At 41.8% G+C, this 141,846-nt stretch overlaps 11 protein-coding genes across 22 annotated transcripts in view; 5 read left to right on the forward strand and 6 right to left on the reverse strand.

Annotated features, from left to right (window-relative positions):
• The window catches only part of chs1 (chitin synthase 1), a 13,120-nt gene extending 8,633 nt beyond the window's left edge, over nt 1-4,487 (reverse strand). The window contains exons 1-5 of the mRNA XM_042064881.1: nt 4,354-4,487; nt 3,082-3,217; nt 1,795-1,980; nt 172-1,232; nt 1-80 (exon numbers count right to left, since the gene is read on the reverse strand). The exon at nt 1-80 is cut by the window's left edge and continues 22 nt beyond it. Of these exons, the coding sequence (XP_041920815.1) occupies nt 1-80; nt 172-1,232; nt 1,795-1,980; nt 3,082-3,217; nt 4,354-4,400 (1,510 nt within the window). The 5' untranslated portion in view covers nt 4,401-4,487. The remainder of the gene's footprint in view (nt 81-171; nt 1,233-1,794; nt 1,981-3,081; nt 3,218-4,353) is intronic.
• A 1,950-nt stretch (nt 4,488-6,437) lies between these two features.
• Nucleotides 6,438-9,411, reverse strand: LOC121685630 (chitin synthase chs-1-like; the record flags this gene model as incomplete). The annotated part of the gene is given in 10 exon segments (XM_042066242.1): nt 6,438-6,543; nt 6,686-6,903; nt 7,047-7,157; nt 7,289-7,353; nt 7,874-7,896; nt 7,990-8,190; nt 8,282-8,399; nt 8,633-8,812; nt 9,116-9,399; nt 9,401-9,411. Coding segments are annotated over 10 exon segments (1,317 nt in total), but the record flags the coding sequence as incomplete, so codon positions are not given.
• A 4,034-nt stretch (nt 9,412-13,445) lies between these two features.
• LOC121684885 lies at nt 13,446-17,493 on the forward strand. 3 transcript variants are annotated; one of them, XM_042065013.1, is made up of 4 exons: nt 13,446-13,804; nt 14,657-15,207; nt 15,344-15,522; nt 16,488-17,493. In XM_042065013.1, exons 2-4 carry the CDS (start codon nt 15,070-15,072, stop codon nt 17,107-17,109), a joined length of 939 nt encoding a protein of 312 aa, XP_041920947.1. In that variant the 5' UTR covers nt 13,446-13,804; nt 14,657-15,069; the 3' UTR covers nt 17,110-17,493. The 3 variants fall into 3 exon arrangements, with proteins under 3 accessions (XP_041920947.1, XP_041920946.1, XP_041920945.1); XM_042065012.1 differs by lacking the exon at nt 15,344-15,522; XM_042065011.1 differs by lacking the exon at nt 15,344-15,522 and having other exon boundaries at nt 13,446-13,764.
• A 3,186-nt stretch (nt 17,494-20,679) lies between these two features.
• Nucleotides 20,680-35,651, reverse strand: LOC121684882 (chitin synthase chs-2-like). The gene is made up of 19 exons (XM_042065008.1): nt 35,533-35,651; nt 32,955-33,090; nt 27,926-28,108; nt 26,723-27,813; nt 26,520-26,609; nt 26,274-26,429; nt 25,976-26,150; nt 25,693-25,794; nt 25,348-25,489; nt 24,624-24,824; nt 23,884-24,168; nt 23,505-23,684; nt 22,928-23,351; nt 22,564-22,610; nt 22,407-22,471; nt 22,167-22,277; nt 21,813-22,030; nt 21,558-21,657; nt 20,680-21,408 (listed from the first exon to the last, which is right to left on the reverse strand). The coding sequence occupies exons 1-19, from the start codon at nt 35,619-35,621 to the stop codon at nt 21,388-21,390; spliced, it is 3,816 nt and encodes a 1,271-aa protein (XP_041920942.1). The 5' UTR covers nt 35,622-35,651; the 3' UTR covers nt 20,680-21,387.
• A 2,319-nt stretch (nt 35,652-37,970) lies between these two features.
• irf1a (interferon regulatory factor 1a) lies at nt 37,971-42,082 on the forward strand. 5 transcript variants are annotated; one of them, XM_042065016.1, is made up of 10 exons: nt 37,980-38,026; nt 38,115-38,173; nt 38,415-38,551; nt 38,881-38,980; nt 40,185-40,364; nt 40,531-40,614; nt 41,012-41,164; nt 41,253-41,305; nt 41,396-41,489; nt 41,810-42,082. In XM_042065016.1, exons 3-10 carry the CDS (start codon nt 38,447-38,449, stop codon nt 41,887-41,889), a joined length of 849 nt encoding a protein of 282 aa, XP_041920950.1. In that variant the 5' UTR covers nt 37,980-38,026; nt 38,115-38,173; nt 38,415-38,446; the 3' UTR covers nt 41,890-42,082. The 5 variants fall into 5 exon arrangements, with proteins under 5 accessions (XP_041920949.1, XP_041920948.1, XP_041920950.1 ...); XM_042065017.1 differs by having other exon boundaries at nt 37,999-38,016; XM_042065018.1 differs by having other exon boundaries at nt 38,012-38,026; nt 38,272-38,551.
• Nucleotides 42,083-42,158: 76 nt separating this feature from the next.
• On the reverse strand, nt 42,159-54,441 carry ddx21 (DEAD (Asp-Glu-Ala-Asp) box helicase 21). Its single transcript, XM_042065009.1, has 15 exons — nt 54,282-54,441; nt 53,134-53,352; nt 52,865-53,017; nt 51,087-51,159; nt 49,464-49,642; nt 49,198-49,315; nt 48,831-49,016; nt 48,140-48,285; nt 47,618-47,767; nt 46,768-46,929; nt 45,927-46,120; nt 45,168-45,327; nt 43,947-44,081; nt 43,791-43,835; nt 42,159-42,650 (listed from the first exon to the last, which is right to left on the reverse strand). Exons 1-15 carry the CDS (start codon nt 54,360-54,362, stop codon nt 42,387-42,389), a joined length of 2,265 nt encoding a protein of 754 aa, XP_041920943.1. The 5' UTR covers nt 54,363-54,441; the 3' UTR covers nt 42,159-42,386.
• Nucleotides 54,442-55,714: 1,273 nt separating this feature from the next.
• LOC121684884 lies at nt 55,715-58,895 on the forward strand. Its single transcript, XM_042065010.1, has 3 exons — nt 55,715-55,851; nt 56,389-56,776; nt 56,970-58,895. Exons 1-3 carry the CDS (start codon nt 55,792-55,794, stop codon nt 58,490-58,492), a joined length of 1,971 nt encoding a protein of 656 aa, XP_041920944.1. The 5' UTR covers nt 55,715-55,791; the 3' UTR covers nt 58,493-58,895.
• A 4,323-nt stretch (nt 58,896-63,218) lies between these two features.
• On the reverse strand, nt 63,219-87,334 carry vit (vitrin). 4 transcript variants are annotated; one of them, XM_042065908.1, is made up of 23 exons: nt 87,093-87,334; nt 80,822-80,915; nt 80,281-80,346; nt 80,030-80,186; nt 79,217-79,350; nt 78,714-78,791; nt 77,884-78,117; nt 77,252-77,299; nt 76,466-76,498; nt 76,265-76,318; nt 75,098-75,163; nt 74,048-74,110; nt 71,750-71,824; nt 71,380-71,442; nt 70,774-70,836; nt 69,795-69,857; nt 69,280-69,327; nt 68,828-68,896; nt 68,364-68,511; nt 67,424-67,527; nt 66,131-66,357; nt 65,245-65,758; nt 63,219-64,436 (listed from the first exon to the last, which is right to left on the reverse strand). In XM_042065908.1, the coding sequence occupies exons 2-23, from the start codon at nt 80,853-80,855 to the stop codon at nt 64,258-64,260; spliced, it is 2,520 nt and encodes an 839-aa protein (XP_041921842.1). In that variant the 5' UTR covers nt 80,856-80,915; nt 87,093-87,334; the 3' UTR covers nt 63,219-64,257. The 4 variants fall into 4 exon arrangements, with proteins under 4 accessions (XP_041921842.1, XP_041921844.1, XP_041921845.1 ...); XM_042065910.1 differs by lacking the exon at nt 71,750-71,824; XM_042065911.1 differs by lacking the exons at nt 76,265-76,318; nt 76,466-76,498.
• A 1,241-nt stretch (nt 87,335-88,575) lies between these two features.
• Nucleotides 88,576-100,003, reverse strand: LOC121685387 (opsin-5-like). Of its 2 annotated transcripts, XM_042065885.1 has the most exons (6): nt 99,874-100,003; nt 98,789-98,994; nt 93,305-93,404; nt 90,826-90,930; nt 90,039-90,262; nt 88,576-89,135 (listed from the first exon to the last, which is right to left on the reverse strand). In XM_042065885.1, exons 1-6 carry the CDS (start codon nt 100,001-100,003, stop codon nt 88,656-88,658), a joined length of 1,245 nt encoding a protein of 414 aa, XP_041921819.1. In that variant the 3' UTR covers nt 88,576-88,655. The 2 variants fall into 2 exon arrangements, with proteins under 2 accessions (XP_041921819.1, XP_041921820.1); XM_042065886.1 differs by lacking the exons at nt 98,789-98,994; nt 99,874-100,003 and adding an exon at nt 97,439-97,518.
• Nucleotides 100,004-119,257: 19,254 nt separating this feature from the next.
• memo1 (mediator of cell motility 1) lies at nt 119,258-130,316 on the forward strand. The gene is made up of 9 exons (XM_042065367.1): nt 119,258-119,593; nt 122,706-122,787; nt 123,375-123,443; nt 124,837-124,949; nt 125,573-125,684; nt 126,465-126,607; nt 126,940-127,016; nt 127,543-127,647; nt 127,835-130,316. Exons 1-9 carry the CDS (start codon nt 119,533-119,535, stop codon nt 127,964-127,966), a joined length of 894 nt encoding a protein of 297 aa, XP_041921301.1. The 5' UTR covers nt 119,258-119,532; the 3' UTR covers nt 127,967-130,316.
• Nucleotides 130,317-140,959: 10,643 nt separating this feature from the next.
• LOC121685088 (3-oxo-5-alpha-steroid 4-dehydrogenase 2-like) overlaps nt 140,960-141,846 on the forward strand; it is a 14,766-nt gene continuing 13,879 nt past the window's right edge. Inside the window, exons 1-2 of one of the 2 annotated variants that reach the window (XM_042065368.1) lie at nt 140,965-141,260; nt 141,375-141,663. In XM_042065368.1, the coding sequence (XP_041921302.1) occupies nt 141,386-141,663 (278 nt within the window). In that variant the 5' untranslated portion in view covers nt 140,965-141,260; nt 141,375-141,385. Of the gene's footprint in view, nt 141,664-141,846 lie in introns of both variants that reach the window. The other variant, XM_042065369.1, reaches the window with a different exon arrangement.

A 141,846-nucleotide genomic window follows, 5' to 3' on the forward strand; every position in this document is an offset into this window, starting at 1 on the left:
TGAGCATTTCATCATAGGTTTCATGCCACATGGTTGCACAAAGGTAAATCACGCAGTTCTCAATGTTGTCTTCCTTCTTACTAAAAAGAGAGACAATTATAAGGATGTGAAATGGTCATATGGGTTTCAATAGAGTAAAAATATCGGAATACACAAGATTATCAAGATCACCTTTCCGTGGCACTTAATTTAACAACTTTCATTTTGGTGTTGAGCAGCATAGACTGGTCAATGAATGCAGATTCGTAGAGGCGACGGACAAATAACTGTGCGGTTCTTTCAATCCTCTGGACCTTGATTTTCCATACATAATGTGTTGCGGTGACCAGTCCAAGCCACATGCACACCCCTTCCAGAGCAAGCATGGCAAATGGCCATGATTTATATGGGTTATTAAGGGAAGTCCGGCAAATGCTCCTAGACACTTCTATCATTACATCCGTACTGTTTTGATTTTTGGCCAGCATTTCTGGTAGGCTGTTGCAAAATCCTTCGAACCCATTCACCTCGGGGTCGTACAGTGTTATTGTGCCTGCTTTGGCAAAGAAGAGGATGAGGCCGAGCAAGAGGGTGGCCGGCCCGGTGAGGACAACGGGGAAAGCGAAGCTCATTCTCACGGCGTGGATTTTACACGCCACCACTCCGAACCAGTGGCAGAGAGCTGAGCAAATGGCCTGCAGGGCAAAAAGACTGAGGCCCTGGTCTCTCATCTGGCCAGGGAGGTTAGCAAAGTCATCCCACACAATCCTATCTACCGGTGCTAAAAAACAGTAGTACACAGCCCACACTCCCACGGTGACTAACATCTTCAACAGGCTGGAGATGATCATCACAAAGTCTCTGAAGCTGTCTAACTCAGTGAGCGTATCTTGGATGATGTTGCTGGCTTGAAGTGGATTCTCCCACCAGTTCAGTGACACCAGGAGAGACGCGAATATGCCAACGGCGACGTACACATAGCATTCTGGCGCAACGACTGGCATCTTTGAGGTGACACGTACATAGTAGTCCATGCAGACCAGTGCGTAGCCAGTCATGGTGAGGAGCAGGGAGCAAACGGGGAAGATGAGTTTCCAGCTCTTTTTCTGGAGGCGAAACACGATCTGCAGTATGGAGGACACAAAGCCAATACCACCAGAGATGAAGAGAGTGGTGAGGATGTCAAAATAGGGCATCACGATCAGCACAAGGATTGCAGTCCCAAAGGCCACCAGGCTCTCTATCAGACACATCTGAAAAGGAAATCAAACACACACACACACCAACAGAAATCCATTTGAGTTGACACATGCAAACATACCCATCCATGACATTATCACTGTCTGGTTTTAGGTTGTTGTTGTTGTTGTTGTTGTTACATAACCAAATAAAATGTCAAAATAAAAGCAAAAGTTAAAAAGTCGTGCACATCCAGGCACAACTTAATTCTATATGCTGGACAGAAAAAAAATGAGACAAATCAAAAAGTCTAGAGTCCACACATTGTTCCCAAAATCATTTAATGGTATTTTACCAACACATGTGACATTGCAGGTCCTATTTTGTGTCCTCAAGCACGATAGGATCATGTAGAAGCATCATGGAAATGTCTCATGTGGCGGTAAAGTGCCATTAAATAAGTTTGGGAGCAGCATCTACTTAGACTTTTCAACTCAGAATAATAAAAGCAAATCTGGAAAAGTACTCAGTGGACGCTAACATATTACATACATGACATAGCTGATCACATACAAATATCTGATACAGTGTTATCTTTTGTTGAAGTGCTATGTTTGACTGTGTTGATTGACTCACAATGCCCAGTGTCTTCCCCTTTGGGGTGCTCGAACTCTTGAAAACACATTTCCAGAGTGACTTCAGGAAGACGAGAAAGTTTGGTACTATGAGGCAGAACATCATTAGGATCATGTAGTACTGTTTTTCTTGGGGAGATCCAATTGCAAATGGACTTGACAGTGTGCTCAGAATCAGCAGAGAGCCCTGAAATGTCATATAAAGCGCAACAATTAGACTAGAAGTGTTTCAGGGTATTACTATGTAGTGAACAGAGACATTTAACATATTTTATTGTAGTAAACTACTGTATGTAGTAGTTTTAGTAGTAAAGTAGTAGTAGAAGTAAAACTACTTTAAAGTAGTTTTACTTTACTTTAGTTGTCCCATGCATGAAGGCCTTATAGTCGCATGAAGGACAGAAGAACACACCTGTTGTTACTCCTGACCACCCATGCCATGAACTGTAATTCTGTGACCCAGAATGGACCACTGTTAGAAAATGCAAATGCAAGAAAAGCTTTTGCCATGCTACATCACTATAAGACGATTTAGCAAGCTAGTATCATGGTTTTAGCAGAGTTAACTGTACTTAATTGGCTCGTTGGTTAAACCAAAATCCATTATTGATGCTTTACATAAATACCTAAATCACTGGCTATCTGGGTGTATTTCCCCCATCAAGCGAGTTAGATAGGCTATTTTGAAAATTCTCATGAATATTGTCATAACAGCAAACAAATACATAAGGTAATTGAAAAATCATTTGTCCTTGTACTCCAAAATTGTATAGTTGTGCCAGTGGCCTATAGACATCTTTTGTTCCACAAAAAACACGTAATTAATTTGGTATACATATCCACGTGAACACAAACATTAACATTAACGCTAACTAAATAGTTTCTGATCAGACTAACACATTAGTGATTCTAGGTGACAGGCCCTTCTTGGTAGCAATCAACAAGGATAACTGAAACAGCTGTAGAAGCCAAGGTGCAAGGTGCAACTGAATAGTTTCCAACTTAATATGTGGCCATGGAGATGGTACACAGCATCAAAACAATAAATCATCTCAGTGTCATCACTTTTCCTACAGGCAGTAAATGTATCTGACAAAGCAGCTCCTTAACTATATGAATCATGATCAGATCATGTTACCACACCCTTATGTTACATTTTGCCTGATCTTCTTTTGTAAGTAAAGACAGTAACTCCTAAATAATTATAGTCACACCATCATTGGTGGACAGTTTCACATGTATAAGTAATGGAAGTAGAATGTGTAAAACCATTTATCATACAGTTTACCTTGCTGAGGACTGCTGTTGTCAGGACCAAAAGGCCAACAATGATTGCCACTAGATGTTGTGCCAATTGAAAACATCTTCTCTTCTGTTCCTTTTCAGCACCGATGGGATTCAGTTGAAAGGGATCCCATGTGTCCCTGCACAGAGTGACAGACAGGCTATGGTCTCAGATGTTCATGACAAAAATGTTAAAATTCTTGGTCTTCCCCATAATGCCCAAACATTGGTTGTTGGATTGAGGTCAGTTGATGAGCTCAGTATCACTTTGCTACTTTTAACCAGGATTTTTTTCCTGGTGGTAGGTTTTCTGAATATCTCAGGATACCTGCGTGAATTGAATTGGTTTATAATGTTTTTATATATTGTTTAATGAAAATTATTATAAAAGATATAAGAAAAATCCGCACACTCCAGTCTGTGCTAATGAAAATTATTAAAATTTCAGTTGGGAAAAGGCTTTGGTGAAAAGTTATAACCATGGTTACGGAATTTTTTCAACTTCTAAAATACTAAAATACCGTTTCACACCAGAATTCACACAATTATTGTAGGCTATGATCTGAATTTTGAATTCCATGGTAGTTCAGAAAGACCTTTCACCAGTAACCCACCAATAACCCTTTCACCATGGACCCCAACGCCATAACTAGCTTCAGCAGTCTATAGCGGCCATTTTGGTAAGTTTTGGTAAGTTATTTTGGGCAGTTATTTTCCTATTCAAGTGAATGGGGAGGCATATGTAAGGGAGGTCATAATGACACAAAAAGCAAAAAAAAATGACACAGCCCCCCCCCCTAGTAAACACAGTGACAATGTTATATAGGGATGCACATCCACAGTGTCAGACACTCCATTCTTCATGTAACCCCATGTACATGTAGCCTCAAAATGAATTTGAAGATGTTATTTTAAGGTAAAAGAAAACTTAAAAGAACTGAGTCCCAAATAAAATGTCTCCTCGGGTTAATGATAACTCCATTCACCCTATTATTACTTTGAACTGTAATGACACCTGTCCATTAGGCCATAGTGAAGCATGTTAAGAAAAACCTCATACAATTTTATTTGGACATTGATTGTACAACCACTTTGACTAACATTGATTCCTGACACTCCATAGAATAAACCTATACATTTAGCCCCACAAGTAAGTGGATCGGGGAAAAAACAATGTTTTTTGTTCCCAAACAACCTGCCTGTAACTTTGGCGCTTCGGTAACATTAGCTCAAAAACTTAATGATTGGAAATGGTAGAAAATGTAAATGTTCTTACCTGTGTCTTCCCTCCCTCTTGTTGCCCCTGTACTTCAATTCCTCCATGCCGGTGAACACAGGCACAGTCCGTTCACAGATTGTTAAATAAACTAATTCACAGTTAGTGTGTGCTTAAATCACAGGTGGAGATTTATCTCTGAACCTTCGTCCCTCCTTTCCTTTTTACTGTGCCTTTCTCATAAACAGGTTCAAGGATCACGTGGACGGCACTCTGGAATATGGCTTGATTGCCTTTTATCACCAGTTTATTTAAGGTACATATGAGGAAGAAGTTCTCAAGAATACTTTGGTACAATTGTTACGTAGTGAGTAATACAGACTCAGTCTTAAGTTAGGAGAACCAATAAGGAAATGGTGAGAGGTTATGTGTTTATATAGACATTATATAGACATTTCTAGTTAACACAGACAGAAGGTTTCATCGTCTGATGAGAAAGTGGTTGTATATGTAAATGACAATTAAAAAAAACATTCTAAGTGTTGTCTGTTGTCTGGGCGTGGAATTTCCTACACTTGAGTCATTAATTGGTCCTATCACAAGCACTTTGACCTTTGTCTGTGTACCACACCCAACTGAACTGAGGCCTCACCACACATAAACTGGCTTATTCTATTTTCATTATGTCAATAATAACATGTACAACTCTATAACAAAGTTCATATTGCAGAGCATTTCATGCATTTATCAGTGCATTTGATAATCTCCCATTATTGAAGGTTAAGGCCTTTTGAAGTTTAGGCTGCTAAAAAAGTACATGCTTCTCATAAAGTAGCTATAAGAAATCTGTTCACTTCAAACAATATTGCTACATTTGAAAAACGCATTCATAATAAAGTACAGTACAGTGCCTATGATAAAAAAAAAAGTGCTAGAACGGTATGGTGATATGATTATCATCTTAACAAATCAATGAATCATAAAAATGGACAACAATAGAGAGCAAATCAAGAGCTAATCATGTTACCTCAGATACCTGCATAAAATGCATATGATACATTTAGATATTCAATAATTTGAAAATTTGAAATTTGTCTTTCACAACATATACTGTATATATAATAATGATAATTCTATAACAGTATATAGAACAAGCATAGAGCACAAAATGCTTTACAGACAAACAAGAAAAACAAACAATAGTAATAATAATAATAAACAAAAAAATAGAGAAAGAAAGGTTAAACTTCCAAAGACAAAGTTAAACTAAGAAAGGAGAAAAGAAAGGGGAGAATACAGTATGGCATTCAAAACAAACAAAAAATGATGACAATAATCATAATAATAATAATAAATTAGATGACAGAGACAAAGGTGTAATCACTCACTTATTAAGGAATTAAGACAATTAAATAAAAATGGGTCTTGAGACTAGATTTAAAAACAGCCACTGATGGTGCAGATTTAATGTTGTAAGAAAGGCTATTCCAGAGCTTGTGCTCAAACTTCAATGATCGGTCATCCCTATTAAAAATCTACTTTCTGGAACAGCTAAAAGGCCCAGGTTGGAGGATCTGAAGGGCCTGGACTGTAGGGGGTTAGTAGATAATTTATATAGTTAAGTGCCAGACCATGTAATGCATTATCAGTTATTGAGAGGATTTTAAAATCTATCCTAAAACTCACAGGCAACCAGACTGAATATGATATGTGTATACTGTATGTTGTGAAAGACATTTTCCTAAAACACAAAATGACATCTTGCAACATTATGCAACTATCATTACATGTTTTAAACAATACAGAAAATAGGACCAATAAAAAGTCAATAAATACTAGAGTTACTGTATCCTTGTCCAAGAAGTATATATTTTATTTAATGGGCTAATTATTTGCTTTGTACTTTGGCTTAAGGTCTTCTTGCAGTTATGTTGAAAGTCTATTATCCTGTTATCTTTGTGTGTTTGTCAAATGAAGATATTCCATTCAATGAAACTGTCAAAGAAAGTGCTGGAGGTTCTGTCAAGACATTAATATATCTCATTAACAAAAAAAGTATAAAATCTGTGTCCACAATAGCACTGACATAAGTCATTAGCAAAGGCAAAGACAATTTCAAGCTCAATTTCGAGTAAAATATGCTTTTATACCTTTTCATTGTCTAGATTCTCATAAGACTTTTTCAAATTATTTTTGATGACTGCAGACTCGGTTCCTTGGTAGGCTATGAAGTGAATCAGCGTTTGCAGTCTGTAGAGGCAAACAAATGGAAGTTTGAACTCCTGATAGAACTGTTCTACCCTTTGTTAGGGGAGAGTTTCATCAATTGTAGTGGTCAGAGACAATTACCAGGGAAAAGAAATCAAGGCAGCGATCATTTCAGCAAAGTTACCTGTGCCACAGCATGGCGAAAAACTGAATCCCCAGTAGAAGTGCAAAGCCAATGACAAACATTAGGCCAATGGGATCAATGAAGATTTTCGCGTCAGTATCTAATGTCCCATTGGGATACAGCTTGGGAATCTGGATGGTGACAGCCCCTTCTATCTTCTGCAGAAAGAACGTCGCCACAAGCCAGAGGGCATTGCAGATGAAGTAGATAAATGTGGCCTGTAGATGGCGACAGACAGGAGCAAAATAAAACATGAAATTGAGACATGGATATTACATTCACAGTGCAGAGCCAGACTGCAAGTTGTTATCTTCCTAGCTGTAAAACTGATAGATAGACAGATTGATGAGATAAGGGAAACCTTGTTTCTTAGGTCTTTTAAGTCTGCCTCAATCTGCTTCTTCTTTGCCTTATCCTCATCCAGAGGTTTGAGATAGCGTTCCTGGAGACCCTCCCAAAACTGCACCTCATCCTGGAACACCAATCACTTAGTTTCAGATTCAACCTCCTAGAGCCTCATTCATCCTCATTTTATTGAATAAAAAAGGATAAGCTCACGTGTGGGAAATCATGAGATTATGGATGTTTTGTCTTAAAACTTACATTATCAAGGTATTTTCTTTCCAGCTTCAGCTCCCCAGATCTTTCCACCAACTCTGTAATCCAGGCTTAACACATAAACAAACACAACCAAGATGAAGGATAAACCGTATTTGGTGCACAAGGATACAGTAATTCTAGTATTTATCAAGTCATTTTCTGTATTGTTTCTTCATGAACATAAATTAAATTAGTCCCATATTGAGATAGAACACTAAAACTATGAACAAAACATAGGCTATATCAATGGTAGTATACAGACTATTTAGAGCAAATTATAACATCAAATTAAACGTCTTTGCCACTGAATGGACACAAAATATCAGTAAAAGTATCATGGAGAAGAGAATTACAGACATGTATTTGTGCCTAATATGACTAATTTACTTATCAATTATTGCACAGGGGCTGCATTCTGATAACCGATAACTGTTATTTTGTGTCTAGTTAGTAGCAAAAACAAGACAGTTACTTAGACCTATACACATCAGTATGAACTTTTAAAGGCTAGTAAGTTTGTTTATGTCTGTACATTTAGACCCAATATACTGGAATTCTCCTATATGAAAAAAATACAAAAAAACTTACAACTCTTTGAGTCTTCTCTGTGGCTGAAAAACAATAAAATGGATAACAAATTTAATTCAGCATTCTTAAATTTGAATCAATATAACTTTTAAGATCAACCATTATTTCTTTTGTACCTTTCTTTCTCTTCTGGCTTCTCAGGCTCCTTCTGTGGAGCGCTAACAGGCACAACCATGGTCACCTCCTGGTCCTCGTTGACCTGGAACTCCAGGTTCCAGCTGCAGCACTTACACCTCCTTTGAAACTTGGAAATCTTCTTCTGGATCTGTGTCTGCGTGGCAGCAGCACCGGCAGCTTGTTTCGGAGCAACGGTCTCTCTGGTTCCCCAGGACACGTTGTTCATGTTGACCATGGAGTAGATGGCCAGCAGGAGGTCGCCGCTGGGGATGCAGAGGACGTAGAGGAAGCCGTATGATGAGGTGGAACTCGCTGGGGTGGAGCAGGGCAGTGATAATGTACATGGTCACTATGCCGATGAAGAAGAGACCACTGGGGGTCACGAAGGTGCCCTCTTCAACCATGTCACCTGCACAGAGGAAAAACAAAAAACATTAACAGTATATATGCTGATGTGCTGATGTCTTTGTGTGTGCAGGCATGTATGTGGTACCCCTCATCCACAAAGAAAAAGGGAAGTTACACTACCATTGTTTGTGTGTGTGTGTGTGTGTGTGTGTGTGTGTGTGTGTGAGAGAGAGAGAGAGAGAGAGAGAGAGAGAAATAAAGAAAGAGAGAGAGAGAGAGAATATTATGACTAACCAATTATTGAAAAAATGCTCGCTGTCATCAAGAAGGCATAGAAGATGCTCATAACGGCTGCAATGGTGATCTGGGTGTTGGACTTCAGGAGGTAGCACAGAATCAAGTAGATGGCCGGGGGCACAATAGCTAGTACAAGTGACCAATTAGGTGAAACGTCAAAGACAAAGGAGAAGCTTCCTGGAAGAAAATAATTAACAAGATGTTTTAGTGTTATTGTTCATGATCAGGCATCCACATTACATTAAATATTTAATTCAAGTTTTAGAAGTACCATGTGGCATGGAGAATGCATAATTCAGTACAGTCCTGTCTGAAAAAGGCTACACTTATTCCAAACAATTGTGACTATAGTATACAAAAAAGTTGAATGTCTATCTCTTGTTTTTTTGTTACATTAGTGACTACACTACATAAACCAACCTAGAAGACACAAACCTCAACCCCGTGTGGTTTTCAGAGGGTTAACAAAGTTTTTATCACCTGCAATCATCAGACAGACAGTAGCTGGGCCGAGGATGGAGGCTCCCATGGTGAGGGTCTGGTAGAGGATGAGGGTGGAGATGGATTTGTTCTTCTTCACCGTCAGCTCCCCACTGCCCAGAAGGTCCAGGGTGTTGGCCATGGTGGAGGGCCCCCAGCAGCGTCTCTGGTTGTAAAACTCATTAAACTCCTGCGGGGCATTTGTGTAGGAGTCGGACGTGGCGTTGTACTCCACACGCCAGCCCTGCTCCAGCAGTAGTGTGCACAGCCAGCGGTCCTCACCTTTCAAATCGTATAAAGTGGTTCCATTAAAGCAAGGGCGTAGGTTTGGTCTCAGCTTTGGTGGGGACACATCCCCAACTCCTGTTGTCACAATACCAACATTAGTGTTTCAATACCAATACTAAGTGAAGAATCTCAATTTCGATACTTTTGCGATTTTTTAAAACTTGATTTGGTTTGTGTGATTTGTGAGATCATTCACATCAGTGGCAATCATAGAATTTGATTGACCCTCCACACACACACACACACACACACACAAACACAAACACAGACATACATAGAAAGTGATGGTTGTCATCAGTGTTGGGCAAGTTACTTCAAAATCGTATTATGTATTACTCATTACTGTCATTTCAAAGTAATTTGTTACATTATAATATGTATCTGAATTGTAAGGCATTACACTACTATTGGATTACTTTTGAGTTACTTTCACCAAAATATCTAGAAATATGAATTTGGAATTCTAAATGCAGTTTATAATGCTCAATGCAGCTCATTGCACTTCTAATGGATGGCGATGTGGTATAACATAATGACTGAGCTAGGCTTAAGGCTAACAACAGTAGAATGCAATAGGCACAGTGATGGCTCATGATGCAATACAAGGAACAATCATAGCCAGAATTTTGTTAAAAGCAGACCAAAGGTCAAAGTCTGGTCAATTGTGATAGAAATGCTGTAACTTTAGGCTTAGGCCTACTCATTAAAATTAACAGAGAGCCCACTACCTGTATATTGCAACCCAAAACTTAGACATGTCAAGATTTCTGAAACATGTAATATGTATTTCAAATACAAAATAGTATTTTGTCATTTTTATTTTATTGGGTTGAAGGAAATGGCTCTGTATTTTGTATCAAAATACTTTATTGGTGTGTATTTTTGTATTTAAAAAATACTGCAAAATACTATATGTGAAAAACACATAATGAATAATTGGTAATTAGGCAACAATGGTTATTGTTTATCGCAATCAGCTAATGTGAGAACAGCTGTGTTCAACGACATTCACAGCTTTTCAGTGACGGCCTTTGCTGAAGCATCAGCTCTGGTCTGAAGTATAAGTATAAGTACTCTTTTGATCCCGTGAGGGAAATTTGGTCTCTGCATTTATCCTAATCTGTGAATTAGTGAAACACACTCAGCACACAGTGAGGTACCCACTAATCACGGCGCAGTGAGCTGCAACAACAGCGGCACTCATGGAGCAGGGAGGGGTTAGGTGCCTTGCTCAAGGGCACTTCAGCCGTGCCTACTGATCGGGGTTTGAACCGGCAACCCGCACGGTCACAAGTCCGAAGCGCTAACCAGTAGGCCACGGCTGCCCTGAATCACTGGTGTGAAGTCGTACGCAAGTAAAGATGAGCAAGGTTACCTGTGCAAGTTCACATAAGGACACCGACAAAGGCAACAATGTCCTTTTGTCCAATGTCCAAGCCAATTAACAGAAAAAATGTCAGATATCTCAATGAACCACAATGACATCAATAGATGGTAAGGTGTTGAGTGTGTTTGAATTCCCTTCCTTGTGCATTGGACAGTGGGGAGAAGTTCACCTTGTTTAATTAAATAACAATTCTATTTCCTTATTAGCTGCATACTTGAGGTTGGAGATATTAAGGCAAGTCAAGTTTCTCACATACTGGAAGTTCAAGATACAGTATACAGCCTTATGATTTTCTTATTCAGTTCTACACTGGACTTGAATTACGAAATTCGGCACAGATACACAATTATGATTTTGGCCTATTGATTATAATGTGGCTAATTGTAAGTATAAGTATATTTTAATCTCTGCATTTATCCCAATCCGTGAATTAGTGAAACACTCAGCACACAGTGAGGTGAAGCACACACTAATCCCGGCGCAGTGAGCTGCCTGCAACAACAGCAGCGCTCGGGTAGCAATGAGGGGTCGGGGTTCGAATCGGCAACCCTCCGGTTACAAGTCCGAAGTGCTAACCAGTAGGCCATGGCTGCCGAATTGAAAGCTCTGTCAGTCGTTTTGGATAAGCATCAGTTAGATGACTAAATGGAAAGGTAAATTCTTGAATTATTCTTAATTCTGATCACACTACATGAACTTGCATACGGTATATCCAAAATGGCATGACAGGGGCCAAATTGTATTGCTTTCATACTTCCTTGAAAAAAGTATTTTGAGTATTTTCTAAATACAAAAATACAGTATTTTATTTCGATACATTATCGCAACGACTGAAATGTAGTGTTGCAAACACAGATCCCCCCGAAAAAAAATCTCCCGTTTTTGGAAAGCTAAATGTTGACAGGTATGGAGATCATAGAAGAAATATCTGGTGTCTCGCAATGTTTTTTTTTTTTATTTCTATGGAAATGCACTTAGTTTATCTTTTATTTCTTTGCATTGTGCAGGCTACATTCACAAATACACTGCAAGATTGGCAGCCTAGTGGCTTCTTTTCTGTGCTATAGCCTATGCGACTCTCCGTACGGCACGGCCATATTCAACATGGTTATGGTTATGGTTGTGGTTATGGATTTAGCAGACGCCTTTGTCCAAAGCGACACATAAATACAAAACAACATAATAATATTTAAAATTGAACAGGGAACAGATTAAAATGTAGGTCAAATATAGTAAGGAGAATAGTTGTAGTACACAATAATATCAATTCAAGCAATAGCCTAATAAAAAGCAATGTAAAAAAGGGGAAAGGCAATAATAAAACAATAATGTCAATTCAATCAATAATATAAAAACAATGACATGCTAAGACTACATTAAGGAGAATATCAATAATAAACAATAATGTCAAATTAATTAACAGCCCAATTAAAATAAAACAACATTATATAAACCATAACACATAAGCGCTTAAACAACTAAGTATATGTTGAATAGTAATGTCTTTAGACCCCTCTTAAACGACCCAAAACTACCACAGGAACGGAGAGCACTGGGCAGTTCATTCCACCAACATGGAACCACTGAAGAAAAGAGTCTGGAATTAGACCCAGTTTTCATGACTGGTCGACACAACATACGCTCACCAGAAGACCGCAGTGGGCGGTTGGGGATGTAAGGCTTGATTATTGAATTAAAATAACTAGGAGCAGATCTAGTTAGTGTCCTATAGGCCAAAGTGAGAGATTTAAATAACATGACTCCTAACTTTGGTTGAAAGATTGCAGAAGCTAGGTTTAGCTGTGACAATATCCCGGGTAATCCTAACAGCTAATGCTATTTTACACAGTAGGCTAAAATCCGAATTTGAAAGCCTGGTTACTAGTCGCCAGATTGTATGGCTAGTTTGCCTACTTAGACTCTGCATAATGAAAAAGCTTTGTATGTCCCCTTTCTTATTCTTGGGTGGCATAGCTGATCTACAAACCACAAAAAGGGGCAAACATGTACATGCTGAAGGGCAAAGGGAATATCACAATGTTTTACTTTGGCCTTTTATGGGGTATGTATTGGCAGACAGCCCTGCAACTTACCGTTGTCGTTGACACACCTGCTCGCTTGACTGCCACTGCAAAGTAGCCTGTGCATTGGCATTCTCCATGCGTGTAGCCTGCGTGTCAGATAACCCTGACGTTTCTTGTATTGTCGTGCTGGCTGTCGGAATGATCAGCAGTACAAATAAGTTCGCTAAAATATTGGTGGGGACCATTTTGTCATCTTAAAATTTTTATTAGGACTAGTCCTTAGCGTCCCACCCTAAATCTACGCCCATGCATTAAAGTCTATGGCTACAGCTCAGAATTTCACCACATATGCTAAGGTCTTGGTTCTATAGAGTTTGGAATGTGAATTTTGGGCAGGTTTTCATGATCATTTCATGACCATTTCAGGTATTGATACATTTTTAGCATTTTTGAGCATTCCAGTCTGGAGAAAATCAACCTTATAGACCCTTTCAACAATAAAAACAAAAACAATGCTTGAACATTCTATTTGGGTCCCAATCTACCTCATCTGCATTAAGATAACATAATGGAATGTTAAAAAGGAAGTCTTGTGGGGCCAACTATGATGCTGATAATGGAACTCTCCCACTGACGTCACTGTTAAATAGAACGCCGCCCTATTTTTGACCGATCTTGCAGAATTATGGATGCCGCAATGAATGAGAGTGAGAGGAGATACCTGGCGAAAATTGACATTATTGACAGTGACCCTTATTTATTACCCCCGTCTTTGTTTTGTCCCTTATTATCCTCCCCACAACTGCCCAATTTTACTTTCCACGACCTTTATGTGTAGGCTACCTTGCTCACAATCCCTCCCCTTACACTGGAGAAAGTTTGAAGGCGCATAAAAGTACGGATGCCTATCAATATGCGGTGGCTGGATGGGTCAAGGACGTCGGAATATGGTACCTGGAGACCAAGGACTTGTATTTAATCATCGGACATGTAAGTATTTAAAACCGACATTTAATGTATACCTCAGGTGGCTTTTTACTCGTGGCCAGTTGTTAGCTGAAAAGCTGCCGCTAGAACTTTAACACTGAGCTCGCACCTAGCACTAGCTGTCAATAAACTGGATAATGTTATGGTTATGTATTAATCCCCGATTAAGTGTTGAATGTGTTAATCCGTCATTGAGAAAACATTGTGAGAATAGTAGGGATTTGTGTGACTCTTAATGTAAGCATGTTAACTAAAATTAACGGTTCATCTTGCCTAGCTAGACTTAAGCTTAATTGACTTTAGCACTACTGGTTACACTAGTGTCACATGTCGCTACATTCTTCCGATCAGTTGCCACTTTTCGATTCATTTGTTTCAGTCTTCTGTAGATTAGGCTACAAGAGAACAAAATAAGAAATGCAGCGCTGTTGGCCACACAATCCTGACAAAATTACGTTAAAAACACTTTTGTTTAATGTTAATTATGTTTTTTACAATGTAAAACATGTCATTAGCCTACAGCCTTGATGTGTCTAAAACAAAATGTATTTTATTTAGGAGAGAGAAAATCGGTATGAATGCATCAATACACCACTGACTGAAGTATCCAGTCATCGTATCCGACTGACCTAATATTTAATATCAAATCAGTTAAATAGGATGACTAGAGACTCCAGCCAGTGGCACATCAACATGTTCATAACAATTTGCTCTCTCCTAAATGTAGTTTCCCATTGTGTAGGCCTAGTCTTCTTGTCATTTTACAGCATAGATCATACATGAGTTTATCTACTTCAGCAAGATCAGAGTAGGCTGTCAGTGTCAGTGAATAATAGTGTGTTCTTGATTGTACAGGTCCATCATTCCCAAGCCTTGAGTGTGAAACCAACATGGCCATGGATAGTGGTGCAGGAGAATGGGACTGTGGTGATGGCACACTGCACGTGCATGGCCGGACTGGGAGAGGTGTGCTCTCATGCAGCAGCACTAATGTACACACTATTAGCTGCTGTTGAGCACAGAGAAGGACAGGCATGTACAAGTGAACCATGTTCATGGGCAGAACCAAGCCAATCGAATATAAAATATGATGAATTAGCAAACATCTTTGTAAAGAAGAAGGCAGAAAAACAAGTCCAACCCATCACAATATCTTCCGATGAACTGCAACATTTTTTGGAGCTGCTATATGTGAGTGAAACCCAGGAAGCCATCCCCCCAAGAAAAATGCCATCCTTTCCATTATTGAGGGCCATTCCCCCAGATATATGCCAAAGACTGCTAAGCTGGACATGCCACCACTGCTCACCTGTCTGTACTCAAGCACCAGACTTCAATTGGATTTGCCCACACTGCTGGAGGAAGGTGCTAAAATATTTGAGGAGCTACATCTCACACTGGAGCAGGTAAGATAATATTATTACAAAATAAAGTCCTGTGTTAGCATAAGAGAGGAATTGTGGCATCCTTGCACTTGTAACATTATGAAATCAGAAATTAAGGAATTATTATTCTTTATTTAATAGTCCAATTTTTTTTAAGTGTATGTTAGTTGAGGAGAAGACAAGGGAACAGAGGAAGTCAAGATGGTGGTTTGATCACAGAGCAGGACGAGTTACAGCATCAGCTTTTTATGAGGCAGCCAGCACAAAGAACTTTCCTTCTCTGATTAAGAGAATTTGCTATCCACGGTCTTCTCACTTTTCCACAGAAGCAACCAGGTATACAGTTTTAGGAGCAGGACATGTTACATTTTCTATCTATTCAGTCATGAATACAAGAATACAAATATTTTATTGTCACATGCATATGGTTACTGAATGTAAAAGATGCTGTGGAATTGTGTTGGTTTCTCAGCCCATTTGTGCATAAATGGGGGCTAGGAAAGGGGCTTACTTCTTTACATTTACCTCACAATATGTACAATATGTATGTGACACCATCATTATTAGTAAAGTAAAGATAGGAAAATCCAAACCATATATTTTATGAAAGCATACAGTCTCATGATGTGATCTAATAATATGACATGAGGCAAGCTCCATAATAAATATAAATAGGGTGTATCAATACTCAATCTAATGTGTATGGGTAACAAAATGAGGGGCAGGATTGGGCATGTTTTCAAATATTTCTAAAGTGTGTTACTACACACCTTTACAAACACATTAGCAATGGAATTCCTTGGTAAGGGCTTACTGGGTATGGGGGAAATATCTTCCTTAAAGTGTAAGTCTGGTGTAAATTGACTCATAGGCCCGTTGTTCACCACATGCAGCCCATAGGGAAAAGAATGAGGCAATCTGGGGCAACGTAGGCCAAGTTATGGACATCCATGCCCTCATGGGTCTGCTTTAAGCTGCCTGTCCATAACTTGGCCCATGGGTCTGCTTTAAGCTGCCTGTCCATAACTTGGCCCATGGGTCTGCTTTAAGCTGCCTGTCCATAACTTGGCCCATGGGTCTGCTTTAAGCTGCCTGTCCATAACTTGGCCCATGGGTCTGCTTTAAGCTGCCTGTCCATAACTTGGCCTACATTGTCCCACACTGTCTCATTCTTTTTCCTATGGGCTACACGTGGTGAGCTTATAAAACAGGACTATGGGTCAATTTACACCAAACTTACAATTTAAAAATAAAGTTCAAAATATTATAGTTCTGACTATTCTGACTTTTGTTTCCATCAGATGGGGTCTGCAAAACGAAGACACTGCGAGGGAGTCATACTGGAAGGCCATGCAAGATCTCCATATAGACTTCCACATAACAGCATCAGGACTCATGATCAACCCTGACCTACCGTGGATTGGAGCATCGCCAGATGGTGTGGTGACATGTAAGTGCCATGGGATGGGCGTGCTTGAAATAAAATGCCCGTTCACTGCTAATGGCCGCACTCTTAAGGAATGTGCCAGAGACCCACGCTTCTGCCTTACAGAGATTGCAGAAGGTACAATGACCCTCAGGCGAGATCACAGTTACATGTTTCAAGTTCAGGCCCAAATGCGTGTAGCCGAGGTCATGTACGCTGATTTTGTGGTGTGGACACCACAAGAACTGTTCACACAGCGAATCTTGTTTGATGAAAGTTTTTTTGATCAGGCATACTTGAGTGTGGAGGAATTCATCAGAACAGGCATACTGCCTGAACTGTTAGGTAAATGGTTCACAGTGCCACGCCTCTCCTCAACTGCTACTGCTGACCTGGCACCAGAGGGGGGTGCTATTGTGGAAAGCCAATTGATGCAGACATCCTCTCATGCGTGGCTAAGACTTGCCAACGAAAACACTTCCATAGGTCGTGTTTGAAGCTTACCAGGGTGCCAAAGCGTTGGATGTGTGTGGAGTGTAAAAAACAAACAAAAAATAAATGAAATTTGTACATGTAATTTACAAATGTAAGTTAATTCATTGTTATTTATTTATTAAATAATTTTCATTGCCCATCATTTTCTGACTGTGATGTGTGTATTTGTGGTCATGTGACAAATTATCTATTACTTACATCCCTAAATGCAAATTAGAACACCAAGATTAATTGCGTAATTACTAACAGAACCAAGAAGACCAACCAAATGTAAGGGGTAGAATTTTTTATTTTTTTTTCTATTCTGTGGGAACAACAGCTGGACAAACATTGCAAAGAGCACAGCATACAGTGACTATCTTGTCCAGAGAGGTAGACTGTCCTTGAGCTGCTTGGCAGAGGGTCAGGGGGATGGTGGACTGTAAGATATATAAGTTCCTCACCAGGCCAATCACCCTCTCCACATGTATGCGCACTGAAGCAAGTCCCCTTGTGGATTCGAGCTCCAGTGGGTGCATCTGTTTTTTGCCTTTTGTAAAAGCAGGAAGTTTGAATTGGGCATGATACAGGCCAAAAGTGTCCTTCACATTGAAACCTCTATCAGCAAGGACAAGATCACCAGGAGACAGTTTCCCAAGGTAGCCGCAATTTTCAGTGATGTGTTTGTCACTTGTCCGTCCCCCCAGCCCTTTGACACAAAGGAGATAACGCCCTGTGGTGTGATTGAAATGAGGTACTTTGCTGTGTTATGGTGTTTGTACTGTGAGTACGTCTGTGCCCTACTTCTCAAGTTAGTTGGCTTCTCTATGAATATCTCAAAACAATCTATAATCGAAGTACAATTTTTAAAACGTTCTCTGAAACACATTGGTAGGCTCATCTGAATTTGGTCGCTTTTTGGCCATAAGATAAGTGGGGACAGTCTAACATACATAACATCTAATGTATTATTAAAAATTCTTGCAACAGTTGACTTGGATACACCAAACAAATAAACAAAGAAGAATAGGGGTAAATTAAGTTTCAATCGCATAAGGGTCAAAACAAAACACTGAAAAGGAGACATCTTTGGTCCAGCATTCAAAAATCCCACCAGGAAGTTGAACACCACAAGTCATTTTGCATAGCTGGGGAGGCCAGTAAGTTCTTGCACCATACCGTCGTTTCCCTTGAATGCCTCCTGATGTAATGCTCGCTCTTCAACTCTGGTCTTCAACTTTTGAATCTCTGCTCGGAGTCGTCTCATCAGTCAACAGAGAAAGGGTGGATTGGCAGGCTGCATTTGAGCATGGTTCAACGATGTCAGGGGCTTCAACACAGTAGCTGTGCTCATACACAGCGTCTTCCTCCACTGTGGTGACCAGTTCCTCTGCATCAGTCTCAAAGGTGGTAGAAGCAGCAAGTTCATGGTCATCGCTCTCCCTTGTTTTACGCTTCATGAGCTGCGTCTTCTCAAACCTGCTGCTGACATAGATCTGCCTCTGCCTCTTGCTCTCAGAGGTGTGGGCAAACAGGCTGGGCACATAGTCAGGGCTGAAGGGGTTGTTATCTTTCCTTCCTTACATGTCAGATATGTGGGCATCAGTCCACTGCGTCTATTTATGTGAGCCATACCTAAATTCATGACAATATACCCAATATAGACCTTCCATGCTGTGTTCCATGCTGTGATTGCCAAATGAAATTTAAGAGACATGCAGGTCTTGAATTTCCCCTGGGGATCAATAAAGGATCTATCTATCTATCTATCTATTTATCTATCTAGGTCTTTAGAGGCACATATATAGAAACCATAAACAATGTGGTTTTGATAAGACAGACACAATTTTAAAAGCAAGCACCCTCACTTTGCACACACATATCTGAACATTATATTTTCTATGATAATCTTTCTGATTGGCTATTCAAACACCTTGATCATCACGTATTGTAAACTGTCAGTGTAGAGTCAAAATGAGAGATATTTTTTCAAGTTTTGGATGTTTACATTGAGGCAAATGGACCTGACTGGTCTCATCGTGTGGGGTTGTGTTCAGACGGGACCGAGGCTATGACTGGGAATAACAATGGAGTGACAGCTCTCATCAAGCAGAAAGCACTGAATAGAAAGCCATATGCATATATCACTTCAATATCAGATAAAAGGACCCTGAGCAAACTGATCAACATCTTGGACAATGAATGTCATCCACACTACAGCACTATTAAAAAGCTTGATCAGCTGGAGACTTCGCTCACTGCCATGCACAACTGAAAGGCTGAGGAAGTCATTTGTCCCTAGGGCCATTGAACTGTTCAATGCTTCACTAAAGGGAAGAGGAGAGATAGACTTCTCTGCATAGTCTGTCTGCCTCTCCACCCTCCCCATGTTTGAGTACTGACTGCCCACTACTGTTTTACTACTGTCCACAGCCTAATGTTTTTACTACTGTTTTACTGCTACACTGTTTTTCATGCTATATTAGCACACATGACCAATGGCTTCTGCTACAATACTGAATGGCTGTAACCCTATTACCTCAACCTATTCTTGCACTGACAGTTTTTTATATTACCCTGTCTACATTATGCTTTACTCTCTTATTCGTCCATATTATTTATGCTGGTCTTTATTTATGCTGGTCTCTAGACCTTATTCTTGCACTGTTGCACTGTTGGACTACTGTTGGACTACTTTTTGCACCTTCACCATGACACTCACTCTCTTGAGCACCTTACAATGCACACAGAACTACAGGACTACTGTTGGACTACTTTTTGCACCTTCACCATGACACTCACTCTCTTGAGCACCTTACCCTAACACAGAACTACAGGCCAGTCCCGGCCCTGTCACTGCAAGCGTCTCATGCTTGATCACCCTCAAGCACACTGTGGATTTTTTTATTTCATTTATATAGTATATTTAGTATTTAGTTTTGTTTTTCTTATCTTCTACTGTCTCTATTGTACAGTGGAGTTTTGTTATATGTTTATACTTATATTTATCATTTCTGCTGTAAGTGCATGTTGTGTGTGATGTCTGTATGCTACTGAGACCTTGAATTTCCCCTTGGGGATCAATAAAGTATCTATCTATCTATCTATCAATGCTCCATCGTGAAGTGCTTGTGGCTAGACAGTACATTTCAGTACATTTTCAGTAGTATCGTCAATAGGTTTAATAAGACACTTTGCAAAAGGAGGGCCTTGGCCAGAACCTAGTGGTATTTGGGAGGCCTTGTCATGGAAAAGTTTGGGAACCCCTGGCCTAGGATTCAGACAGAATGAACATTTGTCAAAAGGTGCCCAACATGAATCATCCCTTTTGTTTTTTGTGCACACAAAGAGTGCGCTCTCTTTAGGTGGTCTGTAGAAACAACGATGACACATTTGTATTTTTCGTGGACAAAAGACATCATGGTATTACTGGTAAATGGTTTTGTGATAACATAATGGCCATAGCATGCACAAAGAACAATTGGGCTACCTAATTAAGGTGTGTTACATTTGGCTCCCCATACCTTTCAGGAATGTTGAATGTAGTGGTCAAGTACCAGATGACACAAGTAATTGCAATGAGACAGACTTCATTCATGAGATCATTTTTTATTTGTGGTTAGTGGTTGTCATATATTTTCCAGAATTGTTCTCTTATCTCAGTTGCTTTCATCTTAATGTTTGTACCACACCCAAACACTGGGTAACTAACTTATTCAGTAGGTAACAGCATGTACAATGAATTATTCAGTTTTGTGCCACACAGGAGTGGTCATACAACTCTATGAGAAAGTTCATTTTGCAGTGCATTAAATTGAATTACCAGTGCATCGGTTATCACCCACTATTCAAGGACGAGGCTTATAGAAATGGATAATATTGACTACATTACCATAATAATAAAGTGCTACATCAGTCTCTTCTCTGTAGTTCCAATGGTAAATAATAATAATAATAATAATAATAATAATAATAATAATAATAATAATTCAAATAAAACATTCAAAGTCAAACAGTTTAACACTGTAACATTAAAACATCAAATTACAACACATATTTTGAATTTAGTGCATTTTATCTCAGAAAGCATAGTATTAAATAATTCTTTAAATGCCCATTTCCAAATTATAAGTAAAAATAAAACCACAACACTCCCATGTTAACATAATAGGTGCAGCTCATAAGTGTTATTACATAAAATAAAAAATAAAAAAAATTCACATAATTTGTGACCAAAAGTGCTTATCTTGCTACTGTCTTTGTGAGCTTGTCAGATGGATATTATCCGCTCCATGGAACTGTCAGAGAAAGTGATGGAGGTTCTGGAATGTAATAGTGTTAAGACATTAAAAAGTTGGATTCACATTTATGTATTGAATTAATCTGTATACACTTAGGCAGCGACATCGATTACATTACCAAATGCAAAGCCAATAACTGAGTTTAGAAGATTGAAATATGTTTTATATACCTTTTCATTGTTTAGATTCTCGTAAGACTTATTCAAATTATTTTTGAAGACTGCAGACTCAGTTCCTTGGTAGGCTATGAAGTGGATCAACGTTTGTAGTCTGGGGGAATAATGAAGGAAAGGATACAGGTTTTGACTAGATCTTGACAGAACTGTTGTCTTGGATATGGGAAGGTTTACCATCACTTGTAATGGCCAGAGAGGACATTATTGGCAGACAATAAGAAATGAAACAGTACATTTCAGCAAAGTTACCTGTGCCACAGCATTGCGAAAAACTGAATCGACAGTAGCAATGCAAAGCCAATGACAAACATTAAGCCAATGGGATCAATGAAGATTTTTGCATCAGGATCTGTCGTCCCATTGGCATAAATCTTGGGAATCTGGATGCTGACAGACCCTCCTATCTCCTGCAGAAAGAACGTCGCCACAAGCCAGAGGGCATTGCAGATGAAGAACACAAATGTGGCCTGTAGATGGAGGTAAAGGGATGAAATGTCGTTTATTCATTTTGAGATATGGACATTACAAGTTCTTGTGCATCATGAAATTATTTTGATGGATATGTGTATTGATAGATAGATGAATCAATAAAAAGAGGGAAACCTTGTTTCTTAGTTCTTTGAGCTCTTTCTCAATTCTCTTCTTCTGGTCCTTATCCTCGTCCAGAGGTTTGAGATAGCGTTCCTGTAGACCCTTCCAAAACTGCACTTCATCCTGGAATATCAATCACTCAGTTTCAGATTCAACCTCCTAGATCGCCGTTCAATTAATATGATTAAAAATGATAAATGCACGTGTGAGAAATAATCTTGAGATTTGTGGATTTTTGGTCTTGAAACATACGTCATTTAAGACATTTCTTTCCAGCTCCAGCTCCCCAGATCGTTTCACCAGCTGTTCAACCCAATCTGACAAAAAACACATAAAAGCATAGCAAAGTTGATGCATGAACCCTATTCAGTGCGCAAAATATCTTAAGACAAAAATACACAATACTTACAACGGTCTGGATCTGGATTGGGATCTGGATCTGGATCTGATGATACACTAGAAAAAACATAAAATTACATTGCATTACATTTAGCAGACATTTCTTGACCAAAGTGACTTACATATGTCAGCTATATTACAAGGAATCACATTGTCCCCGGAGCAATTTGGGGTTAAGTGCCTTGCTCAACGGCACAGCGGTGGAAGCCGGGAATTGAACCGACAACGTTCAGGCTACTGCACGCTAGCCTAGCTCCTTAACCACTACACTACCACCGCCCCCAATAAATAAAATTAATGTTAAATTGAATTTAGTATTGTAGACGTCACATTAGCAGTAGTGTTGGATCATAAATGATATTCTGTGTAAATACCTTTTCACCTCCAGTGGCTCTTTGGGACTGTCTGGAACAGGTTCGGTCTGCGGAGCGCTAACAGGCACAGCCTGTTTCACCTCCTCGTACTCGTTGACCTGGAACTCCAGGTTCCAGCTGCAGCACTTGCACTTCTTTTCATACTTGGTCTTCTTCTCGATCTTTGTCTGCGTGGCAGCAGCACCGCCAGCTTTTTTCGGGGCGGCGGTCTCTCTGGTTCCCCAGGACACGTTGTTCATGTTGACCATGGAGTAGATGGCCAGCAGGAGGTAGCCGCTGGGGATGCAGAGGACGTAGAGGAAGCCGTAGATGATGAGGTGGAACTCGCTGGGGTGGAGCAGGGCAGTGATAATGTACATGGACACTATGCCGATGAAGAAGAGACCACTGGGGGTCACGAAGGTGCCCTCTTCAACCATGTCACCTGCACAAAGAAGAAAAGACATGCACTGTGTGTGTGTGTGTGTGTGTGTGTGTGCATGCACATATGCAAATACATTATGTGGTACCCCTTACTGTAAAGAGAGAGGAAGTTACACTACCATGATTGTGTGTTTGTGTGTGTTATGACACTTACCAATGATTGAAAGAATGCTCGCTGTCATGAGGAAGGCATAGATGATGCTCATAACGGCTGCAATGGTGATCTGGGTGTTTGACTTCAGGAGGTAGCACAGAATCAAGTAGATGGCCGGGGGCACAATAGCTAGTACAAGTGACCAATTAGGTGAAACGTCAAAGACAAAGGAGAAGCTTCCTGGAAGAAAATAATTAACAAGATATTTTAGATTTACATTTTTTATCATCTCTCATATTTTACATTGAATATTTACATGTATCCTTCAGTACCATACTTTTCAAATAATTTAAGAATTTACAATTTGTGACTAAATACACAAACCTAGAAGGCATAAACCTCCACCCCATGCATTTTTGAAAGCATGCAGTTTCCTCACCTGCAATCATCAGACAGACAGTAGCTGGGCCAAGGATGGAGGCTCCCATGGTGAGGGTCTGGTAGAGGATGAAGAGGGTGGAGATGGATTTGTTCTTCTTCACCGTCAGCTCACCACTGCCCAGCAGGTCCAGGGTGTTGGCCATGGTGGAGGGCCCCCAGCGGCGTCTCTGGTTGTAGAACTCATTGAACTCCTGCGGGGCATTTGTGTAGGAGTCCGACGCAGCATTGTACTCCACACGCCAGCCCTGCTGCAGCAGTAGTGTGCACAGCCAGCGGTCCTCACCTTTCAAATTATAGAAGGGAAATACAAAGAAAATGCACTTTAAGAACTAGTCTGCATATTTGAGGATTTACTGCAAAAAAACTAGAATTCAAGCTGAACTTATTGTATTTATGCACATACTACACATTCATGCACACTAGGACTGCAACAATTAATCAATTAGTTGCCAGCTATTAAATTAATCACAAACTATTTTGTATACTGTATTACTGTATATCAGTAATTTCGTTCAGGAAAAAGTATACTGTATTACTGTATATCAGTAATTTCTTTCAGGAAAAAGACTCAACATTCTCTGTTTCCAGCTTCTTAAAGTTAAAAATTTTCTAGTTAAATTTCTACTCTGTGATGTAAACTGAATATCTTTGGTGAATGGACAATTATCAAGTGGATTAATCAATTATGAAAACAATTGTTACACACAAACACACACACACACACACACACACACACACCTTGATCATACTGCACATAGTGGCCTGCCTCTGATGCTGTGGTGGTGTACTTCTTCATAATGTTGTCATCCATGAGAGCAGATGCCCGAAAGAGGCTGAAGCAGCCGGGGCTGCACAGCACGCAACCAAACACATGCTCTGCTGACTTCTGTAGCCAGTGACCCACGGCATACTCAAACTTCTGGTACCAAACCATCGGCCCTGTGGTGGACAACAGTGAATGGTGGGTGGGTGGATTAACTCATTGCATTGGACACTTAGGGCCCTATCTTGGCGTTCTGAAACGTTTGGTCAGAGGCGCAAAGTTTAAAGACATTTAATGCATGTCCAGTCCAAATTCACTAATTTAATGGCCTGTTTTGTTTTTTGGGGCGCATTGTTCAAAAGGGGTTTTCTTATGTTTCTTAATCAGTCATGGGTGTGTTTTGGCCGTAACATCCTTTAAAAGCCAGCAGCGCAACATCAAACACCCCGTTGGTATTTTGACAGTCAATGCATCTGAAGGAATCTGCTTGCACAATTCCACTAGTAGTGGAGATCCTGCAGAGGAGTTGTTTGGTACATGCTTTTAGAGTCTTAGATAATTTGCCATGAGTGATTATTGTCTTACATTTAGACCTTACCTGCACGGCAAGGTCCATACTCTAATGAAACTTGACTTTCATACAAGCAGCTAATGGACTGTTTTGGTGTTCAGAGTGTATCTGTCAACATGAGATCTTACCGGTGCCAGTGGGATGAATCCTTCCGCATGCAGCCCCCACCTCAGGATACATTCTGAGACGGTCCACCAAGAGCATCACAGCCGAGGGCTGAAAGTCAGTGTCCCCATCCAGAGCCAGAATGTAGGTGTTCCTTTTATCTTTCTGATAACAAAAATGTAACAATTATCATTACCTGCTTCACTGAATAAAGCTAGTTCAAATAATTTAGCCATGTCCTATCTAGACATTTTTAATGAAAACATTTAATTGTTAATATAGAAATAGCAATCTGCTACTGGCACAAGCTACTAGCAGCCCTTGCATTAGTTAGTCTATTTTGTCATGAGAGCAGCTTTGTCCCCTACCTTCAAATTTTCTTCCACAGTCATCCTGCCAATACCACTCTCATAGTCCTGATAAAATTTCCTGTGGAGTTTCCATCCCAGAAGGTAGTACAGGTACATGATCTTTTAGAGAAAAGTATCAATAATTCATTACTTGTTGCACTTGGTGTCTCTTAAAGCTGATCAATCACACACACACATTACATATCATCCCCTTGGAATTATTGGGTTCTATTTACGCTCTGAAAAATTCTGAGATATTGAGCCAAAATGTCTGATACGATATATATAAAAAATAAATTACTTGAGACCATCTCTTCTTGTGCCTAATTCTGTGTTTGTCCTTAAAGTGAACTGTTAGTGTGTTGCCACAGGGTAGCGTGTACTGCAGTCGGCCACCATAGGTTGTTGGGATTATTTTTTGTTTCGTAAGTAGCTTTGTCTCTTTGAACGTGCTTGTGTCCTCTTCAATGAAAATCCTATATGTGCAAACAAAAACATAACAAATGATGTAATGATTCCTGTTTTTCGTCATAAATAGTAATGTTGGCATTTATAGCTTTGATGAAAGTAATCAAAGAAACAGATGGAGTTAGCCTTACGTGTATACTTCTTTGATCACCTCTACTAGAGTTTCTGCATATTCATTCACAACACGATTCCCATCATCATCTTGTTGGAAAGCATCATCAAAGTAAATGTGAGCATCGAAACTCACATCTTTGAAGTTGTTTCTCTTGGGCCTGAATTTGTCCAACCTTTAAAGAGCAAATGGAGTGTTAAGTTCACAAAAAATATAGTTGTCAGTCTTCAGACCTTGATTTCCATTGGTGAAGAATAAGATGTACCTCATCATGGAGATGAGCATCTTCATCATCTCATCTTTGGTCTCATGCCACATGGTAGCACACAAGTAGATGGTCATCATCTCATTCTCCCTGTCAGCAAAGACAAAATTTGTTTTTACATCATAGGGCACAGAGGGCATTTGCTACACTTTGAAGCCATAAATCCAAATGACCAAGACTGAAAATCATTAGTGTATACATACTTGATGCTTTCCTTTTTCAGCTTGGAAATGTTGAATTTTGTGTTGAGAAGCATAGATTGCTCAATGAAGGCTGCTTCATAGAGGCTTAACCCAAACAGTTCCCGCGTCCTCTGGATGCGACTAATCCTCAAGAAGCTGGCGTAGATTGTACAAAGCACCAGCCCTAACCACCAGCTACTAATACAGCTGGCCAGGAGCCCTTGGCCCAAAAGATCCCCTTCATAGAACATGGGGCGTGAGCACAGGCTATGGGTGACGTCTGAATGTATTAGATCAAAGGTGTCAATGCTTTGGAAAAAGACGGTGTAGAAGTCAGATACATTATAACCAGCCACGATATTCTGGCAGTAGAGTGGGAAGGAACTATTCGGTAATGTGGCAAAATTTGCGTCCTTGTAGTAGGGGACCCAGATGAACAAAACAAATGATGCCAACACAGTTGGAGAGACAAACCACATTGGGTAGACAAAGCTGCGTTTTACGGCATGCATTTTACACGAAGCAACTGCAAACCAGCGACATAATGCAGAGGAGATGGCCTGGATAGCAAACAGGCTCAAGACAGTCACTTTGTCTTTCTGTGAGACCGACAAAATAGACTCCCATTCCTGATCAGAGAGTTTCACGTAGACCCCTAGCACTACCGCCGTAACAGCTATTCTGATCATGCTCGAGAGAATTGCCACCACGTTTCTGGCTCTTTTCACATCTTCAGTAGCGTCTTTGAAGAATTGAATGTTAAACAGGCTAGCGTAGTTTTCCCACCAGTTGGAAGACACACAAAATGTACATGCAATTGCTAATCCAATCCAAATTGCAGTGTTTTTTTCAGTCAGTTGATTTCCAGCTTCTCTGATGTAGCCTGTTGCAAACAGGGCAGATCCAGCAAGAAGTAAAACCACTGCAATCAATGAAATGATAGTAAATCTTTTTCTTCCTCTGGCTCTTACATTGGCAATCACTTGGAAGACAGCAGACAGTATTCCTATGCTGTTCAGGATCATCACATTTGTTAGGATGTCAAAATGGGGCATCGTGACAAGGGCGAGCACAGCAGAACCGAGTGACACAACTATGTCGATAGAGCACACCTGTTGAAGAGAAACAATATGGCCATTAACATAATGTTCATTATTAGAATTATAGTTTAATCAGAACATGTTAAAATATGTAAATGTAATGTGAAGCTTGAGTATCAATTACCCATAACAATGTTTTTCTTGAGGGAGTCTTGGAGTCTTTGAAAGAAATTTTCCACATGTTCTTTAGGAGGCTTAACACACTGGGTGCAGTGAGAAGTACTCCTATGAAGAGCGAGGCGTACGGCTTTGTAGAAATGGTGATTCCGTCCGGATTTGTTATCGTTATCAAGATCAAAAATGATGACTGTCGAATAGGAAAAGGAAACAGACAACACTCAGTTTTACAACAAGAAAACATTAGCATTTCTTGAAGGCTATCATTTAGCAGACTCTTATCTACTTGAAACATCTCATAGAAATCTCATCACTATGTGCAGTTCCTTGGTAGGAAACAGATGCAGGCATTGGTAAATACAGTAAATACACATGGGGCAGTTCCAGCGTTATGGATGTGACAATTGGACTCATATTGGTAAACAAAATGTCTTAGAGTGGGGGCAAAATTAGTATCAGTGAATTCATTTGCATAACTTTTAATGTAACCTCTGTCCTCTGAATACTGAGAAATCCTCAAATTTCATATAATCAATTTCATCCTAAGAATACAAGGCATTTTATCAGCGTTATGGAAGTGACATGAAATGGACACACTTTTGTGAGAGATTACAGGTTTTCTACAAACTCTGTGAATTTTGAAGGAAACTGCCGAAACTATGATATATGTAGCATGAAGGAGACTTGAATGAACACAAATAGTGTGTTTTTGAAACTATGCGTCATTTTCGTAATGCATTAGGAAAACTTATGAATGTGACGGTTTCACGTTATGGATGTGACGTGTCTGAACCAGTCCTTGACAAACTACATAAAACACATAATTAAGTAGTGAATTTTGATATGAAACAATTGAAATAGTAATCATGAAAAACTAGCGATGAAAGTATTGCTTCCTCAGTGCCCACTAAGAGACACAGGAAGAATCAGGACAACAACATTTAAAATATAAAAAATATTTTTCTTTTTTTTTCTTTTACCGTCATCAATTTTGGTCAGTGATTCCCGGGTTACTGAAATACCAGGGAACATGAATCTTGGTGGCCACTCCCTTAAATAACTAGCCATACCTGAACCGTTGCACCCAAGATGACAAAATATTTATGGTATGTTAGTCTCAAGAGCCCGCATCAACCTAACCCATACCCACTCATTTGTGATTTGCACACATGAAGTAGGCCTACATGTGCACACACGCACATGCACACATGCACGCACAGTCGCACACATACAGACAGGCAAGCACACACACACATAAACACATACAGACAGGCAAGCACACACACACACACATGCACAAACAAACACCCACATGAATGCAGACACATAAACACAAACACAGGCACGCATATGCATGTGCGCGTGCAAACACACACACGCACACACACACACACACACATAAACACACAAACACAGGCACTCATACGCACATGCACACACACAGACACACACACACACTTATAAACAAAAGCAAACTCACATATGCACACACTCATTTACATGCACATGAGAGAAAAGGGATGTAGAAAAGGGAGACAAATTGACAAGCGTGATTTATTTTTGCGAAGAGAATATGCAGGACTGAGAGGCGGTCATATTTTGTACCGCCATGCGGTACATCTAGTTTATTGCTGCCGTTACTTATGTTACTCTGTGGGTATTAGCTACAGAGGACCTGACACTTCAAATGCTGGCATATCGCGTCACATTTAAAATTAAACTGTGTTAAGCAGACGTGAACGACAGGCTGAACAGATCTGCAACAGAAGGAGGTTGCTATGTTAACTCCAGCTGCAAAGTCAGCCATCTTCACCAGCTAACACGATAATCCAGTTACTGTACAACAGCTACAGGAAGATAATCGCTCAGATTTTCGTTATTAGGCCACTTGAAAATAGGCTATGGCTAGGCTAATCACTGGAGGTATTTTAATATTATGTTTGTTTTGCTAATGGTTAGGCAAGGCCTCCCTGTGGTTTTGATCAACCTAATAATCTTTGAAATGTCAATTGTAAACACTAAGGTGAAATGCGTTGAAACTGACATGCCACCAAAACAGACATTTTATCGGCTTTGAGGTATAATAAAGTCTCCAGTCTTGTAAATTCACATTATGTAACATCCATAACGCACCATTAAAGGTTTTAAAAGCAAGAAAGTGGCACAATTTGTCAAAGTCAAAGTCAGCTTTATTGTCAATTTCTTCACGTTCCAGACATACAAAGAGATCGAAATTACGTTTCTCACTATCGCACGGTGAAGACAAGACATATTTTACCAATTTAAGTCCACAGACAAACATAACATTCAAGTAAACAAAAAAGTAAGTAAATAAGTAAATAAGAGGGCACATATAATAATGAAAAAAATAAGAGCAGCAAAATTTGGTTGAAATTGTGCATAGACAGTCAATAAAATACTAGTGCAAAGTCAGGCCAATAAAAGGCTTGGGTAGTTCTGTTTGACCTAAGAAAGAAAGTGGCATAGTGGTGCAAGTTATGTAAGAGCAGCAGAAGTGTTGTGTTTTCAGGACAACAACAACAAGTTGTAAAGTGTACAAGTGTGCAAGTGGAGTAGTGCAGGCGGCCATTGTGGGTGTTATGTAGCTGAGGGTGGAGAGGAGGGAGAGAGTTCAGCATCCTTACAGCTTGGTGTATGAAGCTGTTGGTGAGTCGGGTAGTGCGGGAGCGCAGGCTTCTGTTGGTCATCTCACTTTACATTAATATAAATCAGCTTTGCACAGACACTATGGACATTGTCGCATCAACACTGTACACTAACAAGTTTAACATAAAATGTACAGCAAGTTGCTGGCAGCAAATAACCAGCAAGTTGCTGTATTTCCCTCTACAGTACACCTACTGTATATGACAACAACTGTAAATGCAAACTACAGTAGTACTACCAGAGCTGTAATGTATACAGTATTGAATTGTCTACCGTATTTTTAATCACAGTACTTATGGATCATACTGTAACTAAGTACAGTAGTAATACCAGTGCTGTAATATTATAAACAGTAATTTTGTGAAATTCATATCCTGCTTTATCTACAGCCAGGATACATTTGGCTAGGCCTAGGTATGGTTTAGGCTACACAAACTTGCATAAATAACCATTGACAACTTGTTATCAGTTTGAAAAGCAAGTACATTTATTCACTTTTTTCCGTTTAGAAATTCTCGTGTGCTGCATCCTAACGTTAGACCAATGGTTGCAGTCAGCCTGATCCACCAGTAGCAGAGTGAAGCAGCACCTAGCAGAAATAGAAGAAAAAAAGATAAACAGTGTTAGATAACAATTTTCAACTGAAACTGAAGGCTACTTACAAGTGAAACTTTAGAATAATCATTTATATATATACTGTATGTTTTTTGAGTTTACTGTCAAATTGCCAGGCTGAAGATGGTGTTAGCATAACTCAGTTTCGCAAGGTATATTTAACGTTAGCCAGCTGGGTGAGCTCATTGATGATGTTTGCTTGCAGCAACAGCCATTCGCGCTGTTCGTCCGAACAACGGTTAATGATAGTCAGATGTGACTTAAAGTTAACTTATCAATATTGCTAAAGTTAGCCTATTAAACTCACAAAACCGTACATGATTACGAGGAGTTAACGTTACATAAGTTAGCTGGTAGCAGCTAAACCTCCACGTTAACGTTAACCAGCAGCACATCATCTTCAGCCTAACATTGTGACAGTAACATACTAGGCCTAGCACTACTAGCGAATGTTTTATATAAATTATATACATTTAATAAACTGTAACTTACTGAGAACTAAGGTAGGCCTAATATAAATGAGACTTCCATAACGTTAACGTAACATAAAACATTAACGTTAATGCCACCGTCACAGCATCAGCAACTATGATAGCTAGCCTAATGTTACTTAGTTGATCCAACAAGCATGGATGAGTTTGTAAGTTAGACAGTACAACGTACATAGACTGTACACATGCCCGAATTTAATGTAGTACAATGAAACATTAACGTTACATAAATAAATGCTTGCTTACCATTAAGGTGGAGCTGCGAACTTGACAGAGTGCTGAACACCGTTGGTCTGACTCTGACTTGAACTGTTGCTCAAAAATGATCTCCCGCCGGACAGTTCAAACGTCGTCGCGCGGTGCACGTTTCAATCACCACGTCAAAATTTCCCAGTAAACCATAAATCCATGACTTTTCAATATCTTTTCAAAATGATGATTTGGATGGAAAATCAACATAATATCAATGTCACCTTGCTATCTGGGAGCTTAACTTTGTATTTATGTGCAAAAAGAAAACAGAAAACCCCAACTGATTTTCCGCCATGTTTTTTCAAAATTTTCAAAAAGCTGACAAGTGAGGGAGGAGTCAGATTTATTACTCTGTTATGATTCGCAGCAAATTTTTATTACTGTAGCAGAGAATGTCTAATAAGTAGACGGGCTCTGACTGTAGTTTGACCATTTTTGACCATAATTCATAGCGAAACCACAGCAACATACTGTATTCACAAATACAGTACACATTTTTATCAAAAACAGCAGTGATGCTGTGAAAATCACAGAATCTTGTTACAGTGTGTGTAGCATAAACGTTTCCTATAAAACGTTATGGATGTGACATGGCCATGGAACTTGCTGACTTAAAAACAAAATCCTTACAAATGTAAGGAGTTGTGCTCTTAAAGGCAAGCTGAGCATAGACATTGCTCTACCATTCCATTGTCAATCTGGAATTTGTCAAATGGCACAATTTGTTTGAACCTTGGGTCCATTTATCCACTTTTTACATATGTATAATATTACCATGTGAAAAATGTTGTTTCTGTATGGTTGCACACCATATTTATGATGTAAAAAGAGTGTAATTCTCCATCAAATTCAATCAGATCAGTTACAAACAATAAATAAATATAGACCTAAATGAAGATTTTAACAACAGTTCTATTTGCGTATGCACAACTTTTTTTTTCCATGATAAGGATGACCTTTGCATGGAATTGCCCCATGACAAACATTTGGTAAATACAGTAAATGCCTTACTTTGCTCAGAAATGCCAGTCCAAACATGATGAGACCAGCTAGGCTGGTGACTAGCAAATGAACGAAGCGCAGCATTTTTCTTGGTTTCTGTTCATCCTGGATTGTGGGCACCTCTCGTGCACAATCCCACGATTTCCTGCCATTAGAAAAGTCAATTTAATTTGATTATATAACTGTATATGTAATTTGCATTAAAACATGCCATTTTAAATTCTTCAGTGCATTTGGTTTCTTACAAAAGGACATTTTCATTCATTTTATTATTGTCATTTTGACATGTAATTTGTCACTGTTGTTGTTATCATATTCGTATGAAACATAATGTTATTTAACTGTTAGACATTCTCATATGTCATAGTTGTCTGATATGGTCTGGTAAGTCATGTTAAACAGTGGATAAACTAAGCATTCACTGGCTCAAGGTTGTGGGGAGGAAAAGAAAGACTAGTTATGAAGACAAGCTCTTCCCAATCATGAGAGGCCAGAGTGACTCTCTTCACAAAGTGAAATGAGGTAGGCTACTGTACATTTACACTACGAACCCAAATTGCTACTTTTCATGAAACATTGTTAATTTGGCTATGTGTCAACTGTAAGATCTGATTTTATATAATGATTAAATTAATACACCGCGGGGTCCTGCTTCCCCTGCTGGAGCGAATTAGATACAGGTGATATAATTGTGTGCTGTACACACATTTGTATGTGATTATCAATTCACTCTATTTTGTTTTGTTTATGTGATTATGAATATTTATTGTGTTCAAGATCTGTTTCATGAGGATATGATCTGTAAATTAAGTCATAATTAAGAGTAAATTATATACAGTGATGTAAAAGTCCGGCTTCAGAAAGTAAAAGTCCTGCCACATATTTACTTCAACCATTCACTAAACCAGCTGATTCTAATTGGCACAACTCAACTTTTACATCTCTGATAGGGTATATAACAAATTCCAAGAAACCCCATCCATCATTTCTGCTTATTGTTCTGATTCTGATGGCATTCTTGAGTAAATGCCAAACATGCCTTTGTGCGAGACCTGTATGGCATGTGAAAAATCCAGAGATGACACTCTCATGCATAATTGATGTGACCGTAAATTAAGTCAACAAGGAAGTTGAGGCTTAAACATTTGCCCAGGGAATTTCAAAATGCAAATGAAATGGGGTGCAGTAAGTAAGCAAGTAAGTACAATTTATTTCTAAAGCACATTTATAAACAGCTTGCACTGACCAAAGTGCTCTACAGAGTGCAATCAAAACAGAAAAAAATAAAGATAAAATAAAATACATATACACATACATATACATAATAAACAAGGAACAGCAGGTCACAGAAAGCAAACATAGCAAGTTAGAGGGCAGAGAAGGCGAGAGAGTACAGGTGGGTTTTGAGCCTGGATTCAAAATGGAGTGGGCAGTTCTTATATCAGGTGGCAGCTGATTCCATAAGCATGGGGCAGCATCTGCAACGGCTCTGTCACCTTTTTGTCTTAGCCAAGAAAGGGGATGTAGAGAAGGTCAGAGATATAGGTTGGAGCCAGATCATTTTGTGCTTTAAAAAGCCATTAACAGAATCTTGAATTGGATCCTGAAATGGACTGGGAGCCAGTGAAGGGAGTCTAAGACTGAGGTAACTCCTGTTTTTTGGTACCAGTCAGCAGCCTTGCCACTGTATTCTGGACCATCTTAAAGCATGACAACAGTGATTGAGGGAGGCCTAGGGTTGTATAATATTTATCTTAAGTGTCAACTTTTCTGATGAAGTTAGCATGTAATTAAATGTAAATTAAATTATAATCATACAAGAATATGATTGGTTGCAGTTATTTAGTGCATTTTAAATTCACAAAGTTTGGAGTACACTTTTATGTTCAGAGTCAAAGTCAAGACCAAGATGTCAGAGGAGATGCAGTCTTGATGGGAAGCAACAGTTACTGGGCATCACAGCTGGGCTTATGAGCACCATCCCCATAGCTACATTAAATTGAATCATAAAGCTCATTTTTCATTGGGGCAACCGTGGCCTACTGGTTAGTGCTTCGGACTTGGAACCAGAGGGTTGCCGGTTTGAACCCCGACCAGTAGGAATGGCTGAAGTGCCCTTGAGCAAGGCACCTAATCCCTCACTGCTCCCCAAGCGACGCTGTTGTAGCAGGCAGCTCACTGCGCTGGGATTAGTGTGTGCTTCACCTCACTTTGAGTTCACTGTGTGCTGAGTGTGTTTCACTAATTCATGGATTGGGATAAATGCAGAGACCAAATTTTCCTCACGGCATCAAAAGAGTATATATACTTATACCATCCCCATAGCTACATTAAATTGAACCATAAAGCTAATTTTTCACTTGTGTGATTCAGCATTTTTCTTGTCTTTAATGTTTACTGCTGTGAATTCTTTGCTGTTTACTGATTATAATTCATGTTGCATTTTGATCTTGATAACAAATTAATCATTCATAAATAGGAAAAGGGTCATATTATTATTGTTATTATTATTAATAATAATATTGATATTAATAATAATAATAATAATAATAATAATAATAATAATAATAATAATAATTACAGATACCTGAAAGTTGTGTTCCTCAGCTTCAAATCCTCCTCCATGTCCCACTCCTTGTCCCCGCTCTTCAAGTACTCCATATCCACCTCCTCCATGTCCTCCTTCACCAGCTCAAGCACAACTTCTTCCTCTTCCTACATCAAACACTTTATATACACCTGCTGTGGGTGGTTCCAGTTTCAAAGATAACTCTCAGAGAAAACAAGTTTTACAACCTTTATGCTAATGAGAGATGTAAAATGTGATACATCCAACGAGGTTTGACTAGCTTAAAATATATTCTTCTTCAAATACAGTATACATAAATGTGTTGTTTTAGTGTGATACAGATAAACAGTAATGATACAAAACATATATTTATTTTTAACAGTACAAGTATTCATTTTGTGCTGAATGCGCTGGGAAGGTTCTCGTGACTACTGATTAATCTCTGCTTAGACCATAAGGCTACAAAACTGGCATATGATAATACCAAAGATCCTTAATATTTATCAACCGTCTCTGATAATATTATAATATGATGTGCTTACAAAGATTCAGACAGTTCTTGACATCATAAGAGCCATGAGGCCGTAGGTTCCAGGGGTTTTAGAACACGCAGCGGAAGGCTTACTGGAGCGGTCCAGAAAGAAGAAAAAAAACTGTACTGACAATAACTGTGCTGTAATCATGGGGAAACAATGAAAAAAAAAAAACCTAAAACAAACACGAAATTTGGACTATCATCAATCTAAAATGTGACCGCATAATACTGTAAGTCTACACAGAACAAACAGATAACTCACAGAGCAGTCACAGAGAGACAAGTATATTATGATTAAGGCCTTGGATTTAATTGGAATTGAATTAAGGCCTTTGCACATAGTGCATCGACACTTTCTGTCACTTGCCCACTAACACCAGCGTTAAATTTTTCAGCTGAGAAGCATACATAGAGCCCAGGAGATATCATTGCAAAATGTTTTTGTATATTGAGAGAATGCGTTTGTTTTACTAAATTGTGTGCTCATTGGACTGATAATGCACACAATTTAGTACCGGTATATTGTGTGCTCATTTTACTAATTTAGTGCACTTTAGTGAGCTCGTTTTACTAGATTGTGCGTTCATTTTAAATAAGTGCACTATTTACTAAATTGAGCACACAATCTAGTATAATGAGAGCATAATTTAGTAAAACGAGTGCACATTCTCTTGATATATGTGGAGTTGTGTAGATAAACAATGGATTTTATGAGTAGTGGCAACAAATATTGAGCTGAATCATAATCTACAAGCAGTGAAAGAATTTGGTGGTGTCGTGGAGGGTTGTATTGGAAACAATGGAATCTAATGGAATCGAAAGTCGAAAGTGGAGTGCGCCACACTCATGCGTCATTCAGTGTGCCATCACTACAGTGTTTTGTAAGCTTTACTTCGATTTTCTTTGCTTCACACTTAATCATTGAGAACAAGAACTAAACCATGTAGGAGGCTCAAATTTTGCATACTGGTACATAAATAGGAATAGTATGTAGCAAAATCGTCACGTTTGGTCTGGATAATCCTGCATGGTCATAGCTGTCCCTCAAAGTTGATACAAATTTTATTGGAGTTTTTGGCTGGGCTCTGTTTAAGCCTTCAGAAGACATATTTGTACTCAACATAGGCTCTTGATTTATTTTCCTTACTGAGATAAGTAGAAACACTCTCACAAAAAACAATGAACAGAAAATAAATTCCTTCAGGGTCTGAACAGCAGACCTTAGAAGTCTAAAAAATAATTTTGGTTCTCATTTTCAGAGCACCTAAACACCTTGTGGGAATATACAAAGATTTGTTTTAATATTTTTTTCTTTATTCTCAATGATATTTTCTTTTTAAAAACACCAATTTGACTTGTCTTATGCAAATCTTTCTTTTTCACTTTCCACCCTGAACATGGGCAAAATGCACCATTGACATCAATATGTTTTGTATAGAGCTACCACAGGTTACTCTATACAACCACAGGTGGCAGTGTGGTGACTCTATATAAAACATAATGATGTCAATGCACAGCCAACTTAAACAAGGTGCTGGTGGATTGCAGGTTTTAAAGTTCATATATAAAAAGAGGTGGCCACCGCACACTGTTATATTTTTTTAGTGATTTTTATTGAGCAACGCGTTGTAAAAAAAAACTGTAAAAAAAATATAACAGTGTGCGGTTGCCACCTCTTTTTATATAGAGACATGCATTATGTTAAGCTCATCTATTAATTCCAGAAGTCAGTCAATGATACAAAACTATTTCATGAGATAAATTAATTCCCCCCCTTCCCAAAAAAAGTGGTGAAAAAGAAAAAGAAGCAATGAGCCAAGCCCTAGTATGATCAGATGCAAGCATATGACAGTGGGAGGTAGTGGGAGGAGAGATCTACAGGAGGGGGAAAAGATTAGGGTAAGTTTTTGTCTGAGACCGAGTTCATCAGAAATTCTCAGGTAGAGAGCTGGAAGCAAGGGAAACCTGTAAGTTCAGGTGAGCCATGCACTGATTATCACTCTTCAGCCTTGCCCACACCAGGAAGAGAATAATTTAACCACTAGATGTTTTCCAATCTGTCAAGTTTCGAGATGCACCAAGTACTTCTGGGAAACACTGCTGACTCTTCAAACTAAGGAGAAGGTAAGACATGGCTCATTTAAAGCTCCTTGGACTGCTTCCATGTAAATACCTGGTCTTTTATTCTTTTATTGATAATAATGTTTCTTTATTCTCTTAAGGTGACTTACTGCCTAGCTTTAAACTTCAGATTTACCATCAAAAGAACTGCTTGAAGAAAACTGACTTATGACAACTATTTATGGAGTGAGAGTTTATTAGTCCCTGGAGAGATATATCTGAACCTGCACTGTGTCTTGGTCAGCACTGAACGTTGGGAGAACTCCTGGTGATCCAATGAGGCATCAATCAAGGATGCACCAAGGTCGTCTACGACTTCGCCCATGGCTAGAGGAGCAGATTCATTCCGGAAAGTACCCTGGAGTTGTTTGGCTTGATGAGGTAAGCTGTGGGCATTTAAAATGTGATTCATGGGTCGCAACTTAAGTAGCCTTCAGACATGCTAATTAATAGCATTTTTTTGCACACAAAGAAAGCTGCCATACCTAGGAAACATTATGAACTAGAGCAAGATTTATTAGCCGTTTATCATCTCTTAGATAGAATATTTTTCATGAAGATCAAGACTACACTATTGAGTAATTCATTTTGATTAAGCACCTTAATACTTATCAGGTAGTCTCTTTAAATATGTATGAAAAACTTCATAGCATTACACTTTGTTTTGTCAATCAACTCTACAGATTGTTCAATTGTTTAATGCACTACAGACTGCCAGGGTTTTCCAGATTCCATGGAAACATGCTGCTCGACATGGTTGGAATATAGACAAGGACGCCACTCTGTTTCGAAACTGGGCAATTCACACTGGTAAGGGGCAAGTTCAGACAAACAGCGACAAGAGCAAGGATCTCTAATTACACTTTCTCAAGCATGCTGTCTAAGGATGCAGATACAGTTGCATGTGTAAATATCAGATTGCCAAGCCAAAACAAGCACTCCTATCCATCATTAGAGTTGTGTGCTTGTGACAGTGCAGTCTAATGATGTTCCTGTATGGCTTCATTATTCCATGGTTGGACTTCCTTGACAGTTGAAAGAATGCTGTAAAACAACAATGTAGAAAGCAAGTCCCTGGCTGAGTTACATTTGAAAATACTCTAGTACTGGTTCAAGTTCAAGTAGTTTATTGTCATGTACTCATAAAAGGAATTATAAGTAATGGAATTCTTGTGCTCCAGAGCCAGCTCAACTTTAAAGAATAAATTAAAAGTAGTAATTAAAAAGGTATAAAAGCAACAACAAGCGTGTTAACTAGTGAAGCACTGATGGTTTCTGATTCTGATTTCCATTGTGATGGCTTAGACAGAGCTACGCTGGAACCAACTTGGTAGCTACATAATGCCCTTTGTACTATTTGACAATTCGCTTTGTATGATAAAATGTAAGGGGTCACATTTTTTTATTCTATATTTTCCAACTAATCAATGCTCCTATTTCCTATTCCTATTTCTGGAAATTACCCAAGGCATCATCAAAGGGTTACACACAAAAACAGCAAACATGCCTGCCCGCATGTGAAAACAGCAAACATGCCTGACTGCAGATGTGTTAACACTTTGACAAAAGGGAAATATATATAAAGGCATCTTGAATTTCAACTTGTACGCTGTGGTTTATCAAAATCCCTCCCCAAGGTAAACAACATTCTAGCAGTCCTGAAACAGTTCAGATCAGTGTAGATAAAAACAAGTTGCACTGAGCTTCCCAATCAGTCAATCTTCTATATTGTTTTGGTGTATTCCGAAACTGAATACAACCAAAGGCTGACAACAGTGGTAGCAAGTAATGAACAAAGCAAATATCAAGGTTTCATGAACACCGCCGAGTATGCTTGTATTGCCTGTGTTTGCTGTGGGTGTTTATTGATGAGATTAGGTGGACCATGGTCACTTCATATCCATATGCCAAAAAACAAAAACAGAATGCCAGAGCAGGCATGCTCAAACAGAAGTGACTGCCTTATCACTACAGATCTGTTTTCATAGTAAACGTTTCTTCCCATGCATCCAAGGCAGGCACAAACCTGGCATAGACAAGCCAGACCCCAAGACATGGAAAGCGAATTTCCGCTGCGCTCTCAATTCTCTGCCAGATGTGAGGGAGCTGCATGACAAGAGCATGAAGAAGGGGACCAACGCCTACAGGGTCTATGTGATGCTACCAAGTGCCAAGAGCCAGAGGAGAAGGAAAGGCAAGCACCAAATGTCACTCCATAATCTTAAATGTGCTTGTCACAGGCTTCTAATCATGGAACAAAATTAGTCCAAGACCACCAGAAAACGTCAATGAAAAACTTTTATTTACTACAAGATTTACTACATGCTGAATTAATGTGTTGGAAATGTTCTTTTTCAAAGGTCTGCAGCAGCCTGATGTTGACATCAAGAGCCGACTTCCCTGTCTGTCACCAGTCACAAATGCTCCACTGGAGAGATTCACAGGTAGCGCAGAATTTATGACTGTAACAGGTCTTGTGCAACACCGACATTCACTCTCTAGTATAGTGGTGCACATACTGTACATCAATGACATGATATTGACAGCAGGCCCGAAGGGAAAACGTAAACTTCAAAGCAGAAGTGACATCATTCAGGGGTCACCATGTTCTTGTTTTCAAAAGTAAGAATAGCTTTGGTGTCTCAACCCTGTTCTAGTGGTACACCTCAGTCTTTCTTTTGCAAACTCATATTGTTACAGTATAGGATTGTTTAGCACCAAAAGTAGCTGTAATGGACCCTAAATTACCTTATTTTTTAACAATATGTCCTTGGAAATAAATTGTGAGTTTAGGCAACACTAGTTGCACGGTCCTCTGAAACAGTTTTTGTGTCTTCTCAGAGGCTTTCTGTAAGTACAGAAAAGATGAGCCTGACCCCATATCCAACATCTTCTGCAGAAGAGATCATTTTCCCACGTTCAATCCCATAAAGGAAGAGGACAGGTCCAAAGATGACTTCCATTCCCTGACACATTTCAACACTGAAGCACATGGTAGGAGGGCACATAACTAACTGTTCTATAAGAACCTCTAAGTAGTCTTGTGGACACATCACTCACAGCATTTCTGAAACCCCCACAGATGGCCAGTTTGTTTCCAGTGATGACCAGGAGCAGGCAGAGGCTGTCTTGAAGGCAAGTCTTAAACCTTATTTATGCTCCCTTTGCCTATGAACATATTGATTCATTATTGAAATGTATTTAAATGGACTTTCAATTCAACAGATAGTTGATCATCTCAAAAGTGTGGACCACTGGAACCCCGCCAGTGAGTTTGACAGAAGCTGGAGGCCAGCAAGCTCAACGTGGATGGACTTCGGTCAGTATCACCAATTAATACTAGTGATGCAGCAACCAAAATACACTTCCAATTCAGATTTACTGAGATGACCAATTTTGGGTAGAACTATCCTCAGCCTGGACTAATTTTGTACATAACAGTACACATTCATGAATGCAATTGGGCAGTGTATGCAAACTTAGATGTAGATCTGACGATAAACCATTTACTTATTAATTAAAATAGTGTTTGGTTGAAACAAATTCATAGAAGTAATGGTGTGTGAAGCACTGCCTGTTACAAATTTCAAACTGTATGAATACCTTGTTAAAGTTCATAATGTTGATGTATATTTGCAGGTGACACCATGGACAGTCCAGGATGCCCCTTACAAAGGGACGGCCAATTCAACACCATCATTCAAGGACAACTTTTATAGGTGCAAGAGTGAAGACAAATTATGGATAGAATATTTACTTTTTTAAATACATTTTATACATATTTTATTGATAATTTGTTATAATGTGAATGAAGCCAACAAGTTTAACCTTCAATGGCTGCCTGTAGAAAGTACCTATTTAGCTTGTACCAACACTGTTTGCCTTCCTAAATAAACTCAGTTTTGCCTGTTAGTTTAGTCATGGATGCTCTTTCTGGTGACTTCCTACACCCTAATTATGAGGTAAAATGATGTACACAAAACCAGGATTTCTTATAAGACCATGTTTAATGATTCATCGCATTCAAGTGAATGGGCTCATTAAATTGTGACATTTAAATACCAAATTGCAAAGCAATCAGCTCATAGCATGAACATTTCGGGGAGAAACTTTCCAGTATGGAGTAGCTTTCCCCCAAAAAAAAACATCCCAAAAAAGCCAGCCTGAGGGGCTGACAACAGTCACCTCAAGTCCAAATGTGTGTGTAGGCCCTTGGTTATTCAAAGGCCTTGCTGAAGCTGCGTTTCTGTCCGAAACCCCCTCTTCCTCGACTTCCTCCTCCTCCTCCTCCTCCTCCTCCCCATCTGTTGTTGCCGTTCCTGTTGCCAAATCCACGGCTGCCGCCTCCTCCCCTACCACCAAAGGAGCGGCCACCAAAGCCGTTGGAGTTTCTGTCACCACGGTTACGCATGTTTTCCTCCATATCGGGCAGCTCTGTGGCAATGGTCAACTGACACCGACGACCGTCTGTCCAGGCGTCCTGAAAGTGCACAAAAGGGATTTTATTTCAGTAAGCGGCATATTCTAGAGATGGGGAATATTTGTGATATGTTTTCTAGCTCAAAAGATCTGTTCATTCTCAAAAAACATGTGAACTTACTTCTACAAGTCAGCAGTACTGACCCAAAAAGCCTGGACCAGAATTATCCATAATCTACTAATAGCCAAAACTGTCTCTTCTCCACGTAACCAGCAGTGGACCAAGGATCATCCATATTTTACTATGTTTAGGTCTTACTTAAAAATAAGTCTGTTTGCCGTAACATGCGTATCCATATTAACAAAAATCTGTTAGTAATAGTAAGTAAGTATAAATTTATATGACCCCCAAAATATATATGCATATATGTAGTCTGTTAGACTTGCTCTTGGCTTGATAGCGTGCATGTAGACTTCGGTCATCACGAACAATCAGTATTACCACTAAGCTTGCAAGTTAAGGCAGCAACATTAACTGAAGCATTTCATTGCCCTAACCTCTTTCTCACAGAATTGAGAGCTGACCATATTTAAAAAAACTGACTGATACAGTCACTTACCCTATCATTTGATTTGGAGTTTTGTAAAAGAACTTCCTGCTGTTCTGACCCTAACTTTCACACTGAAGTCCAATAGCTAAAACAAGCACTTGTTAATTCTCATCCTTACTTGCATGAAAATGGAAGGCCATTCGAAGCAGGATTAACTGCTGTCACAGAAAGTACCTAACAGGGCAGCGTGGCATTAAGTGCAGTTTGAAACGGATCAAACACAGCTAGCATACTGTACATCTATCACAGAAAAAATGGCTAACATACATCTGCTTGACTCGGACATGGACTCTGCAATATACACGTTAAGGCAAGAAAACAGTCGTTGGACTGTTGTGTAATTTGAAGACTGCGAAGCCTCACATCCCCAAGCTTGAAATAATAATTTGCTGTGTACTGGTACTCTGCAGCTGCTTGGAAAATGAGCTTGTGTGTACACACATGGCATTTACAGGCTTGCATTTCAAACATTTGTCACTATCCAGCTGATCAAGGTAACCAATCAAAATCACCCCCACACCTTACCTCCCTCTTCTGCTGGTTCTCACTCCCTAACACACACACACACACACACACAGAGGTTTTCATACCTGATAGCTTTTCACCTTGTCGGACGGAACATCAAAACAGACACCCTACAGAAACAAAATCAAAACACAAAGACAAAATTGTTACACCAAACCAAAATCACCTTGAAAGAATACATTTGTTTTGATGTTTAAATGTAGGCAAATTCAGTGTCTTACCTTCCTTCCTTTAAGGAAAGTCATGCGCTGGATCTTATCGTCGATATCCTCCCCCAGTTGTTCCTTCAGGCAGCGCCAGCCGTAGCTGATGCTGTGCATCTCAATAGAGCAGGTCATAAGCATCGTTGTGTATCCCTGAAATGAGGCAGACACCAAGCGGTCATTCAACAAAACACTGTACTTAGAACTAACTACAAGTGCCTACTCCTACTTAAAAAATAAAATACAGACAACCTGTTGGAAGGCCATTTAATTATTTAACGACACTAGGGCTGGGATAAACGATTATTTTTTAAACGATTAATCTAGCGATTATTTTTTCGATGCATCGATTAATCTAACGATTCATTTTTTCAGTCCGATTCGATTTCGATTCGATTATCTCCCCATTAATTCACTAATAGCAACTTATACATGTTTATTTACATATCTGAATGAAAAAAACATGAATTCTTTAACATTGCAATATATATGTTTATTGCTCTTAAGATTCCAAAATAAAAGACTATAGAAGTGCAAAGTAATGCATTCTTAGTCAGAGGTAGCATTCAATAAAGTTCAGTAGTGTATGTCTAATTGAGTGCCTGTCAATTTAAGACGTTCGTGTGGGAATCCTTGCAATTAACATTAACACAGTTAAAAGGCTGCTGATGTGTGGATGCAATTCATAATGTAGTTAGTTCAAATAACGGTTCGTACTTCTCCTTTGGACAAGCACTTTTGAGTCTTGGAAAACACTTTTCCATTTACATCGAGATTTTGCAAACATTCAGAGTCAATAAAATGAGCCCTGCATTACGAATACAAGCAGCTGCAAGTAAGCATGCTAAACTTGACACCCAAACAGTATTCTAACGTTAGCATTGAGATACTGCTTGATTGCATACTGTAACTTAACTTAGTTTAGTCTCCTCAATGTACTTTGTTGTGATAAGACCTTAGCAGAGTTTACTTTAATTATATAATTTAACTTTAATGCAGCAGTTTTGAACAAATTTGCACAGCATGGTCACGATGCTAAGCGGATTTAATAGCAATTTAGCCCACTGTGTTCTATGCGGCAACAAGATGAGCCAAAGTCTGCCATGACCGGGCCTCAGGTCAAAGAAGTTTGAAAAAGGCTGGTCTATATAACCTGCATCAGAATAAGGTTTGCAATGGTGTGCCTAAGTCTAAGATGACCCAAGTCTCTTCCACACGTACACACACACACAAACTCACCGAATCAGAGTTGAGGAGGGACCTCTGCTCAAGGCTGGTAGCCCCAGAGATGTGAGCAAGGGCAGCCGCCAAGGCCTCCACCGCCCCCCTCTCCTCAATCAGCCTCTCCGCTGCCTCCCGGAAATATCCCACAGCAGCTGGAGGAACAGAGTCCAGAAATCTGCGAGACACACAGAGTGAACACCCCCAAATTAGTACTCGAACTAATGGAGATGGAGTCAAGGACATGGGCAGCCGTGGCCTACTGGTTAATGCTTCGGACTTGTAACCGGAGGGTTGCTGGTTCGAATCCCGACCAGTAGGCACGGCTGAAGCAAGGCACCTAACCCCTCACTGCTCCCGAGTGCCGTTGTAGCAGGCAGCTCACTGCGCCAGGATTAGTGTGTGCTTCACCTCACTGTGTGTTTACTGTGTGCTGAGTGTGTTTCACTAATTCACGGATTGGGATAAATGCAGAGACCAAATTTCCCCTCACGGGATCAAAAGAGTACATATACACACTTCCTTACTTATACATTAAAAGTCCAATTATTTGAATGAGGATTGAAACCCCTTTGGTTTGTTTGATTGTGTTCCAATTAGCAAAGTACTGCAGCAGAACCATTAAGCTTCTGTACATTATACACAACAGTACACCAAGAAAATATAGCAAAAAACACTGTACGGTGTCCCATCTACAATGCAGGCACTCTGATTATTAAACCTCTTCCTGAAAGAGCCATGCCATCCAAGTCCCTCCACAGATAGCTCTGCACTCACTTCACGGCATCTTTACTGGACGATTTGATGATGTCATTGGCTGTGGGCACACCGACACGCTTGAAGGTGATGCCCGCTTTCTGTTCGACGTTGCGGAGCTGGTCTTCCTCTTTGCGCTGGTAGAAACAGATGCACACACCCGTCCTGCCCGCTCTGCCGGTACGGCCAGAGCGATGGATGTAGGAGTCCACGTCCTAAAGTCCAGGAGAGAACAATACGACATCTACTTCAAAATGCTGCCTCCTGTGCCCACCGGTCACCTTAACGTGTAAATATGCACAACTTAACTAGTTTGTTTCACTTCTTTGTGTTTCTAATATCGGTCTTAGTCTATCTTAGTCAGTGTCTTGTTTGTTTCCCTGCCTTCATTTTGGTTTGCTTTCAGCTTTACAACATCATTTTAATGAACACAAAAGAGATCAGAAACCCATTCCACCTCTGCTTCACTGGACTGGCATACTGGTCTAAAACTGATGAGGCACAAGAAACCTTGAAGCAATGCTGCAGGGCAACGTTTCTGAGTATTGGGTCATGATGATCCAATCAAACACATAGAACCGGTTATGTTGTTGCCCGGCAGCAGCATTGCTCAAAAGGTTGACCCATGTATCACCTTAAGTGAGCCTTCATCCACCTTCAGTATTCAGGGTGAGGCTTAATTAACGGATAAAATGAAATGTCACCTATTCTCTTAAATCAGTCAGAGCACAAAGACTGCATGTAAAGAAACACACACTGGCATACGGGCTGCGTGCTTGACCTTATGTAATGTATGAATCACCAAATCCTAGTTCCAAGAAGGAGACAAAAAAAAATGATGGTGGAGATAAGAAAAACACACCTTGGGAGGAGAGCACTGCACCACCAGGTCAATCTCTGGGATGTCCAGTCCTCGCGCAGCGACATTGGTGGCTACCAAGACCTCAAAGGTGCCGTTTCTGAAGCCCTTTAATGTGATTTCCCTCTGCTTCTGAGGAATGTCCCCGTGGAGGGACTGACAACTCTGTTGAACAGTCAAAGATGGAGAGAAAACATCACACACTAAAAAGATATGGCCTGAGTGGAGAGGCCACCTCCTTACCATGGTTTTGCGGAAATTAAAGAGAAAAAAATGCAGTAATGAGCTCAACTGCAGTAGGCATCACATGATCGCGGTATTGCGATCGCGATGTGGGTATCGTCACAGTCCTACTCTCCACAAATTATGTAAGTTCTCTGACTGAGTTATATGGAATTTTAAAGATGTGGCATTGCTATTTAATTATTCATTACGAGTCAGTCAGTTTAGGAGATAATTAATTCCATTTCCTCATCTTCTTCCAATGAAGGAAGAAGAGTGACAAATACGTCACGCAAAGGGGCAATCTACATATAAATTAAAAGAAAAATATGAAAACAAATCATAAAAATAAAAAGGCCTAAGACTCGCTTGCATAGTAAGACTACATTGATAAGGACAATATCAATAATAAACAACAATGTCAAATGAATCAACAGCCTAATGGAAATAAAACAATATTATACAAACCATAACACATAAGAAGTGCTTAATGAAGTAAGTTTATATATAGTTTTACATTTTTATATTTTTTATCAATGTGTAAATCTGTTTTGACCAGCAATGACCAGCAAATTTGACCAGCAATAAGAACCCTAGCAGATGCTAAAGAGATATGGGGCTTGTGGGGTACCTGTTTGACGGCGCTGTGCATGGCGAGCTCGTTGGCCTCTTTCTTGGTTTCACAGAAGATGATGGAGCGGCCATGGCTTCCGCTGTATACCCGCACCACATCTCCGATGACTGCAGCCCTCTGAGACCAGTGGCAGGCAATGGCCAGGTGCTGAGGACGCAAGGGGGGGGGGGGAAATCACAAGATCACAAACAAAGCATACTTCTTAATATCGGCTTTTCAGACTTGTTTATTTTGATGATCACATCTTTCAAGAACCAGACTTCAAGGCCAGTCATGACGTTTCAAAAGGTTGAGATTGACTTGATGGATGATAAGGATATGCAAGACCTGCATAGTTCACCCTTATTACGGATTCAAGCCTCAGGGGAAGTTCCACTGAGGGCATTTTTTAGAAGCAAGAACGAGGAAGGAAAACTAATGTGGAACCATCAAGTTGCCAAAGTTGCCATCATCAACAACGTCAATGAACACCTAAAGCATAACACCATGCACCTGTTCACACGGTCATATAGAACTTACTTCAACAGTGGTGGCAGCTTTCTGGGTCTTCTTGCCAATCAGATCAACATGCATGCACTGAGGTCGCATGTACTTTTTGGCGACGGCGTACACCCATGATGGGCAGGTGGCAGAGAAGAGAAGTGTCTGAGGGTTGCTTGGCGAGTCTGTGAATAAATCAGTTCAGGTTCAAGTACACCATGCTGATGTTTGCCAACAATAAACTAAACAAAGACAAAGGAATCTAATGGGTCAGGTTTCAGGACAACATTTTATGAGCCTTTCTTTTGTTTGCATATTAACATGCAATGCTTAATTGGCTTTCTTCTTTATTTTTTTAAATGGTAAGACAGTAAATCAGTTTCACTGAGAATTTGTGATCATGAATTGAAGTAAGATGTAATATTTCTTTTATACACACAAATGGCTTATTTCACTGAAATGTTTTTGTTCAAATCTGTGTTGATTAGCACTTCACATAGATAAATAATTTACCGGACAAGTAACATTAAAAGATCCTGATTAAAGGACAATTCCGGTGCAAAATTAACCTAGGGGTTAATAACACATGTGTACCGAGTTTGACCGTTCTCTAGGATATGTTTACATGCTAATCGAATGTGACCCATGCAAAATGTAAGCAAAATGTGTTGTTTATATTTTTGTTCAGTATCACAAATATGCAGAGTTGAAAAAACTGTCCTAAACAGACCTTTTTGATATGAGGTGGACAGAATCTCCTCCACCGAATCTGCGAAACCCATGTCAAGCATTTGGTCCACTTCATCCAGTACCACATGCTTCAGCAGGGACAAGTCCAGTTTGTTGTTCTCAAGATGATCTTTGATTCGTCCAGGTGTTCCCACCAGCACATCAATACCATTTCTAATAGCGTCAACTGAGTATGACAACAAAGACGACAATATAACTTCACCAGATAACCATGCACATGATGTCAAGTAACAAGGGAAAAACAAATTAACAACAGGGTCTCTTTAGTTCACTTCATCCGTGAAGAAAAATTCATCCTCGGAATTCACATTCAAGTATGTGATTATCGACACCAACATCATACTTACTCTGGGGATTGTAAGAACTTCCTCCATAAAAGCATGTAACAGACAGTTTCTTGGTGACATCTTTGAAGTCTTTAGCCACTTGAATGGCCAACTCTCTTGTTGGAGTCAGAACCAAAACCTGGAGAAATACAAGCAGTAAAAAAAAAAAATCTAAATTCAAAAACTCAAATATTTAAAAACTTAAATTCAAATAGACCCAAGGGACTACTGCGCTCTGGATACCGATATAGGCACACAAGGGTGCTTTTGAGTCTGCCAAGTCATACCTTTGGGGCTCTACCCCTTTTTTTGTCCTCTGCATCGGCCTGGATTTTCTCCACAAGGGGGATGGCAAAGGAGAATGTTTTTCCCGTCCCTGTTCTAGCCTGGGCGATCACATCTTTTCCATCGTACACATGGTTAAAGGTCTTCGCTTGGATGTCAAACAGATATGTAACTCCTCGAGCTGCAGGCAGATGGCACCATAATCAAGCACATCATTATTTCAGTCAAGAAGCAACAGTATACAAACACAGCCCTTTACACAAAAAAGCAGAACTTAGAAGAAAAAGCAGGGGTCGTACACATTTCCAGAGAATTTCCATGACTTTTCCATGATTTGACAAATTTACATGACCTTATATTCCTCAAAACATCACATCAACTAGCCTACTAGAATAAAAACCCATTCTTTTGAAACAGTCTGGGAAATTTGAATTAAAATTAGGCTTATCTATGTATTTATAATACAAAAAAAAAATATAGGCCAACACTGACACACCAGCAGGCACATTAGGCTATATTTAGGCCCTACATTAAATTAAGCAAAGTTGTGTATTTCACTTTATTTGATCACCTACTGTAGACAAATACCCTCACATACCCACACCTTGAAATCCTGATTAATGTAATAGCCTGACCAATTACTAATCATCTCTTCTTCAACTCTGTCGGTTCATCATGACCAGTATGTAATTGCCTGTTTAATTCCTGCAGCTTTGTAGCGCCACACACACTGGCTAGTGAGATGCAATGCTGAAGTTACGGGGCTGTAGCCTAAAGAACCCCAGTAGGCAACCACAAACGCAAAATGCCATCCAGCTGCAAACCTTCGCCTACATAATTTGTTGGCACACTCGCTACTGATATGCTGACGACAACCCATCCACGTTTCTGAATCTTCACAAAATTGACACGCAACAGTGAAAGAGATAATCTCAATGCAAACAACGTGGAATAGGCCTTACATGGCTAAACAACTGATTAAAAGGTTAATGTGCCAAACGTAAGCTGACAATTATAAAAAACCTGTTTTATTTATCCAAGTAAAGCTAGACGTGAATTTAAAAGTTCAAACAAAGATAATTGGGCTTTCCGAAACATATTACTCCACCCTCCGACTCCTATCCACCGTTTGTGTGTTCTACGGCAATGGGTAAAGTGAGTCGAATGAGTAGAGGGAGGGCAGAGTAGTTCCTTTCAGAAAAGGCCAATCTCTGTCTCTGCGCGAAAGACACAAGAAAGTGTGCAACATGATCTGCCCAAAACGCGATACATTTCAGTTGAATTGCAATGGGTGAAGCAAATTTCCATGACTTTTCCAAAACTTTGGGGTGTTTTTTTGTTTTCCAAAACTTTTCCAGGCCTGGAAATTGCCATTTTCAAATTCCATAACTTTTCCAGTTTTTTTCAAACATAAATCTAAAACAAACTCTAAATTACTTGTCTGAGGACAGATTCTCCCACATTCTCAATATCCAGGGTGATAATTGAAATCACTGACAAGGTCATATTTTCATATCAAAAGGAAATAAACAGACTTCTTTACATAGGTTACACTGGCAATTTCTTTATATGACCTTGGGCCATTCTGACCAACAATGTAACCCTTTGATTACACAAGACTTTACCTTTGAGGAGATTGATTGTGTTTTGGGATATCCTGAAGTTTTTGAATGCTCCTTCTTTCTGTTCTGGTGTTTCCTTTTAGTTTATAGGGAAAGAGAAGGCAAGAGGAACACAAAATTTAAACAATGACTTGTAATTTCACAACCACTGTTTTATAGGTTGTACAACATTCTTTTTAATGCAGATTTAGCCTAAATGTAATCATTACAGTGGTTTCTAAACTTTTATGGCTCACGGCACCCCTAAACATATCTCTCTCTCTCTCTCTCTCCATCCACGGCACCCCTATTTTTTTTTACTTTTTACTCTCAACCTCCTTTTGTGCATTATTTGTATAACATTTTATTTAACCATATGTTGGATAGGCCATGACTGCTTTCATTACGCATTACTATGAGAAGATGAGGTTTCTCATTTTTGTTTTATTTAAATGAACCATTCTCTTTAATTCAACTAATTTAATAGAACTTTTGAAAAAATAGTGAACAGAATATGAACAGAATCAGAATCAGGAATAGGCCTTCAACTAAAGGCGAGACACTACAGGTGAATAGGGTAAACTTTTTAACTATCAGATAACACTATGAAACTTCCCCAGTTGATTACTTACATTAATATGACAAAAAATGTATTACAAGTTTTCTGTAATTTATAAATATGCAAATTAGGTGTTATCATATTATGTGCTAATTTGCATACATTTTAAAACTCGAAATCTGAGCTTTGGATAAAGCCAGGCTCAAAATTATTATTTCATTGTGTTCAATTATTAGATGGGAAAAATACAGAGGGATTTACGGATATCTACTTTTGTAATCCTGTAAATCAGAATATACTGTAAATAGCCTTAACAAAAAAAACCTCAGCAAAAGTCTTGTAGATATAGTTACGTACTGAAAAGTTTGATGTATGTACTGTAAGTGCTTCTGAAATGGAGATTTTGTGCTCAGAGTGCGAGGAAACTCAATTTGAGAAAAGAGTCTTGAAACACAGCCAATGAGATTCCATTGTAAGCCTAGACTCGCCCTTGAACTTCTGCGATTGGCTGCTGATACTAAGGAAGTGTCCATATTTGGATTGCACATCGTTATGCAGGAAAAACAGCTTTCCAACGGTACTACACATGATGTTTTGAATCACGGTCGTGGTAGTGCATGAAACGTTAGAATACTAACTTTTGGTGAATTTAGGAGAAATAATGGCGCAAGTGGACAAAATATAATGAAATAAACACCTAAATGTGTAAATTAGACTTTGTTGTAGTAGTAGTGTGAAAATACATGCTAAGGTAGCAAACTAGCCCATAATCTCGAAATTGGCCAGTGCATTAAAAAACAGTGTTTGTACCTGCCGTGTCTAACCATAAAACGGTCTGTCCTCTCTCACAACTGTATTTTAAAAATTGATATTATGGCTAATTTTTTCTTTTTTTAAATAAAATAAAAATAGATCATTAAATGATCAAGCTTTGGACCATTCCGTGGCACCCCTGAGTATACGTCACGGCAAAATTTCCAAAGAATGTTTGTTTGTATACACTTCTGTTAAGCAGATGTTTGACAGGGTTTGTTTCTGGGTCGGTATGGGGGATTATGTATGTGCTTTTGAACTTGACTTAAAAAATAAAAGTAATTGTTCAAAAATACAAAGAAACATGGATCCTTGCATGACAATTAGTTTGCATAGTGCAAGGAAAGTAGGGGGCATATACTTCTGATGGCAGAGCCTTGAGAATATGGCAATATCACACACAAGAGACTACATCAAATAGGGAACGTACCATTTCCTTCTCACTGTCACTGCAGGAATCCTCACTAGACTGTGCTGGTGTGGTAGATGTGGAATGTCCATTGGTTTTTGCTATGAGCTTAGGCGTCACTGCCAGGTTTCCATTGGCTGTTGATGTTGCATCTTTTTTTATCTTTTTCTTTTTCTGAGAAAGAATTTCAAAAATGAATTTATAAATGCACAGTACATGCTTGTGATCTCACAAAGTGGGTATTGGCAAAAACAATACATGGAAGTGAACAAATAATGGAATAGCTTTACCACAATAATTTGGTCTTCTATAAAGTCACCATCAAGCCCTTCAGTGGAAGGCTTCACTTTCGTGTTGCCGTTTACATCAGTCAAATCTCCCAAGGCTGTGTCCCGTTTCTCCTTTTTCTTCTTTTTGGGAGTTGGTGGCTCACATTCATCAGGTTGTTCTTCAGCCACCTGTTTCTTTTTCTTGATCTTTCCATCCTTGGTCTTATCCTTCTTGGCTTTCTACAAATTGTGACATAAGACATTAATTATCAATGCAGGAATGTTCGAGAACACCAAAATATCTATGGGTTCTCATCACATGCTCAAATCGTAATTGATTAATCACAACATAGGCAATGTTAATTATATTGTATTTCAGAGAATAATACAATTCAAAACTAGAACTCCCATAAGAGGTAGAAAAAGGAAACACTACAAATAAAATACACTGACACATCAAGTTCTTCAACTACAACAAATGTTTACTAGTATACTAGTAGGCTAATCTAATGGGTTTTTTTTTTTAATGCCCGTACGTTTAATGATACACCTTCAATGTCTGTTTGGAAGTGCCAGGTCGCAAAACATACTAAAAAACAATTGACCTCATAACATCCTGGCATTTACCAACACCACTTGGCATCATCCACGACCGCATCCAAGCCTACTGTAACCTATGTAAGCTGCTACATAGTGTGTTGAACACAAATTAAACTATTGCTAGCCGGCTAAAATACACCTGCCGTTATCTGTAACGCCTCTACAACGTCCGTAGTGGAGTCGGCTTCATCTAGAAATATAAAATATCCATCTAAACTTGAACTTCAATACGACAAAGTTGGCATATTTAAATGGCTAGTCAGACACGTGGCTCGCCTAAAAGTCTACATGTGTTTTCAGGGCCCCGGTCCACGTGCATCACACACGTACATGTCTCAAACTACAAACAGAACATTCGGAATGTCTGGAAGAAAATTACACACACATCTGACCCTTGATTGATATACGATTAAGATCGAACAATGTTAATGACACGTCGAATGCTATTTTGCTTTCGAGAAAAAAATCTAAGCCGCAAACTCTAACCCGATCGGAGCTAGGCTAACGTTAGCCAACTCGTTTGCGGCTACAAAGCGAACGTGTTGATATGATCATGACATTTTTCTTACTTTTACTTTTGCAGGCGTATCCATATCGTCAATGCCGATTACAGTGGCGTTTTCAGGATCTTCAAAAAGTTTTGACGGCATTCTTGTTGTTGACCCGCTTAGGTGGACACAGCCTGATTCCACGGGCGAGGTCCGGAAAAGGAAGTTGTCTTTCGTACTGCAAAACACATGCAGCGATACACTACGGCAAGTGCTAGTGGCCAAACCGAGCAGCTCTGCACTTGGCAGCTCTGCAAATGGCCTACCTGCAGAATTTGAAGAGAAGCTTTAAAAAAAAAAAAAAAAAAACTCAACAAATAATCGGAATGAATATTGATCTTTATCTACATCTGCTGCAACAGTTGAACTATACCCCGAGGCAATACAAATGTTTTGTATGATCTTTGAGTAGGCTACTCGTCTAATAATAGGTGTTGGCCCTAGTCCCCATCACAAGAGCCCGAGTTGAATTTAGAATAGGGTGGCACGAGGTGGGCATTTGAACAGTGGAAGGGGGACTCCTCATCTGATCTGTACGTGAGCTTTGACAGCGAGTGCCCCCTCAGTGGAAACGCACGTAGCATGTCAGACAAAAAAAAGTAGGGCAGCTTTCATGGGCACACTGTGTTGGGTATAACTTGTGACAGGGCGGACGCCCCTGTCTGAAAATAGTCTACTGTAACATGCTTCTGGCTGCAATCCGCCTGGCTGAGATTTTTCTTATTAGGCCTATATGTTTCTTTTCTTTTCACAGTTTTTATTTTCATTATTTATCTCATGATTTTCTTTGTTTAGTGACAATTCATCGAAAGTCAGAATAAAAGCACAGTGCTGTGCACATGTTTTTGGACAGAGCAATGACCTACGATGAGGGTTTACATTTGTCCAAGGCAAGGGTTTCATTATGCACCTTTTGCCTGCTCAATAGGCCTAAACTTACACTCTGTTGCGTGATAGTCAGACTGCTATCATTTAGTCATTTTTTAACTTCACCTCACGTTAACTTAAACATTTCCAATTTGCAGGAATTATTCCTACTTTTCCAAGAAAAACACACCGTGCACATCTCACGTTTATTTTCACGTTTATTTCATTACTTCCACCACTGCATTGCGACTAATATATCTAATCCTGTCACAACTTTCACCAGTGGTATTTCCATTGCGATTCAACTGGAAAGCAGATCCATGGAATTACGAGGATTAGCGTAACTTTACACCATGTACAGTGCCCGTGATGTGAACAACACGTGGTTGGTCCACTTCTTTTATGGAGATATCAACAAATCGTCATAGAGGGCTTGCGTAAAACCATGGTACTTGAGAGGACAGTCTTGTCACTGCCCTGGAAATGAGGGCGTGGCTTTACCTTATAGGGACTCGGAGACATTGACGTCATGGCTGGGACTCCCTAAAAGCAGCTGTCAAAGGGTGTCACGTCGGGCTCGTAGGCTACTATGAAAACCTTGTGATTGTTTTCCGAATGAAAGCGCACGTAGCCTTCAGAGAGACTATATACTTTGGCTACATTCATGACAACTCATGCAAACTTCTACATGAAAACTTCTCTCGCCTTGTGTGGCAGAATGAATGTAAGTAACACTAACACTGGTAGCATTAGAGAACTTGTTGATTTGACTATTGTTAGGACGGATGCAGAGATTAATGATAACGACTAGGCTATTGCATGGAAGACCCATCGGATATTGATACAGTTAGGCTACAGTTTATTTATGTTTGTACAAGCCTGTAGTAGGCCTAAACAAACTTTGCATACAACACCGTAAAATGTATTTGTGTTGTATGTTATTTGTCACAGGTTGTATTTAGGCTATGTATGAAACCTTCTTATCTCATTTGCTGCCGATCTTGAACGGGACTCCCTAGCAGGAGAGATGTAGACTATTTCAATTGAACCTTCATGGCTAAATAGCCTAGAGAATCCATTTAAAAAACACTATAGAACTGACCAAATCTCTGTGTATTTTCTGAGACATATGTCCATGAATCTCTGCACAGTGAGGACATAACATTCTTTATCTATTCGGCTCCTTGTGAGTTATGGTCTAACCATCTTAAGGTTTCTTGTAATTGTGAGCTACTTAAATATTTACTTATTTTTGTTTTAGGTGGCAAATGAGCCCTTAACTGACTGCAAACATGCAGTGGCCCTCTTGAGGGGGCTAAACATGCAGCGAGAGTTCGGGCAGTTTTGCGACTGTGTCATACAGTTGCAAATCAACCCTGGAAGGCTCTTTTTAGCCCATAAAAGTGTCCTGGCTGCATCAAGCCCTGTGCTAGCTTCTCTCATCACCAGTCAAGGAGCACTTTTGGATTTGCAGTCCCCCTGTCTCTCTCCAGAGACCATGGAATACTTGTTAGACTTTATCTACACGGGCAAACTACCTCCAAAAAGCCAAGAGGACTCTGTACTGTCGGTTGCTGTTGACCTACAGATGCAAGAACTCCAGTATGCATTGATCTTCAGGAGAAGTACACTGTCTGAGTTTTTGAACAGTGAGTAGTTTAAAGTTTGTAATGCAGTGCATGACAAAAAAAAGTGTTTTGAGTGAAGCATCATAAATGCATTTTGGAATTGCAAAATGACATTTGTCATCTGGCCAGGCTCCACAGCAAGCCATGTTTTAACAAGAGTGTTTTGTCTGTGGCAAGCATTTTGTATCTTATTTGGTGTTCCTTTGTATTCCAGTCCAAGATAAATTGAACAGAAAGTGGCCATTTCCTGAGGAGCAACATGAAGAAGGAAACCGTATGTCTCCATCGTTCCCACACGGATCAAAGAGGCCTTTGCCATCCTGCTTAAGTTGTGAAGCGGTACCTGTTATTCGTCATGCAAGTGCCTGCAGGAAGTTGTCACCGATGCAAGAATCAAGCACACCAAATTATGACCTGGACATTGCCTCTGACCTGCATGGCAGGGAATCTGACAGTAGCCAAAGTGTGCACCTTCCTTCTTATAGACATAAACTACGTGATCACAACTTTCAAAACATGGACAAGAATGATGACAATTCATTTGAGCCAGTATCCAAAAAAGCTAAGGTTGTTTCCCATGTGCTTCCTTCAGATGTACTCTGTCACCAAACTGAAACTCCCAAAGACTTTGAGGATGAACTTTTGGAATCAGGGAGTGAGGCATTTGTTAAAACAAGCATTACTGTGTCTCCAAAGACGGTTTGTGTGTCTGCACAAATCAGGCATGCTATACACCAAGAGGAGGACTTGAGTCCACATGCAAAGGCCAGCAGGGGTCTTGTCCTTAGCGATGCCTCAAGGAACGATGGCTGTCATGGCCATCTTCATTTGAACAATTCACATTATGAGCACAATGACGATGCTTCACACCAGTTCAGACTTGCTGAAAATGACCACGGCGAGTCTCATGCCTCCCTAGAGTTTTTAGATGTTTCAGAAAATATTCCTGTGGACAACTCCCACTGTATCAGTGAAGCACACGCTGAAGCAGGTCAGCGCAATGTTTTGTGTCATTTGCAGTCAGAGGATGACCAACCGTACGCGGTGCATGTTGCGATAAGCAGGGAGAAATACCACCAGGCTGTTGACTTGCAGAGCAGTAGGCCGTCTTCTGATTCTAAATCATTGTTTGATTTAGATAGGTGTGATGCACAAGGCGCAGTTGTTTCAAATCACAGTATTACAGCAGACACTCCTGTAGTCCATGAATCAGCCCAAGATTATCGTAGCAGCACATCTGAGACTTCCAGCATTGATCAGGAGGATGACTATGACCTGTTTGGCCCTCAGATCTCTAGTATGCACACCTACCTAGGACAAGTGAGGTATCACTGTATCAGCAGAGAGCCTCAACAAGTCACAGGGTCAAGCGATTCAGACGAGGAAGGACTTTACACAACGCCAGCGGACACTGGCAGCGGAAAACACGGATCCGTGCCTGGCATTCCCCTCTCCGATGCCTCCGCCAGTGAGCCATCCATGGGAACATTTGACCTTGGCAAGGCCCAAGTGAACCCCGGGCTGAACCTGGTGGCGCAGCCGTACCAGTGCACCATGTGCGACCGGGCCTTCAGCCAGCGCGGTTCCCTGAACAGGCACATGCGCTCCCACCTTGGTGTCCGGCCGTACTCCTGCCCGCAGTGCCCGATGACTTTTTCGCGCCAGTACCGGGTCACTGAGCACATGCGGGTCCACCAGCGTGGCTGTGAAGACCTACAGAGGGCAGGGCCCACCTGAGTCCAACCCAAACTAGACCACCTGTGCCCACTCAAAATGTACAATCTAGCTCAGCCAGCTCAGCCAGCTCAGCCAGCTCAACCATGAGGTGGTGTTCATCTAGGATAAGTACAGGGTTGCCAGCCTTTAAGTATTGTCTTGATGTGGTAGATAGAGTACCTAGCATTTCTGTTTATGAAATTACAAAACACACATGGACCTGGCTGTATGAAATTCAGGAGTCTCACATCAAAATTGGGGGAGCTGGCAACCCTGTAGATAAGCATTGTAATGTGGATAAGCTGGCAATCTTTTTTTTTTTTCTTTTTTTTTTTTTTTTTTACTTTTTTGATCCCGTGAGGGAAATTTGGTCTCTGCATTTAACCCAATCAGTGAATTAGTGAAACACAAACAGCACACAGTGAACACACAGTGAGGTGAAGCACACACTAATCCCGGCGCAGTGAGCTGCCTGCTACAATGGCGGCGCTCGGGGAGCAGTGAGGGGTTAGGTGCCTTGCTCAAGGGCACTTCAGCCACAGCCCACTGGTCGGGGCTCGAAACGGCAACCCTCCGGTTACAAGTCCAGAGTGCTAACCAGTGGGCCACGGCTGCCCCAATCTTGCCTGTTTAAGTACAGTGACCTGTCACAAAAAACGAACCCTATTCGGGTACTCATTCATGCCAAAGAGCCAGATAGATAGCAGACAGAGATTGACCTTACTCATCACGTCTAGTTTTTCACAAGTTCTTACATGTCAATGGCATGATGTCTATTCTGTTGAGATGTGAGATTTTCAACTAGAACCAGATATGAGTAAAATGGCTGCTGGACTTCCTTTGGAGAGGTTTTATATTTTAGCTGCAAATCTGTCTGTAACAATGTAATGAGCACTGTTTTTATCATGCAGTCACATTGCTCTGGTTACCTTTACCTTTATTTTAAACATTGTGACCAAACGGTTTTGCTGTTGCCTATTGCTATAGGATTTCTGCAGTAGAAATGAATTGAACCAATTAGGCTTGCCTTTGGGGAATACATGTTTAACCTAACTTTGCCAAGCATATATTTAAAATAATGCTTTGTTTCAAACATGAGAACACATTTTAGATTAAGCTTGTACTTGCTGCATGCTGGAATTGTTGTATTGTGTTATGTTTGACTGTTTGATTGTAATGTGTTAATGTGTGAAGCTAGACCCAACCATTTATAATGTAGCCTGCCACTTATGCCACACTGAAGTTTCTATATTCAGGTGCCTTCAAAAGTGTTCATGAAGCCAAATAAAAGACATCTGTTTAGGTCATCACACATGTCTTTGACGAGAGGCAAGTATTTTAATCTGTTTTATTATGTAAAGGGAAATATTATATAAAACATATTGATACATTATTAATAAAACACGTTTAAAAACATTTACTGAAGTTGTGAATATTCTTCATTACAAGTGTATGAATATATGAACACAGTGTTGCTTAGAGATTGTTGTGACCTGTAAAAGTTTATCATTCAGCTGGTGGACAGCTCTGCATCACAACAATCGCGTGGACAGAAAGACCATTTCAATTAGCCAAACTCTGTTTATGGATCCATTGTACTCTGATGTAGGCCTATGTGATCTGTCAACAATAATACATTTACCTTAGTGTTACTGGATCGTAATGCAGCTCTTGCAAACCATGCATGGCTATGAGAATAGCTCCACCCAAAAGACTTTGAAACATGGCCAAACATTGCACTGTCGTCTACTGGTCCTGTGAAACAAGTGTAACATTTCAACAAATGCAGTGGCTGCATCAGAGCCAAATATGTGAAGATGTGCGAGGAAAGATGCATACAAAATGGCAGAGAATCAAAATGCATTTAAAGTGCATAATAATAACAATTTAAAGTGAATAATAATAACAATAATTGTTAAGATACAAGGATAACATATGATCAAACAGGAACTTGACTTACCTTAAATTGTCTTATATATATATATGATCTGTCATATTATTTTCTGTATCAAAGGAATCTTCCAAAAAAAAAAAATTCATCGATCCATATGCAGAAACCTACTCCAACTCCACATAGAGAGACAATACTTAAAGCAAATCCGGCAGTAACCTGCAACATTTGTAAAAACAAAAGAGAATGAATTGAAAAGTTATTTACAAAAACCCTTTACTAACTGACCAGTTCTAATGATTTGAAGATACAACCCTTTCACATAATTATGTGATATGAACTCATCAAAATATCTGAAGAGACTTGCACAACCGTCCCAAGAAGATGAATTATGCATTCAGAAGTAATAGGTTAAAGAGATACCACTTACAAGTTGTTTTGTGATATTCAGTTCTGTTAGTATGGATAGGATGCCAGAGGCAATGAACTGCAGATAAGAGACAGATTGCAAAAATAACAATTGTATGTATATTCATAAATATGACATATAGGTCTACACACATTGTACAGTACAATATTTGACCTAATAAATAACACTTTAAAAAGTTTTATGCATATTACAGATACAACTGTATGACACAGAACATTAAGTATAATTAAGTCTAAGGGCTTTCATTTGGGTACAATCCTACACATAGACTGTTCTATACAGTCTATCATCCTACACGCTTACATTGGTGAACTATCATGCACAGACAGCATGTCCACCCACAGACGAGGAAGTTCTCTGCAAATTAATTCCTTAGCCACACCATTTCTGTGAACCTTATAAAAACATAGATGACTTTAACTTTAATTTCAACTTTAATTTCAAGTCAGTCTCTGTCATGTTCTTCTATGAAGAAGCACTACTTTAAGCCATTTGTTCTAGATATTTGTATTAGCAATTATTGATATAGCCTATTTGATATTAGGAAATATTAATACTGTGGTTGTCACAGTGCCAAAGCCTGTTTTCTGTGCGGTTGCATATCAAATTAAAGCCTTAAAGCCAAAAGTCTTTGCACATGCATGTAGGATATTATACAGACCAAAACTCCAATCACAAATGGGTGCAAGGTATGACCGGAGAATTTGAAACAGTTGAAAGGGTTGTGGGACCAGGTTGGTAGAAAGCATATAATAAGCCTGTAGCCTAACAAGAGCAGTCCAGTGACTGCAGATCCCCAGCCCTCTTTTACATTGTTAAAGAAACTAAAACCGTATGCAGATGATGATTAGACCAGTACTTTTTAAGATATGAGAGTGGACACATACACAGACAGACAGACAGACAGACACTGATACTGAGCTTATTGTTGTGCCTCCTATACTGCCAGCTTTCCATAACATTTACCCAAATGTGTTGCATTGCTGGACAATTTATTTGCATTTGAACGGACAATGACAACAAAACAACAACAAAATTAGCTTTGGACAAAAGTGTCTGCCAATAACCATAACCATAACAAGTTTATGGACATCTCACCCCCACACACTTGGGTTGTCCTCTGAGAAAGCGATGCAGAGGTCTTCTACGCCCTCTGCTGGAGCATCATCAGTCACTACCGTAGCAGACATCGTGCTGAAAAGCATGGCGTACACACATAGCAAAGTTGTTGACTGGGAATTCCACCTGTAAACCACATCAACCTCTTTTTCTGCTCATAACACTACGAAACAAACCCCTTAATTTCACGTCTTATAAATGCCTTACTTTTGGGCTTACCTGAAATGTAAATAGGCCGAACTATAGCCACACATAACATCACATAACAGCACATTGCAATGTATGAAGTTTTGCGTTGCTGATTCAAAAGAGTGATTCAAACAAACCCCTCCCATTGCAAATAGCGGATTAGTTTAAGTTGTAGCCTATGTTGAAACAAGAGAGTGCTCGGTAGACTTAAGCACACAAGCATGTAAACAAACACTTCTCATATCCCTCAAAAATTCTCAGTAACTAGGATGCTAGTGTGTCAAGAGAGGGAGAAAACTACCTGAGAAAAGACTTCTAGAAAGTCCAGTTGTGTTATATAATGGCTGCTGAACAGAAGACTGGTGCAAAAGTGAGAGAAGGCAAGCAACTGGGGTTTGGAGGCGGAGACAGAGTGATTTTTTTTTTTTCACTTGAGAATCCATTCTATTCTACTCCACTGTGTTAATATGGATATCTAGTTGGATAGAAACTATGCATTGTTGTTAGCATTTCATTTTTTCTTTTGAAACTGCTCTTCCATGGTTTTTTTGAAAAGGGGGTAGAACGCAGAAGAAAAGACGGGGAAGAGAAGAGGGGGGGGGGGGGGGGGGGGTTGTAACAGACGACCACTGTTTCAACCCTCTGTTACATTTAATGATACTTTGTATGTTGTGTTGTGATACTGTGTTGTAACATTCCGATTCATTTAGAAGAGAAGACAAGAAGACTGTTCTAAATGTTCTAAAATCCTAATATATTTTCACATAAGTAATAGTCCTAAAATCTAATGGGATGGGCCAACTCACAATTCCATAATGTAATTGTTATGACTATTCAAACAGCTGCAGAGTAAATCAAGTCCACTTGAGTCACCACAGCCAAATGACCCCCTATTTCCCATGAGGCACTGTAGTCTCCTATAGGTACTGTTGTCAATTAGAATTTTGTCATTTAAATTGCAGAAAGCTTAGTAATGCAAAGTGGTGAGAAACGTAAGGGGTAGATGAAGCCGGATCAAATGTATTACTGCAAAGGAAACCCAAACGCATACGTATAAGACAATGGTAGAGGACATTTTACTTTACTGAGTGTTTAATGAAACAAACATAGAACTGAACTTAGGTAATCTTTTTTTATTACAAATCGCATTAAAATCGGAATCATTTTGGCAACTTTTAAAAATTACAAGCAAAACATTTTAATAAGCATATGTACAAACTGGACAAAATTACACAAAAATTACACACTGAGTGAAAAAAAGGCTGTCTGTGAAAGGCTCTTGAGGGACTAGGAATGTTGTTTAAGTATAAATTGTGGTATGGTATTTGTGGTCTATAGCAATTACACAATTTCCTATCAATCGTTAGGCAAGCATACCTAAATATTTTCATTTAAGCAAGTGAAGATGGCATAAGCATTATGAAGACATGCTAAAAGGACACCCTATTATTTTCTGTCTCTTAAGTTTCCAAAATTTCACTTCAAGTCTCTCCTGAGAGAGAATCACTGACACGTTAGAGTGTTGCTCTCTTCCGTTGGTTTTTCTGTCCAGTAAATTGGATAAATTTGACCTTATCATCTATATGCTCTACACATCTCACAGTAGTCTGTCATCTTATTCTGAGCTACTGCACACTGTGAGACAAATATGTCTGTCAACTGCTGGAGAGAATATGTTATAGATAGTTTAGCATTGTAATACCTATTTAAATATGCAGTATTTAAAATGTGGTTATTTTTGTACAGTTTTACTTCTTCCTGCTCAGATTTTTTGGCCTGTTCTGTCTTCCTTAAATGGCCATCCATTTAAAGCGTCTTCTGCAAAAATGTGATAAACCACATAAATGTGATAAACCACCTCATGCTCACATTCCACTTAATCACATTCTCTCGTTCTGCCCCATTTACTGTCTGGCAATCTGTTAGAACTCCCCCTCCCCCCCCTTCAAAAGGTACACCTCTATGAAATCTTTACATTATGGACATGTAAATGTGTTGTAGTACTGTGTTATAATACTGGATGTTCCGGTGATGGTTGCATCTTTTTTTCCTACTGTGTTGTGTAACAGCAGATGATCTTGTTGCAATGTGTTTGTTAAGTGTCCCAGCCCTGTTATCTGCAGTTCCTTGCGAGAGTCCCGGGGCGCTAAGCTGCGCTCAGTTTCGAGGCTGGGAATTGAACTCCTGGCAGATGTTCTGTATGATCTTGGGCACAAACTTGTACAGGTTGTCAAACTCATCCACGAAGTAGGAGTGCTCCTTGTCTGGATCTGTGGCAATGTACTCCAATTCATCCTGAGCAGCCCAGGCAATACCAATGGAGTAAGCGATTACTCCTGGAAACAAACACAGAAAAAACAAACAATGGTTTGTACAGGACTCCAAAAATACAATTTGCTGTTTGATTTTGGTGTATATGTAATAAGGAAAAGTACAGAGACGGACAAAATGTCAAAATGTATAGTCGAATGCATTCTGAAAATAAGACCGGATTAACCTCAGAAAGACCTTAAATGGAAAATTACACTAAAGTAAACAGCCAAATGAGGAAAGCCACAAGCAAAAACACATCTACGTTGTTTTGAGTTGTGAGTCACAAAAGAAGGATCACTTTGTTGATCTGTTCATCTCACCCATCTTTCCCGCTTTATTTGTTGGCAAATCCAAGAAAGATGTTGTGATTGAAACATTGTACTGAAGGGCGTTTTTCTCATAGGCCAACTCACCTCTGACATTTGTTTGACCACAGCAATGATCAAAGCTGTGCCCTCAATGAAAATACGATCATCCTTCACACTGTGCACACCTCCTCATATAACACTCTTCCCCCACTCGTTTCCTCTTCATGGTGCTATTTTCCCTCATGTGTTTGTGTTCCCTCAGTCCCCCTGTGCTCCAGTTCAAAGACTGGACTAAGAGGGCAGTGAAACTCCATTGTTTATCTCCTCTCTGAATCAAAGCCCCTCACTCCTCTGTCACCTCTTCTAACACTGGACGTTTGACCACAGCAATGCAACCTATCACAGCTTTGCAACTACCACATGTACAATCTGCATACTTCCTCACTGCACCTCTTTCGAACTTTGACCATTTCTGTTTGCCCCCCCCCCACCCATCATCCTTCCCTCGTCTCTAATGTCTCACCTTTGCGGTGAACGGCGAGCGCTGGTGCCCTGACATCGTCGTAGGAACGGCCGTCGGTGATGACGATCATGATCTTGCGCTTGTTGGGTTTGGACTTGCTGAAGAGCTGCTCGGCGGCGAAGGTGATGGCCGCCCCGGTGCTGGTGCCGCCGCTCCAGTAGTTGATGCGCTTGATGGCGTTGAGCAGCTCGGCCTTGTTGTTGTGCTGGCCGAAGGCGAACTCCAGCCGCTGCTCATAGGTGTACTGGACGGCGCCCACGCGCGTGTCCGTGTCGGAGATCTCAAACTCGCGTGTCACGTTGGCCACGAACTGCAGGACGGTGCGGAAGTTGCCCGTCCCCACGCTGCTAGAGCCATCGATGACGAAGGCGATGTCGTTGGCGTTCAGGCATGTCTTGCTGCACATCAGGCGGTCGGTGTCACATACACGCTTGACCAGTGGCTGCACAGTCTTACGCAGACCAAACCAGCTGGACACTGGCAGGGAGTAGAAGCCATTGGTCCGGCAGACGGCCTGGATGTAGAACAGACAGTCACTGGGAGTGAATCTAGAGGGCCAAAAGCTGACCTGCAGCAATCTAAAAAATCTACTCTACAACAGTGTGCTCCAGAGATAGGGGATCAAATCAAACTGACCTCTCTACTTTTAAAGCCGTTTTCAGAAAAGAGAAACTCAGGTTGGATTATACCTGAACCTGAACCTGAATGGTTATTCAGGCAGTTTATGGTCTTCTGGCCAATGACACACAAACACACTGCATACCATACCTTTGTCACATGGTAGCTTTGAACACAGTATTTTAATCTCACCAGACCTACAAGATGTTAGGGATGTTATGCTTATGCAATGCTACGAGTTTTCATACAGTCTTGTTGTTGCCTGTACCTTATCCACAAAATTGGGCTCCACCACGTTTTGTTTTTCATTCTCATCTGGACCCTCAATGGTGACAAAGAAGATGTTGATTCCAGATTCTCTGGCTAGCCTGGAGGCCTCCTCCACCTTGTCAGTAGGCCAGCCATCTACCAGCACCACAGCCACGTTGGGCGCTCCTCCACGGTTGCCATTGGCATCGCTGAAGTAATGCTTGTTGATGTAGGAAAGGGCCTTCCCTGTTGGAACACAAGGGGGCAGCAAAAGGACACAGTCCTGATCAGATTATAGTTGTTGACAGATGTGTGTTTATAATGCACCAGTGGTTTGTGTATCCTACTCTCTCTCCCATAAATGCCTCTCTTACAAATTGTTGACATTCATTAGGAAATATAAAAAGGTGCCACAATCTCTTCTAGAAGATCTTCATCAGTAGATGGTTTTCATGCATCAATTTCATGTGAAATTAAACTTTTCAATATTGACAGATTTCAAAGTCATTCTGGAAATAAAGTCAACAATCTTGATCTGGACCATTTAATTGTATGGGAAATATCAGCTTCTGAAGTACTGCAGTCTTTCTGAACAAATGCAAAATGATTTACACCAGTGTCTGCCAGGCTTATTCAATAAAAAATAGGCCCTATTTGATTTGAAATTACAAGCTCTCAACCCTTATTTATTCGCCTCATCGTAGCGTGTTCCTGGTAAGAAGCTGCATCTGGTGTGTGGTGTCTGAGAGAGCTGCCCCAGAGATGGCAAAGTGCCACCAGGGCATAAACTGACCCCCATGATGGATGAAACTCAAACAACACTCGGTTAGCTTACTGGGGGAGGAAAACAAAAATCACCCCTCGGGCTACCAAACATGTAATTTACCAAACAGTTCCTGCATCAAATTTAGATTTAATTCCTAGCTCACATGTGCATGGCCGGTAAAGAGGGCCATCTCCACGATGCGATAATTGCACCCTTTCAATTTCACTTCACACTACAGTGGGTCATGCTGCTGAGACTCTGTAGCCCAGGCAGATGGCATGTGTCTCACATTATCAACATATCACATCGGCTCCTATCAGCGGGGTGTCTCCCTCTCTCTCTCTCTCTCTCTTCCTCTCTCTCTGTCTGTCTCTCTTTGCTCTCTCTTTCTCTCATTCTGTCTGCCAGCATCTCCCTCTCTCTCTTTCAAAGTGCTCCCTCTAGTCTCTCTCTTGGTGCGTCTGTCTTTCTGTCTCTCACTCTCTCTTCCTCTTCACCCCTTTCTCTCTCTCTTTCTCTCTCTCTTTCTCTCTCTCAGTAACTCACCCACATTGGACAGGCCTCCCTTCTGTGTGATTTTGTCCACGGCCGGCTTGAGCTCCCGCGAGCTAGAGTAAGCCTTCAAGTTGAACTCCGTCACAGGGTCATCTCTGTCAGAGAAGCAGAGAGCAGAGCAACAACAGGAAGAGGATGAGGTAAGTCACCCTGTCTATCTCAGCCCTGTAGGAAAGCTATCAGACTAACATCAACCCCTACCCACCCATCCCCACCACCACCACCCTCAACACCCCCTCAACCTCAACTTTGATCTTTTTATGGTCTCCAGGGCTGCCGTCGGGCTGTCTGCCAGGCTCGCCTCCCTGGGGGAAGGATGGGAGGGGGAGCGGAGTTGAGCCCAGGCGCCTCCGGACTGGGCCTCTCAGGTGATGACGAAGACGTGAATGTGTGGATCTGGGAACCTTCCTGCTGCCCTGACTGGAGATCCCTCAGGAAGGAAGGGAGCAGGCCCAGCTCTAGCCCACATCTGGCCCTGATCTCTGGGTGGCTCAACAAGGTGGGGACGAGGTCTGTCTGTTTGTGTCCAGTACCTTGTAGGGTGTGCTGGTATGTGTCTACATGAAATAGCTTATCAGCCCTCCCTGAGAAACAATAGCGTGCTAAGTAAATGGTTGTGATGAAAAGGAATTTTAACAAAGCCGTTTCCAAAGCACCACATCAATAGACTTTTTAAAAAAAGCAAGTTTACATCTATTGATTATTCCTACACCACCTCTATCCAAAGTAAAGTAAACTGGGGACATACATTTATGTAGGAAACATCTCCCATGGAATCTGACCCTCTGAGATTGTCCATATGTATAAGTATAAGTATATATGCTGTGATCAACTCCAGCAGCTGGTATGAACCTTACTGACTAGGCCTGGTTGTAAAATCAAACCCCAGAGAGCTGCCTTCATGTGTAAAGGGCTGACTAGTGAGACATACCCATACTGGATGATTCCCATCATGGGACCGACCACTCCCACATCCAGCGCCTGAGAAACCTCAGCCAGGAAGTCCTTCTGGATCTTAAAACGCCTCTTCCCAATGCTCCAGCTGCCATCCATAAGGAAGGCAATGTCCACTTTACAGTCTACGGATGAGACACAAACAAATCAGTCACATGTGTAGCACTTAAACATAGACTTTCTAAACCCACAAGATTGTATTGGCAACAACCCTATTGTCTGTGGTTGTCTGAGCTACAGTGTCACATAATGCACAGCCTGGCCCCTATTAATGTGAACCTGATGGAGGTTCAACCATTCCTGTAACACACCCAGAGACATGACCCAAAAACAAGCTTTTTTTCCAGACACAAAGTGATAGAAGTCAAAGGCCATTTCCATTGAGACGGAGAAGAAATCGAGGTGCTCCATTAACTGCGGTTCAAAACAATCCCAACGTACTTGGATCTCCCTGGGAGACGACGGGCTCAGGGGCCCTGGGTATGGAGTCCTGCTCGCGCACGTTGAAGCCTGCAAGGGGTGAACAGGGCAGTATTAGATACCAGAGAAACTGCTGACCACTCTGTCTCTCACCACATTCTACCCACTGCTTATGCCCTCTGTGGAGACAGTCTCATTGTACATGGCTAATTTCTTTTTAGACTTTGAGCAAGTGGGTGGTACCAAAAGCTTTAGAGTAATATAGAATGACCCCTTAAGACTGAAAAGCAGAGAATAGAAGAGAAACAAAATGGCGGCGGAAAGCTACAGTTTCACCATTGGCTTGAGGCACCTCTGGTGTCCCAGCATACTGACAAATTGCTGGAACAGGAGAGGTGTCCGGTGGCGCAGGGGGTCGGAGATTGGGGAGTGAGGGGGAGTCAGTTGAGCAGCGACAGTGCAAGCCACCTCACCTGGGTCGAAAGGGTTTACTTCGGGTTTCCAGGCATCCAGCGGCTCCACTGTGTTGACAATAGCATACAAGCTTGAGTTACCAAAGTCCTGGATCACTACATCAAATCCCTAAGCAGCTTGCATAGCAGCACCCATTGTGTACCGGTATGTGTATTTGTCTGTTGGTGTGCATGTGCCTCTGTGTATGTGTGTCTGTCTGTGTCTGTGTGTGACAATGTATGTGTTTGTGTGTATGTGTGTATGACTGTGTGCATAGCAAGGAAACACTTCAAGATTAAAACCTTTTGTTGAAACATTAGCATTATGCATCTGTATGCAAGCTGCATGATCGCCAGGGCATTTAAAGGACCACTATAAAGCATTTGCTATTAGGCCTTACGCAAGCTTGCAAAAGCCTTAATGCTGTAAAAATGACATTACCCACGATTGGGAACATGACTCTCTAGCCTTACACTGGCCTTGGGTCCGTCTGGGCCTCAAGTACAACAGGGTGGCACATGTCAGCGAAACCTACCTCTGGTGTGTGTCATCTCAGGGAGCAATTTACGAGCAGTGTCTGTCTCAGGGCCTCGAGGCGCTGAAAAAACAGAGAAAGGACAAGTCAAGGAGTGAGACGGCGTCATCTGTAATCTTTCCATGAGGGAATTACAGAGCAACGAGAAGTCAAATAACGAGGCAAACTCCACCACAGCCGTTGCACTCTGTTTGGCTCTTCCATCGCTGTAACTCTGGACTTGCAACGCTGGTGTTTTTTTTATTTATTTATATGGGCGTCCTCAAAACAGCCTCACCCGTTGATCCACAAAACCCAAATCATTTCATTTAAATGCCATGACAATGTTGCATGCCGAGCAAAGCAAAATGGCCTGTAATTTTCTTAAGACTACAACTGACTGACAGGATGCCATTTGGTGTCTTGTCATTGGTCCATGTGTGGGTTTTCTGGGCTTCCTTGATTTGTAGCTTGTTCAATGGTATTGGTATGAATGGAGATGCTAAATACAGGGGAGGCCCTTGAAGTTTAACCTACTTAGCTGCAAATTCTCACGCTCGCCTAAGCTACTCAGCCTATCTGGAGACTGGATTGCAAACCAGTTGTTAGAATATAAAACTATGAAGCCCTTAGACACAAAGAAGTGAATTCCTGTTCCTCAAAGATCTCAAATCTATAAACAGATGGTGACACATGGGGTGTCATTTACTTCTGCCATTTCCAGGACGTAATAAACACTTCCAAAGATGTGGGAAAGCTGACGGCTATGTGGGTCATTCCTGGTGTCCAAGACAAACCAGATCCCTTCCCCTTACTATCACTGGTTGTGACTTCATCTCAGAGCAATCTTAACATATCATCACTGAACATGAGCATTCCCATGTTTCCATTCATCACCAAACAACATTATAACAGCATCATAAAAATGAAGCATAGCATATGTAATGGCAGAACAAACAAGACAAACAGAGGTCTTTCTTTGGAAAGAAAGGATACTTACGGTACTGTCCAAAGCTATAATACCAGCGTTCATAGTCTGTGATATCAGGCCGTGCATCCCGGCCTAAAGGGAGAAAGCCAGCCATTTCAGATGCACTGGGTTAGTGTTGCTAATCGTGAGAGGTGATTGACTGTCACACTGATTGACAGTGCACAGTCAATTACAAAGCTTTAAGAAGAGGTGACTCTTTTCATGTCATGCCCATATGGCTTTCATACACTGTACTGTGTGCACACATGTGCATGTGTACAGTCAGTGTATTTCGCATATGGCCAGGACATATTACAACATCTTGAACGGTGCTGTCATAGACTACAATCACAGCATGACAGAATAGAACACACATTCCACCAAAAAGCTGCAGATAGTCTTGTATATCAATGCCTTTGGACATGGTATATACAGAAACACACATACATATGCACAAGCACACACACACACACACACACACACACACACACACACACACACTTATACACACTGACAGAACCAAATATAGATGCACTCTCGGGTGTGTTGAATCATGTCTGTTCAGCAACAACCAACATGTGCCATCTACTGTGTTGGAGTCAGTGTTGGGCACAGTGTGTTAGCGTGGGGACTTACCTGTGGTCTCTGCTGTGTCCCCCTCAGTCCATGTGTATCCCATATCTGGAGAGTGATTAACATCTAAACATAGAGAGGGGCAGGCATGAATGTGGCCATTAAGGCACAGTGGTGTCATTAACTATTGAGAAACATTTAGAACAAGGGGATTCATTTTTATTTATTTTTTTGTTTGATCTTCTTTAGATTTCGATTTTAGATTTCGTATTAATTGCATTTTACTTTAAATGAATGCCCTCACAAATCAATTTATACTTAGTTTTAGGAATAATTTTATGTGATGTCTCTGGTTAATGCTTTCTGCTGTTTGTTCCCATGCATTGCTGGAGGGGACAAGAAAGAGGCTTTTCCCCAGGGTTGGCAGTGGTACCTGTAGGTCGCCTAGCTCCGGGATACCACTCAGGTCGTGGGTAGCCGTAGGGAGGCCAATCCCTTCTAGCAAAAGCTGCAAGGGGGAGATTAGAAAGCTGCTTGTCAGGCATACGGCAGCACTGGCACAAGTTTACAACATTAAACATTCATTATCAGAGAACACTGCCGTTGCTCTACTCCAACAGCCAAAGGCTGAAACATCAGGCCACATCAAGCAGATGGCTGATTTCAGCTTGGTGTGAGATTGATGTTGTTTTACTGTTGTCTCCAGCTGCAACTAATGTGCGTTGTGCTGAAGGATATCACAGGGACTGACGTGTGCATTCATGAGAGTATGTCTTATGCTTACAGGGCTTGTTCCCTGCACTTACCATCCTGTAATGGCTGGCTGCACCCTTAGAGAATTGCAGTGGTAGAGGCTAGCGGAACAAGCATGAAGACACCATGAATGAACCCCTGCCCAATCCACTCCTCTAATTCCTCCAACTTCCGGAGTATTAACCCCATCATACTGTAGAAGCACTGTGACTATCATATCAGTGGCAAGTCATGAGAGCCCAGCACGCCAAAACAACAGCGAGAGGAAAAGCCTTTCCATCCCTGACCAGCCCGCCTGCTCACACCCGCACCCACCCCACCCCACCCCCACTCCCACTACCCTGCCCTCCACTCTCCCACAGTCCAGGAGAAGTGACTGATGAGGTCCTTAAAACAACACAGGCCCACGGGCCACTGGCTCCTACAGTGGCGGCCACTGATGCATGCCGGTGTTGACTGTGTGCATCCCGCTTAAATCAGGCTCGGCGCACCCCTGCCGCCAGCCAGCCAAGCGTGGTTGCACTCGGGGCTGTTGGTGGGGCGAGTCCGGGTCCTGACCTCTCTGCTGCCTCAGTCACCGCCGCTGTGTGTGTATGTGTGTGCGATGTAATGTGTGTGTATGCGTGTGTGTGTCTGTGTGTGTTTGTGTGCGTGTGTGTGTGTGTGTGTGTGTGTGTGTGTGTGTGTGTGTGTGTGTGTGTGTGTGTACAACTTGACCCAGACCACAGAAGAGCTCCCTTGGCGCCTCCCAAAGCCCTGGCATCAGGGATAGGATAGCATGGCACAGGCTGCCTAGCGGGCAGACAGACACACGGACAGAGGAAATGTTCCCTCTGCCAAGTCTGCTGTTTGAGACTTGAGCTGCTTAGAGTGGAACAGAACAAGCTTAGGGCTCAAGTATGTCTTCCTGACAAAGGAGTCCCCGGTATATTACAACAAGAACTCTACAAGTCTTCACAGAGTCCTTGGAGAAAAAATTCTTAAAAGAAGATTATTTGAGAGATTTAAGTTTTACAGGGACTACTGAAGAAAACCAGGGCACTACATACAAACATTTCTGTAGAAAGAATATGAGTTTCCAGCAAAGAGGGTCTTCTTTTCTAAAAACCAATAATACCTTTATTCTAAATGCCCTAATTTGCAGGACATATCAGTAGGGTGTAGATATGATTTTGCCTTTGCCATAGGAGGGGTGTTTGACAAAATGCTCCAGGTTATTTACAATCTCCCTCACATCTTAAATTTATTTTAAAGAATTTATAGTCTTTCTAAGAGACATCCTGCAGTTCAGAAGTATGTGAAGTCAGCTTGGGTACACCACAAAATTGTTGACTAGAGAGTATCCCTAGTTTTTTATTGAGAAGGAGAACATAAAACATAGTTTGAGACTTGGTAGGATATTAAACATCCAATCCCTGCCACGCAAACAATTCTTAAAAATATACTGCCACTTGAGTAACCCTAAAATGCCTTTGAATTCTGCAGCTCTCAGTTGTAGCATATTGTATTCATTTAGTAAAACAGACCAAATCAGATGGATTCTATTACAGGTTATTACAAGAAGTTCCTGTGATCTCTTTGATGACAATTAAAATAAAAGGTTAGTCAATAAACATTCTACAAGCAAATACCAGAAAGTCCATGACACTATCTATGCTCAGGTATCAATTCTGAAATTTCGGTTTAATCATACTTATAATAAACTTTTCTTCCTTTCCATTTCGAAATACAATATGCCAGAATGGCATTTGTGCACTCAGAATTATGTTTTGAAAGCAGGGCAGGAAATGACATCGCTTTTTATTTTTCACTGTAGAATTTTAAGATTCCCCGGTTACTGGCCATGTTGAAATCGATCACATTTATGGGGATCTTTTGTAGGCGCACTAACCATGAATGGGAGCATACTGTTTTAATGTGTGTGCCGTTTGATGTTCCGCTCACGTGGTCATGCCCGGACCGTCCTGCACATACTTACTGGGGTTCGTCTGGACAGCTTGCTGGTTCCTCTCAGGCTGAGCCAGCTGCACCCTGTTGAAACCTGGTTACCAATGTAAAACAGGCAGAGAGAGGGGGGGAGGGGGGTGAAGGAGAGCAAGGGCAAGAGGGGGAGTCAGAGTGAAAGAGTAAAGCAGAAGAGAGGGGAGAGAAGTAGAGAATTAAACAGGGCAGAGGGAGAGGGGGAGAGAGAGAGAGAGAGAGAGAGAGATTGAAGGGGTGGAGTGGACAGAGATGAATAGCTGGAGCACAGCTGTTTCATTTAAGGGTGCTAGGTGTCTGCTTTTCCAGTGTGATCTCTAGTGATCTCTGAAGCATGTTGACATGTCTTTATAAAAAAACACCTTTACATCAACAGTGCAGAAGACATAATGCATTAGTTAACTAATATTAGATATTGCACTTGTTAACATACTCTCTTTGATAGATAAACTTGGAACATTAATTCAAACTTGTAATTCACATTAACAAACCTGTCAATAAACTAAAAAAGTCTTATAGTTAATATTTTACTTAAGGTATGTTAACAACTGCATGAAATCAATATTTGTTAAGGGATTTGTTGCATTATCAAGCATTAACTGCCAGCCCTTTCGGTCTTTCCGGAAAGGCCTGGATGGTTTAAAGAGAGGAACCTCCTCCTGAGTCCTTATATACTGTATCCTCACTTACTGAAACCAGGGGCAAGTGCTGGGGAGAGTAGCGCTGACACAGGTCAAAGCATGATATACAAACCCACCACCTCCAGAGGTCCGCCACCCTGACTCAGCTGCCTGAAGGCTTTTACCCAGTTCAAACGGCACTCACACACTAAAAACAGTGAGATTTACGTTTCCTCTCAAAAGTGTCCAAGAAGGCAGCCTGCACCCTGGCAACAACCCAATCATGCAGTGATTCTGCCGATTTTGATTATACAGCTGTAGGTCGCAACTGAAATATCATGCTAATATGTGAGACCAGGTGAGTCCAGGCAGCCTGAACTTTCTGAAGTTGCGTCCATGTGAGCGTGGTGCATCGGAGAGGTGCTGACCTGTTCCAGCGGGGGATGCCGGTTGTCTCCTAACGGCTGACCCAACAGTTTCTGGTCTTCTCAGACCTACCACAGGGAAACATGTTCAGTGTTATGGTGTGTCTTAAAATCCAACTGGCTGTTATCATTTGGAATTTAACTTGAATCAGAGACGGTTGATAAAGTTAGGCATCAACAGGTCACTGTAGGAGTCACATACCATGTTTAAAGCCTTATGACAGAGGATTTCTGATGTTATAACAATGTCATATCATAAGACATCTTGGTGCTATAGTCAACATGTATATTACATTTGTATCTACATAATCTATGTACATTATTTACTTAAGACTCTGGATTAACATGGTATCTGCATCTAGTTTTAAACAGTTGACACCTACCTGTTTTAATTTTCCATTTTCATTCATGGAGCAAACCATTTTATCAGTACAGAGTCAGTATTTACATTACTGAGTTCCTGAGGAATATCTACTGAATGTGAATAACAAGTGGTAAATGGGATTGATGAATGGGGTAATGAAGAGTTATGTGCTGCTATTATGAAGACATGGTCTGGACTCCACACATCCTCACACAAATGGCTCAAAAATAAACACTGGTGACGAGTGTGTACCATGCTTTTCAGCCACATATATTTATACATAGAGGCACTGTGTCTCCTTGGGTGTGTTATGTGTGTGTGTGTGTGTGTGTGTGTGTGTGTGTGTGTGTGTGTGTGTGTGTGTGTGTGTGTGTGTGTGTGTGTGTGTGTGTGAGGACCATTCATAGGCTTTTCCACATGTTTGGCAGCAATAGGGGAAGTGCTGGACAGGTATCAAGTGCTTTGAAACAGGAGGATTTGAGGAACACACACCAAAAGAAAGAAAAAAAAAACGAGTGGTGTTAGTTTTATACAGGAAGGTGGACGTTCCAAGTCCGCAGGCTGGCTTTAGGAGAAGGGGGGGGAAAGACAAGGCTGATCATGTCCAGGATATTAAACATTTTGTTGGTGCTCATCGAAACGAGACAGCTGTTCACATAGAGAGTAGAAGCACCATGCAGAGCAGAGAGGTTTGAACCCAGCTAGTAAAAAGGAACAAGACAAATAGACAGTGGATTTGTCTCAGAAACAGGCCTTGATGCCAGGAATGACAAGGATATTATTAGGATGGCGTGAGAGGGATTTACCTGTGTTTGGTCGAGGTGAAAACCTATTCGCAATGGCTGAGCTCCCTCTGAATGCTTTGAAGAGATTTTATTGTCACATTAGTTTGAATGCTTCAGTGATGAACGGCGGACTCAAAAACAAATGTCACTGAATAAGACGCTGCAGTTTCCCCCTGAGAGGCTGAGTGTCAGGTTAAAACGTGGATGCAGGACCAGACATACCTTGGGCTCTTCCATGAGAACTCTGTGACTGTCCTACAGTAAATGTTGAGAATGAGAGGTTTGTTCATGTACAGTGATCGCAATCATAAACTACCCTTACCCTTACAGTAATTATTTAGAATACTGCAAACATTGTCTTTACAAAATGCTGTACAACTGCAACTATGGCAAAGCATCTATGGAATGAACCAAACTACATAATGCAATCCATGCAAATCCAGTTTTCAACTGGTCTTGCAATGGCATAGAACATCTATCTCATGCAAAACACACTGACACTAAGAGTTTAGCCCAAACGGGAGACCAATAGCTCCACAAATATAGATATTTGTGGAAACTGAGATACATAACACTACAGTTTACTGTATGTAGTAACTACCAGCCCAGAAAATGATTACATTTATGTAAGGCATAGAACATCTATCTCATGCAAAACACACTGACAATAAGAGTTTAGCCCAAACGGGAGACCAATAGCTCCACAAATACAGATATTTGTGGAAACTGAGATACATAACACTACAGTTTACTGTATGTAGCAACTACCAGCCCAGAAAATGGCTATGATTACATTTATGGAAGATTTTTTTTTTTTTTTAAAAAGCATTCAGAAATATCCTGATGGATATGGCAACACTGAGATGTGGACTAGAACAAACTGACAGGAGAGCCACCACCGGTGATAAACTAGAGAGACTGAGTGACTGTGATAGAACCCATATGCCCCTGAGAGTCCCTGACACCACAACGACGGCGGTCCATCATGCCATCACTGTCTGAACTTACTTGCACTGGCTCCTGAGGCTAAAGACGCATAGTAGGGGTGGACACTGCCTGGAGCAGAGAAAGAGAAGTGGGATTAAAGCAGGGAATGAAAGAGAGAGGGGAGAGAGAGAGAAGTGAAGAGAGAGACAGTGAAGAGAGAGAAAGAGAGAGACAAAAAGACTAAGAGTGATAGGAAGTGGGAGAGAGAGAAATAGGTGGGATAGAGAGAGAGAAGGAAGTGGGATATAGAAAGAGAGAGAGAGAGAGAGAGAGAGAGAGAGAGAGAGAGAGAGAGAGAGAGAGAGAGAGAGGGCATCCTGATGTTGTGAGGGTGCTGGAGTAAACTCCAAACCATTTTAAAATGACATTTAGCTGTTTTTGTTTGTTGTGCTTGTATGATTCAAAGACCGTGACAGCCATGATGGTCTTTTCCCAAAGCAAACACAAAAGCAAACAAAGCCCATCTGAGTAATGGTCATTTTAAAGTACAAATTAGAGGAGGTGCAAAGGATAGCCATTACTGGCCAGGACTGAAGGTTTGAAATGACAGCATCCATTCACTGCACTGGGTGGAAATGCACATAGATCCAATAAATGAGAATGTGCAATTAAATTGTGAGCGAATGACAACCACAGGTGTGTACGCAACCCACCTGCGTCGCGGACTTTGTGCACAGCAGCGCGTGGTTTGGCTGCGGCAGTGGTCGTGGTGCTGGTGGTTGATGGCGGGTTGGTGGCGGCCGGCGTGGTGATGGGCGTGGTCGGTGGGGGCGTGGTCGTGGCAGCAGCTGTAGTGGTTGGCTCCACCGCGGCTGTTGTAATTGGCTCGGCCACTGTTGTCGCTGGCAACGCGGAGGAGGCCGGCAGTGCTTTGGCTTCCTTCTGGCCTACAGGGGTGACAGATGGAGAGAGCGGCAAAAATAAGCTTCCACAGTGACTCTACTGTTTCAGTACATTCCTGCAGAGACAGACCCCGAGGTTTGGATGCACCCGTAGCCTCTGAGGACAGCAAGCGCATTGCACATTTTTTTTTTAGTTGTTTGGACCCTAGAAAGAGAGAAAGAGCGTGCTATGACTTTATTTTTTCACCAAAGCAACAACCAAAAAACTCCCTTACTGGAGTCCAAACTAAAAAGTTATACTTAGATATGCACTGCTGAGTACAACAAAGAGAGGACTGCTGAGATGTTCAAAAATGTTTGTGATGTTCACACAATGTTCAAAGATTGTTGTACGTGTGTGTGTGTATGTGTGTGTGTGTGTGTGTGTGTATGTGTGTGTACGTTGTTAACAGTGTTTCAAAGTCTTTTTAAAAGTGTATTACAATTGCTAATGCACCTCTTACTGGTCACTGGATCTATGTCAACACAGGACCAGATCCATCCCAAAAGCTGATCTCTGTGAATAATCTAAGAGGATAGGTGCCACATTTCTGGTAATGGGGGATCCCCTTGTATCATCTTCACCCACATGTCTCACTTACCAGTTTTCACTGTTGTGGGTCTTGATGGGCTGTAGTCCAAACTGGTGGGATAGATGACACCTTTCTTTGGTTTACCCACTAGCAAGAGGCAGGGGACAAGAGCAAGCCTTTAATTACACTACAAATCTGAGGTCATTCATATTTTACAGTCATATAAAAGTCCTGAAGCACTGCTCTCTGTGTGTCCTTTTACAGTTATTATAGCAGGCACTCTTTGATTGATGATGGAAAAAGTATTCAAGGCACATTTTCATTTTGTTGAACTATGCATAGCTTTTAAAAAACATTCCTTTTTTTATAAACATCTGTTTTTAAGGCCCTTCACTGACAAGCTATGACAGTAAAATCTTTTTAAAAGTTCCATAAACAGAAGATGGGCCTCGAGCTATTTCCACTCCCATTGCTAGAAACGGTCAACCTATTTTTATATTAGATAAATTCCCCTCAGAGCATAGACCTCCATATTTCCTCCTGAAACAGGAGAGAAGGGAGGTTTGACTGACCTGCGACAGTGAAGGACTCCCTCCAGTTGGGAAGAGACAGGGAGCGGATGCCGTGGGCAAGGCTGCCCTTGTAGGATGCCTGTCCAGCCATCTTCCTCACGATCACCTTACCTCCAGCATTAGTGATGACACCACTGCAGAAAAAAACAAAACCCAGACACACACAGACACACACACACAGACACACACACACACACACACACACACACACACACACACACACACACACACACACATTCGTTTTGCCATCCACAGTGTAAAATACTCCTAAAACAATAAACCCAAGGGAGGGAAATCTGCAACTGTTAAATCAGGTGCCACATTTCAACTCTACAAAGAAAAGCAATTGTTGTGCAAAGCCAAAAGTAGCAGCAATGTCCACTTCATTGTTGACATGCACTCCTGAAGAACAGCTGTGCACATATCCTCTCTATAGATGCTAATTCAAAGTATTTGAATATAGTTTAATCATCCAACTCAAAGTAAATATGGTTGAATTGTTCCAACTCATTCCATTCCAAACATCCAATTATCTTGTAAATTAGTCTCATCCACTTTGTCAGTGAAACAACAATCTTTTATTTGAGACTGGTGAAAACCTCAGAGTACCACCCACTATTTCAAACCGTGAAAAATGTGTTAATGAGGAAAATGCTATTGCTAAATTGGATGCTTAACTATAATTCAATGGAAAGTGCTACTTATCTTGTAAAGTCAAAAGCTGGCTATAATGTCCCCCTTGGCAACAAAACAAAGACCTTCAAGAGGCCCTTATCAAAAGAGGCCTGGCATCTGTGCAGTACCCACAATTACCTGTGGATGGCAGCATTGCAAATACTGGAGATGGAGGCAAACACTCCTGTCCCATAGACCCTCTGCTTGGTCTCCTTACAGTGGGCTGGACATTTGGCAATGAATTCTGGGAGGCTGATCTTGCCTGCGCGTACATCACACTCAATAGAGGGTACCACTAAAGATGGGTGAATAGATAGATGGCAGGTTATTCATGACTGGTTTGGAAACAGTCTTTTGGCAGAGAGCTGCTGGGATGTGCAGTAGTGTACCTTGTTTTGGCTTCTTGTTCTTTTGGCTGTTGGGCTTTGCCAGGCTACCACTGGTGAACAGAATGACTAAACAGGGAGGGTAAAAAAAACACTATGAAAGACACTGCATGTGTTACATATGGTAAGGCTTCATGAGACGATAATGAACACAGAGCTTTTTGTTATCACAAGAGTATTTTGAGAACAAAGGTATTATGCTAAGGGATTCTTTGGTGTTGTAATGTTATATCCCCAAAACAAAAGTGCTTTTATGTGCAAACTCTTTTTTGGATAATGGCTTGTAGTATTAGATGGAGCATCTTCTAAACCACATTACCACACAGAACAATACAAAACAGGGTTGACATTGAATTTTATTCAATTCGATATGTCCTATAAGGGCAATGAATGAGGGCAATCATGCAATGGTGCAATCATGAGTGATTCAATTGCCATAAAGGCAAATGTTTTAATAGTGACTGTGAAAGAAATCCATTAATCTACGATAAGTCATATAATTTAATGAATCACAACATCACAGCCATAACCCATAGAAGCCTACCAATACAGATGGCTGTTAGCGGTGCTTTGAGCATCTTTGCAGACAGGAAGAGTAGGCTGGTCAGCAAACTCAGTTGTGGTCTCCTCACTCCAACCTACAGGGGAAACGCTTGATTAATCATCTCCTTTTCATCATGTAGAGGGTGGGAGTATCAAACAGTGGAACTGAACAGCATACAGCCCTGAAATACATGCTGTAGGCAGTGATGTGGACTCTGATGAACAATCCTACATCGAAACGTTAGTCTTTTGCTGCACCGTGTGATCACTGTTCTCCAGTGATCACCTCATTTTACTGCATGTTGTCTGACATTTCCAGAGCAAATAATCTATAGAGGGACTTCTATTCATTCTTATATATTCTGACAGTTATATTTACCACAGCATCTTTTAAGCTGTCTCTGACCAAGAAAGACTCTGTTGTTTGGTTTGGGGCAAGTAGCCAGAGTTTGACAGTTGAAGGGCAGTGTCTGACATTTCCAGAGAAAATAATCTATAGAGGGACTTCTATTAATTCTTATATATTCTGACAATTATATTTACCACAGCATCTTTTAAGCTGTCTCTGACCAAGAAAGACTCTGTTGTTTGGTTTGGGGCAAGTAGCCAGAGATTGACAGTTGAATGATGAAGGTCAATGAGAACCTGATGTAGCATCAGTAGATATTTGTAGGGAACCATATCTTTATCAGACCATGCTTCCTCTTTGATCCAAACCATGCTTTCCCTTTACATACACATCTTATGGAGTAGCTGACTCTGGACCAGAGCTGGTTTAGATCTGGCCCCGTCCACAGGGTCCACAACAGATAGATACTTTGTACAGATAGATATGTTTTTATTGCCACACAACAATGTTGGTGGAATGTTTGTTACAGAAGGATTTCGCTCAATCCAGTGAAGTAATAATATAATTTAAAAAAAATATATAATAATAATAATAATAATAATAATAGTAATGATTAAAAAAAGGTTTAGAGGACCAGAATACAATCTCACCATGTTGGTGTCCCACAAACTCTGTAACCCACCCGTCTCAGGCCCAGCAGGCTTTAGATGTACCACAAATCAAACACATTCAGCTCTGATGCATGCATATCCCTCCTCATAAGCTAAATCAAGTGTATATGGTTAGGATTCAAACTTATCTTTAAAGGATAGTAGAATGTGATTCAGCTCTTCTACAGACATATTACATATTTATCACATGTTTGTGGCATTTGCCAAGTCAGACATTAAACATTAGACAGCTCCAGTGTTGTGAGAGGTTTTTTTCCTCCAACCAGACTGATCTTCCCAGTCAGTCAATCAACTAATCACTGTCTGCCAACAAGTTGTTTTAGGTGTCTCCATGCAGCGGCAGATGGACTGTGTGGAGAAAGATGTCCTCAGCTTCCCCCTGCATTGGCATTGCACGCTGTGATTCACATTCAGTTTTCCGAAGGGTTGTTGACATTTAAGGCCAACAACCAATGAAAATACACCCCTCCCCGTGCTCCTGAATCAAGTGTGATGATTGGCTGGAGATGATTCCAAGCCTCTATGTTTGTTTTCCATTTGCAGAGCCAGGACTGTGTACAAACAAACACCAATGTTTTTTGGGGGTTTTTTTTGCAAAAACTAAACAGACAGCTATTGGACTGTAACGAGCATTTCACTGAATTTGACAAACAGTGTTAAGTGACAAACAACTGTTACAACGGATAAGAGTCACAGACTGTACCTTTAAGGTTGTTAGATCACACATATTTCTTCAGTGACATAAGCTGGCTTTGAATAAACCAATTATTGAAAATGTAATACAGTATAAACAGCATGACAACATAACTCTGTGTTTCCCTATTTCTCAATAGTGCTCCTGATATAAATCTGTAAGCACACAGACATGTGCAGACAGAACCACCTCACTCTCGCTCTCAGTTTCATACCAGCACAAACGCTCCCTCTTTGACAATAGTATCCTAGGTGATCATGGAGATGGCTTGTTTGTATTTCCATTACAGTGAGGCATTTATGACTCTTGAGTGAACCATATGATTGACTGTTCCCCAGACCCCAGCCACGATAAAGTATAGAGTTGAGAGAGACGTCAGGGAAAGTCCTCTACCTACATTTTCATCTCACCGAGATTAGGCTGCAGACAGACATAAGACCCGACAAGGCAGGTCAGCATATTTCCACAGTTGGGACACAACAAACGAGGCCTGCAATTTAGCCCTCTGCTATCTCTGTTATGAATGGTATGCTGAACTGTGTCTCGCGCCGTCCTGTCCTGTCTCTCAGAGAGACCATATTACAGCAGGTTAAAGATGATTAAATATGAGCACGTGCTTTAAATTTGACCCTAATATTTCGGGACCTCCTAAGGAAAGAGCCTCAAGATATGCTTGAGCTTAGAGATGTAAATATGGATATATACGGTACATTCCTAGAAAATAAATGAATAAATACTGGATATTTAGTAGCACTCTGAATAGTTTCTTTGGTGTGAATTTAAGGAATGATTTTTAACACATCAATGGAAAACACTAAATAACACCAAAGAGATATCTGTTTTGAGAGATTGTGTGTTAGTTGAGACCCAGCTCTGCCATTTCTTAGATATGTGACCTTTGTGATAGATTGCACTACTCTCCACACTCCGCACTCCACAGTGCTTTTTTGCAGGTCTATTAACATGATGTAACACCTGTCAGATCCTTTCATATATCAAAACATCTGCAGTAGCAGCCCAACTGCCTGCACTACGACACAAATATTACTACCTCATATCATGTGTCGTCATAAAAGCTATGCCAGTAAACTCCAAAGACAATTTAGCTGCATCATGTGATGTCCCAGGCTAAGAACAAACATGTCAGATGGTGGGTACAGTAACATTTTTATGGCTCTGACATGTTATAAGGTCAATGGCATGATATACTGTCATGCATGACGTTATTATGAGACACATTATGTATGAACAGAAAAGAACTTCATCCTTTGCCAGACAAATAATGAATTTTGGACCAAATCAATTTTGATATTTGACTTAGAGAGCAGGTCTGGTAAGCTTTAAGTATGTATGACAAAAAACATATGCATCTCTCAAAGACCTTTTAATACAAGACGTCTTTGAATGGAAAAAGCTGACAGTAGTATCCCTTTCAAGGTCTTCCAGAATTGGGAATGTCTCTAAACAAGCTGGGACAGATAGTCCATAAAATGAAGTCCTACTGGTTCCATGCGCCAAGTAAGGTCATCCCACCAAGGAAACTACAAAAGCCAAACACCTGTCATTATATCAACAGAAAATCCTTCTGTGTGCTTGTTCAGATTTTCATTTTTTTTCAAACAAAGAGGGAAAAAGGTGGCAGCATGTACACACTGAATTGAATAAACCAAATAAACTCCCCATGGGGGTTTCCTGGGATTAAGCACAGACAGATGAGAGCAACCAGGGCGGGGAGAACCAATCAAAGTAGGCTGGAGGCGTCCTGGGTGGCAGGGCCCTCCTGGGAGTGTGAGGGGAGGGAGGAGAGTACCAGCACCGAGGCGTTTAAAGGGAGGACACTCCCTCACACCAGCACTCTGAGGTGCTGTGGGAGAGGCAGCATACTCTTCACTCCCCTTTAAGACATGTAGAAATGTTTTTTCCCCTTTAAGACATGTAGAATTTTTTTTTTTTTTTTTTTTTTTTAAAAAGGGAATTCAAAGGGGAAACCATTCACTGTGTACACACAGCCATTCAACTGAGGAATCACCCATGAACAAACATTGACATTAATAGGTAGAAAAACATTCACAATGTGAATGGTTCCTCTGATCTTTTCACTGAACATTCACATGTGCTTTAGGTCTAATTCATACCATGATGATGACCCAAGGCACTTTTCCCCCCTTTCACATATGACGTGATGATTCCTTTCACCTCAAAGCTTCCTATGAGATTTCATGTGAACACTTGCATGTGAAGGTTATCCTGCTATGAGCACACCCCAACATGCATATCACACATTTCTAAAATACTTACTAGGGCAGGGACTTTTCTTTTTCTTTTTACAGTCCCCTGAGCCAAATACTTCAGGTTTTTAAGCCAATTTAAATCTCTGTCCACTTTGAACTCTCCTGAGCTCTACAATCTTGCATCACAAGACCAAGCTGTGCAAAAACACGCCGTGAAAAGGCTGCTGAGGTAAATCGTTCCTCTTTCAAACACCACTAAACCTCGGTCCCAAGGCTCATAGAATCATTTGGGTGCCATAGTTTGCATTTCACAATCGGTGGAATAAAGAACAGGATGTTTTAACCCAGTTTTAACCCAGGCTGGTGGAAACTTGATCTCATTCACTACGGCCGCTCCTTCCAACTTACAATGAGCCAACAAACTGTACCCATTGTCCACAGGTGTCCCTCCATAAGATAAGGACTAACGAGACTAAAGAAGAGGACCCGCTGAGATAGCCGGGGCTTGTCAAAACACACAAAAGACACACAAAACTGCTGAAGGTGTAAGAATGGATGGGTGCACTTGCACCTAAGAACACCTGGAAACCCACCATGCAGGTGCACACACACACACACACACACACACACACACACACACACAACCCAGACACACACATACATGTACACACACGCACACACACACACACACACACACACACACACACACACACACACACACACACACACACACACACACACACACAACCCAGACACACACATACATGTACACACACGCACACACACACACACACACACACACACACACACACACACAACCCAGACACACACATACATGTACACACACGCACACACACACACACACACACACACATACATTTCCTAGGGCTTCCACTATCAGTGTCACATAATTTCCTCTGATTACCTCCTCCCAAACCTAAACACAGAGCCCAGTCCAACCCACAGAAATGCCATCTGCTGCCTGCCATCCAGACAACAGTGGAGTCCGGATCAGCTCTTGCCCTGATCTGGCACAGATCCAGACCTGTGCTAGGTCGTGGTCAGGTCCGTACCATCATCAGCTCCATACATATTTGAACCATGATAATAAGATCTGAAGCAGCAAACCCTTACCATAAAGAACTAACTCCAGTGTAATCTCCAGTGTATTCTACAGTACAACAACTGCAAATTCAGCAAGATTAGCAACACACTGACTGACTATTTGTTCCAGACAGTAGCTGTCTTCTGAGTTGACCCACAGCCTTGATGTGGTGCATGCCCATTCCAGATGAGGACCAGATCTTCTTTAGGGGTATAGCTGATATTTATGATGATACGTGTGGATTTTGTCAACTGCATGTAAATACGTGTGTGTGTGTGTGTGTGTGTGTGTGTGTGTGTGAGAGAGAGAGAGAGAGAGAGAGAGTGATGAGTGAGGGAGAGAGAGAGAGAGAGATCACTGTATCAAAGACTGAAACCTCCAGCCTATCCAGCCAACCTCATCCCTTCAAACCAGCAGTGAAGACTGTGCATGGCCTTGATTCACAAAAAAGACTCACTAGTGTTCACTGTTGCCATGTGCCTGACAAGTGGTCAACAACAGGACTTCATCCCAGATGAGGGATTTTGGACACTACATGTCTTAACACTTGCACTGATTTAGTCAAAGACCAAATCCCTTGCACCTTTTTATATAAGTCCTTTGAAAATGAATCATTGTTTCAATAAGGCACCATGAAGTCTGTGTTTTGTTTATGCTTGGCTCTGTCACGTTCTGCAAGTCCTATCAGGATTTTGCTATGGTCATATCGAATTTACGTGAGTCTACAGTCTGTAGCCTACAGCTGCAGGGAAAATAAATTAGTTTGATGACGTTTAAAGTGTCGAACACCTCTCGACTCGTTGACTGTCCATAAAACAAATTGTAGCCTACAATTATAATGTAAGACAATGTAAATGATAATCGACAGAGGTTTGTATTTCCAGCATTTTGTCATTTTAACACTCATTTTCTCTATGCATATTATCAGCTCTGATTTTCCACTGTGAAAGGCTGGAAATAAACTTAAAAACACAAACCAGACACGCAAATTATTCCTCAGAAGTTCATATTAACTTTCTAACTCCAAAGGACAAAAAAGGATAACCGTCTTAATTAAAACCAAATACGTGTATCCTTCTGACATCCCATATTGAGGTAAACGCTGTATTAATATACCGGTATCCGGGCTTGTCCAGTAAGACGAGATGCCAAGCCTGACCACATGAAACAGATAAGAATGGTCCAAGTTCTGTCTATACTCCGTTGTGTGACTTTGACTTACCTTGAGATGCCGAAGCAATGATGCTGTGCGGGTTTTCAGGTGAAGTACAAATTCCTATAGCTCATAAAAGTCCCATTCGCATGGTTGTAGTTACGGAGAATGTCGGGGGCTGTTGGTAATCCCGCGTGCTGCACCGCCAGCACACCTTAAAGATTTTGTTTGCCTGCACAGTGATCTAAAGTCCTCATTATAGTGGGAAAGGGAGCCAGCGAAAGTAACTCCCTCTGCCCGCCCCACTAGGCGCAGAAATACCTCAGCAATCAAGTGCATACGCCAAGGGCACGACATGAGGAGATGTAGAATTGACGTAGGCTACTGTCAATACATGATTTAAGGCACTACGTTCAATGCGCAGAAGATCAACTCTCATGTCATTGTGTGGACAAATCCACTCAGTCCCTGCAAAAATGTAGTCTTTTGTGACTAATCGTTATGATTTAAACTGCAGGAGAATGTTGCAATACTACACAAGTAGGAAAGGCTTTAGACTTACGACCAGTTTGTTATTTATTATCCATTGTAATTTTATGTGTATTTTGTAATATTAGGGTACTTAATTTGCTAATGTCAGAGTTGGTAGCCTACAACACTGCCTGCTTCCATGCCATGTGCAGGTTCAAAGATTGCCATGTTGGTGAATGTTATTACACAGGGACATCCACTGTTTGGTGTTGGCTCCGCCTTTGACAGCCACTCACCAAACTGAGTAAAATCTGGTAGGTGTGACAAATCAACTCAAATCTCTTTCTCTCCTTGGTCCTGGGGGAGGGGAGATCTCCCACCTCATTAACCTATTGCCACAACCTTTACTGAGCACTTGGGGGTCACAATATGTACAGGGTAAGCACTTACTTCGATTTTTGATTTGCTGTTCCCAGATGGGACTCAGTAGTAGCCTACTGGCACACAGTGGAACGATTATGGCTCAGCAAGACAGAGTGGGCAGCAAGTTAGGGATATATTAGGCTATTATCCTGGGAGCAGTTACTATTTTAACGAAGCATTAATTATGAACTCAGTCTGTGAATTGTATGTTCAGTTCAATTAACTGTTGGCGATACTTTGTTTCAGACTGTGCCTTAAGTAATATGCTTAGAAGTGGACTGCTGCGCTCATAGTTTTCCGATTGAATCTACTAGTTGATCTGGTGATCAGTTTATGTGGGGTGCTCTGGTGTGTTCTGATGCTCGCAACTGGAAGAGAATGCTCGGAACTCAGAAGATATGATCAGAATGCCTGTTCAGAGACACTCATAAAACAACCAGCCAGTATGGAGACATCAACACAGGATGCCCATTTGAACAGAGGATCAGTGATCAGTGGCTCTTGTAATTTGCTGGTTTGACTGAGTAGAAGCAGGCTTTTTTTGAAGGGCTTTCATTTGGCTGCAGAGAAGTTGCAGTTTCACTTACTTGTAGTACAACAGAGAGATATTTTATTGACAGCAGCAAGTCCATATTATACACAGTGCACAGTCCAAATAAATACACACAGATTAAGCAATGTATCACCTCTTAAAAAAACAACACAGAAAAAAAACTAAACAGGGAAACCCCTTGGTGCTTAGAGTCGATCGATTTCATACTCTGCAGTTTCAAATGTGGCAGGAGGGAGTACACAGTTTATTTCCCGGCTGACAGGTGGGGGTGTGTGCTGGGGGTCCAGGAACCTTGTGGGCAGTTCAATGTCCAGCAGTTGCCCCACAGTATACTTTGTCTCCCCCTGGTGGTAGTAGAATTGGCCTGCGGTGGCGGTGGGGATGGCATTGGCGGCGCCATCCTTGGGCCAGAGGTTGTTGAAGCTGCGCAGACGCACCACGTCCTTGTTCTCGCGGGTGCATGGCAGCAAGGCGCGTACGTCCCTGCGGAACTTGGCACTCATGCCGAAGTAGATGAGCGGGTTGTAGAAGCTGGCGGACTTGGCAAACATGCGGGTGAGGATGCTAGTGATGTTTGGCACATGGTAGCCCCAGGCTGACCACAAAGACACCGTGGCATAGGGTGTCCAGGCCATAATGAAGGCAGTGCAAATGACAATTGAGACCTAAAAGAAAGAGTATTTTGATATTATTTACTTTACAGGGTATTACATTTTATAACACTATAATATACAGAATCCCTGATAGAGGCAATGGTGAAGGAAAGGACATTAAAGTCAATTTAATGATTTACTTAAATGTCCAGATGTCCCATTGACGTACAGTATGGGCAGACACCAACAATCACCAAAGCCATTTTCTCAGAGACATTCATTGTTGTCGCCATATAATAACCCTTACTCAAATTCCAAATGAGTATTGTGAGACCATTTTACAAGCAATCAGGCAGTCTGCATTTAACACTTGGATTAGTGCGGTCTGTTTCTTAAATGCTCTGTTTGAGGCTCCTCACTTTATTCGTTTGCATGTGGAAGACAACTCTGCCACTCCTGTCTGGTGTCTGCTGTGGGAGTCTGTTATTTATGTTGACGTAATTCCTCCTTCACTGTCAGACCTCTTTGCCAAGGAAGAGTAAATGGTTATTGATGACTAGCAGTGCCAAAAGATAAGGCGAGAATAACTGGCACAACTGTGTCATAAACATTTAACTTCCTGAGATAAATTGTCATGACAGTAAGTTTCAAAGTCTCAACAGTGCCATGTGATGATTATTATCAGTGATTTCAATGGCTTCATTGAAAATATTTGATGCCATGACAGCTTTTAAGGACAGGACTGCCATAGCATCTCAATGACTTCTTGGTTAAATAAAGAGGAAACACCCACATTTTTGAAAGCTGTTGATTTGGTACAATGAATATTTACATAGACATAATGACTCATGAAAGGATTTGGAGGACATGTCATGGCACGTCTAAACCTTGTGCTGTGTTAAGATGATTCAAGACTTGAATAAGATGGATTTATTTTACCCTTACAACAAAGGGCAGACAGCGGCTTCAACTCACCCTGGTGACGTCTCTCTCCACCTTCCGGATGCGTTCGGTGATGAAGCCATCGGCGGTCATGGTGTTGCTGGTCTTCACCATAGTGATAATGGACACGTAGGAGAAGAGCATGATCAGCACCGGCACCAAGAAGCAGGAGAAGAGGATGGAGATGATGTAAGACTTGTAGATGGTGGAGTAGTTGGCCTTGTTCCAGTCAATCTCACAAGTGCCATAGCCATGGTCTGGGGAGAACATTTCAGAGGAGATGAGTTCCTCATGTCAAAAATCCTTGGTTTATGAAAAGTGCATATAACACACACCAAAGATTCTTTTATGAGGTACTGGCCACTGGTAAAAAGTTCAATGATATAGGAAAGTGCCGCACACTCTGGCTCCATACTGTATGAAAAGGTTTATTAGGTAATGATGTTTCGGCTTATAGGGTCTATAGGTATGATCTGATGAAGGCCCTATAGGCCAAAATGTCATTACCTAATACAACTTTTCATATGGAGCCAGAGTGTGCGGCACTTCCCTATCTTTATCCCATTATTCCCAAAATCTTTGGTTTGCCTAGAACTGTTGGTCTTGTCAATTATGCTTTAGCTTGTAAGCTTTATAGAAATAATTCAGACTATATTGAGTGTACTTAAATACAGTAGACATCAGGCCTCATGGAGAATGTAGTGTGAGCAGGTATAATCTTTCTTTTCTGCAGAAGCCCTTGTTTGACAAATACATGTTTGCCATAACTGGTCACAAGTCAGGCAACAAAGGCAAAGAAAAAAAACTTGACTTTTCCCACCTTTGTAGCTGCCCCAGCCAATGAGAGGCACCATAGCCCAGAAGAAGGCTCCAGCCCAGATGCACATCAGAGAGACATGTATGGTGCTGGTCCTTATACAGTATGCTGTGAAGGCAGAAAAGAAACAGGCAACTCCTGGGTCAGGTTCACTTCCTCAGTCCTAATCCTGATACTCAGGCCTTAGTCTGGGTAGGTTTGATTGTGAAATAGTTGTTGATGCATTGAATTTTCCCAATATGAGTCATTTAATCTGAATAGGGGCCTACATGGCATCTTCAGTAGTCTTACATAACACTGTTATGTCTTTGAAGTGTTTCACATACAAATCTAATGTTATTCAAGGGAAACAAAAGGTCAGCAACCATACATTTAACAGGGTCAGCAAATTAAACCTAGCCTGGACTGCATTTGTTGTCATATCCTTATGCTCTCAATAAGTTTTATTTCATATCATATTTGAGAAAACATTGTGCACTTTTTTGCACAGCTCTACAAGTTGAATAGGACTACTGTACTGGACATGGTGCTACTCCACTGAATTGGGTGTGTGAGTATAAATTGCCCAAGCGGTTTCACGCCTGCTTGAGGCTTATATCTCTGTAAACATTATCGCCGTGCAAATGTGGTGCAAAACAAATGAGGGGAAACCTTAAGTGTGCCATTCTCTTGTTGAAGTTATGAATGTCAAATTGTGGCATTTTACGAACAATGGGCTTCTTTCTCGGCTGGGCCAGGAAGTGGTGATCAGTGAAAAGGCCCTCTGTTAACAGAGCGCATGCAAGTTTATGCTCTGGGTGAAGGAAAAAATCAATTTTGGGAAGCACAGACGCGCAATACATGATTTGTCACCTTTGCAAGATGTGAATAAAAGTGTATGGGCCCAATTGAAATATAATATAATATCTAACTGAGGTCAGAGCAACATAAATAAAATGAGTTCAATGCAGATCATGTCTATATTGCTTCAGCATGCCTCCTGTGCCCTTCAGTTTGATGATTCCATGCATTTTTGTGACTGAATGTTTGTATTGCAGTATGTCTCTGCCTTTCTCTCCATTCTCAACTCTAAGCCTAATTAGTGAATGAATACTACTGTAAGACTTTTCCATGGCAACAGTGTAATGTAAACAGCAGTCAGACAGGAATCAACAGGTAGTGGAAAGAAACCCAAACCCACACATTTACACACAGCCATGCACACATGCAAACTCTGTATTTCATCTGCCTATTAAAGGGAATTAGGTGTTAATTAATATTACTATGCAAGGTCGAAGTACTCCCAAGTGCTATTGCGCCACACATTGTAGTTCTCCTGTTTATTCGCTTGGAAAATCGCCACGTTTCATGTTGTGTGACCTTACACATTTTTATGAACTACTCGTGCAACTGTATTTAAGTAGGGAAAACGTGGATGTTTTAGATTACTGCTATCTTCCTCCCTCTATGGCTACGTCTGAGCCCGCTAGCATAGCAACATGCTAACACATTCGCGCCGCGCACCAGAGCGTTTGAGTGCACGTACCGACACAGGAGAGGTATGACTCAACTTGTGAAAGTTAACATAAGAACATATATTAACTGACATTGGGTGGCGTGTTCCTTTAAGATACACCCTATTTAAGCAATTGCATTCATTATCACATTTGCTATGGAGATATCATTTCCAAGGCGTATTCATGCATGGACTGTTTGAGCTACAACATATCATTTTAATCCTTGGATGTGTCTGGTTATTGTGCACCTATCATTACATTACATTACATTTGGCTGACACATTTTTAACCAAAGCGACTAACAACATGGTAAACATTTTAAGTTTTAAAGCAATTTTCAACCATTTTAGGACAATTTAAAAACAGTAGAGTACAGTAATAATAAGTGCATCAGTGAGTTCAGAGAATCAGTGCTGTTTTTAACAGTTACGGGTCAGTTCAAGACGGCTGGTAAGTGCTAGGATCAGCAAGACTTGTTGTAAGTGGTGCTATGAGAGGAGATGTTCTCTAAAGAGCTGGGTCTTCAGGAGTTTTTTGAAAATGGAGAGGGATGTCCCTGCCCTTGTAGGAACTGGCAGTGTGTTCCACCAACAAGGAACAACAGATGAGAAAAGTTTGGATTGGCCTGAGTGTACCGGTGATAGAGCTATACGTCGTTCGTCTGAGGAGCGCAGCGGTCTAAAGGTATCGTATGTCTGTATGAGGGCATTCAAGTAGGCGGGAGCAGAACCGGAGACTACTTTGTAGGCAAGTGTTAGAGCCTTGAATTTGATGCGGGCCGCCATAGGTAGCCAGTGTAGCTGGATGAGCAGCGGGGTAACATGTGCCCTTTTGGGTTGGTTGTAGACCAGGCGCGCCGCCACGTTCTGGGTCATCTGAAGGGGTTTCACTGCGCAGGCTGGGAGACCTGTCAGGAGGGCGTTGCAGTAGTCGAGTCGTGAGATGACTATTGCCTGAACCAGAAGTTGGTTACCTATCAGACCTACCTCTGTTGGGATGGCAGCCTTTGATGTATCTGGTGGCGCTGATGACTGTCAAGGTGTTGATGCTGGCAAGGCCAAAGAGCAGCGTGAAGAAACCATCCACCTGAGGGAGGAAAGAAAGAATTGGGGAGGATGTGGAGAAGAGGAGAAAAAGAGAGGAGGAGAAAAAAGACAGCGCAAAGATCAGCAGGATGTTTGAGTCTCAAATTGCATCTGCCATCTGTGCAGTGCCGCCAGCTCCAGACTGTCTATCACCTGGGGCTAGATTACTGTCACACAAGGCTGGCCGCCCGAGTGCTTTGATCTCTTTGGCATTAATTTAGTTAGCTTGATTGTTGTTTGCTTTTGTCTGTGTCAGATAGTATCTCAGTCAGGCCCTCAAGGCTTTCACTAGGCCCTCTGCTACATTCTTGTCCATCATCGCTGGGTCTCACACAACTCTCAGTAATGATGGGGTTAATAACATGTCCTAGAGGAAAGTGTTAACTTAGGTACAGCTCTGTTTAGAATTAAGTTCTGTATACCAGTGGTTCTCAACCGGTGTGCCGAGGCTATAGGCCTATTTTTTTAAATGCATCAGTGGCACAGCTTCTTAATTAAAAAGCTCAGTCAGTACAACTCTACTGTAGATAATGATGGGGTTAATAACACATCCTAGAGGAAAGTGTTAATTAAGGTACAGTTCTGGTCAGAATTACGTTCTGTATACAAACCATAAGTGCTAGCCCTTTGCTAGGACGTAATTGCTTTACATCAGTGTAAGAAGAATGCAGATATAAACAAACTCCATCTGGTACAACAAAGTTAGCATATGGAAATGACTCTTAGATGCATGGGTAGAGAGATTTAGGATGGTTAACTCCAAAGTTAAAGTCAAAAGTTGATCAAAATGTGAATATGGGTCCTTAACTATTTCCGAATGTTCATTCAGTTTATTGGTATCAACATTCCAAGACTCAGGAAAGAGATCTGCAACAGGTCAAGCAGGAAAGAGAGCAACACAATACATTTTCATTGTTGATAAATTAGTTTTCTAGCCTGGGAATACCCATACAAACCTTCAGCAAATTTGGGATTTGCTCTGCAGGTCCATCTGGCCAAGAGGCCATTGAAACCCATTTCCAACATTCCGAAAACACGGGCACGCAAATACAAATGCTAATCAAGGATACAAGGATACAAGGATACAAGGATGTTTATTGTCACATGCATATAGTTACTGGAAGTAAGAAATGCAGTGAAATTATGTCTGGCCTATTTGTGCATTTAGGGGGGGGGGGGGGGGGGGGGGTTAGTAGATTAAGTGGCAAGGGCTGCATAAGAAAGGTGGGGGAGGATTGGAATGGGGGGGGGGGGGGGCACCAACAAGGAGCACCCAAGAGCAACAGGGGCAAGGAAAAACTCCCTTAAGGAAGAAACCTTGGGCAGATCCACGGCTCAAGGGGCTAACCCAACTGCCAGGGGTCTTGGTGTGTGTTGGGGGGATGACAGGGGAGATGGGATAGTGTGCTGTGTATGTGGGGAGAGGGCAGTGTGCAATATGTGTGTTGGAGAAGCTTCCTCATGAGACAATGTGCTGTGTATTGGCAATGGGGGGGGGGGCAGTGTGCTGTAAGTATGTTGGGGATGTGTGTTGGAGAAGCTTCCTGATGAAATAATGTGCTGTGTATGTAGGGGAGAGGGGGGGGCAGTGTACTGCAAGTATGGTAAAGGGACTTACTATTGCAAGCAGAGTACTGTATGTATGATGTATGTGAGTGATGACAGTGAAGACGTGTGTGTGGGCGGGAGGGGAGTGGAGCAGTGACTGTGTGTGTGTGTGTGGGTAGGTGGGGGCAGTGTGCTGTAAGTATGTAGAGGATGTGTGTTGGAGAAGATCCTGAAGACAATGTGCTGTGTATGTAGGGAGGGGTGGGCAGTGTGCAGCAAGTATGTAGAGGAGGCTTACTGTAGCAAGCAGTGTGCTGTATGTATGTGAGGTGATGACAGTGATGATGTAAGTGTGTGTGTTTTTTGTGTGTGTGTTGGGGAAGGGGGTGGGGTGGGCAGAAAGGCTAGGCAATCAAGGACATGGGTAGATGGAGGAGAAATCAAAAATAATAAATAAAAAGTTCTATGGAGATGTGCAAAAGTTGGAGAAAGTCAGATATGTGTGTGTGTGTGTGTGTGTGTGTGTTTTGACGTGTGATGAAATAAGAAAATAAATAAAAGGTCTGTAGCATAGGGAGAAGGATGTAAAAGTGCTAAAAGTCTTGTAGGTGTGTGTGTGTGGGGGGGGGGGTCATGAGTGCTGAGGAGTGAATGTGTGCAAAGTCAGTATAGTGTGAGTTCAGAGTTCGGATGGCCTGGGGATAAAAACTTCTCCTGAGTCTCTCAGTTCTGGCTTTGTGACTACATAGGCGTCTTCTTGATTTCAGCGGTAGGAATAATCCATTGTTAGGATGAGAAGAGTCCTTCAGAATCTTTTGGTCTCTTAGGAGTACTCCTCTGGAATAGATATCTTGTAGAGCAGGTAGTTGAGTTCTTATAGTATGTTCAGCTGAGCGCACTACTCTCTGCAGAGTACTACAATCTCTAACTGTGGAGTTCCCATACCAGGTGATGATGCTACCAGTTAGAACACTCTCAACCGCTGAAGTGTAGAAGGCCTTCATGATGGATGTAGAAACTTTGAATTTCCTTAGCTGACGAAGGAAGTAGAGTCGTTGTCTGGACTTCTTCAGAACATATTGAGTGTTAACAGTCCATGTTAAGTCTTCAGTAATGTGGACACCAAGGTATTTAAAACTTGTGACTCTCTCTACAGGTTGCCCGCTGATCATTAGTGGGGTGTAACTGTAGTTCTGCTGTTGCCTTCTGTAATCCACTACCATTTCCTTGGTTTTATTGATATTCAGTGTCAAGCTGTTAAATTGACACCCCTGTGTCACCTCATCAACCTGATCCAAGTAGAACTGTTCATTGTTGTTACTAATCAGGCCCAAGATCACTGATCAAGATCAGCCCTAATCTGGCATGGACATGTATTTCTTTTGAACTGAGTGAACAACTGCATTTAAAACCTTCGTTTACAAGATTGTTATACTGTACTTCTGAAGAGTTGAAAGCACCGATTTAAGTTTAATTTCACTGCTAGTTACGCCCCTGCTGAAAGTTCGTCAATGAACCTTTTCCAGACCCACTCTCAATTGAGAATGGTCTGGTGCCAGTGAGTTTTCAGGTACATTGACACTATTCTCCATTATGTTTATGTTTCCCATTAATTCCAACTTTAGGAACAATTTTCCCACAATATATTCTTCCTGAAGCATTGCTGAGTATGTAGTACATGTGGATAATTTATCATCAAGTTTCCCTGGTCCTTACTCTCGTTCTGAACCCTCATTTAGAGCAGAGGGTCAAACCCTGTCCAGTAAAAACATTTTCGAGATCTCACACCCCTGGTAACCATTGACATTGCAATGGATACTGCCCTGAACCTATTAGAGCCAGATCTTTTCACAAGTGAGCAGCTATCTCAGGAAGTGAAGTGGAATGAGGTTATCCCAATTTACATGACAGAGTGCAGTAGGCACCCAGGTCATCTATCACCCCTGAAACCCGCTCCTCAAACTCTTGCCATGCCTGAACCCTCTGTGAGGCCATGACTACTCTCCCGACGTTCCCAGGGCTCCAGTCCTTTCTGCCCAATCAGGGCCCATGAAGACGTGAACGGAATTCCAGGACTGTGCAGACCGCTCCAACCACCACCTCCCCTTCACCCCCCATGCCCCCAACATGTACCTGTTCGTGTCCCGTCACGCTGATGCAGTAATCTGCTAATGCTTCTCACATGCTTGTCTCACTCCCTCGCTCTCCTTACCTCTCTACCTCTTTCACTCATCGACTTCATTTCATATTTCTCTCTCTTTCTCTCTCCCTCTCATTTTAGTTCCCTCACTTTGCCACCTTTCACAACAGAACCTTTAATCTCTCTGTACTGCTGTCACCTCTCTTTCTTCTCCGCCTCCCCCTACAGGCCTCTGTCACTTTTCCCACACACCTTCCTTACTACCCTTCTTTATCTCTTTCTCTCATTCTCTCTTTCCCTCCCTCTCTCTCATTCTTCCTCCCTCTCTATTTGTACGTTTTCCTCACCCGATTCTCCTTCTGTTCTTCCATTGCTCTATTCTCTCCGGCGAAGTGGGTGAGTGTTAAGGTCAAACATCGGCAAAAGTCTCCATCTTTCCCTCCCTCGGGCTTGCTCACTCCCTCCCTCTGCAGAACAGGCTGTCATGACTGAGAGATGAGCTCATGACACGTGCTCCGTCTGGAACAAAGATGTGTTCACCTCGCCTTGTTATCTCCCTAAACCGGCTTCCACTTATACAGAGGACCTCTTCAGAACTATGATTGAAAGGACCCAACCTGTTGTTGTTACAATATTTTTTTCCTCTCCAACGCCTCTCCTCCATACACACACATACACACACTCACACCTTTCACACTGTAACAATATCATGGGCTCCCCTTCACACTAGCCCCAAGCGAAACAAAATGAGCTTTACAAATTCCAAGTGGAACGTGAGGTAAGTGCCAACTATGTCACCGCATCCTTAAGTTCTTACGCTCAGCCCTAGATGTGGCCACGCGCTGTTGTTTGTGTAAATGGAAAGCTTTTAGGTTAAAGCTCTAGCTCCGGTTTCATTCCGTTCTTGTAGTTCCTAAAGGGACATTCCACATAGGCTACTCCACGTAAATATGTGTACATCAGTCTTTATGTTCTTTCAGCCACAGACCTCTAGACAAGTTTCTCACACATTTAACTGGTATTGAAATAATCCCACAACAGCTTCAGCTTCTAAAGCCTCAGAAATGACCGTCCTGCCACCCAATTGAATGTGAAGTTTATCTCCCTGCTCTGGGCCAGGTTCACACGTTTGCAGCCAGTGAAGTAAAGACCAGTTTCCCCCGTGCTACCCCACCAACGGCCGCCAACTCCCGCTGGCATAATCTTATTACAGATTAACCTCCTACCCACATGGAAGCACTGATAATCACTTAATTCACGGAACCCCTGCCATTCACTGGGGTATTGTATTGATTAAAAGAGCGCTCTTATTAACAAATGTCCTGAAGCTACTACAGTTTAGTCCCACTGTAACCATTTATCCTTGCAGGAAATTGCGTCCAAATGCTGGTCAAATCCAAGCTTTCATTCCATAAATAACTAGTATTAAAATAAGCACTTTGCAACCCATTGAAGGTGAATTTTGGCTAAATTGCATGTCGGCCATCGACACATAACAAGCCAATTCAAGCAATCAAAATAGTTAGATCTGAAATTACCCTGAGGTATCTGAAAATAGTTTTACCTTCTAAAGCACTAAATGTCTTTATGTCCCCAATTCATTTCTTCATAATGCACTTCAATCAGTATGAGAAGTTAAAACCAAACAGCCAAATGCAAAGCTGTTTACCCAGCTGTTTACCAAGTTCAAACCATACCTGGCAGGTCCAAATCCATTTTATTATGAATCCATCATCCCGAAAGATATTGAAGATCTCTATGATTCCTCTGGAGTATCCAAACACAGAAATGCAGGCATCAGATATTGCCAGGTTGAAGGTCAGATAGTCTGTTGGCTGTAGGGAAGCCCTCTGCTTATATAAAACAAATATAACCACACAGTTCCCCAACCAGGAGAGGCAACCTGTAAAATATATACAAACACTATGCTTAACAACAGTAAGATATCAGAAAAACATTGTGCATAAGCAACAGTGATAATTTTTACTGGCAAAAGGACTGCTTTGGTGCTGTGAGGATATTCACCTTGTGTCTAAAAGGACTCCTATCATAGTCTAGAAACCACATTACTGATTGCAGGCTGTCGTCAGGAGGACTTCGCCATCAAAGAGGAAGTGTAGCTGGACGCCAGCCACAGTCTATTGGTCTGGTGCCCAACTGAGTTCACCAGGAAAGCTGACTGACATTGAACCTGTTTCAATTATCTACATGCCAACCACTCAGTGGACGGTGTGTGATAATAGGAAGTCCATGCTGTCCTTGTGATTTTTATGTAGTTCTCTATATACTGGTAACATTAGTGGGCACATAGTGCTTAGTCAGTGGTGCAGAGCAAGTGTTTGAAATCACTATTTGAAAAACTATGATTGATATTTAAAAGGTGCGACATAATGAAACATATTCATACTCCACATTCAGACAGCTAAAGTCGAGTCAAGTCAAGTCAATTAATCTATATAGCACATTCAGTGGTCTAGCTACCTGGCTTCCATACAGTCCTTATTTGTACTTATATCTGAGTAATTGGACTTGATAAGGGGTTAATGGGTGCATGCCAGCTTACAACTTTACAACTATAGCAGTGGTAAATAGCCTGGCAGCAATAATAGATTTATACCTTGTGTTATCATCAAAACCATAATTACATCATCCATACACAAAAACAACACACACACATTATATTCACACACAAACATGCAAACACACACCTACACCCACAGGCACATATACACACAAGACACACACAAGAAATGTGTTTGTGAGAAGTGAAAAGTAAACATACCTATGACCATCAGGTACACCCCAATGAAGAGCTCAGCCTGCTCTGACAGAGGAGGCTCTGTCTCCACAGTAGTGAGGTTGTTGTTCCTCCAGGGGATATTTACGATCTTCACTGGGATCTCCACTGACATGGTAAAGTCAGGGCCCTTGCGAGTGATGAATGAATTCATAGCTGCCTAAATAATGCCACTGACCCAGTTTCTGTGGAAATATGTGTCCCATGCGTACATGAAAGATCATGGGCACTTCTTCGAACCGGCAAACTCTGGAGTGCCAGGGCACAGGCTGGCCAATGGCAACGTGAGCAGCTCTAATCCAATTTTTGTCTTACGGATGAAACAGATGGAGTCACTGAGATAGGGAAAGCCGGGTGCCGCGTGCTCATTTGGTGACAATGGAGTAGATTTGAACGCTTAGAACAAAACTGAAATGCTACACAATAAATAGTTTGAATATATGAGGTATGCAATGATGTGAAGTGAGAAATGTGTGATATTTAATTAGACTGACAAAGGTGCTGAGATATAACTGTACAAAAATAACATAGTTAGGTGTACAGAGATTAATACAGATGAATCCCCTATCCCTCTCAACATCATTTAATTTGATGAGGGGGATAAAAGAAAGCTGATAAAAAAATTCAATCAACAGAATCAGAAGGTACAACTTGTTTATCAAGTCTGTTTAGACATCCCACAATTGCTAAGGTGTTTATGTGTAATTATCTCTAAGTAATCCTAGAAGAAATATTTTTTGGGATTTACATGATGTGATCCCGTTGAGTAGGGTGATAATCTCATTAATGTATTATCCCTGTCTGACTGTAACACTCTCCAGTAGAGATCGGTTCAGCCACATCTACACTTTTCCAGTCCATTAACTCCACCAAAACATTAGAATTTACTGTATTTGTTTTAATATTTGTCATTCTATTGAGACGATAAAATACAGAGCCATGACCCACAATATCAACTGAACTGCCAGTATAGTGATATTAGCGAGAGCGTAAAGCATGGTGCTGTAGGCACAAACATGAAGGCTGCTTGAGCTTCAGGCATTTCCCTAGAATAATGCACTAAGTGTTTGATACTCAGCTGCACTGGTAACAATTTGTGCAGGTCTATTAAATGGAAATAGTGCCACAAAATGCCATCTTATCCAAATTACTGCCGAGAAAAGACTTTGTTTTCTTTAATTGGACCCATTTAGTTAGATCTTACACTTTGTTCATTTAGAATGACCACCCTTGTCACACTTACTGTAAATGTTTACATGTGGAGAGTTCTGGGGATTTCTCCTGATCAGAACTGCTAGATATATCTGTTGGTTTTGTAGCAGGTATTAATATAGCTTTGTCAATGGTGCAGATTCCTCTGGTATGAATGAAACAGGAGGACAACCAATACATTTTAAAAGACTTTGTTTCCATCTTTAAAGTTGCATTTGGAACAGTGAGAGGAGGGGCTGCATTTCTAACCAAGCCCCCCCCCCCCCCCCACAACACACACCTCCTCTACATGGTCCAACAGCCCTCTAAACCACCACCACCCTACACCCCCCCTGGACCCAGACTGAGCCTCTCTGTGAATGCTGGCCCCGTTGGGGTAACCCGAGTCCCAGGGCCAGCACACACCTCACAGTGCGCACCTTGTTTCGGGGGACTCAGGGGCCGCTGTGGACCAGCCTCCCCCTCCACCCTGTGCTCCGGATGTGGTGGGCAGGGCTCCCAACAGCTTGACCCCCCCCCCCACCACCACCACCACCACCACCTCCCTCCCTCCAGCGCACCCCTCACATCCTCCCGCTTCCATCCTCCGCCTGGCCTCAACCCCTGCTTTGAGTGGCAGAGAGACCGGGCACTGTGGGAATGAACCCCTGACCCTCACTGTCTGCCATCTCGCCACAAACGCACCTCTCACTCACACCCTTCTTCCACTGCCGCTGCACCTGAATGAGGCCCAGTGGCACTGAGGAGCACAGAGAAATGGCATCTGTGGATTATTTTCACCTCCATTCAATCAGGGTTAAGTCAACTGCAAGACACATTCTCCTCTGCAGTGACACACAAGCACAAAGCAGGGAAAGGCAGTGATACAAGGTCAAAAGAACACAGCAACAATAAACCTCCTGTAGCAAACTGAACACAGTTCAAATCCTTCTTGGTCTTACTTTGAATCAAAATGAAGCAAAACCATGATTTTGAGTGTTTTTAATTTGTGTGTATGCTGGATATGGGCCTGTGAGCCAGGAAGGCGCTGGGTGGGGTCCAAAAAGGCTAATCTGTTGGGTTTTGTCTCACAGGACACGTTTCACATCCAGGTTCGCCCTCTATATGAGTGCAGGTCGGACCGCACTGCGCTAGGAAAGCACAGCGCGGATATCCATGCGCTGGCTAATCAGACTATGTTTTCCTTGTCAGCGCCATTGGTGTCAGATGGCAAACCGGACTGTTTTCAAAGGTCTTGGTGGGAAGACCTCACACACACACAGCGCCGGCCCAAAGACAGACGCACCACTGCTGCAGACTCCACACACTTCACCCGCGAGGCCTTAGCTGTGAAAGTGATGAAGCAGTTTTTGTTGTTTTTGTCCCCCACCCCCTTTACTTTGTTTGTTATTAATGCCTTTTTTCATTTCCTGCACGGGACCAGGGATGAGAGTTTAACTGAAAAGGAAAGTTCAACCAAGTTGAAAAAAAGGGATTAACATGTCAGGTGAGAATGACATCTGTTTCCGGTGGCCACCCTGGGGCCACCATGAGCACGAGGGAGAGAGATTACTGAGCTCATGGGCTCAGAGGTTAAATACCTGTTGCTGTAAGACTCTTCTGACACAGATGAAACTACCTGGAAAGGTAACTCTGATGAAAAGAAGCCAGACGATGAGAGGGGGTGTTTTGGACATCAGATAATGAGAGGGGGTGTTTGGACATTTTCCCACATATAGTCGCTGCCAAATGAGTGTGGGAATCCATGAACTAATAGGCACAAGTTTCTCCAATCACTGAATGGAACTCAGTGGAAGACAGGTCACGATGTATATCTCTGTTTAGAGGGCAGCAGAGAATGACTGTGAGAGATATTAATGTTTTCCCTACATGACATATCGCTACATGACAAATCTATGAGTCGTTCATCTGTTGTGGCAAGGCAGACAGATGTCACATAGGTTTGTGTCTATTTATAAGGGCGTACAAGGGCCAGGTGCTGTGGCCTACTGGTTAGGGCTTTGGGCTTGGAACTGAGCCCCTTTGGCCCGTTCGAGCCCCGAACAGTAGAAAAAATGTGGGCAGGGGAATTGGTTGAGCACTGCTCTCTCATGCCCACATCCATGGTTGAAGTGGCCTTGAGCAAGACACCTAACCCCTAACTGCTCCCCAAGTGCTGCTGTAGCAAGGCAGCTCACTGCTCTGGGTTATTGTGTGCTTCACCTCGCTGTGTGCTCATTTTGTGCTTCACCTCACTGTGTGTTCACTAATTCACGGATAGGATGCAGAGACCAAATTCCTTGTATATGCAAGTATACTTGTCCTATAAACCTGATTTACATTTACGTACTCACACTGGACACAGTTCATTTGTACCGTGGCGGAGTACGGTTCTCTCCCATTCTTGGTCCGCAATCACACTGCATATTATTAAACTGTACCCAGGCACGGTTGAGCTGCTGTGCTCTAGAATGTTTGCATAGGCCCAACGGTATCGTGCCCGAGTCCACCTCCTCAAGCGGAACTCGCACGAATAAGCGCGCCGTGCACGGGTATGTACAGAGCGATCACATTGGTAAAACGAACCGGACTTTGGAGTCTAGCATATGTAACCTGCGTTGTGTTGAACCTGCGCGATTCAGCCCTGCACACGCCCGGACCCGAACCCGCGTACAGCAGCACCTCGGATCGGGAGGCGAGCGCGCTAACAATTGAGCCAATAGCCCAGGCTACTGGCTCGCATGCCAGCAGCACTCTTGAGGCGTCGGGGAGTGAGGTTTACCAACGTTCCACAAGCACAGCTAAGCTAGCTAGCATCCGTTACACATAGTCGGGTACAGTACGGATGGCATAGTGTGAGCACGCCCTAAGATGCTCCTCTACAGAGAACGAGTAGAGTATTAAATATTTTAGAATATGCAGCCACATGTTGACTCCTGTTTGAGAATGCATGAAAAAAAAAAGCCCACACACACAAAAAAAAAAAACACGTTTGTGACTCACATTTCTCATAACGCTTGTGCTTTGACCTCTGGTCTCCACCCCCTTGCGCAGCTTCCTCTAGCCTCTCTCCTCGGGTGCTCCGCTCGCCTCTGCTCCTGCCCGGTGATGAGACCTGACAGCGGGAGGTAAAAAGAGCCTTTCATTTTTTGCTCTCCGTGCGCCGAGCCACGGCCCTCAGCGCCAAGAAGCCGTTGCATGGTGTCCTTGGCCTGCACCGGTGCCACGCGAAAAAAAACAACAGTGCGTCTTAGTTCTTCCTGAGAGGCTGGGGCTGGACATGCTAATCACATTTGAAGCATGAAATATGCTCTGTTGGGCCACTTGGGGAAATGGAGTAGGGTTGGGGGGTGGGGGGGGGTAGGGGAAGAGAGGGTGGGCAGGGAAAGGACTTGTCGTGATTCGAGCCCGGAGCTCTCCGGGTTGACTTTGGCACCAATCACTCAGAGGCGGTAATCACAACAACGCTGTCAACGTGATTAAACCTGCGCACGCGCTGGCACAGGATGCGAAGAAGCAAGTTAAAGTAGCTATACAGTCGAAAACCAATTACAGTAACGTCAAAACACGCTGAGTGATTGTGCTCCGTCTGTATGGAGGGCTGAAAGCAGCGAACAATGAGTCACTTCATGAAGAGAGACGTTACGAGGCCTGGAGATTTGTACCAGACACACACACACACACACACACACACAAACACACAAGCTTTGAAAGCGAAAATCATTCTTTCCTGTCCAATGGAGAGTGTGGTTGATGGCCAGAGGCCTTCTTGACACAGTTTTTTTTTTTGTTCACACTGCCTGTAAAGGGCTGCTTGTGGGACAGTGTGCACCCAGATGTGTCATCAGTTACTTCACTGGGTGTGTTATACAGTACTTCTTAAGCTGTCTGGATGAGGGGGAAAGAGTCAAAACAAATTAGTTGTCTGTGAGTAGTTGATAATTAGTTGTCTGTGAGTAGTTAAGGGAATAAATGGTGTAACATGTTTTTTCCATTTTCGAAACCTACTTAACAATGACATAGGCCTTTATCCCATTGAGTTGGAGTTTAATATCAATAGCATGGAAGGGACATACAATGAATATTCTGCCTAAATGTATAGGAATATTCACATTTTTAAAGTATTGAACATAGAATTAAACAAAGTCAGTAGTGTACCAATGTTCTATAAATGCATTTGCTGCTTATTTGTCTGAATGTTTTATAGCTGGACTCAACCCAACCACAGGGTGAATATGTACAGTTGCACTGACAGGTGCATTTCCTACATTTACCACTCCTAAAGTCCTTGCTGTGGCTTTAGTCTATTTGAGGTGAGGCTATCATGGCTAAGTATGGGCCTGCTGAGTTTCACTTCTCAAAAACCACAGCTCTCACCCTGTCCAAACCCAGCCACAAAAACCCAAGCCTTTTTAAGTCTGGCCGGATGCCCATCCTTGACAAGTCTCTGCTATAGCACCAAACCTTTATCTCTCCTCTTGTGATTTTTGCACCACAGTGAAAGAAAACTCCATAACGTGGTATTTTCTTGTTTTCTCAAAATGATTTTCATAGGATTGTTACAAATGCTGGTTGTGGCAGAGAATATGGAGATGATGTTGACCAGTAATATTCCATTGAACTGATTTATATGGGGCACGTTGACTGGCATCTGTGAGAGTTTACTGTATGTGTGCCATGTACTATGTGAAGTTCAGAGACCGGCATAGATTAGTGCAGAGCTCAAGGTCTTTGGCTCCAAACCATGGGTAAATATTTATGTGGGCACTGCATTCAGGTGGCAATTTCTTCTCCAGACCTACTGTTTATTTAAGCAGGTAACTTATGTAAGTAGGAACCATTTAAAGGTGGAATTTGGGCTTGTCCCAAAGGGAGCTAAACATCAGTTTATACATTGAAAGTATATTTTGCCAAAAAATAAACCGATTTCCACAAGGAAACCGAAAGGTGTAAATTCAACTAAATATCCTGTGAAAGTATAGATAGAATCATGTTTGCATGGAGGGGTCTTCATAGAGATGATGTTACAGTGTAAAGGAGTGAATGGAAATGTACAGAGAAATAGAGACCGTTCAGAGTGCTCACATCCAGCTGAAGAGCATCAGTTTTGTATGTAGACATTAACTTGTAGCGACTTACCACAGGAAAAAACAACCCAAAATCCATGAAATAAATGCCAACCTCTGGCATCATGCCTCTGAACACTGTGGACACTGTGGGTGTGTTTCTCGGGATCTTGTCTGGCATCTGTTTTATAGATTAAAGGAAGAGCAAAGACCCCATTGAAAGGCTGCAAGAAATGTGTATATGAGAAAGAGAAAGCAGAGGACGACTCCAAAGAAGAAAAAGTGGCAGATAATTGTCTTGAATTTTACATCTTTAGAGGTCTGTTGAATTTGAAGACTAAGAAAAACATCTATACAACAACAATTATACTGAGACTGATGTTATATTGCACTGCCTGATGATGCCCTGTGGTTAGAAAATCTGGTCACACAGAGATTTCAGAGCAAATACATCTACGACCAGCTGAAAAAGCACACTGAGCCTGAGCAGAGTCCTGGACAATGGCTGGAGCTGTATTTTCTTGTGGATAAGCCTCCCAGGGTGCCAGTCTGTAGACATTTGACCAGTTCTGACCTCGCCCTATCTCATTCTTCAGATGGGAGCACAGTGCAAGGCAGGGATGGATAATCCCCCTTAAACCCAAGTCTTTGTGGGGTTTTGTCTATGGTAAGGCCTGGGCACTGGGACTAGGGTTCTGCCCCCCCACCTCCGCCTCCACTCACATACCTCCCTCCCTCACAAAGTTCAAGGGAAGGAGGGAGATGAGGCTCCTCTGTCCTGACTGTAGCTGAGAGAGCTTCTAAGGCAACAACTAGAACTCTTGTACTTTTCAAAGAGTTGATCCTATGGCTCATGGGGCTCAAAGTGTAACAGACCATATTTCGTGTACAGACCAGCATTCTGTGCTATGAAATGCATTCATTAATTATGAAACCATGTCACACCATAATGTCTTTTGTCCATGAAAAAACAAATGTGTTAAAATTTTATTTTAGAAGTTGTGTTAGAAGTTTCATTTTGTCGATAGATTAGATTAGATTCAATTTTATTTTCATTGTGCAGAGTACAAGTACATAGACAACGAAATGCAGTTTGCGTCTAACCAGAAGTGCAAAATACAGTAGCAGAGACTGATAAAGTAATTTTGTCCACTTGAAAGACGTATTAGGCCAATAACATATTTACCTGAAACTTCTGTAGATGTCCTTGTCTTCTTAAGTACAAAATCAATTATGTCCATAGCAGAGATTTTTCAAAAAGGCATTCAGAACATGTTTAAATGATGATGGAGGTTATTGTCCAGTGTTTATAACAATACCAGTGGTATCGAATGGTTCCTATAGAGTGTTGAGTATAAGTATATATACTCTTTTGATCCTGTGAGGGAAATTTGGTCTCTGCATTTATCCCAATTCATGAATTAGTGAAACACACTTAGCACACAGTGAACACACAGTGAGATGAAGCACACACTAATTCCGACGCAGTGAGCTGCCTGCTACAACAGCGGCACTCGGGGAGCAGTGAGGGGTTAGGTGCCTTGCTCAAGGGCACCTCAGCAGTTCCTACTGGTCAGGTTTTGAACCAGCAACCATCCAGTTACAAGTCCAAAGCGCTAACCAGTAGGCCGCGGCTGCCCCGAGAGGTGGATAAACTCTATTTCTGACATTTCAGAGGGGATAAACTGTGTTTACTTGCGTTTAGCCTCCACTACATCCCTGGTCCATAGGCTGTATTACTGAAAGTATAAAGTGTAAGAAAAGGTCCATTCCATGGGTTGGGCAATTAACACATCCACAGTAGCAAAGGCTGCAGTACAGAGGCTACTTTCGTCACAGTAGCTATGTACTTTAATATGTCTTCAAGAGTCCCATGTGTTCCCATGGGAGTCATTGTGTTTCAAATTCTGGCGACAATTATGTATAGGGAATGCACGCAGTGGATCATATTTACCAAATGTCTACCCTGTCATTGTGAATCAGTGTCTAACTAATAAAGGGCATTTTTCTGACCGGAATCCGACCTCGGGTGAGGTCTTGGTGGACTTGATGCCGCCCGACCTCCTGCTGAGGGAGAGGTGCAGATCATTTGTTGTCTCACCTGTGCCCTGTGGTGACTGAGTATGTCCTCTGCCACCCCTTAATGGAGCCAGTTCAGTGACCTGCTGGGAGCCCTCGTGTCTGGTGGAGACTCACACGAATTGGGCGAGCGGTCCTATAACTAATCCTTAAGGACAGGACACCTCACATTCATCTTTCATCTACAGAGAGAGGCCCCTCGTTAGGTCATTCAGGTCAAGGTGTGCTCTTGTGCAGACAGTTTATTCTTCCCAGAAAGAGACAACAACATGAGGCATATGTCTCATGAAACATATTTCAAATACTGGGTAGAATGTGTATTATGTAACAGGCCGAATGGTCAGACAAGAAAATATCTCAGAAAAAGTACCATCACTGAAGAACCAAAGAAGTGCCTAATCATATGGGTCAACACAGCCTGTTTGAACATTTCAGAGGTATGAATAAGTAGGTAGTCCAAACATCTATGCTAAAATGGCTCCATAGCACGACATGTAGCAGCTACAGAGGCACAAGATTATTGTGTTTATCAGTTAGGTCTAAGGAGATTAGAATTGCCATTCATTAATAAATCTCATGGCTTTAGATAAAAGGCTTTCAACACAGCAACAAAGAGCACTGATTATCCAATGTAGGCTACAATTGCCTGTAGATCTCAAATTCACTAACTAGATGCAGAGCTACCAATAACTGATTAGTCTTGCACCCAATTACATGCTCATTCTGCTTTCCTCAAGACTGCTTCTGTACATGAGAATAACTAGTCAATATGGTGCAACTTTGGAAAAGAACAAAGATAAATGATTCATTTTTTTCTGTGATGTTCTGCACTACCAAGATCTAGGGGCATCTTTCTCAGAATAGTATTCAGGAACAACACCTTAATAGAAGTAGTGTGTCCAAACACCTGTGGCTTGTTCCATTCCAGATATCTCCTAAAGGCCTCACCTCTGCCAGATGCAACCCACCTGGGCCCTGGCAGAGAGATGCCCGACACAGGTAAAGCTGACATGGGTTAAGAACGGGAAGGAAATATGGGAGTGTTCTGAACATGGACAGCTATGGATCACAAACATTCTGCACTGCTGACAGGCTCCCGGTGAGCTGCTGGCTTTGGAGCAGCTTCAGTGTTGGACTGCTCTGGGATCTGGAGATCAGAACTGGGCCAGATCCAGACCAGATCAACCTCTATCTGAGTTTGTATTTGTACGCACCTGTTTCATTTACCAGATGAAGTAACCGGCCATAACATTTCAAAATGGCCCATAAATTCATAGAGGCAATGATAGGACCATTGGACAGAAGGAGATTTACAACTCCTCTCTTGAGCTTCCTGGTACATCAAGAGTTGGCACCTAGTCAAGTCCTTTCCCATGTGGAGTGGATGCTGTGTTCCAAATGCCAAGAGGTGCATTATATCACTTAGGCCCATGCTAAACAAAAACTCAAAAGACCAAAGACAAAAACGTCTACTTCCCCTCAGTCTTGTACGCCGCAGTTAAATAAGCTGTGTTAAGTTGTCCACTTGTGCCTTGCTGTCAAATTTGACCTGGTAGCAAAACGTTTCTCAAAACAAATGTGTGCTAAAGACCACCAATTTACTGAAACTGTTTGTTTGCCTTTACGCGGCTGCAGCAAGAATGCACCACAGGGCTGAATTAGCTAAGTGTTCCAGAATCTGAGGGAGAGGTCATGGGAACATATTCATTTTTATATGTTACCAAGTTACATGCTCTCCAGTCCTACAAACTGGCCTAGAACTAGCAAGCTATATAGCTACCTAAAAGGCATGCAGACCTTGCAAACATTATCCCCAGCATATATTGGATGGCTGTTGTAAATGGCATGTGTTTATCTGTGCTTTGCATAGTGTTGCTTTCCTTTTGTAGCAAGTGGCAGAAAAATCTTCAGCAGCATCAGTAGTAGCACTCCCATCATCACATCCCAGGGCCTGAAGCGAATATGCTGGAATGACTTGCGGTGTGTAACACAGGAACCTGTGCACTTAAACCAGGCAGGCCCCTTCAAGAGTCTTTGGAAAGAGACAAGAGCCTGTGATCAAAACACATGCTGATGAATGCAGGAAAACATTTCAGGGGCTCAGGAAATGCCTCTTTGAGTCTGCACTGAAGATAATCGTCTTAAGGCACTGTGAAAAAATCAGAGTATTTTAAGTGCGGTTAGAGGGCTTTTCATTTGTCAACTATGAGGCCTTAAGGCAAATTCAGATGTTTTTGCGGGGGTTGATTGTACCAAACTGTAATTATATGGTGATTTTCGCAGAATGCTTTAAGGTAATGCACACCTCACTTTAAGGTTTGTTTAGTAATATGGGTGTAGGCTATAGGTAATTATGCATGTAGAACACTACTCATTCCATAAACGAAAATGACACATACACTTCTGAATTTACATTTCATTGTTAAAGCATTAGGGTTTGATAAGCTTTTAAGGTAATAAGCACGTGTAACCTGTTATCACCTTAAAGTGGGTCTCCTACTCTATCACTCATTTAGGCATTTTACAGATACTTCCTGTTATGCAGGAAATGTGGACCTCACTCCTATTAAATCTATGTTTAGGGCTCGATTCTGCATTTATGTTTAAGCAGACTCTTTTTCTACACCACATAATTCATGGTTTTGGCAGTATCTCTCTCACTTTCTCTCTTTCTCTCTCTCTCACTCCACATACTCTCTCTCTCTCTTCTTCTCTCTCGTTCCTTCCCCCAATAACCCTTGCTTTGACCTGACCACTGAAGGAACGCTCTGTTGGCCATGTCACTGGGGTCATGTCATGTTTTTTCTTTTTTTTCTTCCTTTTCTGGCAGGTCTGGCATATTCAGCCAGTGGTCTGCCAGGACTGGACCATTAGTCTTCAGCATCTTTAGCTGCAGAGCAAGAAGAAAGATGACCTGAGAGGACCTCACTTCCATTCCAGGCCCAAGGCCTAAAAAAGCATTTCCCGCTTTGGCAGGACCCAGGGCAGCAAAGGGCTCGTCTGTAATATTTCACCCTTGTCCAGGGAGAGCAAGAGAGCTGGTGCAGATGCAAGACAACTGAGACAGGCACTGAGAGAAGGAACGGTTGCGGAAAAACAGGTGTGAGCACTCCAATTCTGTTGCTGATGACCTCTTGAACTGTCTACCTGAACATGCTCAAGGATTATTCTTCTCCTTGTGATGTAATTGTGCTTTGAAGCTTTCCACAGCAGTGGGCCTAGACATGTGCATGATGGACTTAGGTTGGCCCTTCTGTTGCGTGCATGATGAGACCACTGAAAATAAAATTCACAGAGCATATAATTAACACTGACAGAAAATTAAGAGGATGAGTTTCCAGCTGGGTTGGAAATGTCCCTAGGAGTGATTCCTTAATTACGTTTTGGTTCTGGTGAACTTATCTGTGAACTTACCCTTTGAGGGATATTCCGGGCAAAAGTTGAAAGTGGGGAAATTTGTTCCATCACAACCTCTGCCACCTCAAGTATCTGTAGATGAATGAATATTACATTTCTATAGATGAACATGTGATTTTAGTTTAGAAGAATGATATTATATACTGCTCAAAAAAATTAAGGGAACACTTAAGTTTTCCACAATTGTTAAAACACATTTTTTGAAACCTTCTACCCTTTTCTCCATCCTCAAACTACATTAACAGAATGTCTGACAGTTCTTGCAAAATAAAACATTCGCCTCAAAAGTTTTACTTGTGCTCAGAACCAAACAGTGTCAGAGTACTGATCCAGTGTATGATTGAAGTGTTCCCTTAATTTTTTTGAGCAGTATATATTATTACATGTATTATTAAATTAAATAGGAATCTACAACAAAACCAGACTAGTGTTGTTTTGTATGCAGGGGGAACACTGACATACCTGAATTTGACCCCCCCCCCCCAAAAAAAGGAGAAAGCCAATGTGTGCTTCTTTTACCAATATATTTACCAATATATTTTGCATTACTTATCCAAACAACGTCAAACTTGGCACTGCACTTGTTCCCCATAGCCTGTCAAGTTTGAAATAAATCAGACAAACGGTTCAACAGATATGCGAGCCTACTGTGTGAGAGGGGGAGTGCACATTAGACCAGAGAAAGCTAATGTGTGCTTCTTTTACCGATACATTTAACAATATCTTTTGCATTACCTATCCAAACAATGCACTTACTGGCACTGCACTTACTCGTGCCTGTAGCAAGACACCTGCCAAGTTTGAAATCAAGTGGACGAAAGGTTCGAGAGATATGTGAAAAACAGACAAACAAACAGATAGACAGACAGGCAGGCAGACAGACAGACAGACAGACAGACGTTCATGTCATTTACAGATTTACACATTATAGGCTCGATTTATAGATAGATAGATAGATAGATAGATAGATAGATAGATAGATAGATAGATAGATTATAGATTATAGATAGATATTGACAAGATGGACTCCTTCAGGGAGGTGTTAATTTAGTGTCACTAACTAAGCTGAAAATCGTGCCTACCAGTAATGCAGGATAATTGCAGGTCACTTGAAGAGGTTAGAACTCTTAAATCTTCAAGTCAAAGGTAAAAGGTCACAATTATCTGTGCTGTGTGCCTGGAGAACTGTCCCTTCCAAGAAGGGTGCAAAATGAAGTGTGATGTGAGAGAAGGAATGAAGAAGGACTGAGAGAAAGAGGGGCCAAGGCTTAAACAACCCCTAAACGAATACTCTTATGCACATTGCACATACACATTACCACACTCAATCACTTCATATAAATGGCTACTATGATCTGAGTGATGGGCAAGCTACTTACAAAATGTAGCTTAAATTAAGCTTTTAGGAGAAATCTGGAATGCATAAGGTTCTTGTCCTTGAAACTTACGTTGCATGTGCTTGTGTGAGAGTTCTATCACGTGGAGGGGAGTGTGAAATCATGAGGAGTCCAAATTTCAGTGACTCATCAACTTGAGCTTGAAGAACATATATCATGAATGGAACCTAGGTGTTAACACCAAGGTTCAGATTTCACTTGAGAGTGAGTAAAGTTTGGTGGATGTAAAGTCAGAGTAACTGGGAGACATGCTGTAGACGGTGCTATCACCTTCCATCAGGGTTTCTGTCTTCCAGGCAGCAGGAATGCACCGCGAGGCAGCCTACCACTCATCAGCACGGCTTGGGCCAGCGTCTCCCAGCCCGGCTCCACGCCCCAACATGCCCCTCCAACATCATCACTATCACCTGGGAGGAATCTATCTTCTTTCTGTCCACTGAGGGAGACACGTTTAATAGAGCCCATGCCACAGCAGAAAGGCGTGAAAAGAAATCAGTCAGGAGAGAAGAAAATGCCTTGCCTACTGTCACTACTAAATGCATGAGAAGCAGCTTTTGGTGTGCCACTCAACTGTAGATCCAACCTAATGAGTACAGTAACAGTAGCCTCAAATCTACATTTAAAAACCCAATTGCTCTCAGATGCTTTATGTTAATTGATGATGCACTCACAATTATATCAAGGACTATTCATTTTTAATCATACATTTTCTAAATTATTTGCAATATTTTAACACATTTTACCTTTTATAGGATATTTTATTTTTTGTGTTCATATATCTGCTCATTATAAAGAACTTTGAATTAGTGTTTGTGCTATATTAATAAACTGGCCTTGCATTGTCTTGACATGCCATGCACACATAATCTCTAATCTTTTCAATGCACACTGTGTGTATTTAGTGAAGCATATCCTTAAGGTATGCCTTTTATATGTGAACATATGTTCTAAAATGTTCTAAGAAGCATATAATAGGGCATTTATTCCATGTTTTTAACTACCAGTGGTAATGCTGGTCATACGCCATGAAGTTTAAATAGTGCTGCATGCTCACAATAAAAAAAAAATACCACAAGCTGTAACTTAACATCTCTTATATGTAACTCACTTATATGTAACTCACTTTTTTAACTATCACATGATACCTCAGGCATCTGAGGCAGAATGGGCATCATATGTTTTTCAGAAACCACTTATGTGCTTCTGATATGAACTAATAAAGACCAGCTGTCCACCTCAATATTCTCTGTCAGGTAACCCCAGAGAGAGCCTAGTGTGAGTGTGTTTGTGTGAGTGTTTACGATTGGTCACATGCCTGAGGGCAGACATTTCTTCAGGTCAAGTTGTGGCCTGACAGTAAGATTTCATGCTTGGGCCAAGTAGATGAACAAAATATACAACAAAACAAAGTTGTTTAAGGAAACACATCACTGCCCGCTGACTAATGTGGAATTTAATTTTCTGTGTAGAGTGATTCTCTTTTTGTACAGAGTTTTCTCACTATGACAGCATCACCACTGAGGGATAAAGAGGAAGCATGAATTCAGTCATTTTTATAAGCCAAAATAAGTATCACCAAGGTATATTTAATGATATTCCTTCTCTTATGCTGCAGAAAAGAGACCATAGACTTCGGTTTGCATCCATATAAGTTAAGCACCTTTGAAGGAAAGTTACCCTCCCTTTCCCTGTACAGTTTCCCTCCTAGATGCCGTAAAACCATCTCTGCTTCTGTTAATTAGACAGTAGATGGTGGGAGGCCTGATATTATCTCACACCACAAAACCAACCATCTCTCTCCAGGAGGCACCTCTGGGAAGTCGCTGCAAAGGTGGATATTACCACAGCCACAGTTAATCAGCTTGTTTCTGTGGTTCCCCCTTTTTGGACCAGCACACCCACAAAATCTGTTGTGTCAGACTGACTAACAAGCGTTTTAAGGAGTGTCATGTAAACAAAAATAACAGGAACGCATATAAACATATAACAAACCAAAAATGGTCCAAAGCTCAACTGTGTTTCTGAGAGGGGAAAATACTGGGGTGTATATAAGTCTGTAAGTCTGTATGCAGTTGTTATTGTAGGGCCACACAGTAACTCAACTGTGTGCTAATTTTTCTCGAGAAAGTTATGCTCCCTATATGTGCACAATGTGGAAGCAAAGGATTTCTGAGAGGCCACTCTCTGTTTAAGACCCAGATACAGACACGGTGTGCAAGGGCAAGACTAAATGACTACAGTGTCCGTCCTTCACACAAGGAGATTATATTGTCAAATTAACTCCCCATGGAAATGCACGGAATTTCCTATTATTTCCTGCCCGCTATTTCCCTACATGCCACATATATTTGAAATATGAGGTCCAAGCTCGGGCTATTTTTAACGAATGCAATTAAGGTACATAGACCATTTTTGTTTCTTTTTCTACTTTCTATCACTTTTTGGGGTTTGTTTTATTTTTCACCTCACCATGAGTCCAGTTTCCCACCTCTCTCTAAAGCAGCCTTTTATTACACCCAGATTTACTTTACATTACTGCTTGTATCATACCATGCCAACCTATGAAGGAATTCAAAATGATCTCACACTCCGACACACTAGACCATGTTATTTGGGACGGCAGGCTACGGGCAAGTCATATGCAGTAAAAATAAACAACTCAGACATGGCTATCTGATATAGAATGCAATTTTGACTTTGTGCCTCCCAAGAGAGGGAAAGATAATACTCCCATAGCTAATTAGGTTATATTATGGCTCAGAGCCCATGGAAGAGGCCACAGTCAAGATCATAAACATTTAGGCCTCAAGGCTACCTTCTGTGTGAGCACTATGAACTTAAGGTCTTCCTTTGTCAAGCTCGGACTGCAGTCTGTAATATTGCACGTTTAGACATTTATTTTTATTTCAAGTGACAGTGTTTAAAACCACTAGGGTCAAGGTCAGTTCATGACTACATAATGTAAATATGGCACTATGACACTAATTATTTTGCTAAACATTGCATTATTGGAAGCATTCAGCAGTGTTCATTTTTATACCAAACACGATTGAAGTTTTCTCCTGAAAAGGATGATGGTTGTTTCCTGATACCAAGCATAACAACTATACAGGCCCCCTCTTATTTCTTCAGTGTTAACCACAATTACCCACAATTACCCCTACCCTTGAAATCACAAGCTTATGATGTGACTATTGCGTGCTCTGGAGAGAGAGATGCAGCTGGTCATTAAGTTGAAATGGCTGATCAGATGTGCTTTGAAAGGAAAGAAACAAAACATTCTCCCTGCACAACACTGACACAGACATGTGTCGATGCAGCTCCTTTGACATGTATGCAGAGGCATGGAGCTGTTTTAGAAACAAAACTGGAAAGAATGTGAAAAGTTAACCCATCATGTGAAAAGGAACCTTCTGTCAGACCTACACTTGAAATTAATTGTATGGTGTGTGTGTGTGTGTGTGTGTGTGTGTGTGTATGTGTGTATGTGTGTTGGGGGGGGGGGGGGGGGGCACAGACAAAGTCTGAGGCCCTTCAGGAGACTGACATTTCCCTGTGTAAAGTGTGGAGGCCTACGGTGGCAGTGAAAACAGACGCTTGACATGCTGCACACCACGCTACTGGGGCTTGAAAGGGCCTCTTCAGTTATGGCACATACCGCCCTCAGAGAAATAAAAATACTAAAATCCAAGACCCCTGTTTACCCTGGGGGTGGGCGTGTATATATGTGTGTGTGTGTGTGTGTGTGTGTGTGTGTGCATGTTAATGTGAGTATATATGTGTGTATGCTTACATTTTTGAGTGTGTGTGTGTGTGTGTGTGTGTGCGTGTTAATGTGAGTATATATGTGTGTATGATTACATTTTTGAGTGTGTGTGTGTGTGTGTGTATGTGTGTGTGTGTGTGTGTGTGTGTGTGTGTGTGTGTGTGTGTGTTGCACACATGTTTGAGTATGAGTGTGCATGTGGGTGCGGTGTGTATTTTCATTCCTCTCCACCTGGTTTTGGACTTTGGCTCGTGAGCAGAAATAAAAGGCAGCCCATGGGGTAGCCTGCAGAGCCTGTTTTCACACTGCGAGCACAAGGTCGGCTTTTACACCCCTAACACACACACACAAACATGGCTCGCTCTCAGACTGTCAAAGCCCATCACTGATCAACAGACGTCTAGAGAGTGAAAACATCAATGCCTCTGAGTTTCTGAAACATTGAATATGGCTATTTGAAGCACTGGACACTGACAGTCACAGTCAATTTGTGGTCAATACAATTACTGGAAATAATAGCATGGGAGGGGTCAGAGACAATCCCTGAAATAAAATATAGTGCTCCTGTCTTTCCTTCAGACCTCAAGGTAATATTTCATTCAGAGGCTTCAACTAAACAAATCATAAGCTATCACACACACACATCAGCAGAAAGGTTGTACAGCATAGTTTAAAACCAACAGGGGCAGGCCTCCTCGGGTGAACGGGAGAGAAAAGCAGTGATTTACAACTTTACTCCTCCTGTAGGTGGCAGGTAGCCCCTTTGAAAATGTCTCAGGCATGAATGATGGGACATGGGGTCGGTCAGATGCTCTGCCAGGCTCAACAAAAATGCTATGACCTGCCCTGTGATGACATGTTCATACATTAACACAGCCCACAGGCTGTACTGCTGAAGACATGTCTCCCATATAATATAATATATGATCATTCAGTCACGCCCTGGATATACATTATCCATCTCTTCTCTCACCTGTGTGTTCATGTCATGACATTTATTAATCCAAACACAGGCATATTATACATGAAGGATAAGCCTGCTATGAAGCCTTTTCCATCAAATGTTTGATGGAATCACTATGACATGCAATTTCACCTAATTACAAAGGTAGAACATATGATTAAAGTCAGTGATGTGGGTTTTTCTTCCAGTAAGTGCACAATGTGAAACTGAATTTCAGCTGTTTCAACAAAATAAGGATAAGACAGGAATCTTGTCAAGACACTTGTATAATCTAGTAAGGCAGAAACAGGGTCTAATGTTTGATGTGGGCGACATCATGTCCCAGAAGCACGAGGCAAATAACTATCAACAGGATGCAATACACGTTCTGTACAGCAGTTTTTTCACCAGCGACCTTGGCTGCCCTATTACACTTTCCATGCCACGTTTGCTGTATGTCATGATATCATTCCTAACATTTCTTAAGTCAGGGTTTAGTTGTAGCCTACCAGTTAAAACACTTCAATCCCTTGAGATGCAGTGACCTTATTCTCTGGCTAATTGTTTGTGTTGTGCTGCCTTCTAGTGGTACAGCACTTTCATTATCCATCGATTTTCTATAAGGTCTATGTGAATGGTTAGCATTTGAAGTGTTGTATTTGAACAAAATGGACTGTAAATGAACAGAACTTCTGTTGATAGTAAATTAATTTATCAACAGAAGAGGTATACCTTACCTATATCACCTATCAGGTTTGATTAAAATTACAGTATGCATCATTTTAATCAAACCTGATATTTTAGAATATTAGCCTGAACAAAACACAAACTGTGGTAAAGACATGCAGGTTATAATTGTCATACACATGAGAAATCATGCAGCTCTTCAACGAGTTGCAATAAATAGCAATTTCATGAGAGCAGATCTCATGAAAACTCTTCACACAAAATATCTATTTTCTAAGAGAACAGTCTGGATATTTCAAATAGGCTAGCTGATATTTTCATAATCAGTCACCTGCTTCTGAAATGTGTTTTTGCTTTGGCTATTCCCTAACTTGTGAAAATATTGGCATTAGGCTATCGTTTTTAATAAAACCATAGTTACTTTTAGACTTTGTTAAATAGGCCTAATTCAAGACAGACTTTTTATAAATCCTTTGCAATATCTATGCCCACCAAAATATTTGATGTCTGTCAACCATAGTGTCTGCCCTTCCTTTCAGGCCATAGTGACAAGGTTGACAATCCAGCCTTTTCATTCGTAGATCAAGCAGCTTCAAGCGATCAATATAAACCACGCCCGGAATTATTTTTCAGCAAATCGGTTGTCTTTAACGCTGTCAAGTGACCAATCCCCTTCGTCTTACGTAATTTCTTGAACGATTTGTACACGCCTCTTACCTGTCTAAACAAAATGACCAATCAGAGTCAGCTATGAAAAAACAGCAGCCAATCGGTCGTCTCCAAATCCTACAGCACGGTAGCCGAGTTATGCCAAACTGTACTAAGGGTATAAATTTGGCACCACTCCGATGAACTGGTTCAAGCTTTTGTTCTTCCAAAACTGACTTTGTCAACCGTGCGGCTAGCTACATTTTGAAGATTTGACTGGGCCTTTTACAGAAGTGTTGTGTTAAACATTTGATCATATACTGATACAATCCACTTTAACCATCATCAGTCGACAGCTCCTTTTGCCGTTCACTAGCTGTCCTTATTTTTCCACACTTTTTCCTCTGATAACGGTTGTAGCTGACCAAGATAGGAGGCTCGAGTGCTAAGATGTCGAACCGAATGGTGTGCAGAGAAGCAAGTCATGCCGGCAGCTGGTACACGGCCTCAGGTAATGTTAGGCTAGAACCGGAGACAAGGGGTGTACAAATGTTTTTTCGCCCGAGGTCCGGGGAAGCAACAACGGGTGGTGGTGGTGATCAGCTGTGCATGTTTAAATGCCTCAAGAGGTTTCTTTAAAGGAGAAGGCCGTGCTATCAAATCCCTGCAATTGTCCCCAGCTAGGACTCGCTATCACTTTTCATTGCAACGTTACTCATTATTTCTAGTAATTCGAGCAGTCATTCAAGCAGTCTCGTTCATGTCCCTTTTTTTTTTTTTTTTTTTTTTACTTTTTTGAGTGGAAGCTAACTGTAGCAACCTCTACAACCAATTGAACCGGTAACGTTAGCTAGTCCTAAAGATTACTGGATACTTAGCTATCAGTCGGTACTAGCTAACAGTTAGCGCTACTTTTAAACTAACATTAATTCACTATCAATCCTTTGTCACCACTTTAATTGTGCTAGGTGCCACTGTTCAAGCCTGTGATGGGATGGATATAATCTGCCATTGGCTGTTATTATGCTGCAACGTTAAATGTTTACTCAAGCATACTATGCTAGCGATAACTCGCTAGCTTGCATGTCCAGACTTGGTGCTATGTCTGAACAAGTCGACAACTATAATGTTTTTGTTACCTTTACCCATCCTTGTTTGTTGTATTGGATGTTTATTATGGAATAGCAAGTCCAAGATGGATGAACTGAAACCATCAAAGTTCGCATGTCCAGTTTGCAACTCACAAAAGTAGTAAAATGTGATCTTTAAGTGTATAAAGAAGCATGGCTCTCTTAGAAAGATGATTTCGAAGGAATGGGTGGATGTTGGACTTATGTAAAACTACTCTTGGACAGGCAGAGTAAAGGGTAAATTATATGCACAATTCGGGCAACAGTAGTTTGAGGCTACACAAGGCAAGCTGAACTTGTCAAAATGTGTCCCTCTCACGGAAAAACAAACAACATAGCGCTGGCCAACATTTATTTTTAGCAAAGCTAGCCAAGATTTTTCTTTCCGGTTGGCTAACGCTAACCTAGCCTTGTGCGCTCTCCGTTGTATTTCGGTGTTTGAAATGAAGAATAGAAAAGGGGAAAATACCATTAGCTGCACTATTTAGCTGGCTCACATAGTGATCTGGCTTACTCGGCACATTCACACTGTTCGAGTGCCTTTGTTGGAGGGGGGGGGGGAAATCCCAACGTAGTCTATCACAATGGATGTATAGCCTACTAGCTACTATATGGTTTATGTCAGCTTGCCGAAGTGAACTGCAAATGACAAGTAACGTTACAGCATATTTTTGGAATGATGACAGGTTTTGCTATACATAGTCTACTAACACAAGACACGCCCCACGTCTTTTAACGTTGGTAGATCTGTTTAATTGCGATGAAATCATCTAACGTTATTGTGTCGGCCTGTTTGGTAGCAAGCTAACGTTAGCTATATGTAAATGACCATAGGAATAGTTAGCTTTGCCCTAGATATGTCTTTGTCCGTCCAAGAAACCCGATTCCTACGATATATCCATCCAATATCGATGGCCAGACGTTGAACTAATATGTAACATGTTATTTCTGCCCTTTAACCCTTCCAATAGTGCCTTAGAGATCATTTGACTCCTCCATAATGAATGCACTGTTTTGGCAGATCGCATGGGAAACAAAAGAATGGACAAGGCCCCTAAGGTGTCATATTGCACAAACAAATTTGCGTTCCAATGCCATTTAAACTAGGAATGTGGATGAGTAAATAGGCTTACACAAATTGGATACTGTTCTTTGAACTTATCAGTAACAACATAACACTGATCATGTCAAACTTTGCGGCAAATTAAATTCTGCTTTTCACTAGCAGAGTAAAGAAGATGTCAATAACACAAGTGTGTTGTCTGACACTTTCCATCACCACTGACGTGAACACCATTTCAGAAATGGCCTGCTTTTTGAGTGTTCTGATAACCCTTAATTTTCCTAGACTTCAGTGGTTATAAGTATAATACTCTGGGGGCCCATTCGACTGCAGTGTTAGACCACGGTATGCATGGATATACTGTATGGTAACCTCATTAAATCTGCTGGCTCAATCTCTCTGACTCCCGTGGCCTTGCACACGTACTGTACCACTTCCACAGTAGCTGTGAAAGTCAAACCACATCCGACTGGAACAATAAGAAACACTATAAATATTGTATGAAAAAAAAACACATTTACAATATACTAATGGCGAAAAACGACTTGTTTTCAGATGTCAGCTCCTATAACATTGGTTAAGTAGTATAAGTATATATACTCTTTTGATCCCGTTAGAGGAAATTTGGTCTCTGCATTTATCCCAATCCGTGAATTGGTGAAACACACTCAGCACACAGTGAACACACAGTGAAGTGAAGCACACACTAATCCCAGCGCAGTGAGCTGCCTACAACAACAGTGGCGCACGGGGAGCAGTGAGGGGTTAGGTGCCTTGCTCAAGGGCACTTCAGCCCTGCCTACTGGTCGGGGTTCGAACCGGCAACCCTCCGGTTACAAGTCTGAAGCGCTAACCAGTAGGCCACGGCTGAACTCCCGTTCAGTTAAACTTTCATTGATTGTATTATGTCTCCTATTCTGCGTGCTTGGGCATTAATATAGATACTACGGCAGTCAGCCTCAATGACGTCAGTGATAAAATGGTCAGAGGTCATGCTGCCTCGACCACATAGCAGTCTCTCTCCTCATGCCAAATGGCTTGCGATGTCTCTCAAAGGTCAGCAGGTCCAAGAATGGGATTAGGTTGCATAGACTGTCTCAACTGATGGTGGAAGACCGACTGTTTGGGATGAACCTGTTTGGTTTCTCTTTGTACCAAAGAATGTTGCTGAGCTTGGTCAAAGGTTTTGTTTCAAGCAAATTCCTGGACAATCTAATAACATAGCTTAGATTTGGTTGGTCACCCTATGTAAAGTCAGTCTAGCAGTACACTCTGAGGTCATCTGACAGTGCCACATAAGATGCATGTTTCCATTAATTTGTTTGTCAGTGCTGCTGTCACAATTAGAATGACAAATTAGAGGCAGCTCGATGAGTCATAGATTGATCAATTCTAATCACCCCCTGTTCTTTCTCTATTTTTCTCTGAAGGATCCCAGCTGAACGCACAATTAGAGGGCTGGCTATCTCAAGCACAAGGCACAGATAAGCCTGCGAGAGCCATCATTGCACCGTAAGCATTGTGAAAATTTCTTCTGTTGCAGAAAATGTCATCCAGCAAGTTTTTTTTTTTCTCCGTTGGTGCAAAACACCTAAGGCTATTGATCTTAATTTGCCTCTGCAGTCACCACATGCTTTTGATTCAAAAGCGCAGACTGATACACTGCCGGTTAAAGTTTGAGGTCACTTAGAAATTTCCATTCCACTCCATTATAGACAGAATACCAGCTGAGATCAGTTAAATTGTTTTTTTAATCAGGGCAGCAGTTTACATAATTGCAAAAGGGTTCTCCCATGTTTTCTCAGTTAGCCTTTTAAAATGAGATCAGATTAGTAAACAGAATGTGCCTTTGGAACATTGGAAGAATGGTTGTTAATAATGGGCAATGTAGATACTGCATTAAAGATCAGCAGTCGAGAACTATTTTGCAATTATGTAAGCACATAATGTAATCTGAAAACTGTTGCCCTGATTAAAAAAAACAATGCAACTGATCTCGGCTGGTATTCTGTCTATAATGGAGTGGAATGGACATTTCTAAGTGACCCCAAGCTTTTGACCAGTAGTGTATTTTGTGACATATATTTCCTGTTTTGCAGACATGCTGGATATACCTACTGCGGCGCTTGTGCTGCACACGCTTACAAACAGGTTGACCCCTCTGTCACGTGAGTGCTTTTCTCTCTATCCTTAAGCGATCTCTTAAACAGCGCAGGCCTGACTTGAGTAGTTAGTAAAGATAAACACTATCAATGTCAGCCTGTCTGCTGTGAGTGCAAAAAAAAAAGCTGTATATTTCAACTGCGAGCCTCCATACTTTCTGGGAAAGTGACGGCGGAACCAGCTCTGTGAGAGTGATAAGGAGCTTTAACATTAAGTGGACCTAAACACTGTCAATGTCGACCTGTCTGCTGTGAATGCAAAAAAAATGCTGTATACTGTTGGCTCCACAACACAACTTTCAACTGCGAGCCTCCATACTTTCTTGGAAAGTAATGTTGGAACCATCTCTGTATGGGTGATAAAGAGCTGTGACCTAAAGTGGACATAAACTGTAAAGAGCGAGACTCCCTTACCAGATCCCAGTTCTAACCTAAAACATTTCCAGCCTTAACACCAGGGATTAGAAATGGGTCGAAGAACGAAAATGAAAACTGGAAAATAACACAATTCTTGGATGAACGTAGCCGAAAACGGGAACAAAACTAATTTCACTTTTTCCGGAGTGAAAACGCTTATTTTTCAAAAGTCCAAGTCACCTGCCTACACAGTGTTCCACAGACCCCTTATAGGATGTATTTAGTCAGATTGTATGAATCTGTGTCTCCCCACCTACTACTTGATAAAGGATTTTCATATCCAACACTATCTAACTGCCTTTTCCAAGTATGTAGCCTAAATTACTGAAACACTGTGTGAAATAACATGGGCTACTACAGACACTAGGGAAATATCTATAGGCCTGTCATGCAGTTTGTTGCACCACACATAGATTAGGCTATTACAGGGCAGACATTTAAGATCTGATATTATATAGGCTAATTGCCTACTTTCAAATCTCGCCCCATACACCTGAATTCAGGCACAGTGTTTTTAACAGTTATCCTTGTTATATCAGTATATCAGTTATATCTAATATGCTTTGCTTTTAAAGCTTTAAGGCTGTTGGGCAAAAGAAAGCCTATAGTATTGTGCCACCGGCCATAAATCAATTTGTAAAGGCAATGTCATTTTTAAAGGAACGTTATTCACCGTTCTTCTATAATGTTCTAGCCGGTTACCATTTAGAGAAGAGGCCTTGGAACACTGGAACAGCAACAAAAAAAATAATGTTTCCCCCAAAAGTGGTGTTCAGCTACCTGGCCTGTATTCCTTACAGGGCTGCTGTTAATCTTCTTATTCATATTCAGCCACAAATACCACTAAAAGATGGCGAGACATTTCGACCACTCTTTCTGGCTTAAGAGGCTGTAGTTTACATTGATCAACACAGTTGACATCAATGTTGACTCTGCTTTAATGGAACCCTCTCTCTGCTGCCATGACGCCCTGTGACTGCAGCCGGAGGGTGTTCATCCTGGGACCCTCGCACCACGTACCGCTGTCCCGCTGCGCACTCTCGCCTGCTGAAGTCTACAGAACTCCGCTGTACGACCTCAAGATTGACCAGAAGGGTAACTCATCACACCCATCTACCTAGATCCTATTTGACCTGGTGTAGAAGTTCTTCTTGAAAAATGTTCAGAAATCTATATTGAGTTTGCAAAAAAAACATAATTTATAAACAATGCATTAACATACTGGAATCTGAACAGCACATACTTAAATACAAGACTCTTGTTAAAGTTTTGTCAAAAGTCCTATCATCTGAAGTAATTGTTATATCTATAGTATTGACTTATTCTGAAAAGTGCTATCTGAGTAACTTTTGTTTACAGGGAAACTGCTAAAATGTCTATGTTGTTTATAAAATACTGACCCTGTGGTCAGCCGTTGGGCTTGGTATCGCACGCTCACATCTGCAGACTTGGATGGAAAAATGTGCCTCTGTGTTTGTTTTGTCAGATGTTGTTGTCTTAATCGCTGTCGTCATCAAACCGCAGTTTTGTGCACTAGCCTCAAAAACAACCCTCCAGGAAGCCGGCGCTCCGGCATGAGTTTGTCTCCTTTCAGGCACTGCCAAGAAATTCCACTGAGAGAGACCCACGCTCACAGTTTAGTGTATTTGCATAACTAGAGTAGTTGCGGTGCCGTGGGCTGTTGTATTTCACCTCCTTGGCGGCTTGTATTTGCACAGTTTATGCTGACCTCTGGAAAACGGGGATGTTTGAGCGGATGAGCCTCCAGACGGACGAGGACGAGCACAGCATCGAGATGCACCTGCCTTACACTGCTAAAGCCATGGAGAGGTAGGGCTGCAGGGGCTCTCATCGCGTCTCAGTGCTACTGCCCAGCCAGTTCAGTCCTCCAAAACGAATTTCTGAGTTCATTTAGTACTGTAAAGTGCAAGTTAATGCTGTAAGTGCACCTCCATGTGCTTAATGTTGTAATGATGTCCTGAGATGATTATTATTCTGTGTGACGAAATTGTTAGTAACTCTACTAACCACACATTTTAAGTCTTAAAACGGTTTCATCGGTGCCATAAATTTCATACTGGGTGAAGTACAATCCATCTTCTAAATTGATGCATGTTTTTACAAGATATAAGGAATTAAGGTTAGCAGCAGCAGTAATATTATGCATGTTTATCAGAAATACATTATTATGCAAAGACCGTGTGGGACAGTGAGATTTCCTCATTGGTCTGTCCAGCTTCTATGTGAGCCCACTCAGCAGACTGCAGAGTCCTGCCCTCATCAGCATGCAAAGCGGGAGACAGGCATTATTGAGCCCCAGCACTCGCTCTCTCTAATTCATCACCTCCCGCTCCTGCCTTTAGGCCTGCAGTCGGATCTGTTTACACTTTCTAGAGGAAGTCTTAATTAGTTCTCAGAAATGGATGTCCAGTGATAAATGGATCCTGCTATTAATGCAGGAGCTGTCAACCGCCCGCGCGCCCGCCCACTCACCACCCCCACCGTCCTCCCATCTCCATCCTGCACTCACACATATAGTCTGTAACTCCGAAGTGTTGGCTCAGCACATCAGGGTGAGGTTGTTGTTTTTTTGTTTTGTTTCGGCTGCAGCCATAAAGAGGAGTTCAGCATCGTCCCTGTGCTGGTGGGGGCCTTGAGCGAGTCCAAAGAGCAGGAGTATGGGAAGCTGCTCAGCAAGTACTTGGCTGACCCCAGCAACCTCTTCATCATCTCGTCAGACTTCTGCCACTGGGGTAGGCCCCCCCCCCCCCCCCCACCCCCCACCCCTTACCCTCTCCTCACACTGGGATTGGGTTTTACTCAAGCTCTTGACTGGTATGGGTCCGTACTTTACCAGGCCAGACTCTATACCAGAATAGGATGCAACCAAGGAGTATTGTATCCATGTTATAAACATGTTTTAACTTTATATCTGTAATCTATTGCTGAAATTGGTATGAAAGGTCATGTAGATTTCGTGTCTTAGTGGCAGACCACTATGCGTACCTTTAAGCGTACCTTTTACAGGTTTACCTGTAAGTTTATGTCTGATGTGCTTGTGTGGCTCTTCTGTGTCCTTTTAAAGGTCAGCGGTTCCGGTACACATACTATGACGAAAGCCAAGGAGAGATTTACAGATCCATTGAACACATTGACAAAATGGTAAATACTTACCTTTTCAGCATTTCACTGACATTCAACAAAGCTGTGGTGTGCTACATAGGTGAGCTACGAAAAGCAATCAAACTGAGCTCTGATGTAACACTGGCAGGATACCTCCTGTGGACAGTGTTCCCTTGGCAGGATGTTGCCATGCGAACAGTGATGTGTCATCGCTGGAATTTTAATTGCTGCCTCAGAGGTTTATCCAGTGCCAGATATGCTCAACCAAAATTTCCCTCATTATTAGATTTTGTTAGTCTCACACACACACACACACACACACACACACACACACACACACACACACACACACACACACACACACACACACACACACACACACACACTTCCTTTAAAAAGCTGTCTGAGGAAATTGTGCATCACCTGCTTTGAAATCTTTTAAATTAGTCCTGTGTCCAGCCATATTTTTTAATCATGTTTGCATGGCTATAAGAGAAATCATGAATTGCATGCATATAATTGAATACTATGCTGTTGTGTTAGAAATTATATCTTTTTTCCACAGGGAATGGGAATCATAGAGCAGTTGGATCCTATGTCTTTTAGCAACTACTTGAAGAAGTACCACAATACTATTTGTGGTCGCCATCCTATTGGAGTGCTTCTAAATGTGAGTGTTTTTCCAAGGGATGGCCTCATATCAGCTGACTCATTATGTTTACAGGCTTAACTGAATTACAGAAAGGGAATAAAAAGCCCATATTCATTTCATTTGGAACTGATTGGCATCACGGTTCATTTGCCATGTAATGTTACTGATTTTGTGTGTGTGTGTGTGTGTGTGTGTTTGCTTGCAGGCTGTGGCTGAACTGAAGAAGACTGGTATGGACATGAACTTCTCTTTCCTGAACTATGCCCAGTCGAGCCAATGCAGGAACTGGCAGGACAGCTCTGTGAGCTACGCTGCTGGGACCCTCACCGTTCATTGAGGTCAAACTTCTCAGGCGCCATTGGAGCTCCCAGAACCCCCCCCCCCCCCCCCATCCTCCTTGTTTTCCTCCCTAATGCCCCTCTCCCAACCTATTTCCCCAGTCAGGGATGGATAGCTTAGCTCCCTTCCCCCCCCCACACACACACCCCTTTCCCCCTTTTTAGTAGAATGACCTGCAAAGTCTGATGCAGTTTGGGATCCTTTTACTTGCAGAGCTGATGTATAATGCATTACAAACTAACTCCTTCTCTCTCTCTCTCTCTTTTTCTTTTTCTCTCTCTCTTTCTTTTTCTCTCTCTCTCTCATTCTCTCTCTCTCTCTCATTCTCTCTCTCTCTCTCTCATTCTCTCTCTCTCTCTCTCATTCTCTCTCTCTCTCTCTCTCTTTCTCTTTCTTTCTCTCTCTCTCTCTCTCATTACCGAGAGCACCGAGTTGAAATTCCAACTCCAAGTTGCAGTCTGGAATGGTCTTGGATGGCGTTTAGTGTTTGTTCCTCGGTTGGGGTTTGCTGAATGGTAGTAGGAACAGATTTTGGGGTCTAAAGGGGACTTAAGTTATCTGTCAAGTCATTATTATCCAGTCAAATACTGATATGATATTAGAAGTAAAAAAAAAGAATCACAAAGACCTAAAAGATGTGCACTCTTTGTAGATATGTGCATATGTAACCTTGTGATAAAAATAATAAAAAATACTTATGAAACATATGGAAGTGATAACAAATTTCACCAAGTCATACTTGATGAGAAAGAAAAAGCAGAGTTCTACTAGCTATATCCTTGTAAGCCCTTGAGAGTAGCAGCATAAGTAGCTACTGCCATATGTTTTCAATGTAGGCCTGTTGTTTATTGTTGCTAACAAAGGGCTACACACTACCAAGTTCACTAACCCGCAGCCGTATGAAAATATATATACTATATATAGATATATATATAAACCAAAAAATGTTTTTTATGCTTTCACAGTAGTCTATTAAAATGTCTCCCTTTCCTTTGCATTCATATATTTTTGTTTATTTAGGGTAAGCGTCTTTTCCTCTTTTAATTTGTAGTATTTGTCATTATTACCCTAATTTGTATGTATACAAGTAGGCAGTGTGGTAGTGGATTTGAGAGGTGCCCCGACTTAAGGCCTTTGCACACTGAAATCCGTAATTTTGTATGAATCCATTTTTTTCGGTCCATCAAATTCAGAACGCTGCAGTCAAAAACTTAATTCTCTGACCGTATACAGATGCAAAAAACGTAAATGCACAAAAACAAAAAACATTTTTGTCAGACTAAAATTTCAGAGTCAGTGTGCAAATGTGAATGAGACAACGTGAGATTGTATATATTTTTCAATCTGACAATTTTGCACGAAAATACAAACTCTGTGCAAAAGGCCTTTAGAGGGTGCCCTGTGTTGGTAGTCTTCTGGGCACATAGAACAGCTCCAAGAGCCCCTGGTAGCAGTGGGTTTTTACAGCTGAGAGACTGGCGTGCCCCTGAAAAAAAGAAGATAAGGAGGGGGGCGGGGGGCAGGGGTGTAATAAACCCTGAATAAACGTAGGATCCTGACACACTGTAATAGTTCCGCTCTACTGTAGGCTAGTTGTCTAACCCCCATGTATTGTACTATTTCCATAACCTTCCCCCGATGAGCACAACGCAACAAGAGACACCCTCTTCCTCTCCACATCAAGTCCTGTGACACCTGTCAATCAAAGCCTGTGCCCTCCACAACTCCACCAAGGGAAGAAAAAAAAAACATGTAGAGTTTGAGTGCTTCAAACTGTTCTGTGGAAACAGTGGGGCAGTTCACACCATGCAGATGTGCCTTGGGTCACTGTTACAACGTCTTTATTATTATTCTTTTTTTTGTTTGTTGATGATGTAATGCTCTGTGTTCTCCTCCTGGTTCTTCTGCTCCTGCCCCCCACCCCACCCCACCTCCAAAAAAAACCTCAGTCTTTTGCAGCGCTGGACCAGCTGTTTGTTTTTGAACTCCACAACCCTTGTCTTTCTCAGAGGAAGGACTGCATCCATGTCTACTGTCCGCTAAAGTCAGCACAACCCCCTCACTCCCATCTGGAGGATGTTCCCCTTGTTGTGATTGTTTTTCATTGTTTTTGTTTTTCATTATGTCTGTGTTTTACTTCATAGCAAGTAACGTTCTTAAGTTTTTAATGCGTTGTCACACATCAATGTCAAGGAGTCAACTGATGCTCCAACTGGAGCTTGATTATTATGTTTATTTTAATCTCAGGTTACATTGATGAAGCATCACAGGATGCTTGCCAGATATGACAAGGGTCATGCCCAATGTTACAAAGAAGAAAAAAAACAGAGTAAAATAAGTGAAAAGTGTCCCTGCGCTGAGGTGTTTTCCTTCCTTGTGTGTTCAATTCAAGTTTTATTGTCACATGTAATTTGCAATACAACAACATTTCACACATTCTTATGCCACAATTACAGTAGTGTAAGGATAAAAGGGGTAAATAAACGTGGGGAGGGGGGGGCATAGATAAAGAGAGTTGTAGAAGAGACTTGGTTTGGAGCTCTTTGGCACTAAATAATAGTTTATTTTTCCCTGTGAACCAAGTCATTCCAGGATTCCGGTATGCACCCGACACCCTCTGCTGATGACTCATCCTTGGTTCCATTCTAAACTGGTGGAAATGCAGACTGGTTCACTAGATGGCACCAAGATTTTGCCAAGATACCAAAGAATTCGGAATGAAATCGGTTCAAGAAGCAGTTCTTTGTTGGTCAAGAAATGCTTTTAGTGTTTCAGACTTTGCAGACAGTGATGAAATATGAATTTCTATATGTTTGTGTTGGAAAAATTCTTTACCCCCCAGTGTAAGGAGATTTGCATTGTGTTGGTCAGTTGAGCCAGCCGACACGAAACTGAAACAGGATTCATGATGGAACCGGATTGCATTCTAGTCAGATTTCAGCTGATTGTACAATCAGATGTTATGTCATCATCGCGAGAAATGTCTCATTAGGAGGCTTTCCCCAAAGGGTCATGATCGAGTCCATAGTGGAATTAAATAAAGTTGAGCCTTATGTTCCTTTATGAAAGTGCTGCTACAGCAGGATCACGTGATCCTCCTAACAGAATCCCTCCAGTCAGAAGGGGGAGCTTCAGTTTAGTGAGTTTAGCCAAGTCAATTCAAGTTTGTGGGAAATGCAAAACATAATTTATTGTATTATACATCTATCTAGCCTACCGTTTATAACACCATTTATTTGGATCATATTATCAATATTCTTCATTATCATTACACTGCTATAAATATGTTAAAAATGTATCCATTTAAACATTTTAATAGATCCCAGATTAGTTTGTGCAGACAGTGTGAGATCATGACTTCAAACAACTCAGTAAATAGGCAGTATAGACAAATAGAAAGCTGTTCCATTGGCCAGTTGGGCTCATATTGCAACTCTGGGGAGTCCCTGTTCCGATGGGTAAGGCCTGGCCCTTTTAACCAGTGCTGTGATCTGTACCGGATATCTGTGGTCCGGCTGAATAAATATAACAGGACTGGATAGCTGCAAAGTAAATGAACCATGCTGTGTAGCCAATGGTAGAGGTCTGTTATTGCAGCCCCACTGAAAATAACCAGAGCTAGGAAGCCTGCGTGCAGCTGAGAGAAAGTATCTGTAAGTCCTAAATATCCTCTATTCACATCTCAGGCAAAAATTAACTCTTCTGTGCTGTCTTGCATCAGTTTAGGCTTTCTTGTGCCCAGGTTCTATTAAGACCATGTCAGTTTCCTTAATGTGGAAGGGAAACCTATTTGTGTGTGAGAAATAGGAAATATTAAAACTTAAATGTACAGTATGTGACCTTAATGCGACCAGACAGGCACCATCTGTGTGAGTTAATGCCTCTTTCAACAGACAATAGTGGGTTGTGTATGAGTATATGCTGTGGTTCAGCAAGACTGCATAGCCAACAGTGGATTGTTAACCTGCCTTGTATTTGGTAAGACTGTGAGCGCAACATTAGAAAGTGTGGGTATCTTTTGCCTCAGTAAGAGCACACAAGAGGACAGTGCGTTTTCTACTGGTTATTGAACAAGCAGAAGCGGATTATGCTAAAACATCTGTGTATCACATTCCTCTGAATTGTATGGTATTCAGGGCATGTTGTGGGAACAAGCATTAAGCATGCCGAGCCATCTGTAGAGTGCATCCAGATTTATCATTCAGATTTCTGGGACACCGTTTCACAGTATTTTCCTAACCAAGATTAGGAAATAGGTTTCAACACCTGTGCACCTATATTTTGGTCAGGGATAGCTCTGTCCTTCATTACATCACACCTACCATGCGTGTCCAGTTTCTTAAGCCAAATAAATGTTTAATAATTTCCTGCTCTGCTGATTTTCATGTTGGGGAAACTGCTTTCCTGTTTAGAGCTATAATTAATTACAAAAGCATTTGTGCACTCTGTTTACGGGTCAGTGCCACAACCACACCCAGCTAATCCTCTTATATAGCAAGACAAAGGACATAATCAGAGGTATTGTGACAAAACCGAAGCAAGATTGTAGACCTAAATTGTTGATTTTGGTCTAGATCAGCACTGATCGCACTATCCTGGCATTGTTACATGCATGCACAACTAAAGCCCTTATTCCATCAAGTCAGATGCCTTTATTCTTCTATTTGTTTTGATGAGGCTTGAAGTGTTATGGCATCTCACTGTTGTTCCTCAGCTGGAGTTGTAAACCTGGCTGTCTTCAGTCTGTCCAGTCTGAGGAAACAGGGAAATGTCATCACTGTTTGATTCAGTAAGCCTTTGCATTTTATTGTGTAATGTCAGTAATTACACAACGATTAGTTAAGATGGTGTTAAGACAGTGAACTTGCTGCATGTGCAAAATAAAAAAAGGCCAAAAATGTGCAGGAATCAATGTTAAGAACTTGCTTCCAACATTATACAGTTGTGTTAAATAAATGGTTAAGATGGCACAGATTAAAACTGCAAAATTGTTTTAATCATTTTATTTCCATATTTCAAATGTAATGGAAACATTACGCATTCAATTCCAAATCAAATTCAGTAACAAATCATTTATCAAGTCTGGATTATTTTTTACAGGAAGCAAAGAAAAGGAATATTAGTATGTTAAAAACAATAACAGTGTTGACATTTTTCTCTTCAATCTCACAGAGTTGACATAGCTGAATAATTTTTTCAAGATTTAACTTAATAACATTGAATTAATATTTAGTTGCAGAACCATTGCTTCTGATAACTGCTGCACATCTGCATTGCATATTCAACTTCTGCTTCTGCTACCTATGGTATTTCTGCCAGAATGAACAAACACAGAGACTCAGCTGGCCATTCCATTATCTCAATCCTTTATGCCTGGAACCAAGATTTTGTTTATTTACTTGTGTGTTCGGGGTTGTTGTCTTGTTGGAAAACCAATGTCAAGGGCATTTCCTCTTTGGTGGCAACATGATCTATTCAACTATTTGTATGTATTCAAACTGATCCATGACACCTGGTAAACAGGTCCAACACTGCTGTAAGAAAAATATCCCCATACATGATTTTTGCACCACCATTTTTCACTTTCTTCAGTGTACTGTGGCTTGAATTCAGTAGTTTTTTTAACACAACTGTATAAACAACCCGTGTACTGAAATCAAGCCACAGTACACTGAAGCATGATGCCAACAGTGTTGGACCTGTTTATCGTATACCATCGTATATTTTAAAAGGTTTGTAGGCCAAAACATGATTCACGTCTCTTTGACATAGTGGGCGAGTCCAAAAAGTCGCAACCCTATCTGAATCTCCCACAACCCCCCTCGTAAGCTTGCAGGTTTTTGAACATGGCGTCTAGTGAAGCAACGAGGCGCAAACGTGGTGACTTTCTGCAAAGACGAAGCAATGCTAGATTACACATGAATGTAGTACGAGTTGAAATGGTCTATAAAAAACTGATTTATTTTGTCTAATATGATGTATGAGCGCCCTCTACTCGTGCTACTGCAGACATTACGAGCATTTTCTAGTAGCGTGTTCTATGTTTTACTTTGGCAACTATCCGACCTGTGAAACATACAAATTCTGTTATCTGAATTAACTGCTTGGTGCCAAAAGGAGTGATAACTGTATGAGTTGATTGCACAAAGCAAGAGGGTACACAACTGCTACGTAGGCTAGACCAGTGTTTCTCAAAGTGTGGTCCGGGGACCACTGGTGGTCCGCAAGCTATCCCAAGTGGTCCGCGGGCAGACGTGATAAAATATAAATAAGTTGTTTGCAATATTGAACCAACTTGTATGTAAATCCAAACAGTTCTGCAACACGGTCTATGTAACCTATGCCAGTTTAAATCACATGAATCCTCTAACACAATAAGCAAGGTGCCAAGACAATAAGCAAGGTTGTTCAGTGAGTATGCCTATTGTGTAATATACTGTTGAAGTAGGTCTACTGTTTTTTTTAGCTACACCTATTACAGTAGGTGGTCCGTGAGGTTTCTATTTATTGGTTAAGTGGTCCTTGGTCTGAAAAAGTTTGAGAAACACTGGGCTAGACTGTGTATGGCTGAGATGACTTGAATCGACTTGACTTAAAACTTAAGGTTACTTTCGTAACCCCGGTTCTTTGAGAATATTCACTCGGTATCTCAAATATGGGAATGCGCTCCGCGCGTGCCCAATCACAGAAGCTCCAATGACACCACGTCTGCCTATGCCAGACCAATGGCGTGCGCCGTGCTGGGGCCACGCCCCCGATATATATCTACACGCGCACGTCCATCTCGCCTCATTCTGTGAACATATCTCTTTTCGTGCGCAGCAAGGTGGGCTGTCTGGTGAGATACCTCACTCATATTCTCAAAGAACCGGGGTTACAAAAGTAACCTTAAGTTCTTTTTCAAATATTCACTCGGTATCTTACATATGGGAGATATAGACAACTCCCGCCTTGCAGATACGCTCACCGAAGCAGCTCTGCCACAGACAGATCACAAGGTCACCTAGGTCCACCACTCCTAGAGTGTGCGTCCTATCCCTTTTTTTTTTTTTCCCCGGCTAGTTAGATCATAGAACCGGATTCACTGTTAAAACAGACTGTGCGAGGGAAGGCCTAGTCACATCAAGTCTGTAAAATCTCACAAAAGTGTCTGGCGAAGCCCAAGAGGCAGCTGCCATAATCTCCTGCAATGATACACCCTTGAATAAAGCCCAAGATGTAGCCTTGCCCCTGGTAGAGTGCGCACGAACCACCACCGGAGACTGCAAGCCACTCCTTATATAAGCCAATCCTATAGCGTCCACAATCCAATGTGAGAGGCGCTGAGTAGATATAGGTAACCCTCTATGTGATGATGCCCATGACACAAAGAGCTGGTCCGCCTTACACCACGGCCTAGTCTTCTCCACATATACCCGGAGTACCCGCACTGGACACAGTGCTCGCAACCTTCTATTCTCAGCCGAAGATGCCTCAGCTGAGCTTAATGCTGCTAACTCCAAAGTATCACAATTCACCCCACACTTTGGCACAAATGTTGGGTTCGGCCGCAAAAATACCTTAATGCCACTCGGTGAAAACTGCATGCATGCTGCATTTACTGACCGTGCATGCAGATCACTCACCCGCTTAGCGGACGCGAACGCCAACAACAGCGCTGTTTTTAAGGACAAAATTCTCATGTCCACAGACTCAATTAGTTCAAACGGACTCTGAGATAGAGCTTCCAGCACCACTCCCAGGTCCCAGGACGGCACCAGCGTCCTCGCAATCGGTCGTAGCCGATGGGCTCCCTTCAAAAAACGACACACCAATGGGTGCTGTCCCACCGGTTTCCCATCAAAGCCAACGTGACATGCTGCTATCGCAGCCACATACACATACACTACGGGGCATTGAAAAGACACCTGACGCCGTTCCTCGCACCATTTCTCAAACACCTGCATTTCCTATCATATAATGACCTAGTGGAATGGGCTCTGGCACTTTGTATTGTAGCTACTACCCTTGGAGGGAGCCCTGCAGTGCCAAGGTTTAACCTCTCACGGGCCAAGCCCAAAGCGCCACCCTCTCGGAGTGTGGGTGATAAATCTCTCCATTCGCCTGAGACAACAGATCCGTGCGTAATGGTAGAGCCCAGGGCTGGGCATATAGCAGCGGCATTATTTCCGCCATCCACGGCGACTTGGGCCATCGAGGCGCCACCAAAATGACTGTCAAGCCCGTCTCCCCCCACTTTGTTCAGCGTGGGTGTAATCAGGCTGAGCGGCGGGAACGCGTACAGTAGGACGCTTGGCTATGGGTGGGCCAGTGCATCCAACCCCAATGGGTTCCCCTCTTCCCTTTAGAGAGAAGAACATAGGACATTGGGCGTTTTCCCTTGAGGCGTACAGATCTACGACGGCCTGACCTTACCTCTGCCATATCATTTTCACCACCTCCGGATGCAACTGCCATTCCCCAAACAGTGGGTTCCCCCGTGATAACAGGTCCGCCACTACATTTAGAACCCCCGGCACATGTGTTGCATGAACAGATAGAAAGTGGCTGCTGCCCCACATCCACAACCTCTCTGCCAATCTGTGTATGTGTACTGAGCGCGTCCCGCCCTGGCGATTGATGTACGCCACTGTCGTTGTATTGTCTGATCTGACTAACACATGATGCCCCTTGAGGGCTAGGAGAAAATGTTTCAGTGCTAGCAACACTGTCATCAACTCTAAATAATTTATATGGGCCCCGTGCAGGCTCCTGGGCCATATCCCATTCACTGTCCACCCTTCGTGGGTCGCCCCCCAGGCTCGGAGGCTGGCATCCGTCGATATCACCTTCCTCATTGACACTGCCCCTATCGGGGTCCCCTGTGCAATGAACTGGGGATCTAACCAGTGACACAATGTCTCCACACATGGAGGCCCAGAAAGGTTGTTTGATGTGAAGGGATCAGGTTGCTTTTCGCTTGATTTATGGTGAAACCCAACGTGGTTATGTGCTTTACTACAGTCGCCGTATCTCGCACGGCTTTTGAGTGAGAGTGACTTAGTATCAGCCAGTCGTCTATATAAGTCAAAATTCTTATCCCCTTTAATCTGAGTGGAGCTAATGCGGCTTCCACGCAAAGGCAGAATGTTATCGGACTGAGGGCTAACCCAAATGGTAGAACCTGATACTCGTAACCCACGTTCTGAAAAGCAAATCTGAGAAATTTCCTGTGTGGTGGATAAATACTCAGATGCCAGTAGGCCTCGGTCAAGTCGATTGACGTGAACCAATCGTTCTTCCGTATTGAACGTGACAGAACGTTCTGAGATAACTGTTCAAGCCCCTTAAATCCAAAATAGGCCGTAGCCGGCCGTCTTTTTTGGGAATCAGAAAGTATCGGGAGAAAAACCCCTGAGTGCTTTGATCTCCTTTGCGTAACAGCGACGCAATTTCTTGCTCTAAAACGTGCTCCGTACCCACTCTCGCCACTGATTGGCGAATGCCGTTGAAGGGAGGTGGTTTCCGAGCAAACTGGAGTCTGTATCCCCTGGCGACGGTCTGCAAGACCCAAGGGTTCACTGCGCATGCGCGCCAGGACTCCACTGACGGAGCTACCTTTCCCGCTAGGGAGCTCGCGTGTGGGGAACACGCGCCACGCTGTGGCGAGCCTCGGGCTTGACTCTCTGAGCCGAGAGCTATTCCCGACTGAGTTTCGTTTTGAAACTTGTGTGTGGGATGCTTTATTTTTATTTCGTGAACAGGGAGGGTGTACGTGGGGAGTACAGTGCTTTGCCACTCAATATCAACAATTCTTTTCCCTCTCCCAGACTGAACTTGAGCTGGGGAGAGTACAATGTGCGAGGCACCTGAACATGGGCCTCTGTTACACAAGCATGTAAACAAACATTTACAAATATTGTTGAGCGGTCTTCCCTCCCTCGTTTGAGGGGAAGAGGTGAACAGCCCTCCTCCTCCTCCGAAGCCAAAGAAACGTCAGGGCTGTCATTTGCATTTCCCTTCGGCGGCCGGGGGCTGGGGTTTCTTCGCTGTAGCAGCCTCCGCTGCTGCAAAGGATTGCTTGCCCCAAGGCTTCGCTCCTGCTGCCTAGGCTGAGGTTTCGGCCCGCGGAAGCCCATAGCGGCCGGCCTATTAGTCTGAGCCGCTGGGAAGCGATTCACCTGACGAGGCTGCGGTACAAACTTGCGCGGCAGGCAGAGATTGAAGGCTTCTCCCTCCTTCTTTTTATCCTCTGACCGTTTCTGCATTTGACCCACCGCTTCGCCGAAGAGGCCTTTGGGGTCCACTGTGGCGTCCATGAGCTCCGCCTTGTCTTTCTCGGACAGGCTGGAGAGGTTCAGCCATAAACCCCTTTCTCCAGTGACTGACAGTGCCATGACGCAACCACAGCCCTGACCACCACAATCTCCTCGAAGAGCTCAGGCGTAGCATCACCCTTCATGAGCCGTGACCCCAGTTCCTCCAGCAGTTCCGCTTGGTATGCGGCGAGGAGCGTAGAGACATTGAGTGCCCTCGCACCCTGGGCTGCAGCCCAGTAGGAATTCTGATGGATAGCGGCAGTGAACCGCTCCATTTTCCCTAGGAGGTTGGGCTTCGATGTGGTCAGAATGCCCCGCTGCTTTGGGTTGAGGTGGTACGCCACTGACGCCTCTACCGTAGGCGGGTTGTATAATCCGTCCTCCTCCATTCGCTCCACACCATTCCCGTGGAAAGATCTGGCCGAAACATTCGTGGAGAAGGGGGTCACCCTCTGGTCTTTGAGGACTTTGAGCCATGAGGGGACGGTTGGGAGTGTGGCTTTCTTCTGCGCTTGGCGGAGAGGGAGCCGCTTTCCATCATACAGATCCCATTGCAGGCCCAGTTCGCCCTGTGGGGCTGGCCATGGGATGTTCAGTCGCACCGCTGCTCATCGGCAGACCTCCAGGCTGGCTCTGCCAGACCCAGAGTTCGCTAAGCGTGGGCGCTGAGTGCTTGCTGGGAAGCTTCCACGGCCGAGTGAGTGCTTGCTGGGAAGCTTCCACGGCCGACGCCTCCATGAGGTTCGGGTCGGAGCCGGTTGAGGCAGCCACCTTAAGGCGCCTTCGCGATCAGCGAGCGGCAATCCTGGCACCCTTCCGGAGAATTCAAGCTAGCTTGCGCATGCTGAACTCCCAGGCAAGCGATGCAGTAGGGATGGGTATCCTCAGCCGATATAAGGAAACCGCAGCCCGATGGGCAATTGCGGGATTTCTTCTTCTCCTCCATGGTACCACGACGGCGGGAAACCACGCGTAACCACAGAGGAATGTCGTGTAAATGATAACTGTAAATGCTAGCTGGGTAGCTAACACCGAGTAACCGTATAGCTGGGAAGCTATTCGATTTTACTTTATTTAACTCCAACTCCTGCGAGCGGTAGCTAGTCCACTTTCGGGGGAAGCTATCCTTAACGGGTCCTCCTAGGAACAGTTCAGTGGTTGCCAGCTAGAATCCACCCAAGAGCTGAAGAGGGGAGCTTTCTTGCGATTGCTCGCGAGAAGAGAAGCAGAATGAGGCGAGATGGACGTGCACGTGTAGATATATATTGGGGGCGTGGCCCCAGCACGGCGCACGCCATTGGTCTGGCATAGGCAGACGTGGTGTCATTGGAGCTTCTGTGATTGGGCACGCGCGGAGCGCATTCCCATATGTGAGATACCGAGTGAATATTTGAAAAAGAACCCATTCGAATCCTAGCAGTCTACACAAAACCATGGCTTTTTGGGAGAAGTTACTTTAATAGATATAAAAGGTTCTGTACCTGATGGAACGAATTGACAGACGTAGAAGGATTATCTTGCGCTGTTGACCCGCTAGCTGATCTGGTGTGGCTGACCAGGGCACAGCCACAGTATGTGCAGGTAGCTTTACCACCATCTACAGCCTCAAATTCCTCACACTGTCCACAGGAGAGGTATGCACCCCGAAACACGCCGCGTTTGTCCCTCATGCTCTTGTCGACTATCCTGTGTTGATGAGGGACGCACTGAATTTCGCGGTAAGGTCAGAGGTTACGCTTGTTTCACTTTACTGGCGAATCGTAGCCCTTGATGAAGTCACATGAGCTGCAATAAAGTTTGGGAACGTAGTAAACAAATTGGCAGCATCTTTGTGGATATTCGGTCATGAAAAATTCTAACTCATTGAATGCCAAGCTGTTTTCGGAAGCTTTGCCCTAGAGTGCCAGCAATCTAGACCATTGTTGATGATTTTTGTACAGCCACAGCATATTCTGTGTTATAGCTATGAACACATACAATGGCTCGTCAGTATACAGACGTTAGCAGGTGTTGACTCGACGTCTGCGAGTGTTAGCCAGGTATGATGTCTCTCTGAAGAAAAAAAACACTATAAAACACACACAAGTAACAAATAACACTACTTACCCATCCAGGTAATCCACCGGTCGCTTCCATGTTGATCTTGTAGTTGCGATTGAGGCCAGAACCGGATACCAATGACTGTACAGCCAGAGCCTAGCTGTCATTGCACAACGCCTTTGCACAACACTGCCATCTGCTGGTTGTTCAGTGGAGGGTGTCTTCGCATTCAAATCTAGTGGTATTTATTTGTGGATCTTGGTGTGCAGTAGGAATGTCTCAAAATTCCGTCATCGACATAAAAGCAAAAAGGAGATTCACAAATGCAGATTCCACATACAAAGTCAAGCATATTTATTTTCAAATCTCGAAAATATATTTACAAAGACACGTTTATTTATATAAATTTGTTTATTTATTTGTATGTCACATTTTTATATTTGTATTTGGATACTTATAAATGTATTTATATGTATATATATCCTTTTATATATATTTAAATCATTTTGAGACAATCCTCACTCCATATTTTTCGACCAGTGGAAATTTTTCGACCCTGGAAAAATAATTTGACCAGGGGGGAGGGCCAGGCAGAACATTTTTAACCCGACTCTTCATGAGATCATAGGACTTTCAGTCATTAGCTCATGAACCCAAATGCTTATAGAGGCAACAAAGGCTATAGTGGGAAGTGTGAAACAATGGGAGAATGGGATACTCGTTTGATTTCCCAGACATTTTGTGTCTCCTCCTTCACCCTGCATTTCAGAGAGAGCTCACTCTGCCAAGTGGAGTCGAGTCACATTTAATTTTAGCCACAGCACAGGGCAGCCACAACTTGACTGCTTCTCACTGCTAACTCTGCTTACTTACTGCTGCTGCAGAAGGAGAGAAGCTGATCAGACCAGGGCAGCAGTGAGCTACCCCCCAACTGTGACAAGCAGTCTTCTACAGGTAGGTCCACGGAATAGGATAAGGACTCCACCCATTAAGACCAGGAGTGTGTGTGTGTGTGTGTGGAAAGGACCCAGGAGAAAACCAGAACCTTAACTTGAACTATAACAACAGCAACGCCCCCCATGGAGTGCCAGGGGGTCCTGCTGCATTTCCTGAGCATCGTCTTCATCCTGAGCTCCCTGTTCAATCTGGCGCGCTTCTGGAGAACGCCTGCATTTTACGGACGCTACCAGGACCCCTCTGGCAGTGGTTGTGTGGTGCCAGCCAAAGTGGCCTGGTTTCTGCAGGAGCTTCCAGCCTTTCTGTGTCCCCTGCTGCTACTTTTGTTCACCTCAAATGAAGCCTCCGCAGTGGGCATGTACATACTGTTTGGAATGTTTGGCCTGCACTACTTTCACAGGTAGGTCAGTGTGTCCTCAAAGTGGATTATAATCCCATGTGATAATTACCAAAGTGCAAAGATTCTTGATTTTTGATAGAAAATGAGAATAGTTATTTTCAGACTGTGTCAATTAAGTTAAAGTTCAGTCAAGATAAGATAGACATGACTGAAGCAGTGGTGTTTTCCCCTGACTGAATGTTC

The sequence above is a fragment of the Alosa sapidissima genome, chromosome 16 (assembly GCF_018492685.1).
Source record: "Alosa sapidissima isolate fAloSap1 chromosome 16, fAloSap1.pri, whole genome shotgun sequence".
NCBI classification, from domain to species: domain Eukaryota; kingdom Metazoa; phylum Chordata; class Actinopteri; order Clupeiformes; family Clupeidae; genus Alosa; species Alosa sapidissima.

Bases quoted from the DNA above. Each gene is read 5' to 3' on its own strand.
- irf1a (XM_042065015.1), top strand. From the start codon at position 38,447: ATGAGGCATCAATCAAGGATGCACCAAGGTCGTCTACGACTTCGCCCA. The intron at 41,165-41,252 runs GTAGGAGGGCAC...AAACCCCCACAG, and splicing joins TTTCAACACTGAAGCACATG to ATGGCCAGTTTGTTTCCAGT. The intron at 41,306-41,395 runs GCAAGTCTTAAA...TCAATTCAACAG, and splicing joins AGGCAGAGGCTGTCTTGAAG to ATAGTTGATCATCTCAAAAG.
- ddx21 (XM_042065009.1), bottom strand. From the start codon at position 54,362: ATGCCGTCAAAACTTTTTGAAGATCCTGAAAACGCCACTGTAATCGGC. The intron at 49,316-49,463 runs GTATGACTTGGC...GTATTTCTCCAG, and splicing joins AAAGGGGTAGAGCCCCAAAG to GTTTTGGTTCTGACTCCAAC. The intron at 46,121-46,767 runs GTGTGTTTTTCT...CCTGGACTTTAG, and splicing joins TGCAGTGCTCTCCTCCCAAG to GACGTGGACTCCTACATCCA.
- LOC121684882 (XM_042065008.1), bottom strand. From the start codon at position 35,621: ATGGAGGAGGTGGATATGGAGTACTTGAAGAGCGGGGACAAGGAGTGG. The intron at 26,430-26,519 runs GTACATCTTATT...TGCTCTTTAAAG, and splicing joins ATGCTCATCTCCATGATGAG to GTTGGACAAATTCAGGCCCA. The intron at 22,031-22,166 runs GTTTCCCTCTTT...CTCCATCTACAG, and splicing joins TCAAAGAACTAAGAAACAAG to GCCACATTTGTGTTCTTCAT.
- memo1 (XM_042065367.1), top strand. From the start codon at position 119,533: ATGTCGAACCGAATGGTGTGCAGAGAAGCAAGTCATGCCGGCAGCTGG. The intron at 122,788-123,374 runs GTAAGCATTGTG...CCTGTTTTGCAG, and splicing joins GCGAGAGCCATCATTGCACC to ACATGCTGGATATACCTACT. The intron at 124,950-125,572 runs GTAACTCATCAC...GTATTTGCACAG, and splicing joins CCTCAAGATTGACCAGAAGG to TTTATGCTGACCTCTGGAAA.
- vit (XM_042065908.1), bottom strand. From the start codon at position 80,855: ATGCTCAAAGCACCGCTAACAGCCATCTGTATTG. The intron at 80,187-80,280 runs GTACACTACTGC...ACCCATCTTTAG, and splicing joins GAACAAGAAGCCAAAACAAG to TGGTACCCTCTATTGAGTGT. The intron at 77,300-77,883 runs GTGGGTTGCGTA...TCTCTGCTCCAG, and splicing joins GCACAAAGTCCGCGACGCAG to GCAGTGTCCACCCCTACTAT.
- LOC121684885 (XM_042065011.1), top strand. From the start codon at position 13,741: ATGGGTCAAGGACGTCGGAATATG. The intron at 13,765-14,656 runs GTACCTGGAGAC...TTGATTGTACAG, and splicing joins GTCAAGGACGTCGGAATATG to GTCCATCATTCCCAAGCCTT. The intron at 15,208-16,487 runs GTAAGATAATAT...TGTTTCCATCAG, and splicing joins TACATCTCACACTGGAGCAG to ATGGGGTCTGCAAAACGAAG.
- LOC121684884 (XM_042065010.1), top strand. From the start codon at position 55,792: ATGACAACTCATGCAAACTTCTACATGAAAACTTCTCTCGCCTTGTGT. The intron at 55,852-56,388 runs GTAAGTAACACT...TTTTTGTTTTAG, and splicing joins CCTTGTGTGGCAGAATGAAT to GTGGCAAATGAGCCCTTAAC. The intron at 56,777-56,969 runs GTGAGTAGTTTA...TTTGTATTCCAG, and splicing joins ACTGTCTGAGTTTTTGAACA to TCCAAGATAAATTGAACAGA.
- LOC121685387 (XM_042065885.1), bottom strand. From the start codon at position 100,003: ATGTCAGTGGAGATCCCAGTGAAGATCGTAAATATCCCCTGGAGGAAC. The intron at 90,263-90,825 runs GTGGGAAAAGTC...TGTTCTCCCCAG, and splicing joins TGGCTGGGGCAGCTACAAAG to ACCATGGCTATGGCACTTGT. The intron at 89,136-90,038 runs GTGAGTTGAAGC...TCTTTCTTTTAG, and splicing joins TGGAGAGAGACGTCACCAGG to GTCTCAATTGTCATTTGCAC.